Consider the following 144,179-nt stretch of genomic DNA (forward strand, 5'->3'; position numbering starts at 1 on the left):
GTGAGTGAGTGAGTGAGTTGGGTTTAACACCGCTTTTAACATTATTCCAGTTATATCACGGCGTGTAAGCTTAATGTGGGAGGAAATCCCGAAGTGATGCAGGTCTCAGACATTTACCACTTCGGATAAACACACGAGCATGGGTATGGTGCTGACAACTGAGAAACATAATCGGGATTCAAACCCACAATCATAGGTTTTTGGCGTGCCCAAGGGACGCAACTCTGCACAGCAAATTGCAGCGCCTTAGACGACTGGGCCACCCATTCCCCCTCACAATGCGAAGAAACAGGCGATGGACTTTATAAGGATGAGAAACCCAAGTCATATTTTTTTAGCCTTTTTAAACCTCCAATACCTAATGCGCCATTAAATTATACCAAAGCTTTATTGACACCATCCTCAAATCAGCAAGCTATTAACTTCATTAACCTGTTATTAAACCAAATTTGCCTGACAAATACATTGTTGAAATTCAGCAGTCCATCAAAAAACATTGTATTCTTCATCCAAACCTCCAGGTAAGGTTAGTTTAATGACAGTTCAGAACAGATTTTAATGCTGCAATTAACTGATGAATTTAATGAACATTTAGGGTTTTATTGTACACATTTGTTCATGAAAGTTTGACACAACCAGGTCCAGTTCAATAACAGCAGATATGCTTAATGAATACATAACAGTGCTTATTATTGTTCTGAAGGTTGTGCTTGTTTAACATAACTTTGCACATCTGAAATCTTTGTCAGCTGACCTGATCTTCGACTTGGAATTCATGCTATTGATGTCATTGAAATTAGATCACATGTTATATCAGTAATATCACTGATGTCTCAAATGTAGCATGTCATAGGTATCAGTATCATAACTCTGCACACGGTGCCCAACCTTTTATGAGTGCTTCACCTATAATGCTGTGGGTTTGCTAGTTTGCTGCATCACCACCATCTAGCAACGACCATCCCATCTCGTCACAGAAACAAGTACACGAAAACATGTTCTCCTTAATCATTTATTTGTGCTTGTTACCTTTAAATGGTACAGATCACCATTTCACAATATCACATACATGCACTAATGCTCATCATTTAACATTCATCTTGCTATGTCATAATGCAATTTTCATAATTACACATTCAGTGACGCTGCATGTCACATGCATTAATATGTACACATTTACAAGTTGATTGATAGACATGGGAGATTCTGATTAATGTCGGTACCCAGAAAAGGCAACCATATGTGACTAAAGTACAAAATATTGGATGTGACAATACATTGTGTTTCATAAAACTATGCACATGATAGACATCAACCCTTTCCTGAAGGGGTTATGTCACTGTGCTATGTCCAAAGAGGGCAAACTGAAAGATGAAAGTGACACACGTCATTTAGGAACTCTATTTCCCCATATCGGAAAAGAAGACACATTTATGTTCCTACACAATGAATCAGCTTTTTTTTAAACCATGGGCATTTTTTTCCGATAATATTTATACATATTTATCAGTTAATTAGCAACCGAGCAAAACCCACAGGGTTGAGGGAGTGAGTGTGGTTTTACGCCGTTTGTAGCAATATTCCAGCAATATCACGGTGGGGGACACCAGAAATGGGCTTCACACATTGTACCCATGTAGGGAATTGAACCCGGGTCTTCGGCGTGACAAGCGCTTTTAACCACTAGGCTACCTGACCGCCCCCCCACAGGGTTGATTGATAAGTTCTGAACCTCCTTCAGAAGAAATTGCATAATAGTGAAATTGTGTGTTGTGGACAGTAGATGATGTCATAGAGGCATATCCACATAAACTTGAGTCACACCGAATTGTTGCGCTGTGACAAGTGTCTTCAGCAACCCATGCTTGTCGTAAAAAGCAACTTACAGGATCGGGTAGTCAGGCTCATTGACTTGGTTGATGCATGTCATTGTATCCCAATTGTGTGGATCGATGCTCATTATGTCAATCACTGGATTGTCTGGTCCAGACTTGATTATATCCAGACCACTGCCATATTGCTGTAACAAATAAACAAACAAACGCTGTGACAAGTCAATTAAATAAGCAGGGATCTGTGGACAAACTTGAGTAAGTTCTTGAAGAAAAAGGTCTTGACACGAGAAGGCATCAACAAAGATGTGAGTAATACACTAGGGAAGGATGCCTCTTCCTATGCCACTGTAAAGAGGTGGGCAGCACAGTTCAAGCATTGCAGGGAGTGTTGAGAACTATACACATCCTGAAAGGCCTGTGACGTCAGCAACACCAGACATGATCCAAAAAATCCATAATATGGTGACTAACGAATGACAGGAGACAAGCATTTCTCAGGAGGGAGTACATTCTATTATCACAGAAACTTTCAAAATCAGGTCATCGGGTTCCAGCACTTCTGACATCTAACAAAAATGCACCAGGCACAACATGTGATAATCTAGATCTGTTTCATGCTGATCCAGACAGGTTCTTGCAATCATTTTTGACTTATTGATAAAAGATGTTTTCAACACTTCCAAACAACAATCAAAACAGTGGAATCCCCTTCCACATTGACACACTTTTGCAAACGGTGTTGGAGGGATCATATCCCAGTTAAAGTCCTTATCTTTGCTGTACCAAAAAGTTCTTCACAGCTGCAATGCGTCATTGTTTGCGTCGAAATGGGTTTCAGCTAGAGCTTTCTTCATGGAAGTCTGACAGAGCCAGTTAAGGAGGATAAAGTGGGAGCTGAAGGAGTTCAAAGCCACACTGATTAGTGCACTGGCAAATTGTCCTGGGCCAGTCTTTGCCTACATTGGTGGTGGTGATGTGAAATGATTATCTTGAAAATTACATCATGTCTATGTTTTGAGTATCTCAATTTATCAATCAACCCTCATATCATGGCTAATGTTGGACATTTAACTAGAGTATTCATTAAGACCTGACCTTGGGTTTCAATAATGTTTGATGATATAAAAACTAAAACAGTAAAAAACTCATTTCATTAGCACTTTAAAAAAAAATCAAATGTGATCTGAAGACAGATTCTATGCAGGACATTTTAGAGGAACACCTTTTACAAGTTTTCATGAACACAAAGAACACTGGTACATCAATCAGTGACATTGGTATGGGACAACCCTCAACTGAATGTGATTCATGTATTACACATGGTATATTTCTCTCCAACAAACTTATGTTTGAGGGAGTAAATTATAGTCAATTAGAGCTGCCTCAGCAATTTCTCAGCTACATAGAGTGTGAGTTGTACAGCAATTCATGTTTGGGGTGTTCACATCAACTACAGCACCAAGTACATGTACATATCATCACTGAAACATCACTGTTTGGTATGGCTCCTACAACCTTAAGTATATACAGCTTCTGCTTGGATATACAACACAGGATACTATTTGAGTGGCCAGCTTGCAACCTTGCAACCACAATGCTCTGGCAATATGTAATGAGGAATGAACAACAATCACTCCAGAAGTGAGGCACATTGCAGAATGTAGCATTGTCATGGACTAAAAAGATTGGAAGAAAACCTTAAGAAACACAATTCTTGGTTACTGTGCAAAATGAAAAAAACATCTGTATTGAAAGCATACCTTCTGCTTATAGACACAAAATGAAATTCTAACCTCCCTCCCCCCAAAAAACCTTACAAGCTGCCCACATCTCATCTGCAAATAAGATAATAAATAAGAAACAATTGTTGCTAATTTTGTAGCTTGGACATATTTGAATATACATTGAAGATCGCATTGCCATGGCAACTGCTGCTGGAGACAATGTCTAACTACACCATTGCCCTCAGGCCTCTGGTTATGTTGCACAAAACGACAAGATTCTGACATACAAGGAGAATCTTGTAATATTTCAATCAGAGACAGAAATTAATATAATTGTGGTACATCACTATTTACAATAAGATTAACATTTATCATTATTTGTTCACAAATATTTTGGCAGGAAACACTGCTGGTGAGGGGAATTCATTTCAATCACATTTAGCAATTAATATTGGAAACAGAAATAATCTAATGCAATAATATGATAATAGTGTAGAATGTTCATTTTAATAAACAATATGTAGTCTTTGAAAGACAATTTGAGTTAAAAAAAAAATGAAGACATTTTATTTATTATTTGTATCAATTTTAACATGTAGTTTTATACAGATAGATAGATACAATTGATGTCCGTTTCCCTGTTCATGCTTTTTAAACCTTAACATAATTGCTGAGTAAACATAATGAATACAGTAGGACAGGGCTAAGTTTTTGGGTGCATTGTTGCAGATTTGCTGACATGGCTCCCCTCCAACGAGTGAGTCCTCTACACAGAGGTTTTGTCCTCCTCAGTTGCACCCACATTAGTCAGTAGGGCCTGGGAGCTGCTGTTGCTGCCATAGCTGGAGCCTTCAGTGCCACTGCTGCCTCCCCCTCCCCCATGTGTGGCCAGCTGGTCGACGGGCTGCATGGCTTGGTATTCGGACTCCTCCAGGGACCCAGCTGGGTGGAACAGGCTCACCCCCCTGATCTCACTCTCCTCACTCTCTGTCATACACTCTGTACCAAGCAGAAGAAAGACAACTTTAAATTGTAACATTGTAGAGTATAGCTGAAACCTCATGTCTACTCTAATGCATAAAAGCATGGTAAACATCAACTTCCATAGAAAACATTTAACTTGACATCCTTGTTGGCCAGCCACTCAAGTGTCAGCATTTTCAAGCAACAACCTTCAGAGAAGGTGACTATATCATCTATCCTCCTTGTTTTGACAGAGGTATCTAAATACACATATATTCTAAAATAAAGCCAAGTTATGTGAACTATACCTGTCATCATGCTCTCAACTACCCAAGTGGTGGTATCGACTACTCCAGCTGTGGTACCGACTAACCCCATAATGGTATCAACTTCCCCCATAATGGTATAAACTACCCCAGTTGGGGTATTTACTGCTGCCCATCACAGTATCACCTACCCTCCTCTGTGGTATCACCTAGTATCACCTACCCCTCTATTGTTTTATCACCCATTACCATATACCGATGAATGATATTAGGCATTTTGCATGTGCATGAGTCAACATAGAGACAGTCATATCACAAGTGGTGTAATAACCAGACCAGTATTGCACTCCCTGCCAGGCTAATATGTCAATCTATTTTAAATGAGCTATCAATATCAGCCCTGGTGGTAAGAAATTGGAGTAAGTTCGTTTGTGCATCATCTGCTCATCTAGATTCCCTTGAGAATATCTTCCAAACAAGGAGAAAATGTACTGCATTAACTTGCAAATAAAAACATTTTACAATTTGATGTTATGGTACATGATAAAAAGGTTATTGTATGTCAGTTTTCATACAGACCTTGGGTAGATATGAAAACTGCCATATAATAATCTCTAGGTAACACCTGTCTCTCCTAGTATCACCTACCCCTCTATTGTGCCATCACCTAGTATCACCTACCCATCTATTGGGCTATCACCTAGTATCACCTACCCCTCTATTGTGCTATCACCTAGTATCACCTACCCCTCCATTTGTCTCTCCTAGTATCACCTACCCCTCTATTGTGCCATCACCTAGTATCACCTACCCCTCTATTGTGCTATCACCTAGTATCACCTACCCCTACATTTGTCACACCTAGTATCACCTACCCCTCTATTGTGCCATCACCTAGTATCACCTACCCCTCTATTGTGCTATCACCTAGTATCACCTACCCCTCCATTTGTCTCTCCTAGTATCACCTACCCCTCTATTGTGCTATCACCTAGTATCACCTACCCCCCGTCGTGGTATCCTCATCATCATCCTCATCTTCCTCATCCTCCTCATCTTCCTCCAGCTCCTCCTCCTCATAGTCAGGCTCGGGCTCGCCTTCAGAAGTGTCCTCCTGTTCATCATCAGCAATATGGCCAGTGGAGATTCCACTGGCCAGCTTTCCACCCTCACACTCCAGGGTGGACAGCTTGTACAGGGCTGCCGTCTGCACCTTCTTCTCACTCTCCAACCTACACTCCTCGTATGATGGTGGTGACTGGGGGGCAGGGCACATACAGGTATCAACAGTCTCATAATAGTACAATCATAATAATCTGTTTCCCCTAGTACTGCAGAAAATAAATATAATAACACAATTGACACAAAAATGTTCCACTACAATCCTGTGTCTCAGACTTTGAGCCACAACCTACTGTATGATACAGGTACAGCAAAGGTGCAGATGGGTGGAAAAAGGTCAGCATACCAAGGCCATTTTAGTGCACATTCACCGATGAATAGACATATCCTCCTTACCACTATATATTTTTTCCTCACTAACCAAGACATTTGATTAAATATTGAGACAATAAATGAGACTATTTACGAAGAAAATTTCTGATTTGGCAACACAGCTTGGAAATACTATGTCGTAACATGTATTAAAAGTATGTTCATCTGCTTCTGGAACAGACCAGGTATGCTATCCTTATAAGGAATAAGTATATATATATGTGTCAGATGTTCAATTTCTATCAGGGTTACTGAAAGTCCCTTTGTCAAACCACAACATTTCACTCATCATCCATCCAGTATCATCAGTGATTTCGTTTCTGCTAAACAGCTAGATTATGGTTCAGGCATCATTATGAGGGGTGGCTGAAAAGTTCTGAGTCTAACTATGATGGACTGCATTGATGGACATACACTCCATAGTCCACACACTTCTGATAGCGATACTGAATTGCCAGGTGATGTAAAGTGTCATCCAAAGCAGAAATTACATCATCATTGTATGATGCTTGCCAGACAGTTCCTTCTTGAACTTTGTGACAAGGTGCAGTATGACAGTGCAATATCACAACAGATGTTCAATCAGTTCAAAGCCACAGTCAAGCCTTGATATTCTCACACAGCTGCCTAGCAGATTAGCATCATTTGGGTCAATAATGGTCTGACGTTTTGGTAGGTAATCCATCAATAGGATTCCTTTGAAATCCCAGATAACCGAGTGGAACCAAATGGAACATACTTTGCCTTCTTCGTTGGAGATGTTCCACCACTTTGACTGTTGTGTAGTATCTGTCTGTTAGTGGGGAACCCAAGACTCATCCATGGTTACAAAATGCTCAACAAAATCAGTTGGGTCTGCTTGAAATCGACATAATTTCTCATGAGAGAAGATGAACCTGAGTGTTTCTGATCTGGGGTCAGAGGCCTTGGAATGCAAGTGCTCAAACCTTTGTCATACCCAGTTCATTCCTCATGAGTGTTCTCAACTCTCCTACTGTGTTACATGTGGAGACTCATTCGTCCATAATGATATCATGTATTTTATCAACATTTTCCTGAGTTAATTGCCTTCCGAATTTTGGATTTTCAAGGCTCTCTATTCCACTTGAAGTCTGTTGCCCACCTCTTAAAAGTGGCAAAGGAAGGAGAATCAGTCACTTTGGTGCCTGCAGAAACATTTGCACTATTTGTGTATTTGTCATAAGTTGTCTGTAAGCATGGAAAGTACTGTACTCAAATCATGCAAATTGTTATTGATGTACCATACATCCTTCGTAGTTAGGCTCAGAACGTTTCAGCAATCCCTTGTACCTCACCTAAACTCAAATTTTCCATGTTTATCCACCAAAAAAATAGGAAAACAGTTCTGCACATCAGTGCTTGTTGTGAGTTGTTGAATCTCTAAACTCTTGATTATCAATTAAACAGGATATTTATTTTGTTTGGAAACAGACATGTAAACACCTCGACATCTCCATGTTGATAAAATAGCTACCTTTCTGGCCTGTTTGTCACCTGCGACCATCTCCCGTGGATAGGCTGGCTCCTTCACCTGGTTGTCCAATCTCTTGTTGGAGGGGTAGTATCTAAAGCAACACAACTAGCTACAAAAGGGGCGGACTTTACCTTTAATGAGGGACATGGAGCTGATAGCCATAAACAACAGTGTTGTACAGATTACTGCAGCAACCCCCCTCTCACTAATCAAAAAGAACACTGAAACATTTATTTGTATGATGTCAAGCAGGTGTTAAACCATGTGTTCTCTCCACCTGCAGTGTTGCTGGGTTGAACATCAGAAACTTACACTCATAATAGTGTTAACACATCAGTAATTGTACTATGTTCCTTCATGTAAAATCAAATTCCTGTAATTTGTCAGAAAAGCAATGACGGACTATCACAACACCTCAGACATAAACTTACATGTTTTACTGAAAGACAATGATTGTCCACATACTCATATTACTAAAATGTGATCACCCTTTTGCGATCTAACCATGCAGCACATATATAACCCCCATCCCTACCTAAATCTCTCAACAACAATCAAGAATATAGTAACACCCCACTTCAACTACAACTGGTAAACATCCAGTTGAACGTACCTAACATCAGGTAGTGGGGGTTTCTTGGGAGATCCTCTCTTCTTGTCTGCCTCCAGGTTGTTGTCAGACATAACAACCTCTGGAGTGACCCTCCCCTTCTGACCCTCTTCCTCCTCCTCCTCCTTTTTGGCCGGAGGCTGCTTCTCATTGATGTCCCCTACCTCCTTGTCAGGGTCCATCTCTTTCTGATACTCAATTGGGGTCATTTCTGTGATCCTGTAGCAAAAGACACAATCATATAATCTTGTCCAAAACAATGCTGCAGCACAATGACAACCAATAATCAAGGCCTATAAGAGTCAATGAGCCAGCTGTATGATAACCAACGATCCAGGCCTATAAGAACCAATGATCCAGGCCTATAAGAAATAATGACCCAGCTGTATGACAACCAACGATCCAGGCCTATTAGTACCAATAATCCAGGCCTATAAGAGTCAATGAGCCAGCTGTATGATAACCAATGATCCAGGCCTATAAGAACCAATGATCCAGGCCTATAAGAAACAATGATCCAGGCCTTTAAGTACCAATAATCCAGGCCTATAAGAACCAATAATCCAGGCCTATAAGAGTCAATGAGCCAGCTGTATGACAACCAATGATCCAGGCCTATAAGAACCAATGATCCAGGCCTATAAGAAACAATGACCCAGCTGTATGACAACCAATGATCCAGGCCTATAAAAACCAATGATTCAGGCCTATAAGAACCAATGATCCAGGCCTATTAGAAACAATGACCCAGCTGTATGACTACTAATGATCCAGGCCTATAAGACCCAGCTGTACAACAAACAGACGTCCATACATAAGAGAAACAATGACCCAGCTGTATGACAAACAATGATCCAGCTGTATGACAAACACTGATCCAGGTGTATAAGAATGATCCAGCTGTATGACAATGTTCCACCCTTATGTCAGAACAATGATCCAGCTGTATGACAAAAAATGATCAAGTTGTAGGACAAAGAATGACCCAGCTGTATGACAAACAGTGATCCAGATGTATGAAAATGATCCAGCTGTATGGCAGGCAAGGATTCAGCTGTATGCATACGATGATCAAGCTGTATGACAAACAATGATCTAGCTGTATGACAAACAATGATCCAGCTGTTTGACTAAAAAATGATGCAGTCGTATGAAACAATGATCCAGCTATATGACGAACAATGACCCAGCTGGATGAAAACAATGATCCAGCTGGATGAAAACAATGATCCAGCTGTATGACAAACAATGATCAAGCTGTATGACAATGATCCAGCCTTGTGGCAAACAATGATCCAGCCATATGACAAACAATGATCCAGCCATATGACAAACAATGATCAAGCTGTATGGCAAACAATGATCAAGCTGTATGACAAACAATGATCCAGTCATATGACAAACATTTATGCAGTGGGATGACAAACAATTATCCATCTGTATGACAATGATCTAGCCTAATGACAATGATCCTGCCTTATGACAAACAATGATCCAGCTGTATGACAAACAATGATCCAGCCGTATGACAAGTAATGATCCAGTTGTATGACAAACAACGATCCAGCTGTATGACAATGATCCAGTCTAATGACAAACAATGATGCAGCCATATGACAAACAATGACTCAGCTGTATGACAGACAATGATCCAGCTGTATGACAATGATCCAGCTGTATGACAAGTAATGATCCAGTCGTATGACAAACAACGATCCAGCTGTATGACAATGATCCAGCCTAATAACAAACAATGATCCAGCCTTATGCCAAACAATGATCCAGCTGTATGACAAACAATGACCCAGCTGTATGACAAACAATGACCCAGCTGTATGACAAACAATGACCCAGCTGTATGACAAACAATGATTCAGCTGTATAACAAACAATGATCCATCTGTATGACAAACAATGATCTAGCTGTATGACAAACAATGATCCAGACATATGACAGACAATGATCTAGCTATATGACAATGATTTAGCCTAATGACAATGATGCAGCTGTATAACAAACAATGATCCAGCTGTATGACAAACAATGATCCAGTCGTATGACAAATAATGATCCAGCTGTATGACAAACAGTGATCCAGCTGTATGACAAACAATGATCGAGTTGGATGAAATCAAAGATCCAGTCGTATGACAAACAATGATTCAGCTGTATGACAAACAATGATCCAGTTGTATGACAAACAATGATCCAGTCGTATGACAAACAATGGCCCAGCTGTATGACAAATAATTAGCAAGCTGTATGACAATGAGCAAGCTGTATGACAAACAATGATCCAGCTGTATGACAACAATGATCCAGCTGTATGACAAACAGTGATCCAGCCATATGACAAACAATGATCCAGCCATATGACAAACACTTATCCAGCTGTATGAGAATGATCCAGCTGTATGACAATGTTCCACCCTTATGTCAAACAATGATCCAGCTGTATGACAAAAAATGATCCAGCTATATGACAATGACCCAGCTGGATGAAAACAATGATCTAGCTGTATGACAAACAATGATCCAGCCATATGACAAACAATGATCCAGCCATATGACAAATAATGACCCAGCTGTGACAATTATCAGACATATGACAATGTGTGCTGCAGCCTCATGACACTGATCCAGTCTGATAACAAACAATACTATAATCTAATGACAAAACATGAACCAGTTTTATAACCAACAATATCAATGTAAGCTTCAGCCTGATGACAAAAAATACTCTAGCCTTATGATGAACAATGCTGCAACCTGATGACAACATTGATCTGGCCTAATGACAAAAATGAAATAAAATTGTATGTTATTCCCAGCAATTTGATTAGCTAACTAGGGAAAATATTACTGTAATTCATAATTCAAAGAATAGAAAGATTTATAAAAAATAAGTTATCATTGTTACAACCTCTATCACATCATTGCCATAATCCTGTAGTTTGGCTGTCATTACACTACAATTTTCTTTTTAATTTTCAATAGAGGTCCTCTTTGTCATCAGCTGAACCTTACCTTGTTTGGATAATAGTTTTACTCTAAGGAGTGCTTCTGCACATGCACAAGGCGTGAAAACTTTACTGCTTTCCAACTATCAAACATATATCTTGATACAAATTATGGGAGTTGGGTGGGATTACTCCTGATGTAATGGAGGTAGTACTCTAAGAATTATTAATAATGATGAGTATTGTTTGATTATTCCTGTGAATACCATACCTCTATTACATCATTAGCTTAATAGCCAGAGGGATTAGTGGGTTCTGACACCTCATAGGCGGATCAAGAGGGCAGGTCCAGGGGATCCAGAGCTCCCACCCCCTTTGAAAACCAAATGAAGAATGTTGTAGGCAGTAAAATTATCTCAGAAAGAATTTTGATATTTTAGTCCCCTCCCTTTTAAAAATGCTGGATCCGCCCTTGCATCTGGATATACTTAGGACAACTGACAGTAGTTTTCCATCCTGCAGTGGACCCATACCCTAAACCTGGAATCACCTTGAAAGTCTAATCAGAACATGACATAAATCAGAGCAAATACCTGATAAATTCCACTGAATGACCGTTATATTTGCCTTAAAATGATGTCACATACAGATCTGATGAAGTCAATCCTGGTTCTTATGACGTCATTTCCGACCATAATTAAATCATTTCTGGTGTCTATAAGATTATTCCGGTTTCTACAACATCATTCTAGTGACATCAGCTCAGGTTATGACGTCACTTCCGTTGGATCTTCTAATGTGATTCCAAATGTTAACCTATGATCTGCCCTACTCCAAGAAGACAATAATGATCAAATGCTTAACATTCTAGGTTGTCAAGAATCTAAATCCATAAGCAAAGCAATTTCTGCAATCTCTTAAGCCCATGTCAAAATAGCTTCAATGGAAATTCTAAAATAAACATTTCTAAAACTCCTTAATATCAAATGGCACCAGTTCAGTATGTGCTTTATATGTAGACATGCAATGTTTAGCAAGGAAATATTTAACAGTTTATTTGTTATACTCCATAAGTGAACCCACCCTATATCAAAACTTACGGTAAATCTTGTTGCGATGGAAACATAAAAAATATAAAATTATAAAATTCCTAAATAGCAAAAGGCAACAGTTCAGTATGTGCCTGGTAGACATGCAAAGTTTCGTAGAAAAATATTTAACGGTATCTGAGTTATGCTCCGGGACCAATTTCAAACCAACCACCAAATTTGTTGGGGCGGGGGTAAAAATGTAAGCTAACAAATTCATAACGTCCAGATTAAGGATCAAGGACGCAAAAATGTGACGATTTCTTAATATCCACTTACCTTTTTCTTTTTTCTTTCCATAATCGGAAAATTATATTAAGAAGGATTTTAAACATTAGCTGTCATCATCCATTTCCCGATAACAGTGGCTGCCCGCTCAGTAACATGAGGAAATAGCTCCGTTTTCAAAGCTTCGTGTGTATAACACATGCGTTTGAAGCCTTTGATGGCGGGCCTTTTCAGAAAACTTATTTAATCGCCTATATGATAGTAACCTCCCTAGGAGTCTTTTCATGGCTGTAATATGCATTTTTTTATTGGACCCGTTGTCGAGGCCTGTGTCCGAGAATTCTTTTCTTCAATAATATTGCGGGAAATAGTGATTAAATTTGTAATCTAACAATAAAATATGATTAATTGAAACGAAATATGTATTTCACACATTGACAAAAGTCATAGATTTAATAAATGAATGATATGAGAGATCATAAAATAATATACTATTTTGACGTGGCCACGGTTTGGCCAGTTTAGCAGCACGTGGTGCCTGGAAACTTATGATGTCTTGGCCGGTGTTAAAAAAGTAACAGTAATCCTTATCAACCGATGGCAAGTCTGGGAACGGGCTGGGTAGAAGAATACTATCATCCACACGACTAATTAGGATCAGCTGACGGTGAAGAGGACTGTTGAAAAAACAGATTGTGTTAGCGTGATCACAGCCAAACTACAGGATTAATGTAATACAGGTTTAGTATTCGCAGGAATTAGGCACTAAGCTAATTTGAGCAGTTTCTCCTCAACACACAATGTGCACAATGAATCAGAAAATCTGTTCAGAAAATGCTAGTCATACTGTTACGATGGAATTGTATTCTTTCATGCTAAATATGCACCTGATATTACCTCTACATAACAAACATGAAACCAGTCTATTACCATTAAGAGTTCTTAGAAACATTGTGTTGAAAGTTTCAATGAAATGATCATGACATGATCCTAATCAGTGAAACAGTTCACCATCGTGACAAAGATACTGTCATGAACAGTTGAGACCTTGGGAATGGGTGGATATGCAAAGGATGACTGCAACAATATAAAGGTGAGGAGGGACGGAGACAGCCTTGCTGTGTACTCACTGTGACCCCTTCTGAATCTTCTTCGAGCTGTCCATGGTATAAACTGTGTTCACTGGGGGCACCATGTGGAGAGGGGGGCCTCCTGTCCAACAGAAGCACCACCATTACTAAAGATAGTGATAGACAACAGAACTTGCTGCTTCAGGTAAACATTGTTATTTGTTAGAATTTCATTTTACAACTGACAAACGATCATCTCCACACACACACAATCATTCCAAAAACACTATGACAACACACAACACAATCAAGGTAACATTCCCTACTTACAACTGTCACCTCACTGATACAATTCATGTGCTACCATAACAACACCAGAGCTTCCGGAGTGAGAGTTACCTCCCTTACATCAATAGCTACACACAGATATACACGCACACACGCACGCACACATGCACGCACACACACAGAGACACACAGATAGAAACACACATACACAGTGAGTGAGTTGGATTTAACGCTGCTTTTAACAGTATTCCAGATATATCACTGCATGTCAGTTTAATGTGGGAGGAAAGCCCAATGTGATGCAGGTCTCAGATGTTTACCACTTCGATGAAACCCATGAGCACGGGTATGGTGCTGACAAACCTAGAAACATAATCGGGACGAATCGGGATTCAAACCCACAATCACAGGTTTCTGGTGTGCTCAAGGGTTGCAACTCTGCATAGTGAATCGCTGTGCCTTAGACAAATGGCCCACTCATGCCCCCCACATATACACAGAGACACAGACAAACAGACACACTCAGCAAGACACAGACAGAGACGGACAGACACAAACAGAGACACACATACAGATTGACACAGCCACACAGAGACATGCACAGACAGACACATGCAAATAGACACACACACACAGACTGAATCACAGACAGACAGACAGACAGACACACCGTTGGGACTTAAATGGACACCATCTTGCTTAATATGTATACTTTATTCCTTCCTGAGTACATTTCAGAATGAATATAGTCATTAATTCTCATGGCCCATCCATGTTTCTTCCAGATACTTAATACAACCTACTTTCTTTTAGACCCTTAACATGTTCAATACTAAGTAGTGATGTATCAGCAATGTATCAAACTAATACAACCAAACGTTCCCCACTCCTGTTCTCAAAGCATTATGGAATGTTTTATTTTCATTTAGTGGTTATAAAAGTGCTAAAAAGATAAACAGCCAAACAAAAAGATGTCGTCTATTGTCAACAATTTGAAAAAAACATGACAGAAACTGCCTGTGAGCAGCAGCAGTATATAGAGATGTATGTAGAGAGCTGCCTCACCTTCTCCAGGCAGGGGAGCACATTGGCCATTCAAGGCTTCTATCAAGGTGACTGCCTCGTAGCCAGGGGGAACACCTTCCTGACTCACAGGGTTCTCGTCAGGCTCTCCCTGCAATACAAACATAAACTCAGCTGTGTTGGGATTATTTCTGATTTTTGCAAACAACATTATCTCTACCTTTGAGGTTTGTTGATAACAAATATCTGGTGTGGTGATTGGAGAGCTGTAATACCCGTACCTGGTGATGAAGTACCGGGGCCTTCTTCCTCATGGCCCGTACCTGCAGCAGGGCCCGAAACTTCACTCGACAGATGGGACACATGCTGGCCTGATAGCGCAGGGACTCAGCACATGCGCTGCACAGACACAAATGTCGGCATGGCAGGATTAACGTGTCTCGCATGTCGGACATACAGATGACACATTCTGCCCCACTGTCTTCCAAGTCATCTTCAGGATCCAGCTGAAACAAACATGTCCTTAAAGTGACAATTACATTATTGTGGAGAGAATTTTTTCTAAATTTTATAAATAAATTGTATATTTATATACCTATTCTATCTCACACAATGCATCTCTTCTTTCTTCTTCGATCTTATGTGGAAACATGCTTGAACAAAGCTGACTCTAAACAGTTGAAACTAATAAAACAATTAAAACACTGCTTAGATTCGTAAACGAAAAGCTATCAATCACGCCGGAGGGATCGAAGCATGACAAGATGAGAAGATGAACGAATGACAACATCCACATGATGATCCTCAAGCCAGTACCCAACACAAATACACAAGGCAGAGGTGAGCAGAATAAAGTGTCAATGCAGTCTAAATGGCTGCATCTTAAGGCAACTTCAACGTTGAAGACCTCAGTCTCTGCAGACAAGCGAATCCACCCTCCGAAAGGGAACCCTTCCTTCCTTAACAACACCCTTAGCGAGAGAGAGAGAGCAGTTGCTATGTAGGGCCATGGTAGAAGTAACTGCCCGTATGACCAGTCCTTCATCAAGGCCTGTGGCTCGACGAGGCCAGAAACTGTGTGAAGGTCTATGGTACCCAAGTAGCCAAAGTGAAAAAACGGTTCTCTTGATGCACTTTCTGAATACTTAGCACTAAAGTCCTACATTAGAGCCAGATCAAACGTCCCACGAGGGCCTGCACCTGCGTAACGTTTAACATGTACACTTCACCCAATACATGCAGCTGAGACCAAGGCAGTCAGATGACAAATACACGCTGTAGCATAGCTGTACGCCAAAACAGTGTCATCACCAGAAGTTTGTACACTGTCATCACATTTAACATTTACATGTCTTGCAAATCAATAAATAATAGTTGACCTTAACAATTAAGATTAAAGGGTTTGTTTAAGTTGACAGGATGATTGATTGACATCATTTTTCGGTGCATATGAACGTCAGTGGATGCACCCGAGCAATGATAGGACGGAAACGTGCCCATCTTTGAACCTTAATCTCCTATGTCTTGTTGCCAATCTCCCATTATATAGTGACCAATACCAATATATAGACAGAATCACTTACTTTGGACCTCTCCATATTCTTGTTCTCAATGCCGTAAATTTCCTGAAGTAGGTAGGAAAGTCCATCAACAAATTGTTTCTGCTTGAGAGGCTTGATGTTGTATCCTCCCTCTCCTCCCTTCTCCAGCATGGCATAAGTAATGTGGGAGTGCCCCATGTGCTCTGTAACAGGTCCATACACCATGAACAACAAACACTGCATGTTCTGTTACACACTGGCAAACACTATCAACAACACACACTGCATGTTCTGTTACACAGGTCCATACACCATGAACAACAAACACTGCATGTTCTGTTACACAGGTCCATACACCATGAACAACAAACACTGCATGTTCTGTTACATAGGTCCATGCACCATGAACAACAAAAACTGCATGTTCTGTTACACACTGGCAAACACTATCAACAACACACACTGCATGTTCTGTTACACATCGACACACACTATCAACAACACACACTGCATGTTCTGTTACACAGGGGCAAACACTATCAACAACACACACTGAATGTTCAGTTACACACTGGCAAACACTATCAACAACACACACTGCATGTTCTATTACACAGGTGCACACCATCAACAACACACACACTGCATGTTCTGTTACACAGGGGCACACACTATCAACAACACACACACTGCATGTTCTGTTACATGGGCACACACTATCAACAACACACACACTGCATGATCTGTTACATGGACACACACCATCAACAACACACACACTGCATGTTCTGTTACATGGGCACACACTATCAACAACACACACACTGCATGTTCTGTTACACAGGGGCAAACACTATCAACAACACACACTGCATGTTCTGTTACATGGGCACACACTATCAACAACACACACACTGCATGTTCTGTTACACACTGGCAAACACTATCAACAACACACACTGCATGTTCTGTTACACACTGGCAAACACTTTCAACAACACACACTGCATGTTCTGTTACACAGGTCCATACACCATGAACAACAAACACTGCATGTTCTGTTACACAGGTCCATACACCATGAACAACAAACACTGCATGTTCTGTTACACAGGTCCATGCACCATGAACAACAAAAACTGCATGTTCTGTTACATAGGGGCACACACTATCAACAACACACACATTTAGTTTAGTTACACATCAACACACACTATCAACAACACACACACTGCATGTTCTGTTACACAAGGGCACACACTATCAACAACACACACTGCATGTTCTGTTACACATGGGCACACACTATCAACAACACACACACACTATCAACAACACACACACTACATGTTCTGTTACACATGGGCACACTATCAACAACACACACTGCATGTTCTGTTACACAGGGGCACACACTATCAACAACACACACTGCATGTTCTGTTACATAGGCACACACTATCAACAACACACACACTGCATGTTCTGTTACACAGGGGCACACACTATCAACAACACACACTGCATGTTCTGTTACACATCGACACACACTATCAACAACACACACACACACTATCAACAACACACACACTGCATGTTCTGTTACACAGGGGCACACTATCAACAACACACACATTTAGTTTAGTTACACAGGGGCACACACTATCAACAACACACACACTGCATGTTCTGTTACACCAGGGCACACACTATCAACAACACACACACTGCATGTTCTGTTACACCAGGGCACACACTATCAACAACACACACACTGCATGTTCTGTTACACAGGGGCACACACTATCAACAACACACACACTGCATGTTCTGTTACATGGGCACACACTATCAACAACACACACACTGCATGTTCTGTTACACATCGACACACACTATCAACAACACACACTGCATGTTCTGTTACATGGACACACACTATCAACAACACACACACACACACACACACACCACATGTTCTGTTACACATGGGCACACTATCAACAACACACACATTTAGTTTAGTTACACAGGGGCACACACTATCAACAACACACACACACACACACTATCAACAACACACACACTACATGTTTTGTTACACAGGGGCACACTATCAACAACACACACACTACATGTTCTGTTACACAGGGGCACACACTATCAACAACACACACACTACATGTTTTGTTACACAGGGGCACACACTATCAACAACACACACACTACATGTTCTGTTACACAGGGGCACACACTATCAACAACACACACACTACATGTTTTGTTACACAGGGGCACACACTATCAACAACACACACACTACATGTTCTGTTACACAGGGGCACACTTTCAACAACACACACATTTAGTTTAGTTACACAGGGGCACACACTATCAACAACACACACACTGCATGTTCTGTTACACAAGGGCACACACTATCAACAACACACCCACACACGCATTTAGTTTAGTTAAACAGTGAGGTGGGATTAATGCTACTTTAAAAGGTTTTTTAGTCTTGTTTGGATGCGTCACTCTAAAGTTGAAAATGATGCATGTCTTTGACTTCAACCCAAAAGCTCATACATCTGATTCGTGAGGTCATCAGCAGATGCTGTCACTATACAAATAATTACTATTGATGAGGTCAATATGCGAAAAGAATAACCCGAGGACCCAACCCCTGAGGTGATCTGACCGGACCGAAACCGTAGGCGAATTTTCGGTCAGATCACCGAAGGGGTCATATCCAAAGGCTCTTGTTTTCACACACCGAATTCTTCAAGATTAATCAGTCCTTTTGTTACACCAAAATTCACTTTAAAGCTTATGAAGCATTTAAACTATCCTGTTTCATTGCAGTAACTTAGCTGCCAACTGTAAAATGTTAGCATACCTGATGCCATCTTGTTTTCTAGCTGACGAGGCAATATTCATCATGTGACAGGTCAATACTGATCACATGATGAGTCAATATTAAAGGTCAGTATCAGTCACATCATTTAGGGGTCTACATTGAAATGTATTGTTTCTTCACGTGGTATGAAACTCACCTTCCTCCTCTACTGTACACTGGATAACCACCGGGATGGCATCTTTGTCCACACCAAACACCCACTGAAACAGCATAGAGCATCAAGGTATCACATTGCTACACTGACACAACTTGACACTTGAAAAAAATTAGTGCCATGGCACTGCAGCTTGCAATCTCAGTTAAGAAATACTACATGAATCTGGACATTCATGATATTAGTGTACTATTCCTGACACATCACATTGCAATTTCCTTCATTTTAATTACACAGCACAGAGCCCATCTCATTACAGGTCACGTCAGAACGACCTTTTATCTGCCTAATTAGAGAGTTGCTTAAAGGAATGCAAAAGGGAAAGTCTGAATATTTTTCTAATCATGCAACCTCAAAAAAGGTAAACACATGGGGTTCTGAATGACAGTTACGGGCTATACGACTGACTTTGTCAAATTCATTTTCTTTCTCTTGCTTGTGATAAACATTTGAAACGGAAGACACAATAGCGATCCTATCTTATTATATAGAGTGTCACTGTAGAGGTAACTGTGGAGACCAAACCCTTGGCGATTAACACTTGATCCTGAAGTAACTTCTGTATTTCATGCAATTTATCATGTTGCATCTGCTGTCATTTTCGCATTGGGTGAAACCCGAATGCTGTTCTGGTATGAGAAAGTTTTGACAGTGGACGGTAGTTCTCACCCCTCTCAGTGTCAAACCTGTGTGAAACTGTAGTCTGTTTTTGTGGAACTCTCAGGAACATTCATGTCATCATTACCAATGCAATATCTGCTGTTATGGGTCTCATATACACCAGCTAATGAGAACCATGCTGTAGTCGTAAAGATATGCATTTCTTATATCCCTTGGCATACAACTGATCAACCTATACACACAAAGTGAAGCTAGATATTTGTAATGCCTGGGATGTGGAGAGCCCTGGCCTCCACGAGCATGCTGACTATCAACCTGGCTACCATCTTGTTGCAATAGTGCACCAGTCACTCTCAGTGACCTTTGTCAACTGATCTTCTGCTACCTGAATGAATGAATGAATTATGAATCTAATTACCAAGAACATGAGGTCTTGTGACGGCGTCATGAAGGTCTGATTTCTGGTAATTGATTAGTTAATAATGTCAGAGTGTATTTCTTTTATCATCTGAATAGATCGACTACTTCATGTGCATGAATCCTGTTGTTAGAGTAGAATGTGCAGCGGATCCCCTTGTTGTGTAGGAATGCTACAATTGGTTTGGTCACCTGGGTAAACAACCACGTGGCCATTGATATTCCAAAGGGCGGGACTGGCCACTGGAAATGTTGTCTTTGAAACTGGAAACATAGGTGTTTCCTTGAGGTAGGATGATGGGAGATGTTGGTAAGTGCCTTGAAGATCAATGCTTACTAGATGATCATGCTGTTTTATTCGCTGCTTTAGCTGTGGCAGATGAAGCATTCTGAACTTGTCTGGATTTTGAAGATATTTCTGGACGACGACCTGCATCAAATGACAGGGTCTTCCAATACATGAGCTCCATCATCTACATTAAAGGAGTAAACTGGGAAATCATCCCACTGGTATCAAGGCGCCTTAAACAATGGCATGAGGGAGAGCTTTGCAAAATCCTCGTCCAGTGCCTAAGTAAGAACGGTCAACATAGGGTCTTGAGACATCGGGTTCAATCTTATCGGGCATTTCTAGTCTACATCGGGGCCTGGAGATGGCGCAACAGATGGCAAGCAGTCTGCAAACCAGTCAGCATCTTAGTTGATTCAGAGACGAGTGTCGAACTGCGGAGAAGGAGGGTCACAGTCGGGTAGGGAGGATTCCGAACGAAAGTCACGATCTCGACGACGCATGGTTGAGCGCATCTTTCTGAGGAAAGGGCAATCACTGACCATAAAAATCCTGTTTCCACCCTTGCCAAACTAGGCTGGAATTATGGAGTTCGACCTGTTTTATTACAATATAGATCTTGGTTATTGATCAGATCACCTTGACTGGACGCTGCCATTTTGTTTGAAGCAATTGCAAGCGTTATCAGAGGTGGAATCTGATTGGTCAATAGGAGGGACACAGAAGGGACATAACTCATAATAGCCACTGGTGGTGCTACAATCAAGCCCAGAGATTCCAGCCGAGTTCGGCAAGGGTGGAAACTGGACTGTTACAATCAATTAACTCCCTTGCCTCGGGAAAGATGGGTAGTGTGGCTGTGTGAGCGCCAACGAGACCTAGATGACTCTGAGCTGCGTCGGGATGTAGTTGGAGAGGACAAAGCATGAGATGATCTAGGCCGAAGAGAGTCCTGTCATATTCGGTTGTGCCGGTCAAGGAAGCCCCGATGACGCGGTTGAGTAGTGCCGAACTTGCAGTTTGTGCTGCTGGGGCAGGATGTGTCTGAGTGGCCAGTGGAGAGAGTGGCGCGGTGTTCTGGAGGCACCAATGTCTGTTGAAACAAAGACTGCATCCAGGCCTGCATCCACGATGGAAGGCGGAAGGACATGCTGAGGTGCTGAGGTTGCTAGGCTAACTGCATGGGAAGACCAGGCAAAGTTCTGTAACCAGTAAGCGCTGCTGGCGCCAAAACAAAGCAGTAATAAGCTCTTATGTGACGGCATCGCTTCGTGGTCACATGCCGACTGTGTGAGGGTACTGCTAGTAAAATAGTTTGAACAACTTTCTTCAGCAGCTGGAGCTATCACAGATCGTCTTTGTCAAAACACAGCAGTAAATGCATTCAGAAGTAGTGCTGGGTAAGTTAAAAAATGTAAAGGATTCATGATAGATATCTCTGATTGGCAACCAAAGGCAATGGGCATCCGGGATGTAGAAGAGTCATGTTTTGGGTTCTGTGTTATGTGATCAAAGAGAGCAAGCAAATTGCAATGTGTTGTATCGGATAAGAAATAATTATATGTCAATACAAAAGTATAAAGTAAACATCACACAATGATTAAAGCCAGTTAATATCACAAACAACTTGATGAAACAATACGATAAACAGGCAGAACAATTGTTTGACTTTTCTATCACCAACACATGGACAAAATTACAAACATGTGTAATGCAAATTTAGAATGTAGTAGCCATCAAGGTACAAATGTAGCCACAAATGTGTGAAGTTTATTCACCTAAAATGCGATTGATGTTACCTAATATCAAAGAGGCATGTTTGGGGTTGTTTGTTATACATGTAGGATCGAAATAGAGAAGGCAACTGCAAAGTGTCTTGTGAAATAAGAAATAATCTGGTTTTATAATAGTATTAATACTAGCATGGCAGCATATATCTTAATCTGTTGCTACACATTAAATGAATGTTTTCATATTCCAACATCATGTTTTCCTCGGAGAAGATACTTCAAGAGTTTTCAACAATTTGATTTTTCACTTTGAATAAATCTGGGACCGATTAGTATTACAGTGTTGATTTCCTCCCTGGGTTTCATGCACAACTCTCCCCACATCATTCAGAGACATATTACTCAAATTTAACAGACATATGACGGACAGACATCAGGCCACAACCTCACTTGCACAGACCTGAGCTGAGATCAATATGAACTGAAAACTGAATTGTTTTCTGGGATAATATGTGCTTTCATTAGCATATGATCCATACCTCCTCATCACTGAACTTGCTGGGGTCGATGATGTGATCAGCCTGACTGAAGATTTGCCCTGCACCCTTCTTGTAATGGTATGTCTGTGAGCTGAGTGCTGGATCCTTTGGGTGGTACCTGTGTGAGCAGCCAACATAAACATTGTCATGAAAATCTTATAAAACACACAGAAAATAAAGAAATTCTTTGGTCAATGAGGTTCTGCAACCATTTTAACATGTTGGTACGATCAACATCTTCAGTTTCTTAAAAGACTCTCAGACATGCAAGTTCCAGACCGGTGGGACTTTTGGTTTAAGGCAGGTATCAAGATGCAAATGTTAACAAGAGGAAATGAATGGTTCGAATAGTAAAATCTAAATAAATTTTTCATTTGTATACTTATCCTGCATTACTCCTTGATGCATTTACTACTTACTTTTGACAGAAACTAAGCTATGTGAGGTCCAGCTGAAGACAAATTTGTTCCGACTAGTTGTGAAGCCGACCCTCTCACAGCAGCCAAGTGATCAACCAGAATCTTCATATTACTGCTTGTCATCTGAAGCTATAGCGGGGAGGCAAGTCTGCGACAGATTGGCCCTTTGACATAGTAATTCAGTATACAAATGTAAAAAATATTTAGATTTTACAAAATGTTTTACTTATCCTGCATTACTCCTTAATGCATCTGTATCAGACAGTATACGGCCTAGAGCAAACCTTTGGATTTAGGCCCGGGTGACATAAACTCTGCAGTAGTTTCCAGCAGTCTTTTAGCGCATAACTTTGCGCAGATCTGCAACTACTTCGACCAAACCTGTCCATTGACGGTACGAGAGTATAAGGACATCCTGGTGAAAAACAGCAAGAGAAATTAGCGTGTGCTAGAAACTGTCTAGAAACTGATTTATCAAGCCAACTGATCATAGCAGAATAACCCCACTGTCGGGACTGAAGGAGCTCCGAACAGAGGGCCAAAACTATGAACGCTTTCGATATCATCCAAGGTCACGACCCTCAGGTATTGGCTTGTGAAGACAGAGTTTATAACCAAAAGCATCCTTCCATGATGGCTCTAATAGAGCAATTACTAATATATGACAATGTAGAGCCATCATAGAGGCATATCTCAACAGGATTGTTAGCTCTCAGTGGATCAAGGTTAGCAATCTCGTAAACCTGCAGGATGACTCCGCATAATAGTGATATGATGTTGCGATTAACTTCAGTCATGGACGTCTAGGGGTATGGGAATGAACAACCGTTTCCTCATGCCACGCCTAGTTTTGGAGCAGCAGTTGAAAACTTGTAGTGTACCCATAGGGCACCAGAGGAGTGAGTTCACGCTCCTCTTCGACCCCCACAATCGGGAAGATTGGTGGAATGGTGAAGGACCGATCGGGCTGTCCTGGTACCAGATTCTTTGCTATGAAATCCCTGCACAGCCCAAGGTGAACCACTCCCTGCATACCACGCTCAAAGCGGGTTGTTGAGGGAATGTAACTCACTTAGCCACACTGCAATAGCCAAAACCAAGAGAAAAATTGAAACACTGAATTACTTCATAATGGTGATACCTTTCAAGTGTCGTTTGCCGTGTAGGAGGTACACGGCAAAGAATTGAGGTGACGCTGTAGTGGGATCGTGATTCTTTGCCTTACAAAAGGTTTCAAACAATTGCCACTTGTCATCTTATAAACCCCAGGTAGAAGGGTAGACATTGCGACAAGTCAATGGCCCTAGCTTCCAATGTCAAAGAGCCTTTAGCACTTAGCGCCTTTTTAAGACAAACCAAGTGTGCAGATGAAATCTGCATGGCGTTGGTTGAGGTAGTTTGCTGTGAGGGTGGATGAGTAAGTTCGTCAACTCTTGGAGGGGTAGTGGAACATCTTCTGTGAGGCTTCTGAGGTCGATGCAGCACCCCCTCACCAGGGCAACCAAAGTCAGAGCGAGGCCCTTGGTAGCTTTGATTTTGTGTATCACCCTGGGAAGAAGTACAGGAGGCAAAAAAGCATGGGCTTATAGCCCTTCCCAGGGGATGCTGAATGCATCTAACGCCCAAGTAGCGGTGAGACATATGTCATTAGTTGGTGGTTCTGATGTGTTGCCTGAGGCACTGCGGTACTGCAGGCCCTGGTGACGTCGCAGGCGCCGGAGGTGCGTAAGAACCCGGTAGGCAGCAGACTGGTAGACAGGCGCCAGATACAGTTGAGGCTCAAACGTCTGCTGCAACATGGACTGCATAAAATTATGCATCCCTGACGAGTCCATGTAGGGTGCCGTCATACACAGGTATTGCCTAGACGCTCGTAAGAACAGGAGTTGCTGAGGAGCCTGGAGGCAAGGGTATCACTGCAGTGCCATCAGACACAGCTATCGAAGCAGGGCCCGAAGGCGCAGGTATTCAAAAATATTATAACATCAAGCCAAACAAGAATATAATCGTATGCCTCTAAGATATGAGACTATGTTAGTAATTCCAAATGGTGGATTGGAACAACATACGTGAATGTTACAGTGACAAATGTCACCTTCACATGCAAAATATTACTGTTATGGCACAATTACAAATGTACTGTGAACCAATACCCTTACCAATAGAATATAATTTATGTTTAACACAAGAAAATAATCCAAAAAAATAATCCAAATAGCTGGGATAATTTCTAATACAACATGTGTGTTAGGTGACAAGTAATATGAAGATTCTGTGATGTCATCACTTCTGGTTCATCACGTGGCAGTTGTGAGAGAGTAGGCTTCTCAACAGGTTGGAACAACTTTTTCTGCAGTTGGACCTCACACAGCTTTGTGTCTGTCAAAAATAAGCAGTAAATGCATTAAGGAGTTTTGCAGGATAAATAAAAGTTATTTGGAATTGAAAAAGTTGCAAACCATGACGTACGAAATGTGTCCCCCACTGATCTCCTCTGTTGCCAGGTAGAAGACGGTAATGGCGCAGCGGCAGTCCGAGTCGAAGGTGAACTCCAGGGTGTACTGTGTGGAAGCCTTCTCCTGCTCCAGGGCAACCTTCTCAAACACCGGAGATCTGCAAACACAAGTTTTCAATGTTCTCAATTTTCTTCTGCAGGGCATGGGATACATTACCAGATACAGTTTCTAGCCCTTATTAGTGATAAAAAACAACAACTTGAGGTGAGGATGTTTCCGATTCTTCAAATGTTCAAGATAATACTCATGAACAATTGAAAGAATCAACACATTTTGAACAAAAAGAAATGCATTAACAAAAACAGCAACTGCACCTACCGAAGGTGTAATAGTTTGATGAACTGCATTCTTCAGTCATTCAAAATCCGTATTATAAAGAGTTTCTACATCTATACATTTTCATGTACCGATATGTGCTGATACACCTTTATAAAATCTGTTGTACTTGTAAACAAAGGGACAGAACACATACCTGCAATGTTAACTGAACGTATTGAAGAACTTAATCACAAATGCATGACCAAAATTAATTTTATAATAGTGTAACGTAAAAATAGTACTGATAAAAAATGACACGCAAAATCTTCCCCCAAACGATTAAGACCAGACATCAAACTTCCATTCAATGGGAAATGTCCTCAAAGAGGATGCCCAGCCACCATTAACACCAAACATGAGTTTGTCATGAAGCACAATTATATGTCTCTGAGCAGTGGGACGACGCCACAAATCATCTTAGCATCCAATTATGTACAAATTCATTGACATACCTCAGGTTGAGCAGAAAGATACTGTGATCACAATCCATGTATTTTGATACTAACCAAGAAGTAACAACGCCTAGACTATCCCCATGAGAGGGAGAAGATACAACTTCTTGAATGTTAAATGTGAAATTGGCCAAATAAGACAATATTTTAACATGGTGATCATTCTTTTAATCAGTGGTTTATTATATATTTTGAAGTAAACAAATGCTGGATGTAAGGATGTATATTGCTTAAACGAACACGATGGGAGTTATCCCTTGGCCAGCTGCTAGACAGTAGGGAATCACCATTTATGGTATCCTCACAGGATGCTTGTCGTAAAAAGCTCACTACAGATATACGAGTATTTTGTTATTTTAAAATAATTATTCACAATTTCAAGATCAAAGGTCGTTTCACACACTCAGCTCTGTATGCAATGATATTTTATTAGGTTTTGTTTGCCAAATAATTAGTAAAATCTAAATATTTTTTACATTTGTATATTTATCCTGCTACTGCTTATGACGGAAACAGCACTTTGCGATGGTCCTAAACAGAAGAAAAAGTTGTTTTCAATCAAGTCTACTCTAACTCACACACCTTTTACGTGATCACAGGTAGTGACGTCATCATCTCACCACATTTCTTTTGTCACCCATAAAAGATTTTCTGAAGCTATTGTTGGTAGGCAGGTCTGCGACAGGTGGGCCCTTAGATGTAGTAATGCAGGATAAGTATACAAATGTAAATAATATTTAGATTTTACTAAATTATTTACTTATCCTGCTTTACTCCTTAATACATCTGTATCAGACGGTTCATAAAACACACGTCAAAGTGACTGTTAGGCGTCTCAAGCGCAGATCGGAATTGCTCGCTCAATCTGAGAGTTGAGGATAAGTCTAGATTAAAAAACAGTAAGAATAAAAAAATAGTTGAGCTAAAATCAGAAAACTTAAATACGGAGCCAAGGCAATCAGCCTGATAATCCCCCTAATGGGCATGTCAAAACACTGTGGGAGTCAGGTAAGACAGGCTCTGTTGTGCGATATCGTATGCATGAAGGGTGACTGCACGTAACTATAGTGAAATGGTGTTGCAACTGACGTTGGTCGTGGACATCTGGGATAACATCCATTTCCGCCTACCACGCCTAGTCTTAGAGCAGCGGTTAAAATCTTGTAAAACATGTACATGAGTAGTTCTTCCTCATCCTCGACCCCTGCAATTGTAGAGACTGGTAAAATGGTGAAGGACCAGGTTGCCCTGGTAGCTAATTTTTAGATGTAAAATCTCAGCACAGCCTGAAGCGAAGTGCTCCCTGCATACCACGTTAAAAACAGACTCGGGTAATATCGAGTGCATGTAGCTCGCTACTTCCGGCACTTTGATCACCTTACGATTCTCTGGAATGGCCAACACTGTATTAAGAGCCACCAAGTTCATAGTAATGGTGCTGCCTTTCATGTGTCGGTTGGTACTCTGCCAAGAATTGAGGTAATGCTGTAGTGGGATCTTGATTTTTCACCCTTACAAAAGATGGACGGTGTGCCAAGGCAATGACTTTAGCTGCCGGAGTCGAATAGCTCTAAGTGCTGTAGATGTGCACTCCATCCCTGTAGGGAGGCGTCTATGAACAAGTGTAGTGTTGAGGTAAGCCCTGATAAGGAGACGCCTCCTAAGACGTTCGACTCTTATCATCAAACAACTGAGGTGAGTCCTTAGGTGAGACGGTAGAGTGATGGCTACATATGTGTTCTGATGTTTGATGTTAAGAATCAGGAACTGTTGTATTGGGCTGGGCTTGGCCGGGCTGATGTGAGCGATCACAACAACACTTGCCACTGGTTAAGTGTGCGGGATTGTCAAAGTGCAGGTGACAGATGGCGAAGGTGATTCCTCATGTGGTCTATCTGCCGTTGTTGAAAGTCTACTGTTCGTGAGAACCCAGGCGAGCAAAGCTTCTTCACATTCACTCACTGTCAGACTTTCATCTGTTACAGGTTTGAGGTCAAGATGCCTGAGTTTCGACAGAAAGTTTCTGGCTGCTCTGAGAACCCAAGCTGAAATGCGACACAATCTTTGCCATGTAGAATAGTCAGCTGGATTCAACAAATTTGAGATTTGTGGTTCAGTCAAATGTCTTTGATTGATTTCAGATGATGCATTTCTAGTGGTCTTGAACACACTCTTCTTCACTTAAAGATCATCACTGAGCATATCAACAGGGTTTGACAGTTTTGGCCATGTGTCCTCGCTTTTCCATAAGAACTCTGGACCCCGCAGCCATGGATGTGTTTCTGTGTGCTGTTTTGCTTGAAGTCCGCGAATACAGTGATCAGCCGGATTGATATCTGATGGGACATGACGCCATTGTTGAGGTTTTGTGGAATCATAGATTTCTGCTATCCTGTTAGCAACGAAAGGCTTGAATCGCTTGTTGGGATTGTTCAAATATTGTAACGCTGTATTTGAGTCAGTCCAAAACTCTCTGGACAGGGACCATCAATTCTTCTTTGAGAGAAAGCCAAAGTCTAACCGCTAATACCGCACCTTGCAGTTCCAGCCTTGGAATTGTCAATGCAGGCTTATGGGGGGACATATGCGTCTTGGCAGCCAGGAATGAACAAGTCACTTCATCCTGGTCAGGGTAAGATTTGTAGCGCATGTATGCACATGCTCCAAAGCTTTTCTCGGAGGCATCCGCGAACAGATGAACTTCAATGAGACTAGATTTTGATGAAAAGCCCTGGTGATGCCTGAACAGGTTGAATGATGACAAGTCTTGAATTTCTTCCAGCCAGCCATTCCATCTTGATTGAATTTCTAGTGGCAAGTTATCATCCCAATCAAGACCTAGCTTCCATAAGTCTTGTATGAGACACTTTGCGCGAACTGTGTATGGAGCCAAATACCCACAAGGATCAAAGATGGAGCTCACCATGCTTATCAGACCTCTCTTTGTTCTGGCACTGTTTTGAATTCTCGAATCAAACACAAAAGTGTCCGAGACAATATTCCATTTTAGTCCAAGGGCTCTGATAGTGGATATTTCATTAAGATCAAGATTCTTTGAGCTAACAGCTCTTTCACTTTCAGGGATTGATTTCATCACAACTTTTGAATTCGAAATCCACTTGTGGAGGTGAAATCCACCCATTTTCATGAGGTATGTAATGTCTTGGATCAGCTGCACTGATTTCAAAAGATCATCAACATAGAAATCATTGAGGGCTGTATCAATCACTGACTGCTCAAATAGGTCAGCATTGTCCTTAGCTGTGCGCTTCACAGCGTAGTTTGCAAAAGAGGATGAGTCAGCTGCTTTAAACACATGTACTTTCATCCTGTACACATCTGGAGGACCAGGAGTCTTGAGATCGGATTTCCATAGAAATCTGAGTGCTTCAGAGTCGTCCTTAGGGACCCCCACTTGATGGTACATACCTTCTATATCAGCAGCTATCGCAATTTCAAACAGTCTGAATCGCTGGAGAATGCCAAACAAACTGTTGACGAGATCAGGACCAGTCATTAATTTGTCATTCAGAGATGTGCCCAATTATGAAGCTGCAGCATCAAACACAACTCTCACCTTCCATGGCTTATTAGAATTCATCACACAAGGTACGACATGATGAATTGTCAATTTCTTGAGCCAAGAGTTTTTCTGCTTGATCCTTGACACATAATCGTTGAGAGTTTTGCTATAAAGAACACCAAATTCAGAGTCTCTCGCAATGCGCTTAGTTAAGATTTTGAGTCTTCTTTGAGCTGCTTTCAAGTTGTTTGGCAATGGTGATTTATCACGCCACAGCATGCCAAATAGATAGTGTCCTTCAATGAGTTGAGTCGTTCTTTCAAGGATGTATTGTGCCTTTTCATCTTCAGTTGAATAGGGCTTTATCTTGTTGTGTGAAATCCCAAAAGATTCTGTTTTCCAGAAGTCTTCGAGCTGATCACTCAAATGTTGATCACGAGCAATTGTGAGGTTAATTCTAGCTTGAGTTTCATGATACAGTTCATCATCAATGTGGGCTATTCCCATGACCGTCCACCCCAGCAGGGTTTTGACTGCAACGGGTTGATTTTCATATCCTCGGATCATGTCAAGTTGAAGGTGTGCTTCAGGGACATCAACACCAATCAACATGTTGACCTGGGTGGGTTCAATATCAGGCAATTGCAAGTCTTTGAGGTGTTCCCATTCATCACTGATACGCTGAGGAAGGCAATCAAAGGCATTAGTATCAACTACCCAAGCTTCTTTCAAATGGATTCTCTGTGCATCAAGATCACTAGCTGATTCAATGTCAAGTGATACCTTAAGGGAGTTTTCAGTTGAAACACTGTTGTATGTTTTAACCTTGAGCTCTCTTCTCTCTCCATGGAGACCTAAATCTTTTACCAGATCCCTATGAATAAGGTGACATCACTTCCTGAGTCTAACAAGGCAAAAGTCTTGATTATTCTGCCATTGGACCAAAAGCATGAACAGGAACAATCTGCAAATACACTTTTGCTCTGGATGACTGCAGTTTCTTATTATAAACCACCAGTGGCTCAGAAAAAACATTGTGCAGTAGTGTGTGATGTTTTTTACCACAATGTTTCTCTTTCTCTTGAAAAACACGACAAAACACAGGTATTGGAGAGGCAGATGAAAACTTTAAATGCTCACACCAGGCACAGGAGAAGTGCACCTTTATCTTCGGCTCCCACAATAGTTGATATTGGTGGGATGGTGAAGGAACGATCGGTTTGGCCTGGTAGTTGATTTTTTCTTATAAAATCCCAGCATATCCCAGATGTACCACTCCCTGCGCCCCTTGCTCAAAGCGGAGGAAAAATGAGGACGCATAGAGGGGCTTGAAGGGGGGAGCCTCGCAAACCTCAAAGTACCAGGATCAAATCCCAAGCAGGTGGGCGCAACTTGGTCTTCTGATCCTCAAGCCTGAATCGTAGTAGGGCCTGTAATTCAGGGACCTTAGTCATCTTACGATTTTCCGGAACGGCCAACACTGAGTCAAGTGCAACCAAATACGATATAGTGGTGCTACCTTTCAAGTGTCTATGGGTACGCAGATGTAGGAGGTATTCGGCTATGAAGCAGGTTTGCATCTAGAAAATCTTAAATGTTAGGGATGGCCCCCACCCTCAGGAAGAAAAGGGGGGCATGGAGTGTTTTCAATGGGGGTAACAAAATGGGTGTAACCACATACAGAATGTACTTTAATTCTTCTTATTTAGCCTTACAAATGGACTTGGACAATAAACTTTAAAATGGTTTACTTACCAGTTTCTTGTCATTTAGCTTCTCACAATAGCATCATGTTAATGGCACAGACAGTATATTCCAGAGAAAATTCTTATACTTAACAAACTTGTAGAACTTCAAACACTTTTAAGACTTCAAAAACAAACTTCTGAAACAGTGAAACACTGAAATGTTTAAACGCCATGAATAAGGAATAGTCAAGTTGTCTGGTAATTAGTGCCACAATCCTAGTTATGAAAAAGTCTTCTGTCCTTCTTTCCTTTCCAAACGATCTAACGTTGAGGTTCGAAAGTTTACATTTCCTTCCGTAAATGTATTAGATTTTCCAGTTCTTTGGCATAACAGGCAAATCATTTCGCCCTTTTAGTTCAAATTGAGCCATGGGCGCGTAGTTCTCCATTCGGTTTGAAAAACTTACTTTCGTTCACGCTTACCCTTGTCTACGGAACTAATGTCGCCAACTGATGTCGCTTTCGATTCGGTAGATTCTTGAATATTTTCATCTGTGCCGATGGTTCCAGATTTAAAGAAATCTAGCAATGTTTCCTTTTCCTTTTTGGCGCTGTCGCCATTTTTACCACATGTCATGACATTAGATCTAGCATTCTTGCGAGATCTGAACAAAGTGAACAGCCAATCAGAAGTAGGGTTCCAAAGAACTCTAGCAAACTTGTCATTGTTTCGATTACGAGCGAGCATCTCTGCAAGGTTTGACAGTTTGTCACATTAGGTTGAATTTTATATATCAGAAAGAATCTAATTGCTTTTTTTTACAATTATACATGGCAGAAAGAACAATAAATACTAGGGGAATGCCCCACATTTAAAGTAATTTTGCGGCACCCCTGCCGCACTAAATTTTATTTTTTGCGTCATTTTATGAATTTAAGTGGCAGTGCCCCAATGCCGCATCTCTAGATGCAACCCTGACGAAGTGTGGTGACACAGTAGTAGGGTCTTGATTTTTTGCCTTGCAAAAAAGTATCAAATGATCCCCACGTGTCATTGTATGGTCGTCTGGTCGGGCGACGATGAGCTAAAGCAAAAGCGTTTGTTGCCCGCCCTGAATAGCTCTTCGCACTTAACGCCTTTTTAAGATAAACCAACCAGGCAGACAAAACCTGTCTGGTGTTGGGTGAAGCAATTTGCTGTGAGGGTGGATAAGTAGGTTGGACCGCTGTGGGAGGGGTCTGCTAGATTTCTGACCTCGACGAACCATCCTCTTGCCGGCCACCAGGGCGTGACCAAAGACAGAGCAAGATTCCTTGTCTTCTGATCTTTTGTATCACCTTGGGAAGTAGAACTGGTGGCGAAAAGCATACTCTTTCAACCCTTCCCAAGGTCCACTGCCCAAGCCTGCGGATCCGGTAACAGGGAGACATACGTCATGAGTTTGTGGTTTTGGCTCGAGGCAAACAGGTCAATGTTTGGTTGCCCAAACTTCTGAAGCAGTAACTGGAATGCTTCTGTATGAAGTTTCCACTCGGAGGGGGCCACCATGTCTGGACGTGATAACGCATCGGCCAGTATGTTTCGACATCCGGGGATGTGCTGAACTATGAATTGAAGTTCCAGACGATCCACTGAATGTCTGTTGAAGCAGGGAGTGGGAGTGCGTTGTTCCCTGATTGTGCAGGCACTACACCACAGTGCTGTTGTCTGTGAATATTGCAAGTTGGGGCGGACTGTAGCAGATTCTGGCAATGGGATATGGCTTCCAGCTCCAAGTTGTTTATGTGCCACTTTCGATGAGTGCTGGACCATAGCCCTGAGGCTGTCTGGCTTTGCAGGTGAGCATCTTAACCCTGAAGGGTTGAGGGATGGCCTTGAGTGGACCCTGACGCCTGATGTAAGGGTTCAGGAATTGTTGAATTGGACGTAGTTGTAAGTGGCCTCTGCTGGTTAAGCCCTGTGCCGAGGTGAGTAACCCTAGCAACACTTGCCATTGGCGCAGCGTGCGTAGTTGGTGTAACGCAGGTGACAAGAGGCGTAAGATTTTGTGCCGTCTGTCCCTCGGTACTGATAGGAGATCCAGGTCTGTTTGGAACAGGCCTCCTATGAACTGAAGGCGACAGGATGGAATTAACTCCTACTTCGCCTCGTTGATTATCCATCACAGTTGATATAGTGGCTGTCTTGGCTGGCTTAAATGACGGCAGAAGTCTGAGCTTGGAGAAGTCTTCATCCAATGACCTAGACATATCTGTCAGCATAAAGTTGGACAGAAATGATGTAGGATGCGACCATAAAACCACTGATACGAGACAGTCCGCTACCCAATCAGGTACTTGCACTAAGGTGAGGTGCGTATTCCATTCTACTGAGGAATCGCCATCTTCGCCATTTGAAGAGTCTGACGAATCAGAATGGTGTTGACCAGTTCGCCTAGACGGCAATCGGCTTCTGACCTCAGACAGAGGGCTTGGATGATCCACCTGGGACTCATGCGTCGATGTTCATGTACTCGCAGACGTACTAGGGCTGCCCAGCGATGAATGCGCTGTACTATGACATGCATTAGGCGTACTGTAGATATTAGGTGCTGGGGTAGGCACTAAGCCCTGTGCGATGGTTGTTACTGATGCAGGCATCTGATACATAGGCGTAGGCGTGGGTACAGGCGTAGACTGCTGCCATATGGATTGCATGAAGTTTTGCATCTAATTAGTGGTCTGGAACAGTGTTGATGCCTTGGCGTACATCTGCTGTGCTGGATAAAAAGTTGTTGGAACAGCGCTAAGCTAATCATGCGTTGCCTGCAAACAATTGTAACACAAATTCAAAATGGCGGACAACAACAAACAAGTGGCTGGAAAAAAGTCAGGGTGTTCACGGATAAATCATCCACATAAAACTATCACATGTATACAACATGGTAAAAGTAATATGAAAGGAATACATTACCCATCGCTGATCAATTTTAGAATTATAGCCGAAAGCTGCACATGCTGCAACTCCTCAAAACAAGCAGACAAGTGGACTTTTCGGGCCCTGACACAGTTTACCTATGCCCTAGTACACAAAGCAGCTGACTAATGCTACCACTGTTGCAGCGGATATCCCGCAACTTTTCTGTGCATGACGCAATTAAAATACAAAAATGCGTCCGGCTGGGCTCACTAAGCTTTTCACCTTCACCTACCTCAATGTAATTTTAATCCGAAAGGTTGTGTATTATAGGCGAACATTGCAGTCAATCATCAGCGTGTATTTTTAACCAAATGTGTCCGCCATGTTTGAGATTACTATAGTGATATTTTTTACCAATCGTAGGCAAGCTTACAATTAACGACAGCAGGGCTGCACTGAATATTTTTTGCCGACCAATCAGAATTAGTGTTTCTAAATAAATACTGTCATAGCTGGCAGTGACAAGCATGGCATCTGCTAAACCGAAGAAGCAACAAATGTGCATGGAAACATTGTTGTCATGAACTTTTGATAATTATGAAGTTTCAATTGTTATAGTTTAAACTTTATTATAACAGTAAGTTAACAGTGTTAAGAGTGTTTTAACATTGCAGTAAGAGTTTACTGGACTGTTGAAAATTAAATGTGCATTGGTTTAGAGTGTATCTGTTGAAAGCTTAAGCTTTTCATGTTTGCGGAGTGAGACTGACTTGAAAGAACTTTGGATGAATCTTGATGCAGCTTGTAACAGTTTATTATAAGGCGACAATTTTTTTATTTCTTGGTTTACAGATGCGCTGCTCTTTCAAAGTCCAAATATTAAAAAAAAATAAAAATGAAAATTACCCTTTTTTTTATTACCGCCGATCTTTTCGACAAAAAGTTCAAACAAAAAAAAATTTCATAGACCGTCCAAGTCACGTCAAAATAGTTTATAATCTTATTAACCTACTTGTCATATCATTCACTTATTAAATCTATCACATTTCACGATGTCTGAAATACGTATTCCATTTGATTTTATCATTTCTTTATCTATAGATCAAAAATGTATTCACTAAGCACTATTTCCCCGCAATGTTATTGAAAATAAAATTCCCAGACACACTTCGACAATGGGTCCTCATCGAACATGTCAAAGAGCAAAATAAAGACGTTCCACATGCTGAAACGTCTTTATTTACAAAGTAATAAAATCATCAAAAATATATCTATAAAAGTTGCCAAACTGACATCTTAGTTATTATTTCCAACTTTTCGTGCGGTCGCATGTAATCGTCAGTCAAATGACATCTCGCCTTTGTCGCCTCGATTTCTCGGCTCGGACACGATGTCTTGATGCCAAAATATATGCAAAAGAAATCTTTGTCACAGCTCGTAACTTAGCTCTGTGCATCCATAAAGTTCCATATTTTTAATATAGATCGCGTATCATGCTTAAACGTTCAGAATAACATGATTTAACCCAAACCTTTCGCCAAAGTCTGAAAATTACCGTTGCTGTAATTTGATTGGCTGCCTTAGGTCACGTGCTTAAATCTGACCAATCACGAACCTTGTAGCAGATTTTGTCGGTGAAACAATATAAGTTTTTTTTTAATGTTTACCGACATGGCAGCCTTCGACGTATGTGTTATTCATACGAAGCTTTGAAAACAGAGGCATTTCCTCATGTTAGTGAGCGGACAGCCACTATCATCGGGAAATGGGTGATGACAGATATTATTTGTAATTCTTTTTAAAATAACGTTCCAACAACGTAAACAAATGAAAATGAAAAAGAAATGGGTAAGTGGATTTTATGAATTCTTATATTTGCCAAAAAAAATCGTTAAATTTGCGCTTCATTGGTCCTTTAAACTGGACATTATGAATGTTTTAGCTTACATTATTTTTATTTAAAACGAACTTTACTTAGTTGTTAATGAATTATTTAAATAATGTAATACACATAACTTTCATATTTATAAACAATAGGATTAATTAGACCTTTCAAATAGTGTATGGCCAAACATGTAGTTACAAAGATGTTAATTTCAGCAGATAATTTCCTTGATAAATGTTGGTTTCATCTATCACACAAGAGTCTCTGGGAACTTGGTGTCACAGCAGTAATCTTCTGGTTGGCTGGTGTTGAAAGAGTTAAACGTTACCCATGCTGCCAAAATAGCAGCGTCTTTCATGCATTTCCATCCATGACATGAATATTGTTATGTTGCCATTTGTGCACAAGCTGAGTGCCAGGGATATAATAAAATGTTCTTGAAAAATTTAGTTATTTAACTTTTGTTACGCCAGGATATTTTTTTTCATACCTACCTAACCTTTTAGGACAAAATTCAAGTAAAAAAATGTGAGAGGCTTTTTTTTTTTTTTTAAATTGGCCTGCCTCACTTTTGAAATGAGTTTGAAATCCGTAAACCAAGATATAAAAAAAGTGTCGCCTAACTGTAACAGAGTTAAGATGTTTAAACATTTACTGAAAGGGTGAGATTGAATCACAGATCCATAAATCATTAATGATAATGTGCGTTGTTCAAGTTGTATACTGTAATCCGTTATTTGAAGCTGCATACAGATTAATAAAAAAAACATTGAAACGTTTCTTTTGAATTAAGGGTTTCTATTGCAGTTTATGCCATATCTTATTTAATTAAAACCCTAAGACATAGCATTTACAAATCATCAATTTTGCTTTATTAGGGATGTGGCCCTCCAAAATTTTAGAAGGCGCCCTAACTCTTTCAACACCAGTCAACAAGAAGTGTTTACTGCTGGGACACCAAGTTCCCAGAGACTCTTGTGTAATAGATCAAAGAAAATATCTGCTTGTAAAATATATTTGCTACTACATGTTATACACCATTTGAAAGGTCTGATCCTATGGTTTATAAATATGAAAGTTATGTTTTTCACATTATTTATAATAATGCATTTACAACTTATTAAACGTCCAGATTAGGGACCGAGGAAGCGAAAACTTGACCATTTTCGGCAAATATATGATTTCATAAAATCCACTTACCTATTTCTGTTTTATTTTCATTGTTTACGTGATTGAAAATCATTTTAAAAAGAATTATAAACAGTATCTATATCATCACCCATTTTTCCGATAACAGCGGCTGTCCGCTCAGTAACATGAAGAAATACCCTGGTTTTCGAGGCTTCGTATGAAAAGCACATTCATCGAAAGCTTAATCCTCCATCTACATGCTCGTAACATCGCCTGTTTTTTTTTTGTATTTATAACAAGCGATTTCATTCGATTAAAATTGGTTTCTAATAACGCTTTCTTGCTGAAATCTGCAACAAGTTTCGTGATTGGTCTATTTTGAGCATGTGACCTAAGGCAGCCAAATATCAAATTACAGCTGTGATACCAAGCTCGTGTTTAAAAAATTTCACAAGTTGGCGAAATATTTTTGTTAAATCGTGTTATTCTGAACGTTTTATATATATTAAAAATATGGAACTTCATGAATGTATCGTGCTAGGTTACGAGCTGTGACAAAGATTTTTCATGCATATATTTTTGCATTAAACATCGTGTCCGAGCCGAGAATTCAAGGCGACAAAAGACGAGATGTCATTTGACTGACGATTACACGCGATCGCACGAAAAGATGGAAATAATAACTTAGATGTAAGTTTGATTATTTTTAGATATATTTTTGTTGATTTGTATAATTTCATTTTCAATAACATCACGGGAAATAGTGAATAATTTTTTAATTTATCGATAAAAAAGGATAAATTGAAATGGAATACGTATTTCAGACATTGTGAAATGTGATAGATTTAATAAATGAATGATATCACAGGTAGGTCCATAAAAATATATACTGTTTTGACGTGACTACGGCTTGGCCGGATAACCGGCCTACGGTGTCTGGGGACTCGATGCTTCTTTGCCGGATAATCGGCCTGCTGTGTTGAAAGAGTTAATTGACACCAAGGGGCCCATGAGGACCCTTGTTGATGGAGGCTAGGAACAACACTGCTGTTGCAGGCATAAAGTGTAAAAATATCTCAGTGCTGACATCTGTACTTGACTAAAAGGCCCACCATTTAGCCACAACATTCTTTCTTCAAAAACTCTGTAGTTAGAAGAACCAACCTAATCAGTCGAAGGGTGTCCTTCCGGATGTAGACCAGGCTTTTCAGTGTTTTAGTGGGTTCGTTTCCACTGGGTACAGGGTAGGGGAACTGAAACAGTCATAGTATGAGTAGTGTAATGAAGGCAAAGATGACCCAATCAAATGGTCGACAAATTGTTCCAAGCATCATACGATATACGCATGGAACACAAATGAATTTGTCCCTTTCATATCAAATTAGTCATAAGGCAATCTTAATTTCCACAGACGCTTTAGTTACTGTTTTATTTCTTGTTTGACACAATGCCACAGTCACAGTGGCCTGTAAATAAACGATCTGGACCAACAAATGAGGACCAAGGTCAGAATAGGTCCACAGCACTCTATTGCTTGTTGCTGGAGGCAACTACATTAGATCAAGTGGTCAGACCTCGTGACTTGGCTGTTCCCCAACTTTGTGGGACATTGTTTATGATATCAGTACCTGGTTTGCCTGCTAGACTTGCCATTATATAGCTGGAGTTTTGCAAAACATTTGTCAGATTGGCCCTAGTTAATATCAGTGATTATCTGAGAGTAAAGCAACTACTAGCTGTGAGTACTGATGTCAAGGCAACTAGAGGACATACTGGCACGGGCTTGTTGCCAAGGAAGTTGAGATCTTCATTTTCCCCGAAGAGGTATTCACCAGGCTGAGGGGAATCAAACCGTTCTCCCCCCATAATGAAGTGAGTCCCAAAATACTGACCTGTTAGAAGGAAAAGAATCATCAATATATCAGTGAACAGTGTCATGTGCATAAAGATTGCCCAGGCTAGATGAGTCAGTTACATATATATATATTACAACTTACAAGGTTGGATGATGACAACATGAGTGAATAAAACTGATAATTGGTCATGCTAGTGGTACAGTACTAGTTCATGAATTCTAACTGGAACTGTGGTCATGCAGAAGTAATGCGGACATTCAATTAACATATCCAAAGGTGTTTGTCATAACCATGTGGATATGTAATTCAGCTTCTATTTTTGTTTTCATAGTCATCATGGTTATGCCTATTAGGAAAATCCCCAAAGGTAACCACACTGTGTGCTGTTCTAACGTTAGCATTCATTCAGTTCAGCTGATAACAATGACAAGATACATAACAAGGCTTTTGAAATGACTCATGCTTTTAATGCCATGCTGGTTCCGGCTGGGTACAAAGCATTCTGGGTAGCTGCTAGGCCTTATGGACACAAGGGGTATTCCGTGCTAAATATAGATTAGCATAATCATGGTAATTGGTAATGTACATGTACCAACACACACAGTATCCTGCACTGCCAACTCTACACAGTATTGATGAGGGTTAGTTGATCATACTCAACTCTCAAACATAAACAGGCTGACTAAGGTAGGAAAGAAATGTCTGCATATTTTACAATGAGTTTCAATACTGTGTTCCTAAAAGTCATATGATTAGTTACATTCTTCTTGTGATATATCATTCATTCTTACCAATGCTAACAAAATCACAAACATGATGAACCATGTTGTATACTTTGTTTTAGCTTTCCAATTAACATGGTTACGACTTTGGAGAAAAAGGTTTATGTATATAAAGTAAAAGGACTTTTCAGCACATTCCAACTAATAAAAATACTAACACTAGAAAATAATAGCATTTCTTAAACATTAAAAAGAGCAGCGGTAGAAACTAACAGTTTTAGTCCACTAGTCTTTATAATGATAACATATAGCAAAACCCTTTAAAAAGGCAAATTTCTACTAGTCCTTACGATACCTTTCTATTGGGCAGTTTGGGAAGGACCACAGGACTTGTGCCAAATTCTAACACTGAAGAATCATGTATCTTGCAAAGTTAATCACTTATTTTGATATACATGGAAGCAAACATGTTTTCGTTAACATGCAAAGCCGGAAAGCCAATTGTGACTCCAGTTCCATATTATTTTTAAGTCTTCAGTACTGTAAAATCCATATGCGTATGCTATCCGTCATGGCTATCTGAAGTCTTATTCATAACATACTTGCTCTCATGTTGGTGAATTCCATCAGTATTCAGAAGTTCAGAAGTTTGCATATGATGAGCATTGAGATCTATAAATGGACTTTCAGCAGACAAGGAAGCCTATTTAAGAGCCAATAAACTCCTACTGGCTAACGACCAGTTATTGCCAAGTTAAAAGGGAGTACCAATTATTGCCAACTCCCCATTATCAGCTGATTATGGCACATATACATTTCATCACATTTTGTTTTACTTTTGCTCAATTTCATTAGAAGAGAGTAATATTTATTAAACTTGATGAACAAAACAGACTCTTGTGAATTAATATTTGAAAAAACCCATCTAATCACCTTGCTCAAATACAACAAAAAGACATGCGGGCGGTGTCACATGACTAATTCACGCATAAACAAAAATCCAAAGACATGCACATTCAGTTCTGTCATAACTTACTATCTGTCTGTCATTTCTTCCCCAAAATACAATTCTAAAACCTATTTGAGCTGGGGGGTTCCAAAAGTGCATAACCCTGTATAGATCTCTATCACGAAATTCATAGTCTACATAGTGTTGAGGATATAAGCGTGTGTAGATCCAAATTGGGGATAAAAGTGTACGTTAGTTTGCAGACGACAAATGGATAAAAACACTTCGTATTAATTGTAATGAATATAAAAATTGAGTGCGATAACATAGAAAATACAATGTTATTTGCATAACTGAAGCAGTGTGTTGCACATGTTTTTTAGACGATGGCGATAACTGTTACAGTTAATTGAAAGGAAATTTCTATTTCCACTATTTTGATTCCCTGTCGTCGCGTTATAAGAGAAATCTACTCAAACGTTTACCACAGGCAGAAAAAGTCGCATTTGCTTAAAGTTTCACACAATCCAAAGTTATGGCACAGCTAACATGTGGAATAATTTAGAAATAACATGAAAAAAATGGCGATAACTGGTCGGCATGGTCGGTGACCAGTAAACCTTTCATAGCAGGATGAAAATGTTGTCTGTTTCTGAAGACGACAAGAATACCTTAGACGTCAAGTCAGCTTACTCAGAATGTCATCGACAGAGAACACTGAATGTATGGCTACGCATTTTAATTCTCTTCATAGCAGGCTGTCATCCTACAGGAAATCTTTCAAAACATTAGGCCTCGCGAAGCGCAATAGCCTTTATGTTATCTAAAGGAAAATCGTGCTGTTACCAGTTTTAGGTGGATATCTGTAGGCATTGCTAGCTGCTATGTCCACGGATTCCACCCCTGTGTTCCTTCTGGAAGATAAAGTGGCTCCCATTGCCCCGATCTAGACTGTCATTATTATCACGACAACTTCTTCTTCCCTGTCTCAAAACATGGCCACTGATGACGTCACGGGCACCGACTGTTCTATAATTTAACACCAATGTTAACCATACAACTAGTTTTTGTGAGTGAGTTTCATTGAACGCATGTACTGATACATTGTTTAGAATTTCGTTTAATTGTTTCGTTTGTTTATATGTTATCACTAAGTGGTATTATTTATATTTGGAGTGTCTTTAAAGTAAGATAAATATAGTATGGGGGCATAATTTTCATTTCATCCCAAAATAGATCTTCAATATTACTTGATACACTATTATGTTTTTTCAGCTATATTATATTAAGTTTATATATAATTTGATTAGAATAGTCGCTTTTTCAATTTGATTTGCGAGTTTGTGTGTACCTTGTCTACTGAAAGTTCATTTCTAGATCTATTTATTGTTGTTAATTGTTAATAAAATCTTTACACATATTTAGACTTTTGAATATAGAGTAGGAATTCACGATGGCCACACACAAAAAAAGCATCTGTATTATTGAAATCATCAGCATCCTCGGCCATCGGTGGCTGGACTTAGATGAAGACATTTGCTTGCCTCGGAAGTTGTGTATAACATATTTTCCATGCCAGAAGAGGGTCTTATCAGACAAGGATGGCGGAGGTTAGCGATGAATTCCTATGTAATTCAATGCTACAAACTGTACAAAGGTGCTTTATCGTTTTCGTTCATGTCATTGGGGTCCATTAGTGATTTACGAGAAAGGAGTGGGGAGGGAGTGTGAATCAAATGACGCCCCGTTCCCCGCCGGAATATACTTGTTATCTTACTTTACGATCCCAAACATTTGCACAGATTAAACGGTCCACGATCCACGAAGTTCTCTCACGCCCAAGTAGTAAACTGGGTCAGTGAAATGTATATTTTTATATGTTTCCTTTTTTTATATTATTACAAAAAGAGTATAAAAAGAAGAAACATATGAATACGTTCATTGATAACACTCAACAGAAAACCGCCGACCCGAAACTAGTTGTTGCTTGTCGTACACCATATGCTATTTTCTTCTCGTTCTTCGATCAACAACAACTTGCACTGCGACTTGTGTTTACACTTTTTGGTGCTATCCGACATTTGGAATTTTTGCCATTTCACGACAGGTATAACCATGGATAACCTCAAACAACAGGTTATGATAAACCAGTTTGTCATGGCGGCTGGTTGTCACGCAGAACAGGCGAAACAGTTATTGCAAGCAGCGAAATGGCAATTCGAGGTAGGTAGTCTGGCGAGTTAGGATGTAAACATGGCGAATGTTTATCATTGGAATAGGTCACATTCGGTGCCGATTCCTGGTATCAGTACTTAATCATTTGTGAAAATGCATTGATAAATCAAAAGATTATTCATTTCTGTGTCGTTTTCCCTTACAGGCGGCTCTTAGTATGTTTTTTCAAGATGCTTCATCGCCAATTTGTCGGACATGTAACGGAAACCACGCCAACGGAAATTACCCTGTGAGTATTTGGGCCACAGTCGTCCATATTTGATGACATCATTCCGGCAAATGTTGAAAATGTGACATGCGTTATACATCCTCTAGTGTGACATTTCATTTCGAAAATGTAATAATGATCATTTTGTATGTCAGGTTCGCTATTCAATAGAAGTTCTGGTTTTCGAGCGTTTTAATCACTCGTTCCACCCTTTTCATTTGAGTTAGCCGTCAACCAACCCTGTTGTGTTTACATGTATTGCGCATGCCGCACCTAGTTAGGATTGCTTTGTTTAACAAAGGATTTCACTCACATGAAGGTGTTGTCATTTCAGTAATGCCAATTTCTGTTGTAATCTTCAATTTCAATTTCATTTTTGTGGCCAAAATATATGTATTTGGGTCATTTGCAGAGTTTTCCTGGCAAATGAATATTATAATTTATTCAGTGCCATATTCTTGCAGTTTGGTGAATGTACATAATGGTTCCTTGCAAATAACATGTTCAAGGCATCTGATGATGAGTCAGTATTTATTGTTCTACTTCAATTTTCAATCACTATTTGATAAACCCCTCTGTTCAGTCTTAAATTGTTGGAAATCATCAACTTGTTATTATTTAATTGCATTTGCCACTTTGTAAAGAACATTGAAGTTGAAACATTGTTTCAATACCCATTGCAGACAAATTGATGACACATGTTTTTGAAGGAATGTCCTATATCAGTAGTTTCTGATATGAAAAATAAGCATATAATTAACCATAGGCAGCTAGCATTCAGACATTGAGCTAACATTGACCTAATGTTGTTTTGACAGTTGGGTCAGCATAAAAAAACTTTTGCCAGTGTTGGCCCAACATTGACAAAGAAACGTTTGATTAATTAATGTCTGATTTATTGCTTTATGAATCCAAGGTAGCCTAAAATGTCTGCACAAAACTAAGCCAGTTATGCTACTTACTTAGGAACCAATAAATGCCGAAAGTTGAATATTCACTTTGAACTTTCCATCTCAAGTATCTGCAAATTGACAACCTGACATTTCATGGCCATACTTCATCCTATTCACTTTGTTTTAACAATAACTCCCTTCTGCAGTTAATAATTGCAAAATATACACAAATAATTGCAGGCGACTATGTCACAAGTCCCTCTTAAATATCAATAAAAATGATCCTACTCTGTGGTGATCGAAAACTGAACTCACAAAGTTTTGACAGCAGTGATGCTTCCTACATCATTCACTGTTAGTTTGCATGTTGTTATTATATCATGTACATGGAATGCTTAGGTTTTTTTTAAAAGTCTTGTGAACTGTTCATATTTCACCTATGTGACGGCAGTCAGTAAGTAATCAGTTCTGATCAAAACAATCCAACAATTGACATCAACCAAAGTCAGTTAACCTGACAACCCAATCCTGTTTGTCACCTCTTTCGACAAGCATATGGGTCGCTGATGAACAATTCTAACCCATGTCTTCATGGGGCACATCAGTTAAAGCATGAGTTGACCTTTTCAATTGAGTTTGTTTTTCACTTTCAGACTATACTCAACATGCTCAAGCATACAAACAACCAATGTTCATTTTGAAATGCCATGTCACGCTTACTGTCATGTACCTCCCACTTTCAAAACTTAGATAGACACTGTAACTTATGTAATATCAGATGAGCTGCTCGGCGCACATCTCTTTGCATGAACTTGTCCTTACAATCACCACCAGCTATATTATACTGAAAAAAATCAGATTTGATTGTTACAATTGCTACTTTGCACAATTTTCATGTCAACAGAGTGGATGGTTTGACTTTCTCAGTACAATTTCCAATAAACCACTGGTTGCAAGATTTCGGCATGCTAAAAGTGTGCCAATGTAAAACAACTGGACATCATTGGTCAAGACATTGGTCATGGGCATGTTATCTACAGAATGTATCTGTGACAGTCAGCTTTAACTTTAATACCATCAATCTTTTTAGTACCATCTGGTTGCCTTTAATAACACTGTTAACACTGCATCACTTTATTTTATCTATCAAAACGTTTTCAGTAATAAAAAATTCAATGCACGATAGTTATGCATACTGTGCATGCTTATGTCTTTGGGGTAGGACATACATGTCTTTATATCATAGGCTTAAGTCATGGATAAAGGCTTTTGTTAAATGATAAACTGTTAGATATTGCTTGTTTATCATAAACTTGTTAAAGTGTTCTAACTAGTAAATTAAGTTTTTAGAGTAGGAATAATATAGGAATCGTACTGGAAGTTTACATGTGTTAACTTGAGTTCTTTTACATGTGACAAACAGTACCTGATTGTCATGGATGAAAAATACCATTGTCTTATTTTCTGGCACATCAAATAGTTTGAAATAGATTGTCAATCAGCACAGTACTCTTTTATAATTAAAACAAGTATAATCTTTAGATGAAAAGACTTTGAGTTCACATTTCATGATGGGTTTATCTGACAGATTTATCATGTTTATAGTGACCCAACCTTTCCAACCAATAACTCAGTTTAACGAACTTGGTTGATAGAAGATAATAATTCTCAGGCAGTGAAAAGCAAACATCATTCTTTGTAAGTAATCAATTCTAATCAACTTGACAGCTTGATGTTTGAAATGTTTTCAGAAACCATAGTTAGATGAAGATAATTTTAACTTTGGAGGCCTACTTTGTAAACTTGAACTTAGTAAAAAAAATTCAGTTTGCATGTATCTTGTCATGCTTTCACTAAGATTTCCCATTCAGAGCATTAACATTGCAAAAATATCACACAAGTGTTAATAATACATGAATATCTTGAAGTAAGTCACTGAAAGACTTATAGTGAGACCCATGAAGATCCAGGGTAGAATAGTTCTTCATGCTTGTCGTAAGAAGCAACTAACAGGATCAAGTGGTCAGGCTCGCTGACTTGACTGATGCATGTCAATATTGTCATCATATCCAAATGGTGTTGATTGATGCTCATGATTTCAACCACTGAATTGTCTGGTCCAGACTTGATTATTTACAGACTGCGTCATATACAGTGGTCTCTCGCTACAACGCTACCAATGTGGTCCAAATAATTGGTGGGCGTTATAGACGATGAGCCGTTTAACCGAGGCCGAGGCGGGAAAGCGCGCTCGGCCAGTCTCACGATCTTAGGATTGTCTCGCACATTGCAATGATACAAGTTGTTTACTGTTCATAGTGTAAACATATATATCCATTATGTTTTCACCGTTTGTTATTATTTACAAGCCTTAACTGTCACATTCAATGTGAATGTAGTCTACTTACATGAAAATATCGATCGATAATGGTAGTAACAGACACTATGAGTGAAGAGCCAATCACAATTCATTACACAAGTACAGAGTGTTTCAGTGGCATTGATTGGTCATGTTGCTTAAAATACGGAAAACAAGAGTTTTGACCAGCACTATGCGCATTCATACACATTCATACAAATATAGATACACATTCAAGCCAGATTAATTGGTTTGATACGGTTACTTGATCCGAATCAAAAGGAATGACCGCCGTGTTGTGACAGCAACTACATGTGAGTTGACAGTGTCGCCTCAAATTGGATTGCCCAATAATTAAGAATATAAACTCCGCTTGTGGTTCTCTTTTATTGCATGCATGCGCTTCTAAGATCAAAGGATGTATAGTGTGAAAAGTTAACTAGTTGAACAATCGTATTTCCGGGATTTGCCACGGATGTTTTCAAACAGATTATTAGAACTCTATTCAGCGATAAACGGTTGATTATGCAATGAGAAGCGTTATGTGCTAATGAACAACAAACAACAATACAATCATGTCTGTGTAAAACTCTCAGTATTTACAAGTGTACATAAATTTTGGGAGCCATGCGTTACCGCGTGTAGTAACCGAGGTAGTGCTTTATCGAAGAGCACAGTAGCGAGGGATCACTGTAGCTGGAATATTGCTGAGTGTGGTGTTAAACAACAAACAAACGTGAAGTGAATAAGAGCAGCATAGATCCTGTGACATGGCCACAGCAGGTTGTACACCTGCTTCTCATGGAGTAACAGTAGTCCTGAGTAGTCATGGTAACCAAGTGGTCACACAAGTAAGTCACTCAAGTCAGTGTATTTATTATTCACATCTGATGTAGCTTTCACAGTAATTTAAAGCATCTTCTTCTACAGGATATTTGGTTCTATTCTTGTTGAAGCTAGGAAAGGGGATTCTTTTTTAGTACCTGTTGAAGCTATGGATGGAGTTGCATGTTACTGTTTTCAAATGTTGCTATTTTACAATGCCGCTGCCATGGATAATGTTTGGATAGTTGGATGAAACCATACCCTTCATCCTCCCTCAGTGTAGTGACTGACACAATGACCTCAGACTGGACTATCACATACTTCAATTTCTGACCCTTGTGAGGCCTGAGGAAGCTGAACAGGAAATGTCGCAGGCTGCCAGGAAGAGAGCTTGGGAGATGGCTAGTGTGGTTGGGTACAGACTAGGTGAACATGCATACAGGAGATGGACAGTGTGGTAGGGTACAGACTAGGTGAACATGCAGACAGATGGACAGTGTGGTAGGGTACAGACTAGGTGAACATGCATACAGGAGATGGACAGTGTGATAGGGTACAGACAAGGTGAACATGCAGACAGGAGATGGACAGTGTGATAGGGTAGAGACTAGGTGAACATGCAGACAGATGTGGTAGGGTACAGACTAGGTGAACATGCAGACAGGAGATGGCTAGTGTGGTAGGGTACAGACTTGGTGAACATGCAGACAGATGTGGTAGGGTACAGACTAGGTGAACATGCAGACAGGAGATGGACAGTGTGGTAGGGTACAGGCTAGGTGAACATGCAGACAGGAGATGGCTAGTGTGATAGGGTACAGACTAGGTGAACATGCAGACAGGAGATGGACAGTGTGGTAGGGTACAGACTAGGTGAACATGCAGACAGGAGATGGCTAGTGTGATAGGGTACAGACAAGTAGAACATGCAGACAGGAGATGGACAGTGTGGTAGGGTACAGACAAGGTGAACATGCAGACAGGAGATGGACAGTGTGGTAGGGTACAGACTAGGTGAACATGCAGACAGGAGATGGCTAGTGTGATAGGGTACAGACAAGGTGAACATGCAGACAGGAGATGGACAGTGTGGTAGGGTACAGACAAGGTGAACATGCAGACAGGAGATGGACAGTGTGGTAGGGTACAGACTAGGTGAACATGCAGACAGATGGACAGTGTGGTAGGGTACAGACTAGGTGAACATGCAGACAGGAGATGGCCAGTGTGGTAGGGTACAGACTTGGTGAACATGCAGACAGGAGATGGACAGTGTGGTAGGGTACAGACTAGGTGAACATGCAGACAGGAGATGGCTAGTGTGATAGGGTACAGACAAGGTGAACATGCAGACAGGAGATGGCTAGTGTGGTAGGGTACAGACTAGGTGAACATGCAGACAGGAGATGGACAGTGTGATAGGGTACAGACTAGGTGAACATGCAGACAGATGGACAGTGTGGTAGGATACAGACTAGGTGAACATGCAGACAGGAGATGGCCAGTGTGTTAGGATACAGACTAGGTGAACATGCAGACAGGAGATGGACAGTGTGGTAGGGTACAGACTAGGTGAACATGCAGACAGATGTGGTAGGGTACAGACTAGGTGAACATGCAGACAGGAGATGGACAGTGTGATAGGGTACAGACAAGGTGAACATGCAGACAGGAGATGGACAGTGTGATAGGGTACAGACTAGGTGAACATGCAGACAGATGTGGTAGGGTACAGACTAGGTGAACATGCAGACAGGAGATGGACAGTGTGGTAGGGTACAGACTAGGTGAACATGCAGACAGATGTGGTAGGGTACAGACTAGGTGAACATGCAGACAGATGTGGTAGGATACAGACTAGGTGAACATGCAGACAGGAGATGGACAGTGTGATAGGGTACAGACTAGGTGAACATGCAGACAGGAGATGGCTAGTGTGGTAGGGTACAGACTTGGTGAACATGCAGACAGGAGATGGCCAGTGTGGTAGGGTACAGACTTGGTGAACATGCAGACAGATGGACTGTGTGGTAGGGTACAGACTAGGTGAACATGCAGACAGATGGACAGTGTGATAGGGTACAGACAAGGTGAACATGCAGACAGGAGATGGCTAGTGTGATAGGGTACAGACTAGGTGAACATGCAGACAGGAGATGGCCAGTGTGGTAGGGTACAGACTAGGTGAACATGCAGACAGGAGATGGCTAGTGTGATAGGGTACAGACAAGGTGAACATGCAGACAGGAGATGGCCAGTGTGGTAGGGTACAGACTTGGTGAACATGCAGACAGATGGACAGTGTGGTAGGGTACAGACTAGGTGAACATGCATACGGGAGATGGCCAGTGTGTTAGGGTACAGACTAGGTGAACATGCAGACAGGAGATGGCCAGTGTGGTAGGGTACAGACTAGGTGAACATGCAAACAGGAGATGGCCAGTGTGGTAGGGTACAGACTTGGTGAACATGCAGACAGATGGACAGTGTGGTAGGGTACAGACTAGGTGAACATGCAGACAGGAGATGGCCAGTGTGTTAGGGTACAGACTAGGTGAACATGCAGACAGATGGACAGTGTGGTAGGGTACAGACTAGGTGAACATGCAGACAGGAGATGGCCAGTGTGGTAGGGTACAGACTAGGTGAACATGCAGACAGATGGACAGTGTGATAGGGTACAGACAAGGTGAACATGCAGACAGATGGACAGTGTGGTAGGGTACAGACTAGGTGAACATGCAGACAGATGGACAGTGTGGTAGGGTACAGACAAGGTGAACATGCAGACAGATGGACAGTGTGGTAGGGTACAGACTAGGTGAACATGCAGACAGGAGATGGCTAGTGTGGTAGGGTACAGACTTGGTGAACATGCAGACAGGAGATGGCCAGTGTGGTAGGGTACAGACTTGGTGAACATGCAGACAGATGGACTGTGTGGTAGGGTACAGACTAGGTGAACATGCAGACAGATGGACAGTGTGATAGGGTACAGACAAGGTGAACATGCAGACAGGAGATGGCTAGTGTGATAGGGTACAGACTAGGTGAACATGCAGACAGGAGATGGCCAGTGTGGTAGGGTACAGACTAGGTGAACATGCAGACAGGAGATGGCTAGTGTGATAGGGTACAGACAAGGTGAACATGCAGACAGGAGATGGCCAGTGTGGTAGGGTACAGACTTGGTGAACATGCAGACAGATGGACAGTGTGGTAGGGTACAGACTAGGTGAACATGCATACGGGAGATGGCCAGTGTGTTAGGGTACAGACTAGGTGAACATGCAGACAGGAGATGGCCAGTGTGGTAGGGTACAGACTAGGTGAACATGCAGACAGGAGATGGCCAGTGTGGTAGGGTACAGACTTGGTGAACATGCAGACAGATGGACAGTGTGGTAGGGTACAGACTAGGTGAACATGCAGACAGGAGATGGCCAGTGTGTTAGGGTACAGACTAGGTGAACATGCAGACAGATGGACAGTGTGGTAGGGTACAGACTAGGTGAACATGCAGACAGGAGATGGCCAGTGTGGTAGGGTACAGACTAGGTGAACATGCAGACAGATGGACAGTGTGATAGGGTACAGACAAGGTGAACATGCAGACAGATGGACAGTGTGGTAGGGTACAGACTAGGTGAACATGCAGACAGATGGACAGTGTGGTAGGGTACAGACAAGGTGAACATGCAGACAGATGGACAGTGTGGTAGGGTACAGACTAGGTGAACATGCAGACAGATGGACAGTGTGGTAGGGTACAGACTAGGTGAACATGCAGACAGGAAAGGATAAGAATCAGGTTGAGGGAAGGAAGTAATAACTTTGAAAGAAATAGATGTCTGTGATGACTTGATCATTAATCAGACATTAATCAGACCCTCACCATATTGGTCAAATATATATTGGTATACGGCTTGCATGGTCCGAATCAATCTCCCAATGGCCATTTGGGGGAGTCTAACCAACCCCTACCTACATGCATGAAGGAATTGCATGGTCCAATTTAAATTGCAGTGTGATGGGGTGTTCTATCTATACTGTTCTATTTCTAGCAGTCATTTGTCAAAGCTGATCTTGCTCCTGATGAACACTATTGTTCTTTCCATAATCTGTTTTACACTATTTCCATTTTACAAATGTAATTTTGATCATGCACTTGTGATAAGCCATATCCAAATGGGCTAAAATCTGCAAAGTTGCTATGTTCAGTTTACTTGCGCTTTAAGATATGGTACATTTTGTTACTTTGGCTGGCATCTGTCAAAAACACAAAAACAGTTCAGCTCAGAGTCAGTATACAGTATGAAATATAACGTGTCTGTATATACTGGCCATATTAAACTGCAAAAGCATGGTATTTCAGTGGGCTAGCACTAAAAAACTGGCATTAGTCATGAGTAGTACATGTACGCGTGCACACACATGGTGTGAGGATTGTTCACTTGAGCACATTTTGTGACTTTGATGATTGGATTGGTACTTCTAGCCAGCAAAAGCTTGGATGATAACTGGGACATATATCAGTAAATTGGGTTTCCAAATGTTTTGCATGATACAAATATTGCAGAATTTGGCCAGATTAAAATAGATCTGCTTGAGTCATGATGAGTCTCGCCCAACTGTCAACAAGTTCACAGAATGTCAAACTCTGTCACTGGATGTGTGGATTCTGCTGATATATCTGGCTGTAGCTTTCTGCATGCGCCTGTTATTTCATGTAGAACTTGTTAAAAGAGCTAACAAAAATTAATATTGTCAGTGATAACTGTGTTATCTCACAACCTCCCTAGCCACCTACTGAACCTTGGGCGTGGCTGAATGTCATGTCTTGACATTGTAGCAAATAAACCCAGGACATCTGCGTTGTCGGAAGGTATAGCTGCACATGATACCATGGTAACCATTGCATGTATGTTGTACTGATATTTTTAACTATTGGATATTTAAATTGCACCCAAATCAATGTCACATGGATAAATACCATAATAGTTATCAGTGATGCGTTTGGGTTCTTTTGATAGATGATTGTGTCAGTGTATAGTTTGTGATCATAAAAACATGCTGACATCTGTTCTAATAATCAGTACTACCACGAAGTGTTATTGCATTCTTAAATACTGGTGTGTGTATTGTGAATATGTGGATGTGGATGTGACACCTATGTGTGAGTCTTGGTGTGTGATCCAGTGTGGCCTGTTGTGTTTGTGTGTAACCTGCGGCTCATGTCAGCAGCCTACTTTGTTGATCAAAGTGTTCGCCCAGGCATGGTGTTTACTGGTCATACCTCACTGAACCAGGTCACCCCAGAGTTTAGGCCACAAGGTCACAGGATATGTATCCAGCTTATCACTGCCTAGCCTATTGTATGGGTGCACACAGTCTGTGGTTTTTAGGTGTGTGATACAATGTTGTTTGTGGACCTGCTGCTGAGGCCAGGGGCCTGTATCTTGTGCTTACATAACAAGTACATATACAGTTGGGTTCATGTTAGATTTAGCGCTTGGGATATATTTATGTCATAACCAGGACCTTGTTATAGCCTGAGAATAATTTTAACTGACTAGCTGCAGTGTCATTGGTTCAGTCAGTCTCAGTCAGAAGGCTTTCTGTTGTTAGTAGTAGGGGTGCTTGAAAATGGAACTTACCCTTCCTTTGGAAAGGTATTGTATTTACCATAAATCAGCGTATTGTGCCCAGCTTCGATAAGCTTGCTTGACCAACATCTACCTCCAATCATTAAATTATGCAGAGATGTAGAATATTAAATTTCCTATCTCTCACTATGCGTTTATCCCACAGTTGGATGGCCATCATGGCGGGGCATCAAAATATCATAAATATACAATCTAGTGTAAAATTGAAAATATTCATTTTGTTTATGTAATATATTCAGTTTTAGTTTTAGAATAAAATTATATTTCTGGAATTACAAGGTTGACTATTACCATCCAAAGGAAATATGTATCTGTAACGGTTACAATTACATTTCATCCCCTGACACTGGTCAAAAAAAAATAAATATTATATACGGCATTATAAACTTGTCAATTCCATATGTCAACGACCCGTGAAGACGCGGGGTAGAATAGGTCTTCAGCAACCCATACTTGCCGTAAAAGGTGACTATGCTTGTCGTAAAAGGCGACCAACAGGATCGGGTGGTCAGGCTTGCTGACTTGGTTGATGCATGTCATCGATCCCAATTGCATGGATTGATGCTCATGATATTAATCACTGGATTGTCTGGTCCAGACTTGATTTTTTACAGACTGCCGTCATATAGCTGTAATATTGCATAGTGCGGCGTTAAACAACAAACCAACCAACATGTAAACATTGTTCAAACAAACAGGAGATAATCAAAGGTTCATAATTTTTTTGGCCTGTTGATACTGAACATTAATAAATATCCATAGTGAAATTAAAATATGCGAAAATATATGTGAAAGATATGCAAAATCTACATCATAATTGAAACTGTAATCAGTAGAATTCTTTCATTTGCCAAACTTCACCTCAAAGAAAATACCATACATGTACAACTATGTTGACATCACTACCATTGACCAATTTTTAGAAAATGACATCATAACACAAAATTTTACGAGGGGACTTTCATTGATTCAGTGATCGTATATGCATAAATGTGTCATGTAAGTAATCAGAAACATTCGGACAATCTGTGTATTGTTTATTTGTTTTTATGTTTTTCATTGTAAGAGATATAGACTGAAACTCTGATAAATACTGTTGTCGTTGTTCATGATTTTGTGTCAGTCATGGCATGACGCAGGACGGAAACTTTCTGTTGAATATGCATAATCATTGCAATGTATTTATTTCTCCTTCCCTAATTCTAGCTACGATTCTGTTCCCATGCATATTCTGAAAATGTTGAGCCAATGTATGCAATGAATAGATTAATGGATTTCGTAATATCGGAGCAACTGCTACACTGTGTAGAATCTGAATTTTGCTTCTTTTTACATTTTAAAAAGTGCAGTTTTCTGAGCACAGCGTTCATTTTCACACCTAGTTTATTTCACTTGACTTCATCTAGACACTTTGTAATGGTGACAAAGACCATTTGTCATTTGATTTAATAGGAATTCAGGGATGTATGTATTGCAGCTGAGTTAGAAATACATGTGATGTAATATTAGTTTCATAACCGGTGTACGTGAAACTTGATTTTGTAAACATTATCCATTATGGTGAAAAGTCCACTTCATTCTTCGTGTTTGCATATTTTCCAAAACATTCTAAACAATTCTAGGGTTATCAGTCATGTTTTGGAATGATCATGTGTGATTTGATAAAAGACAGATACCCGCAATCAATAATATGCTATTTTTCAATTCATTTCTCTGAGTAAATATCCGAAATTTAGATTTCAAAACTTAATGTGAATAACACTATGAATGGTGATTTACATGATTTAGTAATGAGTAAAAAATGGCGAGATTTATGATGTGCCTAATTTTCAGAGGTTATTTTCAGTAATTTTGCTTTGCCTAAAATGACAGTGGATGATATCACAGTTTCCCACAGAATTCAAAACTGTGAAGTGTATTTGTGTGTGTGTGATGTATAAATTGTATTTTATTTGACTTCAAAGTGAGGGTTGAAGAGGAGGGACATGGCATCCAGGGGGTTAAAACCCCCTATAAAACTTACATGACAGTCCATATCTTCTTGTATATATCACAAATTTGTTCACCGAGTACAGCATAGTAGAATGCGTATGGAACTGCCTAGCAACTGTTATCGAAAATGTTTTAGTGTCCTCAAGTTTGAACTAACTCTGTTCAACAAATTTAACTCGCTGTTATGGTTTTAATAGGCAATAGCACTTGTCAATTTTCTAAGTGTCCAGGGTGCTTATTAGGGTATTTTTTCCCATTAGGATAGTAAATTGTATACTTGTAAAATATTGAAAACTTTGAAAATAATTCATATGATTGTGAAGATGTATATTATTTGTGCATTTTTTATGACTTAATATAAATAATTGTGATCCCACCAGGGCTATGTTGAGTGGAAACTGTTTAAGGCTTCAAAAAGACTGCTTTGTGTTTTATCTGAATGCCACCGCCACACTTCATCGTTTCAGCCATTGCTGCTGATAATGTTAGGATATGAATAGTGATACACGTCATATATTATACAACTAGACAACTAGGGGATTTCCAGTAAGATATCTAACCACCATATAAACCCCCCCCCAGAATATCAGATGAAAATCCAAAGTTTGAATAAAATAATGAATTTTCCCAATTTACATGCCAAGGACAATTACCGTATTCAACGAAATAAGCGCTCAGGGCACTCTCAAAATTAGAAATAGGAGACACTTATTAGAATATAATTTTGGTGAAAGAAAGAGAATTGAAAGATCATAAATTTCATGTTTTGGGGTATGCAGAAAACAACTGCTCTCAGTATTTTACTCCTTTAGATATATATATATGTCTCTTACAAATAATACTACCTGCATACGTGCACATATTAACTTACATATGTATGTATTTGTGATAACATAATTCCACATTATCGAGGAGTAAAAATGATCGTCGATGCCCATTGTTCCAAATAGGAAGTTCTCGGTACTGGTCATCAGCTGGTAAAGTTGAAAAATAAACATCCGCTTTGTGTTTGTGATTTTCAAATATTACCTTATATTACTTAACTTTATTTTTTGGTGATGTATTTAATGTTTATAACCACTGCTTTGATTCAGTTACTGATTTGTAAAATTGACCTGAATATTGTTTCTCCAAACATGTTAATTGTTGTTATGTCGGCTGTGGTGCTGGTGATGACAGGTCACCAGTTCAACAGTCAATATATCCAGCTTGTGAATAATAATACTACAACCACCTACCTGAGATGAATTTATAAACATTTTCTGAAGTAAATGGATGCAAATATCCTAAAACTACATCTAGTTTATAATTAATCATCGTTTTCAAAAGTAGAATAAATTTGCATAACACTACTGCTATAGGCTAATTTGCATATCATGTGACTGGACATTCTCTCGTTTTTAAACAAACACTGAAATCAGAACAGATTGAGGCTTTACATATTGTTTTGAATAATTTTTTGCTACTAAAACTACGACTGTGAGGTGCATGACAGTATATATCTATGCATCAAAATGATCGTATTGCTACCTCTCCGGATGGCTTCGATGACAGCATGTGATGTCAAAACAAAAACTACGCAAATGGAAAGAGTTTTTCACGTTTTGAGATATTTTCTCACTGAAAGTTAACCATGACAAATGTTTATCTTGATGTGTAGACTCATCAAAAAAATAAAACAAGAAAATTAAATAATTGTTGCATTAATAAATATGAGTTGGCGCTGTTGGGGTTTGTGTGAAAGCGGGTTCTATGGAATTGGTTGATAGGATGTTGTAGGTATTGTAGGGACACGATTTTTCGGAAATTATTATGTAAACATTGAATGAAATTTTGAATAAAATGAATAAGATAGATTACAAACATAAGTCCAGATATTGTAAATCTTGAAATTGCCTTTGAACCAGTCAGTAGATATAAAATATGTGTTGTTTTTAGGATAACACTGTTAATTCGTTTTACGGAAGTGCTCTACTCAGCGCTAATAAGCGGTGCTATTTACTGTTTGATTGGATTAAGGTAAGGATATGTATCATTCGGGTGATTCCACTGGGGATGGGGTGGGGGGAGTCACATTGATATTGATTTGCATTTTCGGGTCAGCAGTCGTATTAATTTGGAGACGCATTAATTTCCAGATTTACAGTATACAATGAACACTTAAATAGTGTAACAAAAGGGTTAACTTGCGTAATTCAATACAGATTTGTTGACATTCTATTTCCAATGATGTATCATGAGTCATATGTATGACCGCCTGAAAGGATTGAAACTAAAGAAAAAGACAAAAGACGTATGATACATGAGAGATATCTTTTCCAGAATATAATAGCCCATAATTAAGGGTGCGCATAACACACAAGCGCGTATCATACTCGAATAAATAAGTTTTGTGTTCACTGATCAATAGGAAGGGGCGCTTATTGGGATTGTTCACTTGCCAATATATTAGCAAATATCACCATGGGCGGTTATTACGTCAAATATGGTAGTTTGGAATCCTAGATAAATCCTATGACTCTTATTTGTAACATCAGCTTTTACTCCTTCCTGGATTTGTTCATGATGTCTTAAAAGACTGTCTCTGTTTCAGCTGTGCACTCCGGCCAACACTCCTGCCACACCACCAAACTTCCCCGATGCACTCAATGCACTGTCCAAGCTATCCACATCTGACAAGTTTGGGTCCTCACCATATGCCTCATCACCTCAGCAGCTGTCTCACTCACCCAAGAGCATGGAGGTGGAAGCACAGCGATAAGGTTCTGGTCAATGGGCTGACCAGCGGAGTCAGCTGTGGATGACTTGTAGTGGGATTGAGGGCTTGGTTGACATGCCACACATACTCCCATGTTGATGCTGCGTACATGCATGCCGTGTAGTGTGCTCACCCACAAGGTGGCGATAGGACAAGAGGAACACTGGGGATATAAATACTGCCGTTTCTGTTTTGTACTTTTGGATGTGAAAAAAACTCTTGGCGAAGATCATGTTGAAGATTTGTTTAACTTTGTTTCTATATGCTGACATCTATAGTGCTAGTGACAATTACTTTTGCGTCTGAATTTTCTGCTTTTTCTCACATCGTTCTTGTTTTTACGTATCATATGATGAACATTCATGACATCACCTTTGTCAAACCAGACTGAACAAGAGTTAATTGTCTCCGTTGTGTTTTCCCCTGTGCACATATATGAGTGGATGCATGTGCATGACATGTGCACTGTTGTCAACACTGATGTGGAAAGAGTTATTGTTTTGTTTGAGTACTTGTGATGAGTGTGTGATGGAACAGTACAACTGAGAGTAGTTGAAGCTGAGCAGAACACTGCCTTACCTGGATCAGTGCTGCCCAAGATAGTCTGGCTAGTTGGGCAGTCAGTGATGTGTGTGAAAAGCTGTCAGCATGTAGAGCTTCGTCTGCCTTGTCCCCCAAACTGGTTGGGGGCGAAGCTCTCGGACTGTTCTCACGCTTCCCACACCACACCAATGTGGCACATGATGCTTAACAGTTTCTTCAGGACAAGCATGAGGAAACAACTGTCTTCAGGACAAGCAAGGAAAAACATGAGGACGTACCTGTCCTTAGGACAAGCATGCAGACAAGCCAGAGGACACACTTGTCCTTAGGACAAGCATGCAGACAAGCCAGAGGACACACTTGTCTTCAGGGTGAGCATGCAGACAACCCTGATGACAAGATGTGTTCCGGGTCAGCATGCAGACAAGCCAGAGGACACACTTGTCTTCAGGGCAAGCATTAAGACAAGCCTGATGACAAGATGTGTTCAGGGCAAGCATGCAGACAAGCCAGAGGACACACTTGTCTTCAGGGCAAGCATGCAGACAAGCCTGATGACAAGATGTGTTCAGGGCAAGCATGCAGACAAGCCTGATGACAAGATGTGTTCAGGACAGTCAAGGTAATGCCAATCCACTGGCATACCTGCCAGTCATCATGGCAGCCAGCGTTATAGTGACTTCATCAGTACAGACATTTTGACAGATGCTTTTGTCAGTGACACTTTGTATAGTTCCCATAGTGTTTGTGGTTTATTTGACTTGAACAATTTACATTATGTATGAACATTAATATTGTGTTTACTTCCTACTACAGTTTCCATCAATTTGGTCTTCATAGCTCAGAATATCACTATTGTCTCACCTTTTGTGTGGAAGCTTCACTCATTTACATTGTATATTGTCATTATCCATTAAATGACCTATCCCAAATGTTAATACTTCTTAACTTTTTTCATATTTTCCTTTTGTTACGAAGTGGCAAAAATATCTAAAAAGCCATGGTGGAGAAGTTGATAAATTCAAACACAGTGTTGTAATCCAATTACATGCCTCCTCAAGGATGGATTCAGACTACATTAAAACACAGTGTTGTAATCCAAGTACCTGCCTCCTCAAGGATGGATTCAGATTACGTTAAAACATAGTGTTGTAATCCAAGTACCTGCCTCCTCAAGGATGGATTCAGACTACGTTAAAACACAGTGTTGTAATCCAAGTACCTGTCTCCTCAAGGATGGATTCAGACTACGTTAAAACATAGTGTTGTAATCCAAGTACCTGCCTCCTCAAGGATGGATTCAGACTACGTTAAAACAGTGTTGTAATCCAAGTACCTGTCTCCTCAAGGATGGATTCAGACTACGTTAAAACATAGTGTTGTAATACAAGTACCTGTCTCCTCAAGGATGGATTCAGACTAGTTTCTAAAAGACATATGCATAAGTGAAGGTCATGAACTCACCATCTGTCGTTGCAGTTGGTGTCTCTTCATGAGTTTGAATAAGGGATTTTAAGAGTGCTTCAACCATTTATATATACTCACACGCAAAAGAAACGCAAGAGTTTTAAGCAAATAGGTACACGGAACCATAAATTGATACTAGTTTTGGCATGTAGTGAAGCCTGATGGTGTTATCAATATTTTTGGTTGCATTTTGGAAGCCCCGAGTAAAAACGGAACATAAAAAACGAATCGCCAAAACGCACCATTTCAATGAATATGTGGGTATCATGCACCCATTTGTCGCGAAATCGAAAATGTCACGAACTGTAGTGGGTATAAAACTGTGGCCGATTCTTGGACCTACCACTCCTTGGTCAACAATACCACGCCTAACTCAAATTCAGAGAAACCAGGCTATCGGACGTTTGGAAGCTGGAGAGTCTGTCCAAGATGTTGCCCGTCATTTCAACGTTAACATAGCCACAATTTACCTTCTCCTGCATCAATACAATGCTACACAGACCAGGGATGACCTTCCTCGGCGCGGTCGTCCTAGGTTCACCACACCTCGACAAGATCCGCAGATTACCCTTCAACTCCAGCGACATCCGTTCCAAACTGCAAGTGAAAGTGCTCGACAGACCATAGGAACATATAATCGACACATTAGCTGGGACACTGTGATCCGACGTCTCCTTTCCAACAACCTCAGATGTCGCCGACCAGCACGTCGTCCTGTTCTCCAACCACGGCATCGACAAGCACGACTTCAGTGGGCACAGGGTCATCGCAATTGGCGTCTTTGTGAGTGGAGGCGTGTCATCCTCTCTGATGAAAGTCGCTTTTGTGTCTCCCAAGCAGACGGAAGAGTCAGAATTTGGCGGTGTCGAGGTGATCGTTTCGCTGACAGAAACGTTGTGGAAAGGGATCCATGGGGTGGACCTAGCGTCATGATATGGGCAGGGATTGGACTTAATGCGAGACTTGGACCCATGTGCTTTCTGAATGTTTGTCAAGGTCGGGGACACGGCGTCACTGCTCAGCGGTATATCGACCAAATGATCAGCCCTACGTTGTTCCATTTTTTGCACAACATCAACAACACATTTTCCAGCAGGACAACACTCGTCCCCATGTTGCCAGAGCTACCCTGGCTTTTCTGCAACAAAACACCCGTGTTCTACCGTGGCAAGCCCTCAGCCCTGATCTGAACCCCATTGAACACTTCTGGGATGAGGTTCAAAGGCGTCTGCACAATGTGCGCCCAGTCCTTACACCTGCCGATGAACTACGCACAGCTGCTCTGTATGTGTGCAGGAGGATCCCTAGGGGCTTCACAAATCGTCTGATCCACTCAATGTGCAGGAGATGTGTGGCAGTGATCAATGCTAATGGTGGTCACACCAGGTATTGACTGACATGTTGGGTATGACCCGAAACTGTGTAAGCCCTTAACATTTGAAAAAAAATAAAATTATGTCATCTGCCTTTTAATCCATTAAACTGTCTTCAGTCAAATTTTTGTCAATCTTGCCCTATTAGTATTTCTTGTCTTTACTGTTGAAAAAAAATAACATGTATACTGCATACTCGACTTGCGATTATTTTGCGTGTGAGTATATATAGCTTCAGGATATCTACGGTTGTTGTCCTGAAACATTTTCAAATCAGTTGATTTGAACTATATTTCACACATGTCCAACTTTAATGTGTGTTATTTGATAAGATATATTGGCAATCTATACCCAGATAAAACTGCCAGCACTTAACTGGCAGTTGAGCATAGTTGATGGATTGTTGATACCTCAGCAATATGTTTGGCATATTGCTGAAAAAGTTTTATCCAATTTCTAAATATAAGGCCAAATTTGAAAGCTGTCTTTACGCGATAAACGTAGATTTGTGTTTACAGGCATAAGTTAATGGGATCTTACTACAAAGAGGAGGACTCTATTTTCATCAATATGTCGGCCAACATTTTAGTATTTTGAAACATGACTTTGACGTGTGAATGGTTGTCGATATCACACGGTTATTACTTACATCTGCTACACAATGGCAACAAATATGTCGTGTGAAAACGAGTTGTACCTACATCATATGAAGACAAGGGAGTTAACCGACTGTAAAAGTCCAGTTTCAACTTTTACAGAACAAGGCTGGAATTTCTGGGCTCGATCGTAGCGCCACCAGTGGCTATTACGAGTTATGTCCCTCCTATTGACAAATCAGACTCCACCTCTCATATTACATGCATTTCTTCAAACAAAATGGCGGCGTCCAGTCAAGACGATCTGATCTATGATCAAAATCTTTATTGTGATAAAACTAACATAACTGGTCTTACTTCGCATCTTACTAGTGCATCAAATCACGTGAGCACCTTCATTAAAAACATAAATAAATTTGGAGTTGGAGGTACGCCTGCTTTGCAAATCCTTACCGGATGTCGATTGTGTTACCAGATTTTTATTGGACTATGCGTAGACTCGTTAGTCTAGGCAAAATATAAATCCATAATTCCAGACTAGTTCGGCAAGGGTGGAAACCGGACTTTTACAGTCAATTACCCCCCTTGCCTCGGGATGTGTTTGTCGTAAGAGGCGACTGGCGGGATCGGGTGGTCAGACTCGCTGACTTGGTTGAAGCATGTCATCGATCCCAATTGCGTGGATCGATGCTCATGAGTTCAATCACTGGATTGTCTGGTCCAGACTCGATTATTTACAGACCGCCGTCATATAGCTGGAGTATTGCTGAGTGCGGCGTTAAACAACAAACCAACCAACCAACCAAGCTTGCCTCGGGAAGATGGCCAAGAGCGTGTCTCTGTTATTTCATCCACCAAGCAATAAAGAACACTGTCCACGATTCATTCCAGGCTCGCAGTAAGTATCTAAACGTACAGTACACTAAACCATTTCATTACTTTTCAGGACCCTCATACTGCCTGCAAGGACCCTTAAAATTAATTATATTGCTTGACACCGGGCCATTATCACGCCCGTTGTTAGGTGACGTTACAGGATAGGGATAGGTGACATCACCTTTAATAGTGACGTCATCTGGTTTGTTCTATGACGTTTTCATATTTGTAAAAGTGGGTCAGTGACATTCGTGTTGATTGCAGTAAATGTTTCCAAACCGATATTGTTGTTTCTTTTTATCTGATAACAAATTCCATCCATTTTTAGCTTTAATAACGGTAACGCTATTTTTCAGGGCATTATCATTTGCAGAAGACCTCGGGCTTCTGCGAATGATAATGCCCTGAAAAATAGCGTTTATCAAAATGTACTGTACACTTTACCATTTCATTACTTTACAGGACCCTCATATTGCCTGAAAGGATCCTTTAAACTAATTATTTGGGTCCCTAGGGCCCCACATTTGTAAGTCAAGGTAAAAGCCCGGCTATATTGTGTTTCACTAATTATACCTGTGACTAAGGGCGTGTTTTAGTCGTGAGGCGAGAGTCCCTGATAGGACTACACACAATCAACATTTAAGAGACGTAATGCGCCAGATATTTTTTTTTAACATGTAGTGGAATTATTATTGTTTAAAAAGTCCGACAACAGTCTCATATGAAAATCACTTCCAATGTGTGTTTGATCTCCACAGGAAAATACCTGTATCTTTCCTGAATCCTTTTTCAAATTTTCCCGAAAGCCCATCTCAGTCGCGGCTTTTTTCCATTTGTTATGTTTTTTAACGCTTGTGTAAAACTCGGCTGGAGTAAGTAAACTTTCATTAGATTCCCTTCTATCAGTTTTGACATCTATATTTTGAAAAAGCTAAATAGTCTTTCCCTGTTTACAGATTTTCATAAAAAGAAGAGTATTCTTTTGATATGTCTTCTTTTGTTGTCAAGACAATAATATCTTTAACAATTTCTCTCATAGTTTAATTTGTATAATTTCTCTTCTCATAAAGTATTCAGTATTTTCATTTCACATTTTTCAAACCACCTGGATTTAATCCCATTATTTGTTTCTGTTCTAAGGATTTCGAGGTCTTCTTTTGTCAACACAAATTACTTTAACCATCATTATTTAAACCAGGGAATGCGGCTTCTGGCTCTCCGCAAATTTCTGGTCCGTTTGTTTTACTTTTTATTTTCATTTAATGTATCAACACAAAATATCGTCTGATAGTTCTGTCTTTTTCTGAGTTGCGATCAAACCCAGAGATAAGATATTCTGATATAGTTTCATGTATTGTATCCTTTAGAAGTTGTACATAGCCACCGTAATACCATGAGGGAGAATTGAAATTCATGGTCTACGTTCTATTGGATGAAGTGCCAGCTCTATAGGAGTAATAGAATGGCCTGATCTGAAACTTTATCTATGTGCACTTAACAAGGGACATAACTTCCCCAGAGACGAGAAAATAATCGAAGTTTCTTTGCTTTACTACATGAATACTACAGGAATACTTTCCCGCCATGTGTACTGTTGTTTTTCTAGTTTTTATTTTGTATTTTCCTATCAGCCACAAGATTATTTCTTTGCTTTAAATAACATGTAACCATAAGATAGTTATGTATTACATTCCCGCCCCCTCCCCTAACAATCAATCCTTGTAATTGTTCCAGTTGTAAATAAAAAAACCTGGCGATTCTTTATTTGGTCCATATATACTCAGCCAAAATTCGAAACGGGATTGCTTTGTTTGGAAAGAATGAGGTACTGCAGACACTTGATGAAAAGATGGAAAAAATGCAAAAAACACAACCACGTGAGAGCCTGGCGCCGAAACACACCAACATGACATACACGTGCAACATCACCTTTTGGGCTATAAAAACTTTCATTTGCATGCCATCTAAGTCTTACAGCGAAAACATACCACGACACAACAACGCCATCGGCCGACTTAAAATAGGAGAATCATCTTCAGCTGTAACCATGTTTTCCAAGTAGCACCAAGCACCATTACAAGACTATGGAACCGCTATCAGACACACGGGACAACACGGGACCTTTCCGGAACAGGTCGACCACGCATCACTACTAGAGCACAGGACAGATGCATACGTCTACGTCACGTACGTGAAAGAACCACCACGGCCACGTCTACAACTACGGCAGTTCCAGGATATCACCCCAGACAGCGAGGAAGCGTATCCGCGCTGAAGATATTCACGCTAGACGACCAGTTTCCAGGAGTTATATTGACGGGCCTGCGACGTCAATGGTGTCAAGGGCACAGAGTATGGCCACAACTGCGATGGAGACAAGTTTGGTCTAGTGACGAGTCACGTTTTATGCTTCGCCGCGCGGATGGTAGGCGTCACAGGAAACGTTATGCACGAAATTGCATATAGTAAGTGGACAGATTTGGTGGTCGTAACGTGATGATGTGGGCAGCCATCTCCTTCACAGGTAGAACAGATCTGGTGCAATGGCACTAAGTTACACGGATAAGATTCTTCGGCCACATTTCGCAACAAGCGAACGTCATTTTCCAACAAGACGACGCCCGACCTCACACGGCAAGACTGACAACAGCTTTTTTCAGGAATCACAAAATCCAGGTCCTACCATGGCCCTCCAGGTCTCCAGATTTAAACCCAATCGAACGTTTATAAACTGAACAACAAAAGTTCCTGTGACATTGAATAAGATTTAATGCAAAGTTATGTTTTTTAGCAAATCTGAAACAATTTCGGTTTGTAACAGATAAAAGACTCCTGTAAGTGTTCAAATGGTTTAATTTGCCATACTGACTTCAGAAATGCGTGATGAACATGAACATGCCAAAATGTCAATTTACAAATCAATAGCGTGTGTGTCCACCTCTGGTTGCGATGCAAGCAACACATCTTCATCTCATGGAATGGACCAGGCGTCGCAAATAGTCCTGTGGGATATCTGTCCTTATCTGCTGGAGCATGTTTCGAAGTCCACGGATTGTCTGTGGAACACGTGGTTGACGTCGAAGGCGCCGATCCATCTCATCCCGATTGGTGAGAGATCAGGGGAGCGAGCCGGCCAGGGGATGACATTCACGTTGTTTTGTTAAAGAGAATCCTGAACAAGCGAGCAATATGAGGCCGGGCGTTGTCATGTTGAAAGGTAATGCCTGGGCCATGACGACGCAAAAACGGTAGAACAACAGGGCCGATCTCGTCGCGGTAGCGCTGTCCATTGAGATTTCCCTCTACCACTTTCAAACGGGTCCTCTGTCTTGCTGTAATCCAAACCCATACCATAACGCTGCCGCCCCTGAACCGATCTTCTTCCATGACACAATGATTGACGTAACGTTCACTTCGACGTCGGTACACTCGAATCCGTCCATCGCTGTGGCTGAGGTGAAAACGAGACTCGTCAGTGAATAGAACTTGTCCCCACTGCATGGCCGTCCAGCGTAGATGCTGTCTGCACCACTGTAGACGTGCTTGACGGTGGTTTCCTGTCAAAATGGGACGTCTGGCGGGTCTTCTGGCGACAATCCCTGCACATGTGAGGCGACCAATTACGGTTTGTGAAGATATTCGTCGAAGGCCAGGGATGCTTCTTGCAGTCACTGTTGCTGGCTGGAATCGATTTCGTAGGTGTGTTGTTCGAATCCAGTTGTCTTGTCGATTATTGGTTACGCGAGGACTGCCACTCCGAGGATGGTCTCTGACTGCATTCGTTTGTTGCCAACGTTGCCATAAACACTAAATGGTGTTTCTGTTGACGTTAAATGGTCTTGCAACATCATGTTGACTCGATCCTGCTTCAAGCATACCAATGGCTCGCAGACGCTTATTTTCGGACAGGCTTGGCATTTCGTAATGATGAATAATTGCATAATTTTGTTATTTTTCTCAGTGTTTGTCAGCACGATGCTAAACAATGCATATGGAATCCCGTTAACGCACATGTTTTTGTACCCATTCTTGGGTAGTGAAATGCATGGGGCTTGCATAAGAGTCAACTTTTACATGGAATGCATGTTTTTTTTGTAGCTGTTGCATTTTTGTGACTTGATTCAATACATGTACTAAAATATTGAAAACCAAACTTTACTTGTTTGAAAAATACACTAAAATATTGGTGTCACAGGAACTTTTGTTGTTGAGTATAGGATGCACTGGATTAACGACTGCGAGCATGTCAGCAACAACCACAGAACACCCCACAGTTGGCACAGACACTGCATTCCCCAGGCCACAATTCGGGATCTGATTGCTTCCATGGGACGACGATGCCAGTCAGTTTTGGACTCTGACGGTGGCCATACACGAGATTGAGAACAGACGACCTTCACCTCGAACATGTACTGCTCCATATGTGTGCCATATGGAACCTGGGTCAATGATGATGTGCCAACTTTGAACAATCGATTACCATCTGTTGATATCTAAAATCATTTTTGTGGTTGTTTTTTGAAGAGTATATATTTGTAACTGAAGAATGAACGTTTTCCTTTGTCACATCTAATATCGTCCATTTTCATATGAAATTATTTCATGTACTTGATATTCAAAAAACGTAGTGCTACTGTCATTTCTGGTTCTTTGTTAGTTTTTTTTTACCTTTAGAACGCGGATTTGATACATGCGTGGAGTTATTAGGTCTTGCACTAAAATCCAATCCATGTATTATTGGTATTGACATTACAATGTTATTTTCCAGAACGCTGATATTTACATATCAACTGTGATAAAAACCATTGCTGTATGGATTGGATCCAAGCGAAATTCTGTACAACTATACCACATATACCTCTACGCTGGTCGAAAGAACCATTAACATTTCATGGAGTGCAAAATGTAAAACGAAAATAACGAATATATTATTTCCGGGGAATCCAATGCATTTTACCAATGAAGAATGACGCACAGCCTTATTTCTGATTACCATTACCAGTCACCATCTCCCGCCTTTTTCTCTTCGAGGGGAAACAAATCTGTAGAAATTTATTGAACCAATGGAAGATAGTGAAAGGTGGATTCAGCTGAATGCGGTAAGAAAGCCGACCGAGACAGAATTCATTTGAACATAGTTTGCTTAAGTAAAATAATAAGGTAGGTACACAAAATATTGTACTATCGGAAAATGCAAAAGAAAGAAAAATCAAATACAGAACAAGTATAGCAACCAGTCAGGTCTGGAGCTGGGAATAATTACAGAATATCGAAATCACGATGACATTAACGACAACGGTAAGTTAAGGATTATTAGTATATAAGTACATAATTATTTTTCATAACATTTCTCGAACACAGGTCAATGTCTTTTTGCAAAACAAATAACATATGACACAAATGCAGTTGGAATTATTTGTACTAGCACTTTATTACTGTTGTGTGTCCATATAAATATTAGCTGCTCTTTGAGTGGCTATCCATGGCTATAATGCTGCAAATTTTATAGTATCAGAAATGAAAGATTCATGTGCAGTTTTGCTGCCGTTAGAGAATGTTCAAAGGTAGTAGTTATAACTGAACAAGAAACTTGATTTTCTACGTAACATCTCAGATACACGGAGAGCTAAGACTGGTCATCAGTGACGTTTGGCGAGCGTTGCATTTCAATGCTATGGCCCATAAAAGACCTCCAAGGAGATAGCATGGATATGGTCCGTGTCCCATCAGCCGATATGATGGCAGTCTTCCCATAACCTACACCCCAGCACGGCAGCATCAGGGAGCAGAGAGGGGAGTGCTGGTCGGCGATGGAGGGCGAGGCCTTCAGGTTGACAGTAGTTTTATTGCCATCAATAGACACCAGGACTGTTGCACGTCTGAAGGACCTGGTCATAATGTTCAGCTCATATGCTGAGTTGTTAGAAGTTATATCTACCCTCGAAATGTCCATGACAGGTGATGGGGCTAAGCCATTCGAGTCGTCATTGCCCATCACAAACACTGGCTGGGCGTCAGGAGACTGATCAGGATAGAAGAGGGCACTTCCGTTCTGGTTGAAGATGAACTTAGGAAGCATCTGTGTATCTCCATCCTCTATGCTAGACAGGATCAAAGACGTCATCTGCCTTCCGCTGCCTGATCCACGCATACGGACTCTCATCTTCGGGCCTTTACCCACTTCAACTCCGTCTAAGGATGTAGTGTCAGATTTAGCCAAGTTAACAATTTCGCCACCAAATCCAAATGTCGGGTTGATAAACGCCCATGGCAGAAGAGGTCCAAATGTTTTCTGAAGGTCAAATCTAAGGAAATGTAGGCCGAATGGCTCAGACGCATTTGTGAAATTCAAAGTCATTTCAAAGTTTCCACTTCCTGCGGAAAGAAAGGGGAAGGTCCAGGTCTGCCAGATGAGAGATCTGGTGAATCGTTTTGGATAAAGGACAGCACTTTTGTTGTTCTCAGGGTCTGTAAACCGCGCGGATATGTAGGTGGGCTGATCCATGCAGCGGATGCCTACAGTGAAGATGCTGCTAATACTTCTGCCAAAGATGGCCTCCTGCATGGTGGAGTTCACGTTAAAAGCAAGGGTGAGATATTTGGTGTTAGCGGGGTCCACAATCACTGGGAACATTTTGTTCTTTTCGGTGCCATTTATGACAATGACATCCTCCTCCAGTACGTTGTCAATTTTTTCGCAGCTGCCTTCTCTCTCACCAGACTCCCACATTGGGTACACTTCTATCTGGTTGCTTGGGTCTTTCGTATCTCCCACAGAGGCACTCCGCCTGGATCGGTGTGTATGTTGGTCTTTGGATGACTTCCAGATAGACATGATGATTTCTGTCACCTCACTGGTAAAGATATCAAAGCGTGTCATGCCATTTGAGCACTGTACCTGGTTGTAGCGAATCATTGTAATGATCTCTCTCCGGGGACACTCAAACAGGTAGGATTCGTCATAGTTACTTGTGTTCCTGCTGCCTACAGTACCAGAAGTCGGTGCGTCGGGGGAGCCTATGTTGTGAATGGTGTTTCCATCCTTCCGTGCAGTACCATCACCACCATCAGTAGTGCTTGATGCATCGTAACCATTGTTTCCAGTATCTTTACCCTTACTATTGTTTCCAGTATCTCCATTGTTTTCATAGTTTCCAGTTATTCTGTTGGTACCATTGTTTCCAGTTCCTCTTTCAATATCAATGTTTCCATTGCCTCTATTGTTATCATTGTTTACAGTGCCTCTTTTATTATCAATGTTTCCAGTGCCTCTATTGTTATCATTATTTACAGTGCCTCTATTGTTATCATTGTTTACAGTGCCTCTTTTATTATCAATGTTTTCAGTACCTCTATTGTTATCATTGTTTCCAGTGCCTCTATTGTTATCATTGTTTCCAGTGCCTCTATTGTTATCATTGTTTCCAGTGCCTCTATTGTTATCATTGTTTACAGTGCCTCTATTGTTATCATTGTTTCCAGTGCCTCTATTGTTATCATTGTTTCCAGTACCTCTATTGTTATCATTGTTTCCAGCTCCTCTAGTATTAGCATTGTTTCCAGTACCTCTATTGTTATCATTGTTAACAGTACCTCTATTTTCCTTGTTTCCTGTGGCCCTATTGTTTTCATTGTTTTCAGTACCTCCATTGTTATCATTGTTTCCAGAACCTATGTTTTTATCATTGTTTTCAGTTCTTCGATTGTTACCATTGTTTCCAGTGCGTCTTTCATTATTATTGTTTTCAGTACCCCTATTCCTACCATTCTTTCCAGTCTCTGTATTTTTATAATTGTTTCCAGTACCTCTGTTATCATCGTTTTCATCTTCATTGTTTCCAATATTTCTATCGTTACCATTGTTTCCTGTGCCTATATCCTTATCAGTGTTGTTACTTATGTTTCTATTATTATTGATATTATTTGTATTGCTACCCCTGTTCCTGATATAACCATTATTCTTGTTGCGATTGTTGCTAATGCCTTCACTGTCTCCAGTACGTTGGTCGCTACCACTATTCTTGGTGTTGACAACGTTGTTTATAATTCCATTGGTACTGTTTCCGGAGCCACTATCACCGTCATCGTTGTTATCATTACACTCAGAACCGTCACAGTTTTCAGTTTTTATGTCACTGTTGTTACATTCGTTGCCGTGGCAGTTTCCAGCACCGTCACCATTGCTTCCTCCGCCACAGACAGACCCACTACAGACAGACCCACTCATCCCGCTATCACCTTCATTGCTGCCATTGATTCTTTTGCTGTTGCCCCCTTGCTGTTGGTCTGTATTACCACCATCTGCATTACCATCGTTACGTTTCGTATGTCCGTGTGGGTTTCCGTTAGTATTTGATCCGCTGTTACAGTCATACCCTTTGCATTCATTGCCACGGTTATTGCTTGTCGAGTCCACGTTTCCACTTTCAGTGTTATTGCTGCCGCTGAGTTGACTGTTGTCGTAACTTCTGCCTGTACTTCCTCGGTCGCCACCTACACTTCCGTTGGTATCGGGATAGTCCTCGTCTTTCTTATCGCAGCCACTTTCCTCACAGTTGCTTCCATTGTCGTCACCGTTCTTGTCACTACAGTCGAAGCCGGTGCAGATACCACGGTTACTGTCGTTCCCGTTGTTGGTGTTGGTAGTTGAGTCAATAGCGTCACAGCTGCTGTTATTGCAGTCTTGGTGCGTTGAAGTTGTGGTATATTCTGTATAATAAACGAGAAAAACCCTTGGTGTCAACATACATTTCATTCATATAAACTAGGATGAATCTGTATGCATTCATGTCCTTCCACCCAACAGTATTCCCATGATTCACTCTCTACGTACACCCCCTTCCTTTTACCAGTACCACAGGGAATTATACCCTTCGGCCATTCATAGCATATTGATCGCTCATATCACCATGATCATCATCTACTCAGAATCTACAATCTACTATTAACATCTACAAATATAAAACGTAAATATAAAACATCAACGCCAGAGAACTTGCAGTGTCGATTATCCGAAGAAACCATTCCATTGGGCGTAAAAGGCAAAATATTAAAGAAAATATTGTTAACTATCAACAGTTTTCGTATGCATTTGCAACTATGGTTTCTGGCTAGCTTGTGAATGATATTATTGTGATCAATGTTCAAGTGAGTAAAAACCAGGACCGCCAAATTGAAACCTGGTTTCTGGACAGCATGTATATGATAATCTTAGGATCAATCTAAGCTTAGGGAGTAAAACCCAGGCTTGCCACACCGAAACCTCGTGTATGCATGTGTAATAGAGTGACATATTTAAGGAGCGATTCATACCATTCTCACTCTCTCCCTGTCCACCGTTGGAGTAGCCGTTTGTAATGGATGACCTTTGTAAGCTTCTGGTGTAGCATTTCGACACACCGTTTCCGGGGCACAATATGTCAGCCAGTCTGTATTTTCCACCAAAGACCAACGAAATCTCGTCCAGTTCGACGCCATAATCATCCGCCTCCACAACGGTCAATGTTAGGACGTGGCTTCCTGCAGCCAGACTCACAGGAAGACCGATGGGGCCTGTATCGGCGAATATATTCCAGTAGCTCCCGAAGGAGGTCTCATAGGACGAGTTAAAGCTGCTAATGATGTTCTCGTCGATGTCTACAGCGACAATGTCCGACTCGCCGTCGTTTGAGAACTTGACGTTGCTGACGGTGAGCGTGTCCTCCTCTGGCAAACATATCCCGATGGAGATACACTCCCCGGAGAACAGCCACACGGTCCGCTCGTTACTTGCTTTGGAACGGGGGAACACTCGATTGGTATCGATGTTGCTGTCCTTTGCAAAGTCATCAATTTGGAAATTAATGACAGATGCAGCTGCAAAAGCCACACAAACAGCAAAGACGCTCGCTTTGAAACTATCTTCTCTCCTAGACGTCATTCTCAAAGTCTGATGGGCAAGGAAGTGAAGGTTGGTTTTAAAGGTTCGTTAGCACTCCTAGTGCACATAACTTAAGAGCGGCCTGGGAAAGAGAAAAAACAGCATGTAGAGGGGTCGTCTCCAAAGGATCAGGAGCACCGAAACAAAAGAGGAACGCAATTAAGATTCTGGGCAGTTTCTCTCATTAACATTCAAAACCCAAACGTGACACCACGTAGCAACGCACATTGGAGCTGACTATACCGAGTGTATAAAGGCAGTAGACTCGTAAGCTTGTAGGCAATGATAAGCTGAGGCATGGTAATACGTTTGATAGAAAATGTCTTTAAGGCGTCAAGTTTGACAGAACCATGCATAAATATTTTGACTTTAAATAATATGAAGAAGACAATTTGATACAATGAACTATTGACACCTACCCGTAATTAAAAAATTATATGTTTGAAAAAGAGCCGGTTGCCACCTCGAGGATAATGCCGAAAATAGTGTTTACCCTGCCAGTTCACACCTGCCCTTTAATACCCCCACAGCCCTCGGAATCTCCGTTTAGCCCCCACCCACCCGACCTCTGCTACATAGCTCCACTGTTCTATTGGCACACAGGTCTTCGCGCCCAGCCGACACATTCTAGTGGCAACGAACACTTCACAAAGTACCACAAGAGCATTTTGTCACTGCAAATTTTACCTGAAAGAAGATTAAAGGCAGACGCCAAAAATGTCTACATATATCTATCTGTGGACGTTTGAGGTCGCCTTGAAGACAAACAGTGATGTGCACAGTGCAGCTGGGGAGACGTGTGCTGACATATGCACTGTCAGAGCTAGGTGATGGACTCCACCATTTCTCCAAGGCCTCAACCGCTTCGAACCTCTACCGAATTATTATTGTCGGAATATTTCCGAAAGAATATTTAGGCTCTCAAAAACAAAATATGATTTTTTTTTGGATCAAATAGATGTTGTTGTTTAACGCCGGACTCTATATGACAGCGGTCTGTAAATAATGGAGTCTGGACCAGGAAATCCAGTGATTGACATTATGAGCATCACCACGCAATTGGGACACGATGACAAGCATCAACCAAGTCAGCAAGCCTGACCACCCGATCCCGTTAGTCGCCTTTTACGACAAGCATCGTCGCCTTTTATGACAAGCGTGGGCTGCTGAATACCTATTTTACTCCGGATCTTCAGTTACAGTGGTGAATTTGAACCGAATTCAACTTGTAGATATACTTGCCATATTTAGGTGCATATACATTGCAAAGGTAACCTTATTCGGGCAATAGCAAATGAGAATGGTTCTGATTAGTGATATCCTCAATAACTGACACGCATTTACGTAAATAGAATTGCCACATATTCTTAGGTTATTCTTATGAGCATGGTAATGTCGGTAGGACTGATGCATAGTTACGATGGGAGCTAGTGCACAGTAAAACTCTAAACCTTAATATTAACAATGCTATGTCCAAATGAACCTTTGTAGAAACTGTGTAAAGCAGAGTTACAGATCGCGCTATTTGGCGGTCATCCTGCAGTTTTCGTTCATAAAGTAACACAAAAATACAGCAGAACGATGCAAATGGTCACGCTTGTTAACACCAAATATTAAACTTTAAACCAACAATTTGAGCAAACCAAAACTAATTACTTTATTTGACAAATTAAACTGGTAACAGCTTCGTGCTGTTATGGACAAATCACAAGCTGATTGCCACCTTCTCACAATGCACAGATTTAAAAGGACTCGAAAAACAAGATGAAAACTTATAACCAACTATTTCATGTTTTGTGAAAATCATTTGACAACCACTGGGGGAGGCCACAACAACCCGTACCAGCTGGATGGACGCTTGTAGACGCACCCAGAAATGACGCACCAAATTAAGTCAAGTTATCATGTCTGTGTAGTTTAAGGACGTGTAAACGCAATATCGCACATGCTATTAAAGCGTGTTAAAGACCAGAAGTAGCATCAGTTGTCCTGTAGCTTTAGCTGGTGCCAAGAATCCTGGGGGATATTCCACTTGGCTTAGCCTCTCAGTACAATATGCCTGTGTAACCAACTCTCCCCCACACACCACAGTGAGAAGAGTGTGTCCACATTGTGGAGGATTATTGTATTACTTTAGTGGAAAGCTCCACATAGGCTAAAATAGCCCATGGAATAGACGGGAGCGGTACCTCAGGTCGAATACCATCACATTAGTTAAGACAAACGGATGTGTTAACAAGAATTGGTTATGGTCATTGTGTAATTAAGAACTGACTGTAAATGTTTGTTTTCTTTTAACCTCCCACTCAGTAATATTCCAGCTCTAAGACGGCGGTCAGTAAATAATCTAGTCTGAACCAGACAATCCACTGATTTACATCATGAGCATCGATCCACTTAATCTGGGATACGATGACATGCATCAACCAAGTAAGCGAGCCTGACCACCCGATTCCGATGGTCTCCTCTTACGGCAAACGTGTGCAGTGACGAAATTGTGCCTGCAGTGAAGTTGTCCAGTGTTAGGATAAAGTTGTCCTGTGTTTGCTGTGATGAAGTTGTCCTGTGTGTGCTGTGACGAAGTTGTCCTGTTTGTGTCGTGATAAAGTTGTCCTGTGTGTGCTGTGATAAAGTTGTCCTGTGTGTTCTGTGATGAAGTTGTCCTGTGTGTGCAGTGATGAAATTGTCCTGCGTGTGCTGTGATAAAGTTGTCCTGTGTGTGCTGTGATGAAGTTGTCCTGTGTGTGCTGTGATGAAATTGTCCTGTGTGTGCTGTGATAAAGTTGTCCAGTGCGTGCTGTGATGAAGTTTTCCTGTGTATGCCATGATAAAGTTGTCCTGTGTGTGCTGTGATGATGTTGTCCTGTGTGTGCTGTGATGAAGTTGTCCTGTGTGTGCCGTGATAAAGTTGTCCTGTGTGTGCCGTGATGAAGTTGCCCTGTGTGTGCTGTGATGAAGTTGTCCTGTTTGTGCCATGATGAAGTTGCCCTGTGTGTGCCGTGATGAAGTTGCCCTGTGTGTGCCGTGATAAAGTTGTCCTGCGTGTGCTATGATGAAGTTGTCCTGTGTGTGCTATGATGAAGTTGTCCTGTGTGTGCCGTGATGAAGTTGCCCTGTGTGTGCTATGATGAAGTTGTCCTGTGTGTGCCATGATGAAGTTGCCCTGTGTGTGCTGTGATGAAGTTGTCCTGTTTGTGCCATGATAAAATTGTCCTGCGTGTGCCATGATAAAGTTGTCCTGCGTGTGCTATGATGAAGTTGTCCTGCGTGTGCCATGATGAAGTTGCCCTGCGTGTGCTGTGATGAAGTTGTCCTGTTTGTGCCATGATAAAATTATCCTGCGTGTGCTGTGAAGTTGTCCTGTGTGTGCCATGATAAAGTTGTCCTGCGTGTGCTATGATGAAGTTGTCCTGTGTGTGCTATGATGAAGTTGCCCTGTTTGTGCTATGATGAAGTTGTCCTGTGTGTGCCATGATAAAGTTGTCCTGTGTGTGCCGTGATAAAGTTGTCCTGTGTGTGCTATGATGAAGTTGCCCTGTTTGTGCTATGATGAAGTTGTCCTGTGTGTGCCATGATAAAGTTGTCCTGTGTGTGCCATGATAAAGTTGTCCTGTGTGTGCCATGATGAAGTTGTCCTGTGTGTGCTATGATGAAGTTGTCCTGTTTGTGCTATGATGAAGTTGTCCTGTGTGTGCTATGACGAAGTTGTCCTGAAGTTGTCCTGTGTGTGCTGTGATAAAGTTGTCCTGTGTGTGCCATGATAAAGTTGTCCTGCGTGTGCTGTGATGAAGTTGTCCTGCGTGTGCTGTGACGAAGTTGTCCTGCGTGTGCTATGATGAAGTTGTCCTGCGTGTGCTGTGATAAAGTTGTCCTGTGTGTGCCATGATAAAGTTGTCCTGCGTGTGCTGTGATGAAGTTGTCCTGTGTGTGCTATGATGAAGTTGTCATGTGTGTGCAGTGATGAAATTGTCCTGCGTGTGCTATGATGAAATTGTCCTGTGTGTGCAGTGATGAAATTGTCCTGTGTGTGCTGTGATAAAGTTGTCCTGTGTGTGCTGTGATGATGTTGTCCTGTGTGTGCTGTGATGAAGTTGTCATGTGTGTGCCGTGATAAAGTTGTCCTGTGTGTGCCGTGATGAAGTTGTCCTGTTTGTGCTATGATGAAGTTGTCATGTGTGTGCTATGATAAAGTTGTCCTGTGTGTGCCATGATTGAGTTGCCCTGTTTGTGCTATGATGAAGTTGTCCTGTGTGTGCCATGATTAAGTTGTCCTGTGTGTGCTGTGATGAAGTTGTCATGTGTGTGCTATGATAAAGTTGTCCTGTGTGTGCCATGATTGAGTTGCCCTGTTTGTGCTATGATGAAGTTGTCCTGTGTGTGCCATGATTAAGTTGTCCTGTGTGTGCCATGATGAAGTTGTCCTGTTTGTGCTATGATGAAGTTGTCGTGTGTGTGCTATGACGAAGTTGTCCTGAAGTTGTCCTGTGTGTGCTGTGATAAAGTTGTCCTGCGTGTGCTGTGATAAAGTTGTCCTGTTTGTGTCGTGATAAAGTTGTCCTGTGTGTGCTGTGATAAAGTTGTCCTGTGTGTTCTGTGATAAAGTTGTCATGTGTGTGCTGTGATGAAATTGTCCTGTGTGCTGTGATAAAGTTGTCCTGTGTGTGCTGTGATGAAGTTGTCCTGTGTGTGCAGTGATGAAATTGTCCTGTGTATGCCATGATAAAGTTGTCCTGTGTGTGCCGTGATAAAGTTGTCCTGTGTGTGCCATGATGAAGTTGCCCTGTTTGTGCCATGATAAAGTTGTCCTGTGTGTGCTGTGATGAAGTTGTCCTGTATGTGCCATGATGAAGTTGTCTTGCGTGTGCCGTGATAAAGTTGTCCTGTGTGTGCCGTAATGAAGTTGCCCTGTTTGTGCCATGATAAAATTGTCGTGCGTGTGCTGTGAAGTTGTCCTGTGTGTGCCATGATAAAGTTGTCCTGCGTGTGCTATGAAGTTGTCCTGTGTGTGCTATGAGGAGGTTGTCCTGTGTGTGCTATGATGAAGTTGTCCTGTGTGTGCCATGATTGAGTTGTCCTGTGTGTGCCATGATGAAGTTGTCCTGTGTGTGCCATGATAAAGTTGTCCTGTGTGTGCCATGATGAAGTTGTCCTGTGTGTGCCATGATGAAGTTGTCCTGTGTGTGCTATGATGAAGTTGTCCTGCATGTGCTATGATGATGTTGTCCTGCGTGTGCTGTGATGAAGTTGTCCTGCGTGTGCTATGATGAAGTTGTCCTGTGTGTGCTGTGATGAAGTTGTCCTGTGTGTGCCATGATGAAGTTGTCCTGCGTGTGCTGTGATGAAGTTGTCCTGTGTGTGCCATGATGAAGTTGTCCTGCATGTGCTATGATGATGTTGTCCTGCGTGTGCTGTGATGAAGTTGTCCTGCGTGTGCTATGATGAAGTTGTCCTGTGTGTGCTGTGATGATGTTGTCCTGTGTGTGCTGTGATGAAGTTGTCCTGTGTGTGCTGTGATGATGTTGTCCTGTGTGTGCTGTGATGAAGTTGTCCCTGGGGAGCACGGTTGTCTGTGTATTTTATGCAGGTCAACCCTTTGTGAGTGGAGCATACCTATAAAGGTCACCCTGTGAGAGATTACCTGGAGGGTCGGGGAAATCTCAGCATGTAATTGTAAACCAAACGAGACGCAAGATTGGGGAATGTGTGGTATGGTGAACGTATATGGATGCAAATTAAGTCAGTGACATTTGCTGCAGTGATGCACCACAGAGGTGCAAATGTGTAGCTGAATCCCTCCTGTACTACCACAGCATAATGAACACAGAACATCCTGCCTGCCACAGTCAGATAACTTGGAGCATAATCTGTAGATACTAATCTGTGCAAAACACAGTTCATCGAATTATGCTCAGTCCATCAGTTGTTAGTCAAATACAGAGACATGTATGAGTGTGATGATGAATTTACAAAACAAGTGTCATATAGTTTCATTTCATTTACAAGAGCATGGCAACAAATATGATCCGGATACTTCTAATAAATGTATTTTTCGTCTTATCCATAGTGAAGGACTACTGTTTTTGTATTGAGAACACAAGCCCTGTGATCTTATCAACATTGTGATGTAATAATCATCAGTTGTTAATCATCTAATATTGATGCCAGTTGTACTATGTCAACAAGGCTTTAATGTGTAATTGTTGTCACATAGAAATGTTTGTTTTCACCAAATAAAAATATATCAGTATGATACACACACAGGGAATAATTTCGTAAATGTACTGTAGAAAAGTAATCAGTCAACAGAAAGTGTAAATGAAACTAATCTAATTAATTTTACAAAATGTTAAATAGTTAATAGGTTAAAGACATTTATGGCTATGGTAGGTACTGAGACTTATTTTGTTCAAATTTGATATTGAGCGTCAATAAAGTTATCATAACTTGTATGATGGGATTCAAACCATCTGAACCCAGATTGGACACTTTGTCCACATGAGTTGGGTTTAATGCATGATCAGAGATGTTAACCAAAGAGGCTGACATGGTAAGGATGTTAACTGTAGGGTAAGTGTTTGTGGTTGCTTGTACTACTCCGTACTATTGCAGTTTTTATAGTGATAGCTGAGATACAATATGCCACAACTTAACCCAGATACTGCACAGACACAGTACACTAGCTCCGAGCCAACCAGTCCTTGTTTTCATCGCCTTAGTGCCAAACGCCAGGCAGGTTAACAACAAGTATAATGTCTTTATTGTCTTTTGGTATTCGACCAAGCATCAAAATGATGCATGGCGAGTGTGACATAGAGAGACTGGTAATGCATGGTAAGTGTGACATGGAGAGACTGGTAATGCATGGTGAGTGTGACAAGGAGAGACTGATAATGCATGACGAGTGTGACATGGAGAGACTGAAAATGCATGACAATTGTGCCATGGAGAGACTGATGATGCATAACGATTGTGCCATGGAGAGACTGATGATGCATAACGATTGTGCCATGCATGGTGAGCGTGACATGAAGAGACTGATGATGCATGATGATTGTGCCATGGAGAGACTGATGATGCATGGTGAGTGTGACATGGAGAGACTGATGATGCATGGTGAGTGTGACAAGGAGAGACTGATGATGCATGGTGAGCGTGACATGGAGAGACTGATGATGCATGACGATTGTGACATGGAGAGACTGATGATGCATGGGGAGCGTGATATGGAGAGAATGATGATGCATGGTGTGTGTGACATGGTGAGACTGATATTGTGGAGAGTATGACATGGAGACTGATGATCCATAACGAGTGTGACATGGAGACTGATGATGCATGGTGTGTGTGACATGGTGAGACTGATAATGCATGGAGAGTGTGACATGGAGAGACTGATGATGCATGGAGAGTGTGATATGGAGAGACTGATAATGCATGGAGAGTGTGACATGGTGAGACTGATGATCCATAACGAGTGTGACATGGAGACTGATGATCCATGGTGAATGTGACATGGAGAGACTGATAATGCATGGAGAGTGTGACTTGGAGAGACTGATGATGCATTGTGAGTGTGACTTGGAGAGACTGATAATGCATGGCGTGTGTCACATGGACAGGTGAGGTGAAATGGGGTTTAATGTTGCGTCCAGATGTGCATGCACAAGTGTGTGCATCCTGACTGATGCCGATTTGTAGTGCTAGCACATTGAGATACCATGATGCAGTTTAACATGAATACCCCACTCAAACACAGTATACTGACTCCGAGCCAACCAGTCCTTGTTTTCGCCCCTTAATGTCGAGTGCCAGGCAAGGTAACAACAAGAACCATCTTTTAACGTCTTTTGATATGACGCAGCCAGGGGTCGAACCCCAGTCACATAGATAGATGGATGATGCATGGTGAGTGTGACATGGACTTGTGTGACATTTACACAGATTGATGATATCCTTGTACAAGTTGACATTATTTCAATGAAAGCTGTCTCTGGAAGTAGATCAAAGTACCCACTTGAACATGTAAGACAAAGTTAATGTCAGTGACAAAAAACAAATACCTTAGGGATTACATCTCTTAGCATTATTTTAATTTCTACACATATCGTCAAAGAGAAGCACAGTCCCAAAGTCCCAAAGTAGGAAAACATCATCATTCCTGCAGCATTTGACTGAATTTAGCTGAACTCTTTGTGTCCCATTCTCCTCTCCAGTGGTCCACACTCTTGATCTGACACCACTGCCGTGCACATGATCAAGTAGTTATGCTGAATATATAATGATAGTCTGGGTAATGCTGTACTCAATCAAAGTGTTCAATTACAGCCGTATACAACATGGTACAGGTCTCAGATAATACCAATGTCAATTCATCACACACACACACGTTATCACTGCCATGACAGCTCAACTATCAGTGAAGTTTGGCGGCCTCTTCTCCACAAATGCTGACATACCCTCTTTCCTGTCATTCTGAAAGTATCAAGATATTGGTGTACATATAACGATAGTCTAGGTAAAGGTGTATTTCTGCCACATCAATGTTAATACAGTATGACAACAAAGTGTTTAATTACAGTCATAACCAAACAATTCTGACGTGTGAACTCACAGTGGCAAATGAAGCATGGAAAATTCTCTTCTCAAAGTGGAGGCCTTCTCTCAAAGTCATCTCATTGGCTAGAAACAAAATGAAAAAAACCATACAATTTCAAGAGTAACAAAGCCAGAGTCCTGATGCTCTGTACATCACCTGATGGTTCTTATCATAAAGGTCAAGGCTTGTATCATTCACCTGGATATTTACGCAATCATGACAAAATATACATTTGCATCGTACATGTATATAATACTGCAAATATTTCGTAATTTCGACTCGTCATTTAAAAGGGGTGGAGAGCAAATCTGACAACATGAAGGTGTACTTCAATGTACCAAAAAGATCTGAACTGTTTCCATGTTATGATCCAGGCAAATTACCCTTTTTAGTCCCGCCCCTCAGTCCCTGTGGGGTTGCGGTATTGTTCAGTCCCACCATTTCTCCGATTTGAAGACCATTGGAGAATGCTTCCAACCAAATATAGTAAATATCTATCCCTTAGTTCCAGAGAAGAAATAGCTTAAAGCAATAACGCCAAATTACCCCTATTTGGCCCTGCCCATCAGTGCCCTGGGGGGTCAGCGCTACCATTTGTACAATTTGTAATCCCCACCACCAAGGGATGCTTCCAGTCAAATTTCGTTAATTTCCAATTTGTGGTTCAGAAAAAGAAGTTGTTTGAAAAAATATTTGAAGTACGGTGACAGATTACGGACTGACGACGGACGCCACGGTATGGCTTAAGCTCAAGTTGGTCCATTGAACCTAACAAGGTCCTTAAGCAAAACATGCAATAATCATTACATAACATTTTACACAACAGACATAATATGACTGTTGCTCACTTGGTACTTTCTAAGTCTGATAAATTTTCTATTTGAAATGTCTAGATTCGATCTGCCGGCAGACCATGGCAAACACCTTGGGATGAAACTTCCATTTTGTGGGAGCCACAATGTCCTGTCTGGACAACAAATCAGCTTGCACATTCCAGCTAAATGGGTGAGTGAGTGAGTTAAAATTTAACGTCGCATCGGCATTATTTCAGCCATATAGCGACGAGACCAAGCTAATATATACACAATTTAGTTATTTATGCAATGTCATATTTAAAAACAATTGATGACAATTAATGGACAGAGCCTTTAATAATGTCAGTTGCTAATAGCATCACACCAAATTTAAAAACAAGCATTTAATTATTCACATACATATTTAAAATTTATTATACAGACCAATTTCTTTCAAGTAATTTATGATGAGATGCCCGCTGACACGGGAAAAGAGATCTTTTAGATTTACACTTTGATAATGTGAATCCCTTGCGATTGCAAAGTCCACACAGTCAAGCAATATATGCTTGACGGTGAACCTTTCATTACAAGGGATACACTTAGGAGGTTCGTCTTCATTTGTCTTAAGCAGATATTCGTGTGTAAACCGACTGTGGCCTATACGACCTCGTCATGTCTTGACTGACAACCCAAGTAGGTATGACCGATTGTTGGTTTCAGTTCGTGTAGTTTATTGCTTCCTACTTGGGTGTCCCACCTCTTTTGCATGAGATCCCGAGTATAAGATTTGATGGTTGGTTTGAAATCACTGTACGGGATAAAGAGAGGAGTAAACGAGGAGAGGATAAAGTTGTCATGTGTGTGCTGTGATGAAATTGTCCTGTGTGCTGTGATAAAGTTGTCCTGTGTGTGCTGTGATGAAGTTGTCCTGTGTGTGCAGTGATGAAATTGTCCTGTGTATGCCATGATAAAGTTGTCCTGTGTGTGCCATGATGAAGTTGCCCTGTTTGTGCCATGATAAAGTTGTCCTGTGTGTGCTGTGATGAAGTTGTCCTGTGTGTGCTGTGATGAAGTTGTCCTGTGTGTGCCGTGATAAAGTTGTCCTGTGTGTGCCGTAATGAAGTTGCCCTGTTTGTGCTATGATGAAGTTGTCCTGTGTGTGCCATGATAAAGTTGTCCTGTGTGTGCCATGATGAAGTTGTCCTGTGTGTGCCATGATAAAATTGTCGTGCGTGTGCTGTGAAGTTGTCCTGTGTGTGCCATGATAAAGTTGTCCTGCGTGTGCTATGAAGTTGTCCTGTGTGTGCTATGAGGAGGTTGTCCTGTGTGTGCTATGATGAAGTTGTCCTGTGTGTGCCATGATTGAGTTGTCCTGTGTGTGCCATGATGAAGTTGTCCTGTGTGTGCCATGATAAAGTTGTCCTGTGTGTGCTATGATGAAGTTGTCCTGTGTGTGCCATGATGAAGTTGTCCTGTGTGTGCTATGATGAAGTTGTCCTGCGTGTGCTGTGATGAAGTTGTCCTGTGTGTGCTATGATGAAGTTGTCCTGCGTGTGCTATGATGAAGTTGTCCTGCGTGTGCTGTGATGAAGTTGTCCTGTGTGTGCCATGATGAAGTTGTCCTGCGTGTGCTGTGATGAAGTTGTCCTGTGTGTGCCATGATGAAGTTGTCCTGTGTGTGCTATGATGATGTTGTCCTGCGTGTGCTGTGATGAAGTTGTCCTGCGTGTGCTGTGATGAAGTTGTCCTGCGTGTGGTGATGAAGTTGTCCTGTGTGTGCCATGATGAAGTTGTCCTGTGTGTGCTATGATGAAGTTGTCCTGCGTGTGCTGTGATGAAGTTGTCCTGTGTGTGCCATGATGAAGTTGTCCTGTGTGTGCTATGATGAAGTCGTCCTGCGTGTGCTGTGATGAAGTTGTCCTGCGTGTGCCATGATGAAGTTGTCCTGTGTGTGCTATGATGAAGTTGTCCTGCATGTGTCTTGACTGACAACCCAAGTAGGTATGACCGATTGTTGGTTTCAGTTCGTGTAGTTTATTGCTTCCTACTTGGGTGTCCCACCTCTTTTGCATGAGATCCCGAGTATAAGATTTGATGGTTGGTTTGAAATCACTGTACGGGATAAAGAGAGGAGTAAACGGTTTGTCAAAAGCTGCTTTAGCTGCAGTATCGGCTTTTGAGTTACCTGTTATGCCTACATGACTTGGTAACCAGCAAAAGACAATGTCACATTGGCCAGTAGAAAGATCATTATAGAGTTCTAAAATGTCAAGGATTATAGGATTATTTGAGGAGATACTTTTAAGTGCCTGAAGGCATGATAATGAATCGGAGAAAATGATGACATTTTTGGATTGGTTTTGATGTTTGATATAGGTCAAAGATGTAAAGATAGCTTTGGCCTCAGCAGTAAAAATTGAACTAGTATCTGGTATTCTTGAGGAGACAGTTCTGGATCCAATGACGGTGGCACTTGCAACTTTGCCACCATCCTTGGACCCGTCTGTAAAAATGGACCTGTGAGATTTATATTTGGAGTGTAATTGGTTATATGATTGTTGATATACCAAAGGATTGGTATCCGACTTTTTTAGATTGGTTAGAGTGAGGTCTACTTCTGGCTTCACCATCTGCCAGGGAGGAGAAGACAGAAGACGGTGAGGTGAAATAATATTTAAATCCAATTTAGCTGTAGTGATGTGTGGTTGAATTCTGATTCCAAGTGGTGGGACCAGGTTTGATAGATTTTGAAACAGGTTTTCATATTGATGGTGGAACACACAATTGTATGCTGGATTAGATTTATTTGAGTGCAATTTAGTGATATATTGCAGTGAAAGTTTAATGCGGGGCAGTTCGAATGAAGGTTCATCGGCCTCCACATACAAACTGTCCACGGGAGAGGTCCTAAAAGCTCCAAGACAGAATCTTAGGCCTTGATGGTGTACAGTGTCCAATTTTTCATATTCTTACCACGACAAGAAATATTGAAATCGTCCACAAAAAGTGAACCATCAACGCTATTGTTTAATACTTTAGTGAGACTATTAATTTTGATGCTGAAAAGGGTGACTGACAGTATGCTGCCTGGAGGGACGCCCTGGTCTTGATCAAATTGATCAGACAGGATAGAGCCCACTCGTACTTGAAATTGTCTGTTGTTTAAAAATTGAGATATGAACTGAGGTAATCTTTCCCTCAATCCAAATTCATGCAAATCTTTTAAAATACCATACGTTGTATCAAATGCTTTCTCTAGATCGAAAAAGATTGATACAGTATGTTGTTTGTTGACAATGGAATTTTTATTAAACAATTCTAAACGCACCAAATGGTCAGTGGTACTTCTGCTTTTTCGGAAACCACACTGGATGTCACTCAGGAGGTTATTGGTCTCCAGGTAGCAGACTAATTGATTGTTGACCATTCGCTCCATGGTTTTGCAAACACAGCTAGTTAATGATATTGGACGGTAGTTGAATGGATCTGTGTGATCCCGTCCAGTCTTTGGAATAGGAATAATATAGCATTGTGCCATGAAGGAGGGAAATTTCCAGTTGTCCATATTTCATCAAATATATTAAGTTACGTTTCCAAACATGAATCGGGCAAGTGTTTCAGGAGCTGATAGTGGATGTTGTCGACTCCTGCTGCAGGGTCATGAGCTTGCCCTAGGGCAGTATGTAATTCACGGAGTGAAAATGTTTCATTATAGTCCTCACCATTATCAGAGTTAAAATTTACTGTTTTCTTTTCCTACTGTTTTTGAAACCTCTGGAATTGAGAATTATAGTTTGATGATGAGGAATGATTTGCCAAAGTGTCGCCAAGTTTTTGCCTATTTCAGATTTAGTAGTTAAAAGTGTATTACCATCTTTGAGATGGTGAACTCCAGATTTTGACCCTTTTCCCATAATCTTTTGAATCATGTTCCATATCTTGGACATAGGTGTGCGGGAATTAATTTTTGAAACATAGTTCCTCCATGATTGACGTTTATTCTGTTTAAAGGTTCGTCTCGCTTTAGCGCCCGTGATTTTAACGTTGGTTTACGTATATGGGGGTTTGCAGAGGACTTAGGAATGCTTTCGTCTCCAATATCATTTAATTTATCTGGTTATCGGGTTTTAGTTTTTCAGAACATAGTGTTTGGAATAAAGACCAATCGGCCTTTGTAAAGTTCCACCTTGTTGAAGGTGGTTCGTCAGACGGATTTATAGTTTTAAGTATTGTTGGAAAATGGTCACTTCCACAAAGGTCATCATGGACTGACCATTCGAATTCATTTAAAATATTTGAATCTGTCAGTGAAAGGTCAAGGGCAGAGTATGTGCCAGTGGCGGGATGAAGATATGTGGTATTACCATCATTGAAGATACATAAATCATTGTCAAGGACTTTTCCCTTATTATTTATGTCAGTACTCCCCCATAGGGGATAATGACCGTTTAAATCGCCCATGATGATACAGGGCTTCGGGAGCTGATCGTACAAAGTCTGAAGATCTGATTGACGGGTAGTTGAGGAAGGAGGAAGATACAATGAACATAATGTAAACACTATGTTCAAAGTAACACGGACAGCAACGGCTTGTAGCGTAGTATTGAGTGGAACAGGGCTATGGATAGTGCCCTGCTTCACCAGGATAGAGGCACCTCCTGTAGCTTTATCACCAGGAGGGGAAAACGAGTGGTAAGATTGTCTGTGACAGGGCTCGCTGCCTGTCCGGCATGACCGAGGATGAAATAGTCAAAGAACTTGTCCAACAGTCTGTCACAGCTGTTAAACGATTCACGGTCAAAAAGGATGGTGTGGTTGTAGATACCAACACCTATCTCTTCACTTTAGCCCGTTCGAAGATTCCACAATCAATCAAAGCCAGTTACTGTAACATCGGAGTGGAGGTGTATATTCCCAATCCACTCCGGTGCTACACCTGTCAAGCGTTTGGACATGGATCCAAGTCCTGCCGTGCCTCTGCTGTCTGTTACCCCTGCTGTCTGTTACCCCTGCAGGAAGGATGTGAAGTGTTCAAACTGTGATGGGAACCATATGGCATCTTCCAAATCCTGCCCTGTCTGGCAACATGAATTACATATGAAAATCAAGACTGAGCAAAACCTCTCCTACTATGAAGCTAAGAAGAGGGTTGCAGGTTCTACTGCAACCACTTCTTCTTTCTCTTACTCTGCTGCTGTCTCTCGTCCTCCTGTCACCACTGCCTCTATCGACTGCCAGACTGACCTGACATGGGTCAAGTCTGTGCAGCCACTTCCTACTGCTTCACTCGTTAAACCAGCTGGGACACCTTCGTCTGTGACTCCTAAACAAACAGCTGTAAAAATGTTGAGTCTCAGACTCCTAAAGCAACATCAGAACCAGAACCAGTTAAACTGTCAAACAGGGAAAAGAAATTATTGAAAAAGAAGCAGCTGAGAGAACAGCTGCAAACACCAAAGGCCACCTCTCCTTTAGATGTCCCAGTAGAGGTCCATAACTTCTTTGGAGGTAACTCCATCTCCACATGATACCGATAGGAGTACCACAAAGTCTTCCTCACGTTCGCGTGACATTTCTCCCGTGGAAGCACCACCATGAATCCACAAAATATAATACAATGGAATTGCAGAGGTCTTAAGAAGAATTTCAGTGAAATACAACTTTTAATCCAAGATTTTAAACCGTCAGCTTTTTGTCTCCAAGAAACATATCTAAAAAACACGGATCTATTTGATATCTGCAGTACAGCAAAATGGAATATGTTGAACTAGGAAGAGCAGATTCAGATGGTCTTACAGTAGGAAGAAGTGGAATGTTGGCAACAACAGAGAGGAGTGGAGAGTCTCCTGATTTTGAAAACACCACAACGCGGAATAGTATAGGTAATGGGGATTCCGGCTAACTTCCACTGGAGCCAGATTTATATATTTATACCACTACTACAGAGGGAATTTTTTATGCAAAAATTTTGATGATGCGATTCACCGATCGTCATGACATTAAACTACATTGTTATGAAAATATTCTCTATTATTTTTCCCATACATATATCATTATTTTTAACAAAGTGATATTCAACATTTCTACTAAGTTCTTCATTCATTTTACTAGGAGACCAGACTATATACTCTTCTTGGTAATTGGAAAGAAACAATTGATGACCGTATTTGGTTGGTTTGACATCACTGATATAATATATACCTTGTGGTAATTCTCTCCATTTAATAATTTTGTCCCTGAGCATAAATGCTTCGATAGCTTTTTCGAGTTCTTCCTTTGTTGGTTTGTAATTCTCCATTATCATATACTTATGTAAGCATTCGTTTAAATGTGATCCAACAGTAGTAAGCAATCTATTTTTAATCTCCAACAAGTTCTTTGGTTTTGGCACGGAATAATTGACGCGCTTGTTGGCTCCCCTGTTCTATGAAAAATATTTTCATGTCTTCGCTAATACCACTGGTCTTACGAGAATTTGATCGAATCTCCTGCTTCATTATGTTGTATTTGGTGAGTTCCGACAGCACTAAACGAAACTACTCCCCGGATATCTTACAATCAGCCATTGCTGTTGAAATATGATCCTCAATGCTGTTCAACTTTGCTTTGGGGAGTATCCGAATATTATCATATTTTAATGGTTTTTTTTGCAACTTACCAGAAATTAATTTTATCGCTATTCCTGCCAGTCCTGAGACTCCAGCCGCTATTTCCATGCCAAGTACGATTACGCAGCGATTATAGTTGATAAACCAACACCGGCTACACCGAGTCCCATGCCAGCTGTTACAAGCACGGTGTCAACTCCGTCGAGAGCATTCACAGCTCTGCGATACTTTTTATACAATCCAAGTCTCAACTCCTTCTCCTTCTCTATTTGATGTTTTATGTAGCTTATTTGATGTAATCGAAATCCATCAACAGTATCCATCTTTTCAGATGCTTCATCGAGCGCCGGATACAAACCCATAATGTATATTATTATATCATATAATAGTCTTTAATTGGTCTTGCTTCAATGTTTTGAGAGTATACATCAACCTAATTAAATGTATATTATACGGCATAAATATCTTAGTAAGAGAAATGCTATCAAGTTTAATAATTTGGACTCTCTCAAGGGTTGTAACGGGTGATGCTCCTACATAAATAATACTACAACGTCGACGCTCATGCTGCTTGAGCCATTTAATTGATAGGCCTGGTAATATTTCGAAGGCATCTTCTGGTGCATCTCCAAACAAGACTTCAATAATAAGCGTAGAAAGATCAGGTATTGCACTCAAGTTCTGTTTTATATCATTGAATTCAGTAACCAAATTTAAACTACATATGACCTGGGTTTTCTGGCAGGGGAGAGACTAACACACTTTTTCGTTTTGATGGGATATACGCCGCGAGTGCGATCCCACTATTTATTATCTTAGTTTAATTATGTGCTTTACCCATCATCACATACAGTGGGGTAATGACGATATTTAGTAACCACTAGATTTTTGCTTCAATCGTAGTCCATTTATTATCATCGTTGCGAGCAAGATTCTATGAAGTGTTTTTATTGAGTCTACTAATGTCGACATCGCTTAAATCTCCTAGATTACCTTTCCCCTTGTATACATTATCTTGTAAGTGTAAAATGTATAACTTTCCATCGGTACCGGGTTTACCGAATCCTTCTGTGTCTCCGAGATCGGAAAGCGCAATTGTATTACATTGTCTGAGTGTTACAGGGCCTGATGAATCAATTCGCGGTAATGTTGTTCGTGGAAATTGTCAACTGGGTAATTTGAAGGATGGGCTGCTAATGCGTGACCGCCAGAATGAGCGCTTCTAATTCTACTTTGTTGCTGTGCCAGTGACACTGTTCTCCTGACTACAGCCCTGAGGTCGTCTGAGCCTCCAGATGAACTTCCCATCCTTGTTTTGAGGCATCTACGAACAGATGTAGCACTGGTTTTAGCATGGTCAAGGAGACGCAGCTAAAGACTCCACTGTCCACCAATGAAGGTAAGTGTTACCGTAGGTGTCACATACAATACCCTCCTACCTCGGCCACTTATTCTCACGATGCCTTGGTTCCGGGGAAGATGAAGCTCTCTTAAAGTACAAGTCAGATTTGTTGCTCAAGTCCATTTATCAGAGACAAAATTCTTGAATTGAATTGTTTGATGTGTTTCTGTAGCCATGGAAATGCCAAATGGGAGGACTGCACACTGGTAATGGATACCATTGAAGAAGAACCTGAGGCACTGCCTGTCGCTGGGGTGGATGGGCACACCGAGAGGCACATCCTTGATGTCGAGGCTTATCAGGGAATCATTGGTGTTGATTCTGGTCCTGAACAGCCTCAACGTGGACATTCTGAAGTAGGTGGATGTTCCAGGTTGCGCCAATTGAAAATGGCAAGATTGTGTATCATGCGAAGTTTGTCTAAATGCTTTTTGGGACAAGAAACACAATCTCAATGGCCTCCTTTGCGGGGAAAGCTGGTGACATATGGGTCCTACAGGGCGGCCAAATTTTGCCTATTCTCACACCTACGGCTGAGTCAGTGACCAGAATGACTTGGGTGGGAGGTTCAAGTCATTTTTGTCCAACAGTTAGGTGCTTCCCTTCTGATCGGCACCTACGATGCCTGCATTGACAGCCTCTTTACATATTCCAACAACAATCTGACCTGCATTGACAGCCTCTTTACATATTCCAACAACAATCTGACCTGCATTGACAGCCTCTTTACATATTCTAACAACAATCTCACCAGCACTGACAGCCTCTTTACGTATTCTAGCAACAATCTGACCTGCATTGACAGCCTCTTTACGTATTCTAACAACAATCTGACCTGCAATGACAGCATCTTTACATATTCCAACAACAATCTGACCTGCACTGACAGCCTCTTTACATATTCCAACAACAATCTGACCTGCATTGACAGCCTCTTTACATATTCCAACAACAATCTGACCTGCATTGACAGCCTCTTTACATATTCCAACAAGAATTCCTCCTGCATTGACAGCCAATTTACATATTCCAACAACAATCTCACCTGCATTGACAGCCTCTTTACATATTCCAACAACAATCTCACCTGCATTGACAGCCTCTTTACACATGCCAACAATGATCTTGGAGAAGCCTGATATCTTCTCAGCTGTTTTCACTGCCTCTGCTACCAGCTGGTCGGGGGGAAACACTTTACTCACAAGGCCTGTATGGTTTACAAAGAAATATTGTCATATTTCATGATGGTTCACAAATATACTTTTTGTTCGTTTGTTTGTTATTTAACGCCGCAGTCAGCAATATTCCAGCTATATGAGTCTGGACCAGATAATCCAGTGATTGACATCATGCACATCGGTCCATGCAATTGGGATCGATGACATGCATCAACCAAGTCAGTGAGCCTGACCACCCAATCCCGTTAGTCGCCTCTTACAACAAGCATAGTCGCCTTTTACGGCAAGCATGGGTTGCTGAAGACCTACTCTACCCCGGATCTTCCTGGGTCAATATACGTTTCAATGAAAAGTAGGACAATATGCTGCTATATACATGTGCAGGTCCACTGAGTGACCTCCCAGTGCATTGTGGTCACCTCACCTGCTTGCTCTGCCTCCTGAGCCGACATCATGTTCCCAGTCAACACCATCTCCATTGCCTTTGACTTTCCGATAGCTCGGATTAAGCGTTGTGTGCCACCCGCTCCTACAACACATAGAGGGTGCACAGCATCACCACCTAAACAATGCACTTGTTCTTCATCCTTACACATCAGACAACATTCTCAACAGGTGAGCCTTACAACTGTAAATGGCAAATGTTGCCTGTATCCTCAAAGTCAACATTTAATGATCAGTAGGAACCCTGGAAAACAGTGCTCAGTGCATCATTGTAGGTCTCTAAGGCTTAAAAAATCAAAAGAATTGGTTCTCAGGCAATGGCTTTTGAAAAATAGTGTTGTTGTTCAAGCTAGAATGTAACCAAATTTTGCAGAATATTTAAAGAGTGAGTGAGTTGGGTTTAACCCCGCTTTTAACTGTTATTCCAGTTATATCGCGGCGTGTCAGCTTAATGTGGGAGGAAAGCCTGAAGTGATGCAGGTCTCAGACGTTTACCACTTCTGTGAAACCCACGAGCATGGGTATGGTGCTGACAAACCTAGAAACAAAATCGGGGAGAACCGGGATTCGAACCCACAATCATAGGTTTCTGGCGTGCCCAAGGGACGCAACTCTGCACAGCAAATCGCGGCGCCTTAGACGACTGGGCCACCCGTGCCCCCAAATATTTAAAGATTATCTTTTTTTATTTATTTATTTTTTTTAAATGGAACCATAAACTAAACGTGCAGTGACTTTATGATGATGCAGGCGGTGCCTGAGAACCAAGACTATTATTTTCTTTAGCCTAACTTACCAGGGATTGTTCCAAGTGTGATCTCGGGCTGACCAAACTTGGCTTTCTCTCCAGCATAGATGATGTCGCACATCATGGCGACCTCGCAGCCTCCTCCCAGCTGCAACAGGCAAACACTGTAGCACAAATTATTCTCCTACATGTTCTTCAGGGAGAAGTGATTACAGTTATAACATCCTTAGGACATCATCACATCCACATTAAGAGTACTACCACACAAGCACCTTTGGTCAAATCCATCTCTTTGACAAACATTTTACCAATCAGTAATTGTTATCAAGTGACAAATATTAGAGCAACATTTCAAAAGTTAAAACAGAAATCAACTCTAACAATGTATCAAATCAATTATGAACACAAAGACAACACATAAACCCTGCCTATCTTGCATCAATAGACAAGTTTCTTTTGTAACAACTGCAAGTAAGCAGAAACTGAAACATGAGTCTACAGGGCACGTACAGCATATCCATTGACTGCAGCTAGGATAGGCTTTCTCAAGTTGGCTATACTGTCTGCCTCTCCAGGAAAATAAGTGCTTGTTACTTCAAAAAAGGACTTAACACTCATTTCTTCTATGTCTGCACCCACTGGAAGTGAAAATGTAGCATGTACTAGTAGACTGCCATACATACTAAATTGACTTGATACTGGGCAATAACCACACCTAGTGCAGATGACCACAGTAAGGAAAACCATTTCATTTCTCATCTCTTGTCCATTTGGATTCAAAGAGTCTATGGCATCATGACATTGTATTGTACATTGTAGTGTCCTTCCTGGAAAACCTCCTAAAGGAATCATTTGGTGATGTGTCTAGTGTGGCTGTTGGCAAGGTAGAAGAAAGGCAGGCCAGGGGGACTCCCAGCATTTGAAGTCTTCTGGGTACAAATTGACACTCAAACAATCAGCTAATGTTCAAAATCATTTCATTGGGTCCCAATACAGTGCTACCCACACTCAGTCCAAACTATGGAGTATTATAGGACACTGTAGCCTGGAGACTACTTCTACCCTCGAAACCTCCTCGCATAGTGAACTGGATTCCATTTGTTCTACCTGGGAAAACTTTGTACACCCTGTCCTTGAAAACTCCCTTTCAAATCCAACATTGCAATGAGAAGGGTTGAAAACCCCTCAGAACCCATACATGTTTCCATACATCCCTCACATGGAATACATAATTTCTGGATTGCTTCAGAATAAATGATTCCCTGTAAAAAATAGACAGATACTGGTAAAGTACATTCCAGCCTCCTGCACTGTAATCTTGAAGCCTATCTGCAATATAGTGTAAGTCACGTACAACATAGCCCTGGACAGCTGCTACGATGGGCAGTGGGCAGCTGGCCACACAGTCAAGTGCCCCAGGGAAGTACGTCTCATAAACCCCCAGATATGTTTCTTCACACATTTCCTTGATGTCATCACCAACTGAAACATGGTAACCATCACTGCATGAAGCTTGCAATCCGCTGTATCATGTCAATATGTTCACTACATCTCTAGGACACCCATGCAGGAAGGACACTCATGAAACAGCCAGGAATCACTAAGTCTTCTAAAACAAAAGGTATCAAAAGTTTCTATATGTGGTCAGTGCACTAAGCTTGGCCTTTGTATACAGAGACAGAGAGTGTTTCATACAGCGAATCCATTGACAGCAGCAATGACCGGCTTGGTAAAGTCGGACAGTCTTGTCCAGTGACTGAGGAAGTTCCCGCTGAACACCTGGGCAAACTGTTGGCCCTGCATCTCCTTGATGTCTGCCCCGGCTGAAACATGACAGGGTTACTTACTCTGGGCTGTCACTGTTGGGTCAGTGACATGAATCTAGAGAGTGAATGAGTTTTTCAAGCCAGAATCACCAGTGTCAGCAGTACTTCAGCCACATTTGGGTGAAGATTTGGTCTTCTTCCCATGCATGTGGTAACCTCTCATAATTCAAACCACTCAAAACCAAATCACTGTGAATGTTTTATCATGTTCAGAGCAATGGTAGCTACTGGGGACCTTCCATCCAGCAAGTATTTGTAAATCATACATGTCAGTTTGTTTGTTAGATTGTTGTTTAACGCTGCACTCAGCAATGTTCCGGCTATATTTAAATAATATTCCAGTCTGTAAATAATCGAGTCTGGACCAGACAATGATTGACATCATGATCAATGATCACCACAATTGGGATAAGATGACATGCATCAGCCAAGACAGTGAGCCTGACCAGCTAAACCCGTTAGTTGCTTCTAATGACAAGTATGGGTTCTTGAAAACCAATTCCATTCCAGATCTTTACCGTACCATCCATATCAAATCAATAGTGATTGCTAGAGGATTTGTTGATACTGTATGATAAGATATTGTCAAACCTAAACCATGCTCCCAATACTACTCATGTCCAAACCTGGATAATACATGGGAACTCTGAGCATCTTAATATTTAACTGTAGAGATATCAAGTTTTCAACTTTAACTGGGAAATTTCAACACATGCTAAATGATTCAACCATCACATATTTCTTGCAAACTTAGAACTTTCTCATCTGTCTGGTAAAACTCATTATTCCTAAGTCTTATTGAGTCTGCTTTTAGTTTGCAGCTAACATGCACATTCTTTTTATTTGACCCAAGAAGGACATCACAGACAGAAGTAATTAGAAGACTAAAGTGAAAATCTTCAAGAATCTTTCACACAGTACCCGCAAAGGCCCTCTCACTCCCAGTGAGGACTACACAGCCGACACCACGGTCCTTCTCAAACTGGTCCAGGGCTACACTGACTTCTTTCATGAGACCATCACAGAGAGCGTTGAGAGCCTTTGGCCGATTCAGCTGTATCAAGCCAACATTGCTCTTCTCCCCTTTCTTGTCCACGAGAATGTATTCAAAGTTTCCTGTCAGGACAATGATGACATGTTTGAAGTTACCTGTACTGTAACTGCTTGTATTACATTACTGTTAGTATCAACAGAGGTAAAAGGGTCAGCTGATCAATGTTTACAAAATGTATATAAGTTGAAGATCATCATGTGAACTTTTTCAACCATTCTCAGCTAGTACATCTTTAAACATCATGAATGCTACGGACTGACATGAACATTGTGCTAAATATACACAGTAGTACTGTGTGCTGCAGATTGACATGCTACAGACTGACATGAATGTTGTTCTACACATAAGTACTGTGTGCTACAGACTGACATGAATGTTGTTCTACACATAAGTACTGTGTGCTACAGACTGACATGAATGTTGTTCTACACATAAGTACTGTGTGCTACAGACTGACATGAATGTTGTTCTACACATCAGTACTGTATGCTAAAGAGTGACATGAATGTTGTTCTACACATAAGTACTGTATGCTGCAGACTGACATGAATGTTGTTCTACGCATAAGTACTGTATGCTGCAGACTGACATGAATGTTGTTCTACACATAAGTATTGTGTGCTACAGACTGACATGAATGTTGTTCTACACATCAGTACTGTATGCTACAGACTGACATGAATGTTGTTCTACACATAAGTACTGTGTGCTACAGATTTGACATGAATGTTGTCCTACACATAAGTACTGTATGCTGCAGACTGACATGAATGTTGTTCTACGCATAAGTACTGTTCTACCCATAAGTACTGTATGCTGTAGATTGACATGAATGTTGTTCTACACATAAGTACTGTGTGCTGCAGATTGACATGAATGTTGTCCTACACATAAGTACTGTATGCTGCAGACTGACATGAATGTTGTTCTACGCATAAGTACTGTTCTACCCATAAGTACTGTATGCTGTAGATTGACATGAATGTTGTTCTACACATAAGTACTGTGTGCTGCAGATTGACATGAATGTTGTTCTACACATAAGTACTGTATGCCATGAATGTGGTTCTACACATAAGTACTGTGTGCTACAGACTGACATGAATGTTGTTCTACACATAAGTACTGTATGCTACAGATTGACATGAATGTTGTTCTACACATAAGTACTGTGTGCTACAGACTGACATGAATGTTGTTCTACACATAAGTACTGTGTGCTACAGACTGACATGAATGTTGTTCTACACATAAGTACTGTATGCTGCAGACTGACATGAATGTTGTTCTACGCATAAGTACTGTATGCTGCAGACTGACATGAATGTTGTTCTACGCATAAGTACTGTGTGCTACAGACTGACATCAATGTTGTTCTACACATAAGTACTGTATGCTGTAGATTGACATGAATGTTGTTCTACACATAAGTACTGTATGCTGCAGACTGACATGAATGTTGTTCTACGCATAAGTACTGTATGCTACAGACTGACATGAATGTTGTTCTACGCATAAGTACTGTGTGCTAGACTGACATGAATGTTGTTCTACACATAAGTACTGTATGCTACAGATTGACATGAATGTTGTTCTACACATCAGTACTGTGTGCTACAGACTGACATGAATGTTGTTCTACACATAAGTACTGTGTGCTACAGACTGACATGAATGTTGTTCTACACATAAGTACTGTATGCTGCAGACTGACATGAATGTTGTTCTACACATAAGTACTGTATGCTGCAGACTGACATGAATGTTGTTCTACGCATAAGTACTGTATGCTGCAGACTGACATGAATGTTGTTCTACACATAAGTACTGTGTGCTACAGATTGACATGAATGTTGTTCTACGCATAAGTACTGTGTGCTACAGACTGACATGAATGTTGTTCTACACATAAGTACTGTGTGCTACAGACTGACATGAATGTTGTTCTACACATAAGTACTGTTTGCTGCAGACTGACATGAATGTTGTTCTACACACAAGTACTGTGTGCTAGACTGACATGAATGTTGTTCTACACATAAGTACTGTATGCTACAGACTGACATGAATGTTGTTCTACACATAAGTACTGTGTGCTACAGACTGACATGAATGTTGTTCTACACATAAGTACTGTGTGCTACAGACTGACATGAATGTTGTTCTACACATAAGTACTGTGTGCTGCAGATTGACATGAATGTTGTTCTACATATAAGTACTGTGTGCTGCAGACTGACATGAATGTTGTTCTACACATAAGTACTGTTTGCTGCAGACTGACATGAATGTTGTTCTACACATAAGTACTGTGTGCTAGACTGACATGAATGTTGTTCTACACATAAGTACTGTTTGCTGCAGACTGACATGAATGTTGTTCTACACATAAGTACTGTATGCTGCAGACTGACATGAATGTTGTTCTACACATAAGTACTGTGTGCTAGACTGACATGAATGTTGTTCTACACATAAGTACTGTATGCTGTAGATTGACATGAATGTTGTTCTACACATAAGTACTGTATGCTACAGATTGACATGAATGTTGTTCAACACATAAGTACTGTGTGCTAGACTGACATGAACGTTGTTCTATGCATAAGTACTGTGTACTACAGATTGACATGAATGTTGATAATCACATGTACAAACACTTTGTCATGGTTACCCATGATGACCCTGAAATTGCACGTGCATCCCTGTCACTGCATGCATAAAATGCCATGAGTGAGAAATTTGTCACTTTTCACAGTACACGTGGGACCAACTCAATTCAAACACAGATTAATTTGCATGAGTGTTTTAACTGTCAAAAGCAACTTTGTTGACGGCCAAACCTTGTAAACATTATGCCCACCTATCTGCGGCTGTGTGCAATTGGAATTCTTGCAACTGGAATTGCATAAAATGTTGTTGTAGGCGTGTAGGTGTTAAGATGAACACCTACACGCCTACAACAACATACAGTCACTCCAGTACCACACACTGGCAATACCAGGGACTGCCCACGTTCTGGACGTCCCCTAGAAACGTCACATCAGCAACATAATCAAAGCTGCCTGGTTCACCTGTGAAATCAGTTTCAGACTTCTCCTTTGACAGCATGCACCATCCCTGGCTTACATTCAATTAGTGCAAGGACTTTGAGGAGTCAATTGTGACAGCATAACAACTGACCACGTCAACTTTGCTGCCACGTCATCAGACTGCATGCCTGGCATGGTCAAGACAACATCTGAGGTTCAAGTTACAGGACTGGAGGTTAGACACCATGAAAGATGAGGCCAGGCTTCATCTTGACAGTCCATCAGTGAGTTTATCAACATTGGAAGGAATTTTACGCTGACGTTCAATGTTCTGCGTCTGGTTGTGAGAGCATAATGGTGTGGGCATTAGAGACGTCACTGCACATCACACGTCTAGTGGTCATCAATGGCAATCTGTCAGGTGTATGGTACAATGACTAAAAGCTGTCTATCCTCACATCATTCCATTTCTTCAGTCCCATGGACATCGCATCAGTTCACAACAGCAGGACAATGAACGCCCTCACATTACACATGTGGTCACAAGCTTAATTGGACAAGACAACATCCCCATACTCCCTTAGCCTGCTGTTTCACCAGATCTGTGACACATCAAACGTGTTGGATAAAATGAAACACCGACTTCCAAAGCAACCAGTGACATTGTTCCAACAGCGACAGGCCTTGGTGCAGATCTGGAATGACATCCCACAAGCCTTCCTCAATGACCTTGCGTCATCAGTGTGGCGCCTTTGTCAAGCTTGTGTTACTGCTAATGGTGGGCATACCCGATATGTGGACATATGTTGACACTGTAATAATGAATTCACTGTCCGCTCTCCCATTCATCTTTTCTTGAAACAACACCCGCCATTGTTTATGTCAACATGACAGACAAATCGGATTAACGTACCCATTTAATGCTTGAAAAGGTAAGAATTTATGGCTAACCGTTACCAAAAGCAAGCTAACCCTAAGAAAAAACGGAAACGGGTGTTGGATCGTAAAGACGCGTAAGGTTCTCTAAGACCGAAAAGGGGTGTTCGATTGTAAAGACGTGTAAGTTTCCCCAAGACCAAAAACGTGTGTTGGATCGTGAAGTGAGTCCCCGGAGCGTGAGGCATGGTAACTGTATAGAGAGACAGCGGCGGTACAATGTAGCGCTGTAATTGAGTGGATGGTAGAGCTCGGGCTGCGCCCGGTAACCTGCATTGTTGCCGAATGTTTGGCCAATCGTTGTGGCATGACCTATTGGTGATCAAGCCATCAGAAACTGAGGTGAGCCTGTTTCGTTTTCGCCTGATAATGCACCGATTCTGCACCGAATGTGCACTGACTATCACAGACACAATGACACAGGAATCACTTCGTGCAAACGTCCATTTTCATGTATTACAACCATTACCTGTAGTTAAGCAACGACTGAGTGGTGTCAGTTGATGTTTTGCAGTATGTTTACTGCTTAGATGCATTAAATTCACCCCAACGTTCCTCAACAAGGTCGCCATGTTTATAAAGTGGTTCCTCGCTCTCTATGCGCGTACGCCAGCGAGCTACATCTGGTTCAGATATAATACGGACAAACCCTTCTGCTATTTTTAGTGATTTTTTTTTCATGCGTTTGTGAAGAAAACAAAACATGACCTTCCCCAGACATATGTAATGTTCTTAGAGAGTCTCGCTAATTTATTGGCCCGCAGTTTAAAAATCTATTAACAGTAATTTTAACCTTTTCAATACAAAATATGCGACTTTTTAAATGATATATTTGACATATAGATTAATAAACGAACGAGTAGTTTATTAAAGTGCCACATGGGTTTGTTACAAATGGTTGTATATAATTACGTAACACAAACGAGCTCGGAATTTTCGAAAGTTCCCCGGTTATTTCGTAACCCTAAAAATTAGAAACTTCGTAACCCTGTTTCTACTTCTAACAATTCGTTTATAAGACTTAATCATAAACATCCGGGGAGAGAGAGAGCTTATATTAGTACGTGTTCTTAGTGCATGCTATCCCACTGAGATACCATGCCGCAATTTAACCCGGAGAGCCCACTCAGACACAGTATACTCTATATTTGATTCTGAGTCGACCAGGCCTTTTGTTGTCCCCGTAATACCGAGCACCAGGCAGTGGAGTAACAACTTAACTATTAATGCCATCTTTTAAAATCAAGAATATTATCTAATAAATTATGACGGTGACGTTTCTATGGTAACCTCCCAGTATGGCCACCGACCTGTCTACCCCTCACAGTGTCCATACAGGGACAACTGATCGCAATTAATTAAGTTGTTGAGTAAAGAGGGATTAGCAACTAATTCTGTACTGATCAACAAAAATGACCTGACCAGAGATGTCTGATGCCAGACTTTTGAAGTTAGTAGTGGAGTATTTGATGTGTGATCCTTTTTGTCAGCATGCAGAACCGTTATCAAATTGAAGGCATTTGACAATTAAAGTGACCAGTGAGCAGTTATACACAAGTGAAGTGAATAGTGACAATGTACAATAAAAGCACAAAACTTTTTCAATGCAAACGGTTAATAAATGTATAATATGAATACTTTGTTTTGTTTTATTTTTTTAGTTAAAGATCCCAATTAACGATGAGTGGTCACAGTGAGAATAGTAAAACGAAGAGTGGTCACAGAATAAACCAACGATATATGGTGCTGTTTTGTGTTTTCGCCAGTCAATCATGTTGCCTTTTGTGCAGACATATGGAATCGAACATGGTCTGCATGGATCAGACCGGTTATCTCGTCCGGTCGGAAAAAAGTAACTTTTAGTCTCGTACCTGATCATGCTTTTCTCATTATCAGTTTAAATCAATATATACGCACATAGGCATTCACCGATTACTTTAGAATTTAGAATTAATGGTCTGCGTAGATAATCGAAATAGTCTGCACTCCTTCTTTACAAATTTGATGTTTATTCGTGAAACACACAGACTTCCGGGCACGGAGAGTAGTAATGTGTCGATGTTATGATTGTAAGATTTTTGTATATAAAATATGAATTTAGGTCCTTCAAACTCCTACGGCAACGGGCTTTTATATGCAGGATGGAACCAAGACCAGGGTATGGATTTCATTTATCAATAGGCTTGTGTGTTTATATCAATAACAGCACTAATATTTGGTAGGAGGAATAACAGCGAAGCGAGGGTTAACGCCAACAGCTGAACAAATGAAGACCCCTCCCCTTTTCTGAATGCGCTCGTCTTAACCATTCCAGTCATTAGACTATTTTAGTCATTAGTCTGTTTTAAAATGCTACTGCGAAAATAAGAGGACTGATCAGTAACCGTTTTGTTATCAACATGTCAACATTCTGAATTCTTATAGATTAATCTACGGAGAGTCTAGACTCTCAGACAAACTGTCAAAAAAGTGGGAGAGTTGTCGGTGTGACTATTGGAACACTCTTAATCAACTTCTAGCAAAACATTCTAGCTGTAGTTTGGTGAATTGCCGATTGTCATCAATCCACTGACAGTGACATGCTGCTGCTTATTCAGTAGATTAGCTTGCTGGTTATTATTATTATTATTATTATTATTATTATTATTATTATTTACAGATTGAAATAAAAAATGCAGCAAAGAGGGTTTGGGTGATCCTGGCACATCCACTGACAATGTGTTCGACAGCCTCATTAAATTCATTACATGATCTACATTTCATATTTACATTTTGAAGAAAAATCACACATTGACGGTTTCGAGTGGGAAGTGACTGGTCCTGAGCAGCAAACAGAAAGCCTTCTGTTTCACTTTTCAGGCCAGACAACTTCATCCAAGCGAAGGACTCTGCAGGATTGCTGAACTTCTCAACACACTGCACATAAACTTGATGCAGTGGTCGTTCAGATAGCCTCTCCTTTAAAAACTGAGCCTGGGCCGACTTGATACAGCACTTCGCTTGGTTGACACTCATTTCTGTACCGCCCAGCAGTACAGAACCATCAACAAAATCAACACCGACATTGAGATTATGTCCCACATCCTTGGCTGATTTTAGAAAACTATGGAATGCCATTGAAAGACTTCAGATCATGTGCAGTTATTTTACTTCACCGCATCAGTAATATTCTTTCCAATCATGTGAAGGATGCCACATGTCGCCAGCCTTTGACACTATTGTTCATGCTATGGACTCAAATAAATTCTAACTGAGAGTCCTCTGGTAAATTCCGGCCTGATATTCTGTATAATTCTGCATTCTTCAACTTCAAATTGAGCCTTAGGAACATTTGCCCCAATAAATATTCTGTAGGTATGTTTCATTAAAGAAATTATGTATCATATAATTAATAATACAGTCACGTCCCGTTAATCCGATGATTATGTCGGATTAACAAGTATGTCAGATAAACAAAATTAGGTAGTATCAACGTTCGTGATCGAAAATCGGACAACTGCACGATAGATAACGATTCAAACACGTTGTAATATAAAAAGAGGAAAAAGGCAATATTCATATTGTTATGCTACATTGTTAGTGGAATATGTTTTCTAATCATGCAACCTCTAAAGTTTAACACAATGTATGACTGATTCAAAATACTTTTTTTTAGCATAGTCTTGAATGGAAGTCGCCAATTTGAAACTAGTGCCACAATGCTTAAGAAATGTTGACTTCCTGTTAGTAATTTCATTGGTCCGTCAAAGTTCGCGAAAGGTCGTTCTGACGTGACCTGTAATTGGATGTGGTAGCGAGAACTTGTATCCGATTTTAGGAGATTGAGGTAATCTAGGCATGTGATTAATCCTGTTTTGTTTATTTAAAGCAGTAACTGTTTATTGTTAAGCAATTTTATCTCTGCAGCCGTTGAAATATGCAGCTACTCAACGACTCATCTCGCATCAAAACGGTGCTGTGTACTAGCGGGCAGAAGACCACGGAGTACGCTGATCACTGTGTCGGCTTAACGAGACTGATTAATGAGGGATTTTGGTAATTTGTTCCAAATTAGGTGTGTCGAAGTCCGAGTGCGAGACTGTCGGATTAACGGGTCTAAATAGCACTGATTTAGTCAGTAATAATTCAGCCAAGGATCGAGGCTTCTAAATTCTCGAACCAAGTGAGAGAAGCATCCAGACATGTTTGATTTCTGTATCTCGAAAATGAACTTAAACAACCTTTCCCGAATGTACAAAATGAAAGCCTCACCATAATATTGCTGTTTATATTTTATTGACCCTATCCTTCCCAAGCTCCATGGCATCTGCATCCAAGAGGGACAATTTTCTAAGGAATATTTGTGTCATGCATGGGTTTCCTTTTTTAAAACTCAAATTTTTTTGAAGTCGAGGTGGTGAAGTAATAAAGCCAAATCGTTTTTGGAATCTGACATCTGATTGACTCAAGCAACCTCATCCTTCATTTGAAGTGGGCAATCAAAGATTATATTTTTTAACTTATCCTGCATTACTCCTTAATTTATTTACTGCTTGTTCTTGACAGTGGGAAAGAGCTGTGTGAGGCCTTGCTGAACTAGCTGAGTGGCAACCGCTATCACACAGCTCCCATCTGCCGACTGAATCCTTTGTGTTGGCGAATTCTAATGTTTTCTTTGTGAAGTATATTGTGCATACGGTTTGAGTCTTCATATATTTCATATGATTTACGTCATGGCATGAATATTCAATGTCTGTTTGAGCCATTCACCACAGTAATTCTGGGCGTGTTGTTGTTTGAATTGAATACTGTTCGTATCATGCGTTCTGTATTCTCTGTCATACTTGGTATTTATTGTTGTGTCTTGGCAATAATATTGTTTATTAAAGTGATGGATTTTTGCATGGTTTGGGTAACCTTGTTTATCATTAACCTACATGACTGGGACAAACAATTATAGCATACCTATGCCGTCAGTGCTTCAGGCTCCCCAGGGATTCAGACACCCTGCCTTCCGCCAGGCGCCTCCTTAAACAATCCAGGATCTTGGTTCCACTACATGCAGATGCTGCAACAGGTTATGCATAGGTTCCCAGCGCCTTCAACATCTGCGACTATCTCTGCGCCTCCGGCGATACCATCCTCAGTCCTACCCATCACATCTCTCCTAGCACCTCCCCCAGCATCTCTACAAGCGCCTATACCATTACGAGCATCTCTACGGGTGCCTCCACAAGCACCTCTACTAGCTCCTATACCAGCGTCTCTGCAAGTGCCTCTACAGATGCCCTTACAGAGGCCAAGCTTGGACCTTGTTGGTGCCTCTATGGTTTGGTCACCACAAGCACCTCTACTAGCGCCTATACCAGCATCTCTGCAAGTGCCTCTACAGATGCCCTTACAGATGCCAAGCTTGGACCTTGTTGGTGCCTCTATGGTTTTGTCAACCTCATCTCATGGTTCCACCTCACCAGGCTCCTCTTCCCAACACAGTGGAAGCAAGTCTTCTCTCTTTCGACGCCGCTCTACAGTTTGGCGCTCTAGAGATTAGACATTTGAGGGTTCTCTATCGCAGGTCAATTCCCACCTAGGTCTCAACCAGGTTGCAGATTGGCTGGCTGATCATTTAGCTTCGGTAGCACCTTACCCGGGGTAAGGCATTGACAAAAAGGACACAGTCTGGTCAGATCCTACATCCATCCCACCAGACCCCATGGTCAAAGACAGGGTTGCCTTGTTAGACGAGGACTTCACTAAGCTCTCTCTTACACCTTCATTCACTTCCCGATCCACTCACTAGACCTCTTGGATCATGCCCACTATCTAGACGAGGACCTCCATTGCATGACAGGGTTGAACCGTTCAACCACCATTCATGTCCCCGACACCAAGTTGGCCTATCTGGAGACGGAACTTTGGCGCTCTTTAAAACCACTCTCTGTCATGGCTTCCACCTCCAGAGCCATCATACAGGACCATTTGGAGGATAACCCTTATTGACTGGAGCATCTTACCACTGTCTTGGCATACTTTCAACAACAGATTGAACACATGAGGACCCATATGCGCGCAGCGCTCATAGAGATTACCAACACTCGCCAACTCGGCTCTCTCGGAATGGGACCCTGGATTCCCCGATCTCTTTAAGGGTGAAGTCACAAACACACACACTCGGTTATCCAGCTTTGGCAGAGACAAGAGTGCCCTCAAGGCTCAGGCACACATTTCACACTCCACCTTCTTTAAACCCTCCAGTTCAGGCCACTATCAGCCCAGGTGGAACTCACTCAAGCTGCGCGACATGGCAACTCCACTTTTCATGGCAGAAGCCAGGGCAATTGAAGTCGTCTGGATACTACCAGCCTTGACGTGGCCGTTCCCATGGTGGGAGCAGTGACCTCAAGGCAAAGGACTGATATGACAGACATCAATGACTGGGGCCTCTGTTACCCTTAGCAGACACCCCCTACACAATAGCAGGTGCTACACCCCAACTCTGCTGGCCAAAGAGAACATAGAGATTATCCACTCCCAAGCCTTAACACCAGGCTTCTATTGCCAATATTCCTTGATCCCCAATTCCGCACGATACACAATTTGGCCACATTCAACAAGCAGTACATGGCTCGTCTACCGTACTTCTGGATGACCACTCTCGCGTTGCTCAGGTCCAAGAGACAGGCTCACGACTGATCAGTCTTGATATCCAGGATGCTTATTTACATGTGCCAATCCATCCCAGCAACAGGAAATTCCTCTGATTCATCTTCAATGGAATCTACTATCAATGGGCGGTGCTCCCATTTGGTATTTCCTCGGCCCTGTGGCCATTTGCAAGCATCACCAAGCAGATAGCCATCTTCCTCCATCTGAGGAATGTCGAGTTTGAGGCATACATAGACAACTGCCTTGTGAACCACCAGGACACGTTCACGCTCCTCCGTCTTCAGGAACTTCACACAATGTCTCCTACATCAATTTGGATGTATCGTCAACATGCAGAAATCAGAACTCGCACCTTCATTCAATCTTCAGTTCATCGGAGGCCTATTCGAAACAAACCGAGACCTCCTATGTGTACCGGGTACAAGGGACAGGTGGCACTGAATACAACTCCCACCTAGTCCCTGCTCTCCACCATCCCCACCAACCGCGCGCTCTGCGCCAGTGGCAGGTACTCCTAGGTCAGCGCAGGATCTGACCTCCAGAGGGAGACTTCAACTGCACCCTGTACAGATGTTCCTTGCTCCCTACATCAGATTCCAGGATCAGTCGGTGTCCATTGTCCTCCCGGACCGTCTCAAACCACACCTCAAGTGGTAGACGGGGGAATCAAACATCTTAGATGGTGTTTCTTTGACAGAGCTCACGACCTTGTTACACCTATTTGTTGACACCTCTCCAAGGCTGGGGAGCATATCTGGAGGGTCAAGTTGCCTAGGGGCTGTGGTCTGTAAATTAACAATAGTGGTACATCAACAGCCTAGAACTAGAGGCGCTCATACTGGCTCTCCAGCGTGCTTGGATCAGCATATCCACGGACAACATCACCGTTGTATGGTGCCTCTGCAATCAGGGCACAACCCACTCCCACTCACTCCTACGTCAAACATTTCCAGTTTTTCCAACTAGGCCATCCTCTGGAACACCAGTGTTGGGTCCAACACATACCCCTGGTTGTCGCAACATTCTTGCGGACGCCCTCTCCAGACTGAACAAGACAGCTCTCACAGCATGGAAATTCCATCCGCCCTTGTCTGGTATCCGCCTCGCTCCCCCTAACATCTACCTGTTTGCCACCAGCCAGAACGACCAGGTCCGGACCTTCAAATCACCGGTACCGGACCCTCAGGCTTGGGCAGTCGATAACTTCAGCGTAAGCTTTTCTGCCGCCAGTACTCCTTCCCAGGGTACTTCTAACCTTGATCGCGCCTTGGTGGCCGGCAAGAGGCTGGTTCATGAATCTCAAGGAGATAACTGCCACCAACCCTCTCGAACTCCCAGACTGACCCTCACAGCATGCGGCTTGATCAGAGCCTTAAGTGCCAAAGGCTTTTCGGATAGAGTGGCGAGGGTAATTATCCTTGTGCATAGACCGTCTACCAGGGGTCTGTGCAACGATAAGTGGCATTCCTTTTTTTGCAAGGAAAACACCAGGACCCCACCTCATCTCCCCAATTCTTGACTGTATTTCTACTGTTTTTGCGCCACAAACGTCTGAAGGGCAGCACCATCATGACCTACCTTGTGGCCCTCAACTCTGGTTGTTCTGGAAGATTGGAAAATGACAAAGATTTCGGAACCGCAAGCCTTACTACGCTCCTTCTTCCTGGAAGACCAAAAGGCCAAGTCTCTACCCCCAGCATGGACTATAGACATGGTCCTTACCTTACTGAGAGGCACAGTCTTTGAACCACTCCAGTAGATGTTGTACTATAACCTCACCAAAAAGACTCGACACTAAACGTATTGAGCATGACTTCATAGCCAAGAATCAACTCCCTTCCTAATCCCACCCCTTTCTTTGATAGTGGGGTCAGAGGATGAACAGGAAGTGTTACTATGTCCGGTTAGGGCGCTGTGCTGCTTTATTTGACGCTCCAAGGACCGTCAAGGACAACATCGCGGCCTACTCATACTGGTATCAGCGACATCACAGGTTTAAGTGGAAGCAAATGCAAGTGATACGAGAGGTTGAATCTGATTGGTCAATAGGAGAGGCATAGAAAGGACATAACTCTTAATAGCCACTGGTGGTGCTACGATCGAGCCCAGGAATTCCAGCCTTGTTCGGCAAGGGTGGAAACTGGACTTTGACAAGTCAGTTAACTCTCTTGCCTTGGGAAGATGGTGTATATACAACCTTGAGAGGAAGTTCTGGAAAGAATAAACTCCACCTATGAGACAGCTGAGGATCATGTGCATGGTTGCACAAATACATTGGTCAACTGGATTAAATTTGTTCATGCAAAGAATCCAACTGTCCTCAATGACCATGTCCTTAGACATGTTTCTGAACATCTTCATCTTGTTTCTGATGTTGTGCAATGGCATTGATTCTTCTGTCTTGATAAACATCATAAAGTACACTCAATACCAAAGAAGCACGAACAATAGCAACATATGGAGTAGTATCTAAGTTAAGAAGAGATGTTTCCAATGTGTACCAACTACTGACAAAACTAACAAGCAGTCAAGTGTTACCACAGAGTGTCTTTATTGTTATCAATGTATTATTGCGTCAAATTTTCACTTGAACAGTAACATCATAGCGGCTGTTCATAATGTCACTTTTGAGTTCAGCAAAGAGAAATGTCAAAGTGTTAGACCTCCATTAGCAGCGATCACAACAGCACAATGGACAGGTTCCAGGTGAACACTTGAGGGATGTTATTGTAACTGTTCACTTAGTTCAAGATAGCTTGATGCAGTTGTTGCACATTGACTGGAAAACCAGATGTTGTTGCCAAGCAAAATAAGCGGCCGCTACAGGTCTCTGCACTTCGTCTATACATCGCTGCACATTTACACCTCTACCACGTCCCTGGTTATAGAATCGGAAGATTACAAGTGGAACTTGACGACCACAACTTATGGCACCCCTAAGCATGAGGGAAGGTTCCCCCAATGTTTATTTTTTAACACACATGGGTCATTGTAACCCTCTTTTGATATCGCCATATTCTAACATAGCTGTCCATTGTTTTGTTAGAAAACCAACTTCCATCTGAAAGCACTACATTCTGTCATTATCTATTCTGCCAGTATGGCCTAGTTTTGCGGAGGAAGGCGGTGGCATAGAGTCAATCAAGCCCCAACAAAGGGTCTGCGGCACCATAAATGGTTGTTGATGGGATTGCCTTGAATGGTATTGAGACTTATTGGCCTGTTGTGAGTTCCAGCAGTGTTTCTTGCTGTACAGGCTGCCTGTAAGAACCAACCTCACATTTGAGAATTAAAAATATAACTATCCTGTCTGTATGACATCACCCGAGGGTGACCCCTCCGAGCTCGTTCATTGACGTTGTTTTTCTGGACATGACGTTTCAGAAATCTGTAAGCAGTTGACTTGTGAACTCTATATTGATGGGCAACACGTTGAACAGTTCACCCGGCCTCAATATTGCCAATAACTCTGTGCCTGTCATCAGTGCTCAAGTGTGGCATGACAGTGGGTGCATGTAAACAAGACTAAATTTAAGTACCCCTTTTCATGCTGCATGTGATTTCCAAACTTTACACACTAATCCTGCTCGATACAAATGGTGCATTTCAAGTCATGGATCTATGATGTCACATGTGCTGTGTTCATGAGCATTGGTTCAAACAACATACCAGTGTGTTTGTGCATCAACCATCAAAATATCTCTTCAATATGAGTAATTCTTCATATATTAATCAACATGTATGGTATCTGCGTTTCTTTTGGTTGTGAGTATATATGCATATTATATGTGAACTATCAAGGGTATATTTCTGTTCTCTCGTGGTTTTAATCTGGGTATTTGGGCCAGCTGCTATCCACAGATATTTTTTCAGCAGTCTGTGACAAAAACCTTTGAGGCCTGAAGAAGGCTCTTAGCATCAGTAGATGTAGTGTTATTATGTGGACTAGCGGAGCTTGCTGAACGGAAGAGAATTGAACCAGATTCGGACTAGTGGCTCAAGTTGCAGGCTGTTTCAGTTGTCTTCCCCAAATGTTGCGATTATGCACGGTCAGCACCTTCCATATTAAATTGTCACTGCATATGATTTAATAAATGAAATGTTGCCGTGACTTAGCAGGGCTCGATATAAGGAACTTAATTTAACCTGCACCAGGAACATGCTGACATGAAAACCTAGTTACACCTCAAATGACCAGGTTGCACCCTGGTCCCATAAATGTTTCAAAGTTGAAACATAGACATGAATTAGTCTAAATAAATAAATTCTCGGACCTCTGATGACAGGCATAATTTTACATAAAGACTGTTGTTTTGTGAAAAGGTAAGGTCAAGTTGGGCTCAAACTTGAAATGTTTTGACATGCACCTGGTGCATGTTTCATATTGTTAAATCAAGCCCTGCTTTGATTCAAGACGCTTCTCTGTTTATATGTTTAATTTTGGCAAGTCTTGAACATGTTGAGTTGATGCAAAGAAGCTGCAGGAATTGGTTGAAATATCAATAATAATCACATTAACACCTCCACAGGAGATATCGTGTCAGAGTAAAAGATCTTATTTTAATGAGATTGTACAAATATGTTTATGTCAAAAACCATCTTCCAGAGGCAAATACCTCCACAGGAGGTATCGTGTCAGAGTAAAGATCTAATTTTAATGAGATTGTACAAATATGTTTATGTCAAAAACCATCTTCCAGAGGCAAGAGAGTTAACTGACTTTAAAAGTCTGGTTTCCACCCTTGCCGAACTAGGCTGGAATTCCTGGGCTCTATTGTAGCACCACCAGTGGCTGTTACGAGTTATGTCCCTTCTAAGCCTCTCCTATAGACCAATCAGATTCCACCTCTTGTATCACTTGCATTTGCTTCAAACAAAACAGTGGCTCCCAGTCAGGATGATCTGATCTATAATCAAGATCTATGTTGTAATAAAACAGGTCTTTCATCGTGAAATGCATCAAATCATGTAAGCACCTTGAAAAGATTTGGAAAATATCTGTTGACAACGAGTTGGCGGTGCACATGCTTTGCAAATCCTGCAATCAATCGAAATCCGAACAACAGTTTACGAAGATGGTCAAAAACACTGACACAAAGTAGAGACATTATTTAACAATGTTTATTTTTCTCATAACAAGTCCATTTGGAGCAAGTTATATGTATATGATCAAATATAACAGTTCAATGATAATTTGTTTTCACTGACTATTTCAGGATGTTTTGCCTGTGGGATGGAAACAGGGTTTCGAGTGTACAATGCGGATCCCCTGAAGGAGAAAGAAAGGCAAGGTAGGTGCTTAGTATTGGTCATTTAATCTGTTTGATAAGGGTTTGAGGCTTTTTGTGCATTGGCTGCAGATTTGTAGTATCTCAACTCTTGGTTTAAGCATACATGTATTTATTACCTCCTCATTACACATAAGACATATTACAATAAATACATCAGTGAAAGTTAGATGTAACAAATGAATTGTAACCAGATGTGTATATATAATGAATCTGTTTCAACTCTTCACAATGAACAGAAACATGTCTTGATAAACATATAGTTTATTCCCCTAGACATCACACATACATCATCAAGTCAGTGCTCACACACTGAGTGATGCGATCAGGCATGCATCTATATAAAGTCAAGTCCAGTTAATCTGACATGGTTGGTTGCATATGAATATGTCAGATTAACGAGTATGTCGAATAAATGAAATTAAGTGATATCAACCTTCGCGATAAAAATCAAACAACTACGATAGATAACAATACAAACATGTTACAAAAATATGAAAATGCAATATTCATATTGTTATGTTACATTGTTAGCGGAATATGTTTTCTAAACATGCAACCTCTGAAGCTTAACACAAAACAACTGTTACTGACTGTATGACTGATTCAAAATACTTTAAAAAGCATAGTGTGGAATGGAAGTCGCCAGTTTGAAACTGGTGCCGCAAATCAAGAAAGCTCCTTTCTTAGTGGCTAATGTCAACTTCCTGTTAGTCTTTTCATTGGTCGGTCATAGTTTGCGAAAGGTCGTTCTGACTTGACCTGTAATTGGATGTCCTTAGCGAGAACTTGAATCTGATTTTAATGAGATTAAGGTAATCTAAGCAAGTGATTAATCCTGTTTTGTTTATTTGAAGCATTAATTATCCCCCAACTAACAAAGTTGGTGGGGGATATAGAAACAGGCTCCGTCTGTCCATCACGTTTTGTTTCTGGAGCATAACTCAGAAACCATTCAATATTGTTTCATGAAACTTTGCAGGTCTGTCAAGTAGATTCTGAACTGGTGCCTTATGCTCTTTTGAAATTTTAGAAATTTTTATTTTTTACGTTTCCATGGCAACAAGATGGACTTAGGTTCTGTGAGGGTAGGGTTCGTTTCCTGAGCATGACTCATAAACCGTTCAATATTTTTTCATGAAACTTAGCAGGTCTGTCAGGTACATGCTGAACTGGTACCTTTTGCTATTTAGAAATGTTAGAAATTTTGATTTTTTACGTTTCCATGGCAACAAGATGGACTTAGGTTCCAAACTCTTTTTTTTTTTACAATTTCCATGACAAATTCCACCTCGGTTAAAAAAGGTTAGGGTTTCTTTAGATTTTATTATGTCATAAATTCTGCAACAGGGATGGGGGATATAGCCACGTTAGTGGCAAACTCTTGTTGTTTATTGTAAAGCAAGTTTATCTCCGCAGCCATTGAAATATGCAGCTTTCAGCCGACTCGTCTCGCATCCAAAACATGGGGCGGTGTACTCGTGGGCAAATGATCACGGAGAGCGCTGATCACTGTGATGGATTAACGAGACTGATTAATGACTGATTTTGGTAATTTGTTGCAAATAAGGTGTGTCAGAGTTGGAGTGCGAGACTGTCTGATTAACGGGTCTAAATAGCACTGATTAAATCAGTTCATTAGTGTCGGATAAAGCTGATTGTTGAATTAAAGAGTGTTGGGTTAAAGGGACTTGACTGTATAGTAGAGAGAGCTATACTCTCAAACCCCTGAGTCTGCACGAGTCTCGTACCAATAGCTCTCACACAATACATTATAAGATTTTTATACTTTTAGATCATGTTAGCTACCGATGTTATTCCACATTCTTTTTCTGTAGATTTTGCCGATGGAGGTGTTGCTCTGATAGAGATGTTGTTTCGGTGTAATTATCTTGCACTTGTCGGTGGAGGTAAAAATCCAAAGTATCCACCAAATAAAGGTATGTATAAGTCATCATATCAGTTTAATTTTTGTTTATATGCAAGTATTACCTTAACTAATCATCTGTTAGAGATATCCTTATGTAACTAGTAATTTCCATTTGTTCCATTATTTTGAATCAGTGACATACATTGGAGTCATACATTGTCTAAACCAGCAGCATTATGGATCAACAAGACAGAGTGCATCAAGGAGAAAGCGTCAAAGACTATTAAACTCCTTTTATATGACATCTATTATGATTCAGCATCGGCACACAAGTTTGGTTCAGTACAGTACTAGTCTTTCAAGTGTATCAGTCTGTAAGCTTAATGTGGGGGAAAAGCCCTAAGTGTCGCTGATCGTAGAAATTAAACATTTTGGCAAATTTGATTTAAATCAAATCTTTAATTCCAATACGATATCTATCTGAGTAGAGATTTGACAACACCCCCATAGAATGTTGCGTCTGGTGAACCCACACTGAACTTTGATGGCACAATCTACATGATGGATGCATGGATTCTTTCATCCAGTCAGGTGTCCACGGTTGATTGATGGTTGGAGTCTTTTGATGTTGATGGCTTCTTGTAGTTTTCTGATTTTGAAGTCTTTGAGGTTGGTGGTGATGTAGTTTTCAAAAGAAGTCACAGCATTCATAACACAATTAAAGCCACAAGAAAACCACCGTCCAGCCACAAGCTAGAACCTTCAGGAGCAGTGTATCACATGTCGTGCAGTTGTGGACAAGCTTATATTGGCAACACATATATAGGCCCCTAAAAACCTGAATTAAGGAACATCAAATGTTCAATCTCCAAAAAGGACCCTAAATCAGCTCTATTAGACCATATCCATGACAACCCAATTTAAGCCACAGCATCCAGTGGGACAAAGTCAAAGCCCTCACCACCAAGCTCAAAGACTTCAAAATCAGAAAACTACAAGAAGCCATCAACATAAAAAGACTCCAACCATCAATCAACCGTGACCAAGGCTACTACTTATCAGTGGTGTACCACCAACTCTTTAATGACCACAATCAGTCCTAATCCTTTTGTTGTTCATTTACTGTCTTCACCCGTTTATATTACAGCCTTTTACCGGCCAATTTGTTTTACCCTACTCTGTACATAAGAGGCTTCTCCACTCCAGAGTAACTGCATCTTAAACCTACTCAACTGTATAAACACTGCCTCCTATCCTGTATATACATTTGTCAACCATATTCTGTACATCACTTGCTTGATAACGGTGTTAGAACCTACACCGAAACATTGCTCCTAATTGTAATAAAGAAGTTGTTCATCCATATATCTTATCCTTACTTAGTACTCTAACTTCTAAGTACCTCTCAAAGAAGTTTTTAAATAGTTGTCGCACACTGACTCATTTATCAATTCCAGTTTTCTTAATTAACAGTAACAGTTAACTTGCTAGATCAACATTGCAATCCCGCCATGTTCAGAGGGTTGCTGACAGCTGTTGTCACAGTAGTCCTCCTATCATCTCGTCAGCAAACATTGTTGGTATTAAGATAGGACATTGGAGATTGGGACCAACACTCAGTGCCTGATGCAGGTGTACTCAAAGTTTAAATAATGGTGTCTTTAACCAAGCCTTATAAACAGTAAATAAATGCCGATTTATAGGGAGTGACGGAGTACTCAGCTGCTGGTTTAGTCCACTGTATTGTATTCTGGCAACTAGAATGTGGTAACTGTACACATGTTGCTAAAGAGTATCCACCATGGAAGTTAGTTGTGCTTGACCACCCATGTTGTTTGTCCAGTGATGGTTTGGGATGACCTAAAAAAGAAACATGTCATCGAGCTGGAGTTCTCTACTGATGTCCGAGGTGTCAAGTTACGCAGAGATAGGTCAGTCATACATTGTATTCCATAAAACCACACATTGAATGCAGGCAATCATATCGTTATTCAGGAAGCCCATAGGAGATATGTGTCATGTCATGTCATGTCATGCCAGTCAACTAAATTGAGGATCGAGTGGTCACAGTGTGTTACTAGGACCCTCCCCAACAGTTTATCATAAACCATCAGCGCTACGGTCTGGCATGTAACTGATACACCCCGACACCCTGCTGTCAACCTCCCTGTACTACTGCAGATGCGCAATAGATGCGCAGACATTCACGACTGACCATTCTGGTAACCACGTAAACAATATTACATAATATCCGGGGTAAGAGTTAATGCCCTTCGCAGAGATTTCTCGCCACTACGACCAGCGACAATCCAATAGGACATCTCTTAGCAGATTACAAAGATTTTTTTATCATATCTCTCATTAGCACATGTCAGTTGGCAAATTATTTGCTAAACATGTGTGTCTTCCGGGACATTTATTTCAATTTACATTTGCCACAGCCATGGACGACTTCATTCACTGGGATGATTTCGTCTTGGAGCTAGATATGCCACTTGAAGAATTCCCACTCTACGACCAGGGGTTGGTTTCGGATGACCCTTGGTCTGAATAGAATGACAGCGACGTTACCGCTACAAAGCCGTCGGTAATACCTCCCAAAAAGTTTCACTCAAAGAAAATGATAGGAAATGAAAATATGACGTCAGTCTACGAGCGTAGGTTTTCGAGGGCGTGGGAAGAAAATGCCGTTCCGATATCAAAAGTATTTTATAATGTATTCTATTTGTTTTAAAATCAGTTAATACCGTATTCGACGTAATAAGCGCCCCGCTCTAATAAGCGCCCACGGCGATATTTGCTAATATATTGGCTAGTGAACAATCCCAATTAGCACCCCTTCCGATTGATCAATGTACATAAGACTTATTTATTCGTGTATGATACGCACTCGTGTGTTATATTCACCTTTAATCATGGGCAATTAAATTCTGGAAAAATATATATGTCTTATATAAACATTTCAGGCTGTCAGCATAAACCACGAAATTTATCCATTAACTCTGTTTTTTTCCACCAAAATAATATTCTAATAAGAGCCCCCTATTTCTAATTTTGAGAGCGCCCTGGGCGCTTATTACGTCGAATACGGTATATCTCATTTTATGCTGCAATTATTAACTATTATAAATAAACAAATATACCAAATTTACTACGAACGACACAGAAAACTACGATCCGGTAAATTGCACAGGAAGGCACTTGTAACATATCACCAAATTCCCGATGTTCACAAAATATATCTCCAGATTAACTTCATATCTTATAATAAATAAGAGATTTACTTGCAAACATGCATGGTCACCGACTGGTGTAAATGCTTTAATATTAGCCAGAAAAAAATGACGCCATATTAATGTTTTTATTTCATGTAAATTCGCTACTATTTTATAATGCTAATAGTTCCAGTGAATTAAAAATACACATTAAACTATGAGTGTTGTTAAATGAATTTTCGATGTGTCCGACAATGGGCTTCGCAAGTAATCAAATGTTATTGGTTTATCCAAGTTTGAGGCTACCAGTGATAATGGGGTTTGCTGGAACGAGATATATTTTTGTTTGTAGTTTTCCAAATTGTTTCATCATGGTTTTCTGTTTACATCTGATCAATGAAAAACAAACTTTAAACTCTAACCTGGAACAAGGGATGCAAATGTAACTATTAAAACAAAACAAAACATCCCAAACTCTGACATATGTAGATGTATTTATCAAAGAAAGGACAGTAGACCATCTATTTATTTTACTGAATGACACCTTCAACCTTGTTGTCTCGAACTTCTCTCCAGGCGACTGTTGATATAATCCTTCTTCTTTCTTGGCATTTACAAAGCAAATGATGATTTTATAATACAAATGTTTTAGTCTGTTTTCAGTCGTACAAATGGGTATCTCTCATACCCTCACGTCTAGTCGCACGTTTAAAAGGAAGCCAGAAGCTGGAACATTAAACTTGTTTCCGTCCGGTTATGATATGTCACAAATCTCTCAGCGCACCTCTGAGCTGGTTGCTCAAGAAAGGCTTTCGCGGTAGACTGCTAGTTTGTATTCTGCTAGTACTTATCGCTTGTCTACAGTTGTTCTAATAAAGTAATAATAAATATGTCTTCCCTGTAGACACGTGTTTCACTGTTTGACTTGATTATACATGTGGCAACATGTCGGGCATTGGTGCCTCGTATAAAAGAAAGTGGACCCTCACAAGTATTGACCGTCCTGCATCATTAAGGACGGGTTTCAACGTGTTTTTGGGATAAACGTTGTAAAGAATATGAGCACTTGTCTTCTTTTAACTTTAACTTGTATCTTCGTTTGTTGGCGAAGTGGACTGCTGACCAGCGCTACAAGCAGAGAAGACCTGCCTCACAACTTCTGTTTTCAACAAGACACTTGACTGTTCGCCTGCAGATGATACTACCTGCACGACTGACGACAGGTCGAGTGCCTCGTCGAGAGACAGTACATGACACGAGGGCGTTCATCTCCTTCGTGGTCGTCGGGATTCCGATTCGAACGAAAACTACGATGGGGATCGTAGTACTTCTACAGTTAGAGATTGTAGCCCTCGTCCCCACGGGGACTCGCACCTCCCACTTCCTCTCATCCGCACGAAGTTCGAGCCATAGCTTCAACATTAGCACTCCACAGTAATTGTCCGCTGCAAGCTATTATATGGAGGACTGCTTTTGGAGATCTACTTCAGTGTTTGATTCGCATTATCTCAGAGATATCTCAACAGAAGATGTTGAAGGACTCAAACAGTTTGGCCCACTCGTGGTAGCACAACAGATCTCCCAGAAAAGACGGTGAATTTGTGCTTTGTTCACTTTGGACTATTTGCTCGACACTTCGTGCCAGATAACAGGTTACAATAGAAAACAATAAAAACTGTTGGTGAATGTACGCATTTTTATGGTTTTTTGTTGTGTGCAGTAGTTTGGCTTTTTTATTATAATTATTCGGTGTAGCATCTTCTTCCCATACTTTATAGTACTGCTCGTATTTTTTAGTTACCTTATATACTGCGAGTTGCTCTGTAACTAAATTATGCGCCAACCACACTTTGATCGCAGTTCAACTGACGTGTGCAGTTGTCCTGTCGCATCGACAATTAGTTGTGTGTTGAAGAGCATTAACCATGCTATTTTTAGTTACCTTGTCTACGGCAAGTTGCTCTGTAACTGAATTATACGTCGACCACACTTCGATCGCAGTTCAACTGAAGCAAGCAGTTGTCCTGTCGCATCGATAATTAGTTGTGTGTCGAAGAGCATTAACCTTGCTGTGCGTTGGTGATAAACAATTTGTCTCGTCCGTGCATCTGGTCGAATGTTCTATTGTCACTACAGGGGTGAGGAACTTGGTACATTCGACGTGAAAGAGGTCACTTCCTGATTACTTTCCCGACCCTCCTTCCAGTGTTCTGTCAAATTCTACCCATTTGTACGACTGAAAACAGGCTTAAACATGTGTTTTTCAGATTAAAAACGATGTTTTATTGGTCTGTTTTCAGTCGTACGTTCGTACCCAGCCATCCCCACTGGGAAGTAATCCAGTCCAGTCCTGCTTGATGGCTTATTCTTCGAGATTTGTGACATGTCATAGGGAAGTGCGTGCGCAACCGGACGGAAACAAGTTTAATGTTTACATTCCAGCTTCTGTCTTTCTTTTAAACGTGCGACTAGACGTGAGGGTATGAGAGATACCCATTTGTACGACTGAAAACAGACCAATAAAAATAGTTTTTAATCTGAAAAACCCATATTTCATATAACGGATCTTTATTTTTGTATGATGTTTTCATTGTTGTGTAAATACACAAAGTAAGTAGTACCTTCATCATATTTACATTATTATGATTCGGTTTAGGCCCAGATCATATGGCTCGTAATCAATATTTACACGGCATAAAATATAAAATGGATTAAATGTAGTCATGATTAATAAAGACAAAATCTACAGAAGATAACAAATATAAATCATCATCAAAATATGTAGTAATCTTCTATATGTGATAGAAGCCTAACTGAAACAAAGTTAATAGGTATGTTAAACTTACAAAGAAATGGCGAAAACAATGGTAAAAACAAATATGCGTCCCACAAAAACAATTCTAATATCATACAATATAAGTCACTATGTAGAATGTTTCTAAAGATATATGCAGAAGATAATCACAGACAAAATGCATGTTATGTCGTCTGCTATATGGTAATTTTACTGAAAATATATGACGTAAATTATGGCTTTGCGCCAAAAATCATACAAAAAAAACCTACCGATTGTACCTAAATAACTTTGGTTCCACGCAAAAGGAGGAATCGTGATGAATGTAAAAATATTTATTTCAGTACCGACAATAGGAACACATTCGTCTGTAACCTAGCTACTATATCACTGTAATGTAACCTAGGAACAACATCACTGTAATGTAACCGAGCAACAACATCACTGTAATGTTACCCGGCTACTGCTACTGATGGAAAAAAAAGGCGACAACGATGACTGCAGTGAACGCGTTTCTGCTCGCTTCCAGACAGGTTGCACAGTACAAGCCGTAGCACTGATGGTTTCGCGCATAGACTAGAGGACTGTCCCTCTATTATATGGTCTCTGTTAGGACTTATTATGAAACCTGTATCCAATGCTTCAACTCATGCATTTTGTTTCTCAGTATGGCAGCCATTCATGTAATAATCTCTCTCTATATGTTTTGATGCTAATGAGGAGTGGTGTTATCCACTGAAGAGTGAGGAGATGTTTCATGTTACCATGGTTACAGAATTGTTGCTGTGCTGGACACAATGATCAAAGTGTACACGTTCACCCAGAATCCCCAGCAGCTGCATGTGTTTGAGACAGGACATAACCCTAAAGGTGGGTCAATACGTCTTGTCACAGTTCATAACCTTACCTTTCTACTTTTACATGGAGTTTTGTTAGTCAGTTACCATTATGGAATAATTTCACTGTCTTCTTCTGTTTGATCCAACCTGATCTGTCTTCTTCTTCTTGTTAAGGTCTGTGTGTGATGTGTCCCAACAGCAATAACTCTCTACTGTCTTTCCCCGGGAGAAAAGTTGGCCATGTGCAAATAATTGATCTTGCTGAGACTGAGAAGCCTCCAGTGGATATAGCTGCCCATGAGGCGAACCTTGGCTGTATGTCCATGAACACTCAGGGTACACGACTTGCCACAGCCTCCGAGAAGGTAGGTTCATGGCAGCAAGCTGTTAATATAATGGAAGGTGTGTACAGAATTGACAGGTTGAATAAATGTCAACAGTAACATCAGAGATTATTATAACTTTAGATGATGCATTGCATTTTTAGGGAACTTTAATACGGGTGTTTGACACAAGTACTGGAGCTAGACTGCATGAGCTGCGACGTGGAACAAACAGCGCAAATATCTACTGGTAAGAGTTCTATGTTTGACCATCCTACTGCATCACTGTTATGTAACCTACATACTACATCACTGTAGTGTAACCTAGCTACTACATCACTGTAATGTAACCTACATACTACATCACTGTCATGTAACCTACATGCTACATCACTGTCATGTAACCTACATGCTACATCACTGTCATGTAACCTACATACTACATCACTGTCATGTAACCTACATGCTACATCACTGTCATGTAACCTACATGCTACATCACTGTCATGTAACCTACATACTACATCTCTGTAGTGTTACCAACTTACTACATCACCGTAATATAACCTAGCTACTAGATCACTGTAATGTCTAGCAATTACATCACTGTAATGTAACCTAGCTACTACATCACTGTAATGTAACTGACCTACTACATCACTGTAATGTAACTTACATACTACATCACTGTCGTGTAACCTACATACTACATCACTGTCATGTAACCTAGCTACTACATCACTGTAATGTCTAGCAATTACATCACTGTAATGTAACCTAGCTACTACATCACTGTAATGTAACTGACCTACTACATCACTGTAATGTAACCTACATACTACATCACTGTCATGTAACCTACATACTACATCACTGTCATGTAACCTACATGCTACATCACTGTCATGTAACCTACATACATCTCTGTAGTGTTACCAACTTACTACATCACTGTTATGTAACCCAACTACTACATCACTGTAATGTAACCTAGCTACTACATCACTGGAATGTAACCTAGCAACAACATCACTGAAACGTAACCTAGCTACTACATCACTGTAATGTAACCTAGCTACTACATCACTGTAATGTAACCAAGCTACTACATCACTGTAATGTAACCTAGCTACTACATCACTGTAATGTAACTGACCTACTACATCACCGTAATATAACCTAGCTAGTACATCAGTGTGATTATAGCCGTTCTGCTACATCAGTGTGATGTAGCAAGGTCAGCTATAATCACACTGATGTAGCAAGGTCAGCTATAATCACACTGATGTAGCATATCGGCTATAATCACACTGATGTAGCAGGTCAGCTATAATCACACTGATGTAGCAGGTCAGCTATAACCACAGTGATGTAGCAGGTCAGTTATAATCAAATAAATCAGTGTGATTATAGCTGACCTGCTACATCAGTGTGATTATAGCCGATCTGCTACATCAGTGTGAATATAGTTGACCTGCTACATCAGTGTGATTATAGCCGATGCGCTATTTCACTGTGAGTATAGCTGTTCTGCTACATCAGTGTGATTATAGCCAACCTGCTATATCTCTGTGATTATAGCCGATCTGCTGTGAGTATGGCCGACCTACTACATCAGTGTGATTATAGCAGATCTGCTGTGAGTATGGCCGACCTACTACATCAGTGTGAGTATGGCTGACCTGCTACATCAGTGTGATTATAGCCAATCTGCTGTTAGTATGGCCGACCTACTACATCAGTGTGATTATAGCTGATCTGCTGTGAGTATTGCCGACGTACTACATCAGTGTGATTATAGCCGATCTGCTGTGAGTATGGCCGACCTGCTACATCAGTGTGATTATAGCCGATCTGCTGTGAGTATGGCCGACCTACTACATCAGTGTGATTATAGCTGATCTGCTGTGAGTATTGCCGACGTACTACATCAGTGTGATTCCAGCAGATCTGCTGTGAGTATGACCAACCTACTACATCAGTGTGCATTATCATTTCAAGGAATTGCTTTCTGTATTCAGTTTTCAGGTTCCAAGTGTCCCTATGTACTGTTGATATATTGTTTTGAAGATAAACTACCTGTGAAGATCCGGGGTAGAATAGGTCTTCAGAAACCCATGCTTGCCGTAAAAGGCGACTATGCTTGTCGTAAAAGGCGACTAACAGGATCGGGTGGTCAGGCTCGCTGACTTGGTTGATGCTTGTCATCTATCCCAATTGCGTGGATCGATGCTCATGATGTCAATCACTGGATTGTCTGGTCCAGATTCGATTATTTCACAGACCGCCGTCATATAGCTAGAATATTGCTAAGTGCGGCGCAAAACAACAAATCAACCAATCAAATCCAATCAGAAGATACACATTCCAGCTAGGCTGCTGTGTGTACATTACTGTTCTGTGTGTAGGTGTGTTGAAGCATGCTTGTTTGTTGCAGCATCAACTTCAATGCTGACTCTTCCCTCCTGTGTGTCTCCAGTGATCACGGAACTGTTCACATCTTCTCAACTGAAGACCCAAGGAAAAACAAACAGTCTAGGTGCAGGTTCTTTCTTTACATGGTTGTTAAGCTGCTATGTCTCCAATCACAAAGTGGGGCATGGATATAGGTTTAGGCTCAGTCTGTTCCTCCTCAAAAGTTTGTTTGGAAGGAAATTTTGATTTTACCTTATCCTAACTCAAACGTAATTACTTATCTCAACTCATTTCCGAAGGGTAGTGGAAACTTTCTAACTGTGTTGCCAGAAAAACAGCTCAAACAAACGCACCACTGGACTGTGCATGCACACCTGAAAGACATGATCAAGCAGGTATGCTCTTCATTCTATCTGAGTAGTTGAAATTATATTTCTGATCTCTGTAATCTGAGCCATCCTATCAAAATTAACATTTTTTCATAAATGTTTTGCTCGAATTACATTCTTCACATTTACTCCTCATATGTAATGATTATTTTTTACATATTTTTTTTACATTATGTAACAATTTACCCCTGTTTTCACTATGAAAGCATGTGCTATATGTAATGTGCGTGTTTGAGATCGAGATCCACACCCAATCTGTTAGACTGCATTCCTGAACACTGCACTACAGCGAAGAGGTGTAGTTTCTGCACCCCTTAGGGGGAAGAAGATTTATCTAGCACAATATCTCTTTGTGGTGCTCAGGAGGAAGATGAACCATAGGAGGAGGGAATCATCTCGTTCTGAATCCTCCTCATCTGAGACGACCTCTTCGAACAAAATGAAAGTGGACACAACACCATACACCATCTTTAGAGAAAGAGAGGGGGCGTGACTCTACAGAGGAAGTTCTTATAGATCTTCCTCCATTGCAGACCTTATCAGTCATCCCTACATGTTCTTCCCTGGGCAGCAGAAGTGTTGATGCCCTTCTCAAGGGCTCAACCAAATTCTGTTTTTGCTGAGCCAAAGAAGAATCTTCAGTCCCTGGTGAAGAAGAAGAGTTCTTCTGCTTCATCAAGAAGCGTCAGTCTCCAATGAAGAAGGAACACGTCTACGTGAAGTCAATCACCACCATGAGGCGATTGCTGCATCATCAGTGAAGGGGTCCGTGAAGGGGTTCACGAGGTCTACCTTGAAGACACAGAAAAAGGATAGCTGCACGCAGCTAACTACCTCCACACAGCCGACCACCTCAAAGCAGCCTCAGACTTTGGTTCCACCACCAACTCCTGGTTTCAACCCCCAAAAGTTCCCTCTGCATGGCATGACACCCTTCCTCTGGGCTTTGGAAATAGATGAGAATTATACCCTCATGTCAGACACCAAGAGTAGATCATATAAAGTGGAAGATAAGAACTTGGCACAACTGTATACGACTACTAGACGTTCCCTCTTCGGCCTGACAATGTCACATTTGCTCAATGATCTTAGTCCCCCAAAAGACCTTGAACACATCTTCTGCCGAGGAATCTTGCGATCGAGGTGCTGTCTGTCTTAATCGGGACAAGGTTACATTTTCAGTCCTCAAAGTTGCAACTTAAACGGTTGCCAATGCGACCTAAATTTCATATTGTCTCCTGACTAAAATTTAGAGGTTGCCAAATGGCTACCTTGAAAAATATCTTGTGGTGACTAAATTCCATTCCATACGTAGACACAAACATAAATAATTTGATTGACATTTGCAATGCCATTTTCTCAATCGCCAGTGTTTTTACGGTCGCTGTCACGTCAAAATAGTATATAATTTTATGAACCTACCTGTCATATCCTTCATTTATTAAATCTATCACATTTCACGTTGTCTGAAATACGTATTCCATTTCAATTTATAATTTCCTGCAATGTTATTGAAAATAAAATTCTCGGACACACACTTCAACAACGGGTCCACATCGAACATGTCAAAGAGCAAAATAGAGATGTTTCAAGCAAATCTTTAAATATATCTGTAAGAAGTAATAAATACAATGGACAAAAGTATTTGTGAAAATTGTCAAACTTACATCTAAGTTATCTTTTCGTGCAATCGGGTGTAATGCAAGTCAAATGACATCTTGGCTTTCGTCGCCTCACTCGGGCACGATGTTTAATGCCAAAATAAAAGGATTAAAAATCTTTGTCACAGCTCGTTACCTAGCTTGATACATCCATGAAGATTCATTTTTTAATACAGATCACGATTTCCTGCTTAAAAACGATAGGAATAACAAGATTTAACACAAATCTTTCGTCAAAATAGAAATTGGCTGCCTTAGGTCACATGCTCAAATTTGATCAATCTCGAACCTTGTAGCAGAAAGCGTCATTGGAAACCAAAAATGGAGGAATTTCTTCTTCTGTGTATGGCTACTAGTTAAAAAATTAAACTTTGTGGTCTGATTTTGGATCTTCTTGCTCATAGTTACTATGTCTTTGTCTTCCAATCATATATCGATGACTGCATTCAGGCTAACAAAGATCCAAGCCATTCTTCTCCTACATCACCAGCATCTCCAACGTTATGGCTGACTCCCTGTCCCAACCTGATAAACCGTCTCCCACGGAATGGCGCCTACATCCAATGATCCTCAAATGAATTTGCCAGTTATTTATTTATGTACCAAATTCGATCTTTTTCGCAACACGCATCAACATTCAGCTATCCTGGTTCGTTCGTATCTCAGGTCCTGCAGAAGATAACATCCACCAGTCACCTCACACTGCTTTTGGTAGCGCCCTATTGGCCAATTCGGAGTTGGTTCACCACGCTCATCCAACTTGCATACAGAAGATATCATCATCTACCACTAAGGGTCAACCTCCTTCTTTAACCTCCCTCTCAGCTGCTCCATTTGTCAATCGAAACCCTCAATTTGTGCATCTGGCACATTTACAGAAATCACTTGTTCACAAGGGTTACTCCAGAAGGTTGCCAAGACCACTTCAGAGGCTCATTGATCATCAACCAAGTCCCTGTATGACCATAAGTGGAAGGCTTTTGAGACCTACTGTCATGTGCATGGTATTTCTACACCTGCTACTGCTTCTCCACAACAAATTGCTAAATACCTCCATCACCTCATCATGTAAGCTTAAGGGTTCTACCTGAGCTACTTGATCAATTCCGTCATCGCGACTACAAAGGCGCAAAGGTCTCTATAGTTGCGGAACTGCAATCCTTAATTCAGTTTTACTAGTTGTAGTTTACTACAATTTTTTGGTAAAATTTACAATGTCTTCGTATTTCAGGAAGCTACAGTGCCTTTTGGCTCTATTTCTATCCCCCTGTCCATCCTTCCATCTGTCCATCTATCTTTGTCCTCCCATCCAGCAAATTTTCTCAAAAACTATTTCTGTTTGAGGTTACACTCTGATGTCACTGGTCACAATCTCAAATCAGTCAGAAAATTGGTGTCTTAAGTTTATTTTTGAGAGATTTAAGGCCCTTGCTCCATGCTTTTCAACATAGTGCATACTGCATGAAATGAGGACAAGATTGCTCAGAAACTACTGAAGTTACATAAATGACACTTTGCAGGCTTATCAAAGAGATACTTGTCAAGACTGAATGAAACCTTTTTGCAAGAGTTACCCTCCCTTTTCCCATGCTTTAGATACTGTGCATCCTGTTTGCAGTGCTTGCTATTTGCAATCTCATTAAAATCAAATCTTAGTACTCGCTGGCACTACACAAATATCTGAGGATATCCCATTACCGGTCACATCAAAACGACCTTTCGCGAACTTTGACCGACCAATATGAAATGACTAACAAGAAGTCGACATTAGCCATTTGGAAAACAGATGTCCCGAGCTTTACAGCACTAATTTCAAACTGCCAACTTCCATTCCAAGATACGCTTTGAAAAATATTTTTACTAAGTTCTCGATTCAAAATTTGAAAACTGAACAAAATAACTTTCTGGAATGTATAGTAGACGGCCAAGATTTTATGGAAGTACTTCCCACTGGCTATGGAAATATTCTTTTGTGCAAATATTTATCTGGAAGTGTCAGATATTTGATGATTTTGACAGAATCAATCATACTCTCCATAACTGTCATTCAGAATACCCTGTGTTGAGATTGCATGATTAGAAGACACATTCCAATTGTCAATTTTCTGATTTGATAAGCGAGTTTCTGATTGGTCAGATGAAAGGTCATTTGATGTGACCTGTGATGGGATGTCAACATATCTTTGTTTAGTGGTAAGATCTTTAATCGGCATTGAGGTAAACCAAAGTCCTCTTATGAAAGAAATGTGCCCTGTGGTGGGTGATAGTGAAAATACTGCTTCATTGTTTAGTTGAGATTGTTTCATTGTGTGTTGTGTACATATATGCATCTTTTGTTTGATACAGTCTGGCAACCGCAAGCTTTCTTCCAAAATACTTCAGTTCCAACTGGAGTTTCTCCAAGTTCCAGGTTCCTGGCGGTGCACACTGTATCTGTGCCTTTGGGGCAGAACCAAATGCTGTGATAGGTGAGTCACAGGTTTCTCCTGAACCTAGAATCATTTCTACCATCTGTCTTCAAAATGCTGATATTAAAGAAATAATATCTCAAGTGAATAATATTTCTTTGTGTTGACTTGGTTAACTCTTAGAGAATCCTGCTATTGTGAGGCTGGACGCTTTATTGTCAATATAGTTATAGATCATACTGCTGTTGTGATGCTGGACGCTTCAGTGTCAGTGTAGTTATAGACCATTCTGTTGTGAGGCTGGACACTTCAGTGTCAGTGTAGTTATAAACCATACTGCTGTTGTGATGCTGGACGCTTCAGTGTCAGTGTAGTTATAGACCATTCTGTTGTGAGGCTGGACACTTCAGTGTCAGTGTAGTTATAAACCATACTGCAGTTGTGATGCTGGACGCTTCAGCATGTTAAGTGTCAGTGTAGTTATAGACTATACTGTTGTTAGGCTGGATGCTTCAGTGTCCATGTTGAAATGATTGTAGCCTCCTAATGATCATTATAACACAACATGTTCACTGCACATATAGAACACCAAATACCAAGTCCCTTCTACTGTTATAATATTCTGTTTCAGTGGTGTGTGCGGATGGCAGTTACTACAAGTTCCTCTTCAGTCCAAAGGGCGAATGCACAAGAGATGTTTATGCTCAATTCTTGGAAATGACAGATGATCGATCATAGGCTGTGAAGATTGTGCATGAGATAGGACTCTGTGATATCCAAGAAGGGCCCACTGGAAACAGTGGGATGTTCCATATGTGCTGCTACGGTGATGTGTACATAGTAATGGTTTCCTGTACAGAGGCTAGTTGCAGGCAGTTCCAGTCACTGCATGCTTTGTCAGGTACACTCAGTCTCTCTGTGTGATGTGTCAGATACACCCAGTCTCTGTGTGATGTGTCAGAAACACCCAGTCTCTGTGTGATGTGTCAGGTACACCCAGTCTCTGTGTGATGTGTCAGATACACCCAGTCTCTGTGTGATGTGTCAGATACACCAAGTCTCTGTGTGATGTGTCAGGTACACCCAGTCTCTGTATGATGTGTCAGATACACCAAGTCTGTGTGTGACATGTGTCAGAAACACCCAGTCTCTGTGTGATGTGTCAGATACACCCAGTCTCTGTGTGATGTGTCAGGTACACCAAGTCTCTATGTGATGTGTCAGATACACTCAGTCTCTGTGTGATGTGTCAGGTACACTCAGTCTCTCTGTGTGATGTGTCAGATACACTCAGTCTCTGTGTGATGTGTCAGATACACCCAGTCTCTGTGTGATGTGTCAGATACACTCAGTCTCTGTGTGATGTGTCAGAAACACCCAGTCTCTGTGTGACATGTGTCAGAAACACCCAGTCTCTGTGTGACATGTGTCAGAAACATCCAGTCTCTGTGTGATGTGTCAGATACACCCAATCTCTGTGTGATGTGTCAGATACACTCAGTCTCTGTGTGATGTGTCAGAAACACTCAGTCTCTGTGTGATTTGTCAGATACACCAAGTCTCTGTGTGATGTGTCAGATACACTCAGTCTATGTGTGGTGTGTCAGATACACCCAATCTCTGTGTGATGTGTCAGAAACACCCAGTCTATGTGTGATGTGTCAGATACACCGAGTCTCTGTGTGATGTGTCAGATACACCCAGTCTCTGTGTGATGTGTCAGATACACCAAGTCTCAGTGTGATGTGTCAGATACACTCAGTCTCTGTGTGATGTGTCAGATACACCCTGTCTGTGTGATGTGTCAAATACACCCAGTCTCTGTGTGATGTGTCAGATACACCCTGTCTGTGTGATGTGTCAGATACACTCAGTCTCTGTGTGATGTGTCAGATACACCCTGTCTGTGTGATGTGTCAGATACACTCAGTCTCTGTGTGATGTGTCAGATACACCCTGTCTGTGTGATGTGTCAGATACACTCAGTCTCTGTTTGATGTGTCAGATACACCCAGTCTCTATGTGATGTGTCAGATACACTCAGTCTATGTGTGATGTGTCAGTTACACCAAGTCTCTGTGTGATGTGTCAGATACACCCAGTCTCTGTGTGATGTGTCAGATTAACTCAGTCTATGTGTGATGTGTCAGATACACCCTGTCTCTGTGTGATGTGTCAGAAACACTCAGTCTTTGTGTGATGTGTCAGATACACCCAGTCTCTGTGTGATGTGTCAGATACACTCAGTCTCTGTGTGATGTGTCAGATACACCCAGTCTCTGTGTGATGTGTCAGATACACCCAGTCTCTGTGTGATGTGTCAGATACACCCTGTCTCCGTGTGATGTGTCAGATACACCGAGTCTCTGTGTGATGTGTCAGATACACCCAGTCTCTATGTGATGTGTCAGATACACCAAGTCTGTGTGATGTGTCAGATACACTCAGTCTCTGTGTGACATGTGTCAGATACACTCAGTCTTTGTGTGATGTGTCAGATACACCCAGTCTCTGTGTGATGTGTCAGATACACCCTGTCTGTGTGATGTGTCAGATACACCCAGTCTCTGTGTGACATGTGTCAGATACACCCAGTCTCTGTGTGATGTGTCAGATACACCCAGTCTTTGTGTGATGTGTCAGATACACCCAGTCTCTGTGTGATGTGTCAGATACACCCAGTCTCTATGTGATGTGTCAGATACACCCAGTCTCTGTTTGATGTGTCAGATACACCGAGTCTCTGTGTGATGTGTCAGATACACCCAGTCTCTGTTTGATGTGTCAGGTACACCCAGTCTCTATGTGATGTGTCAGATACACCCAGTCTCTATGTGATGTGTCAGATACACCCAGTCTCTGTGTGATGTGTCAGATACACCCAGTCTCTGTGTGATGTGTCAGATACACCCAGTCTCTATGTGATGTGTCAGATACACCCAGTCTCTGTTTGATGTGTCAGATACACCGAGTCTCTGTGTGATGTGTCAGATACACCCAGTCTCTGTGTGATGTGTCAGATACACCCAGTCTCTGTGTGATGTGTCAGATACACTCAGTCTCTGTGTGATGTGTCAGAAACACTCAGTCTCTGTGTGATGTGTCAGATACACCAAGTCTCTGTGTGATGTGTCAGATACACCGAGTCTCTGTGACATGTGTCAGATACACCCAGTCTCTGTGTGACATGTGTCAGATACACCCAGTCTCTATGTGATGTGTCAGATACACCCAGTCTCTGTGTGATGTGTCAGATACACCCAGTCTCTGTGTGACATGTGTCAGATACACTCAGTCTCTGTGTGACATGTGTCAGATACACCCAGTCTCTGTGTGATGTGTCAGATACACCCAGTCTCTGTGTGATGTGTCAGATACACCCACTCTCAGTGTGATGTGTCAGATACACCCAGTCTCTGTGTGATGGGTCAGGTTCACCCAGTCTCTGTGTGATGTGTCAGATACACCCACTCTCAGTGTGATGTGTCAGGTACACCCAGTCTCTGTGTGATGGGTCAGGTTCACCCAGTCTCTGTGTGATGTGTCAGATACACCCACTCTCAGTGTGATGTGTCAGGTACACCCAGTCTCTGTGTGATGGGTCAGGTTCACCCAGTCTCTGTGTGATGTGTCAGATACACCCAGTCTCTCTCTGATGTGTCAGGTTCACCCTGTCTCTTTGTGATGTGTCAGGTTCACCAAGTCTCTGTGTGATGTGTCAGATACACTCAGTCTCTGTTTGATGTGTCAGATACACCCAGTCTCTATGTGATGTGTCAGATACACTCAGTCTCTGTGTGATATGTCAGATACACCCAGTCTCTGTTTGATGTGTCAGATACACTCAGTCTCTGTGTGATGTGTCAGATACACTCAGTCTATGTGTGATGTGTCAGATACACCCAGTGTCTATGTGATGTGTCAGATACACCCAGTCTCTGTGTGATGTGTGTCAGATACACCCAGTCTCTGTGTGATGTGTCAGATACACTCAGTCTCTCTGTGTGATGTGTCAGATACACCCAGTCTCTGTGTGATGTGTGTCAGAAACACCCAGTCTCTGTGTGATGTGTCAGATACACCCAGTCTCTGTGTGATGTGTGTCAGATACACCCAGTCTCTGTGTGATGTGTCAGATACACTCAGTCTCTCTGTGTGATGTGTCAGATACACCCAGTCTCTGTGTGATGTGTGTCAGAAACACCCAGTCTCTGTGTGATGTGTCAGATACACTCAGTCTCTGTGTGATATGTCAGATACACCCAGTCTCTGTTTGATGTGTCAGATACACCCAATCTCTATGTGATGTGTCAGATACACTCAGTCTCTGTGTGATGTGTCAGATACACTCAGTCTCTGTGTGATGTGTCAGGTACACCCAGTCTCTATGTGATGTGTCAGATACACCCGGTCTCTGTGTGATGTGTCAGATACACTCAGTCTCTGTGTGATGTGTCAGGTACAGTGTTTGTGACACGTGTCAGGCTATGCACAAGAAGACATATTATGATGTATCAAAATCTATAATCCCACCTTGATTAAGTACATATCCCATAAATCAACAAAGATTGGTGATGGCGCTGTCACATCCTTGTTTGACCAGTGTGACTGCACCTCAGTTCCACCAGGTCGCTTACCTTGAGGTTCAGGACTCTCCCTGGAGATGACCACACTGTTATTGCATTGGTTTTATCAGATGGATGCCTTACATAAAATATTTGGCTTCAGGAAGTTTTTTGTTTGTACAGAATAAAGCCCTGAAGTGTGAGTTTGTATCAGTAGTAACTGCCTGTTTGTGTGTAGATAGTCTATCTTGTCATCCACAAAGTGGCAAATCATGTTGCAAATTATTATTTTATGATGAATTGAAAAAATATTATCTGTGAATAATTTTATCATGTATTTACAATTTTCTGATGCCTGTGTTGTGTGACAGCCCTGGCTAAGTTGTGGTTAATATGGTGGTGTGCCACTAGGCCAAAATAGGAGAGAAGCAACAGATTAGTTGTTCAAATCTTAACGCTACTGAAATCTGCTTGCCCGGCACAGGTCACCAGCCCCTTGCCTGTAGCCTCCTGTTTGTTGCCTCCATTAAGAACCTCTTTTTCAAGGTCCCCTGTCAGCAGCCTCCTGTCTGATGCCCCTGTCTGTTGCTCCATCTGAAGCCACTGTCTGTTGCTCCATCTGAAACCCATGTCTGTTGCTCCGTCTGCAGCCCCTGTCTGTTGCTCCGTCTGAAACCGCTGTCTGTTGCTCCATCTGTAGCCACTGTCTGTTGCTCCGTCTGAAACCCCTGTCTGTTGCTCCATCTGTAGCCCCTGTCTGTTTCTCCGTCTGCAGCCCCTGTCTGTTGCTCCATCTGAAACCCCTGTCTGTTGCTCCGTCTGCAGCCCCTGTCTGTTGCTCCATCTGAAGCCCCTGTCTGTTGCTCCATCTGAAGCCCCTGTCTGTTGCTCCGTCTGCAGCCCCTGTCTGTTGCTCCATCTGTTGCTCCGTCTGAAACCCCTGTCTGTTGCTCCATCTGTAGCCCCTGTCTGTTGCTCCGTCTGCAGCCCCTGTCTGTTGCTCCATCTGTAGCCCCTGTCTGTTGCTCCATCTGAAGCCAGTCTGTAGTCACTGCCTGAAACTTCCAGTCTGAAGCCTCTCAACTTGTAATAATTGTTTCCTTTAAAGAAAGTATTAATCATATTCTTCCATACTTCTCACTTTTTTTCTGAATTATGGGTATTGACTAACACACTAACAGTCATTCTTGCAATTTTGTATGCTCTTATATATATTGTGTTATGTGCTATTGTGTGTGATGTTAGTGCACTGAAGTGGTGTCACACTAGAGGCCCAATCCATATCATGAGGCTGGAGTCATGATTCAATATGCATTGTTTTTGTGTGAAATTGCATGCTTTTCTATGATAGGCAGTATATTGACACTAGCCCGAATTTTTATCGGGCTTGGTTATTGCAAATATCACCTTATGTAACATGGATACAGTATTAAGACATGAATCTGTACATTAGTAGGCATATCGCGTAACATATTGTCACATTTAAATTTTGATGAGAGTGCAAGATAGTGGTATGCTATGTGCCATTATGGCAAGATAGTGGTATGCTATGTGCCGTTACATGCAAGATAGTGGTATGCTATGTGCCATTTCATGCAAGATAGTGGTATGCTATGTGCCATTACGTGCAAGATAGTGGTATGCTATGTGCCATTTCATGCAAGATAGTGGTATGCTATGTGCCATTAGGTGCAAGATAGTGGTATGCTATGTGCCATTACGTGCAAGATATTGGTATGCTATGTGCCATAACGTGCAAGATAGTGGTATGCTATGTACCATTACATGCAAGGTATGCTATGTGCCATTATGGCAAGATAGTGGTATGCTATGTGCAATTACGTGCAAGATAGTGGTATGCTATGTGCCATTAAGTGCAAGATAGTGGTATGCTATGTGCCATTACGTGCAAGATAGTGGTAGGCTATGTGCCATTACATGCAAGATTGTGGTATGCTATGTGCCATTACGTGCAAGATAGTGGTATGCTATGTGCCATGTGAACAATGAGGATGTTGTCTCCTTTCTATTTTCATGTTTAGATATGTATCGGTATATCACGTTATGTTTTCTCTCACTATATCCTTCACTGTAGGTATTATGGTATATTCTACCATGAATTTGGAAATTACTCGATTCTGATTGGTCAGTCAGAGGTTGTCAAATCACAGTAAGCCCCCTCTGATTGAAACAGCCAATGGCTGCATCACTGCAGAAGCAAATATTCATAGTATAATCTTTTTTCTCAGTCATTGTCGGTAGGTGTAATTAACTGATTATATCTACAATTATAGGTTTACAAAATGCAGAGTAGCAGTCACTACAATATTCAAAGGTTGTGTTGCATGTGTGGGTAAATTTAAAATGTGAATCCTCATACTGTGCATACATTTCCAAATTCAATGTAGCACAGTTAAATCTACGATCACGGTAACCTAGCCCTACATTGAAATCACAGTATGTTTATCTCCTAATTTTCCACGAAAGGGTCCAGAAATATTGCCTTAGGAGTAAATCACTTCATCAAATGAATCTATCCTTAACAGCCCTGACAGGGGTCATGGGTACAATTAACATGTTTTTGTTGATAAATTGGTTTCAAATCTGCAAGCTATGTATTCTGGTTGAATGTGTAAGAAAAACCTGTAGTAAATTACCATTGTGGGATGTTGACCACTACTCGTCAATGTCAGCGGCCTGATTCTGTGTTTCAGCTGCAGTGAGAGTCCACATTAGCAATAGGCATGCAAGTTTGTTGGCAGAAATTACAATTGGTAACTTACCACAAAGACGCTGCTGCATCAGCAAAGTCAACCTGTTAGTTGCTGCTAGTTTTATTCTCGAATAAAATCCCAAGTTGTTCAAACAGTTACTCAGTGTTGTAATATTGTTCTGTAATTTTTATCAAATAATCTAATTGTACTAAGTGCTCGTTCACTTCACGATAGCCTCAAATTCTGAGATTCAGCACACATCACCAACTGTGTTGGACATGATAGTAATTAATAGTCTTTTTTGTGCAACATGTGGGTGACACATTACTTACTCTATGTCTCTATCAAGTTGAATCAACTGTTTAGGACCATGAAACACATACATTTGGTGCTTTGTAAATGTTGCTTATATTGTCAAGCAATTGCAGACTCTGGGGCAGTTTCAGTGTTGTGGAAGTTGGTTGCGTTGTGGAGGGCTGGTGCATTGTTCCAGGCTAGCCTGACTGTGTACATGAATTCAGTGTGCAAGGTATTGTGTCAATCAAATTGAGTGTACATGTGATATGCTTTTATTCAGTGTAGGCCATCATGTGTATTATCAATCATCATATAAAATAAACTGTTATATGAACAACATGAATTCTGTGTAATAAATATGTCTTTTTGCTGCTCCAGGATTCACATATTCATAGGGAACATCATCAGATGCTATTTACTATCTGACATATCGAGGAATAAACAAATTAGTTTAGCCTCCCCTCGACCAGGGATGACTGTTCCTGTGCATGTGGATTTATGCATCCTTACTGAAAAAATTGGAACTGTGATTATAATTACTTTGGCAAAGACAAGTTCCTGTGCATAACTGTCAAGGTCTTTGGTCTATGGGGAGACTAGGGGACAAGTCCCAATTTACGACTCAGTTACTCCCCCAACCCCACCCCACCCACCCAACCCAACCCCCCCAACCCCCCACCCACCCACACACCCCATTACCCGACCCTACCAGGATCTGATCATTAAACAATATAATGTGTGACTAACCCTGGGTCCGGGTAGTCCTTTGGGTACCCGGGTCCTACTCAGTACCCACCTGACCCGAGTACCTGAGTTACCCGTCCCAGCCCTTACGGAGACACAACAATCGTAGTTGTGTACACTATCAAACTTATATAATCCAACACACCAAATACCTTGATTGAAGATGTATTTTGTCAAAAGTTACGAACCTGTAAACATGAAGGGGTTTGGCTGCTGTGTTTAAAATTAGTAACCTCTTCATGTTTTTAAGACTTGTAAAACTCTTTTGACTGTGATCAAAGGTGGTGTGGGAACAAAGGGTATAAAAATATCCATGATATTTTGTAATTTGCATTTTTGCTTGTGAAGGCTGAGACTTGTGTTAGTAGAACTTGTGCAGATGTGAATTGTAGCTAGGTATCACCAACCAGTGGATGGTATGTCATATTTTCATTGTTTTATATGGCACAGGGCTGCAAGCATGTGGATTTATATTGGTGTTCCCAGAGGCCGATCTCCAACAACAAGATCAACAACAAGATCAACAACAAGTGCTGATACAAATTCCCAGTTGAATAAAATATTCCCAATTCAGAATATTTATGTTTATAATGCTGGTAATGTTTTAGAATGGACAAAATTCAAAATATGGACAGTTCTTAAATAAAAGTGATGGGGTAGTAGCCAGTACTTGTCTTATTTCTCCAATGACACTGCGGAAGTATTTCATTTGTGAAATCATCCTCATAAAACCATGCTTGTCATGTCACTTTTAGCAAGGGAAACATAATAAACTGATAAACAGTAGGTCACAGTAACAATAAACATGGAAGACCAGTGCTGACAAACGGTTGTCAGCTACCATCATTGGACACTCAGTGTGACCTGTTAATTTGGAAATCTGACAAATCAAAATAATTAAAAATAGTAAAAGGCAGCTGATGATGAATGCATATTCAATAATTATAGTCTCAAAAGCTAATGGTTTCATGCAGAAGTATTCATTAGCCATAGAGTTTTGACAGGAAACAAACACTACTTGTTTGAGACTAAGTCAAGATTTTTCAATTAGTTGAGCATGTGGTCATTGTGTTGTGACTCAGAAACAAAGCCCACAATTGTTTGAGATAAAGATTCCAAATTGGTTCATGAAAACAACAAAATAAAATTTAGAAAAATAAGAAAATAGCAGAAGGCACCAGTTAAGCTGATGAGCAAAGCATATCCCAAATTCCGTGGCAAACCATTGAGTTTCAGGTTTTCAAATTATGGCTCGTAATAGAATGGGAACTGAGCCAAAAACAATACGTCTCCACTCACTGTGTCATTGAGAGATGTCTTAAAAAAGGATGATATGAGAGAGGTGTTCAAGAGTGTGGTGTCATTGAGTATGGTGTTAATAAGTTAGGTGAGGTGAAATGGGGTTTAATGTTGCATTCAGGATTATTGCACTTATATAGCGATATGCATGCACATCTGAGTGTGTGTGGCTGCTTGTACTTGTCCAGACTAATGCCACTTTTATAGTGCTAGCTCTACCACAAGACCATGGAGATGGTCTGTTAATGAGTGTTGTGTCATAGAGCATGGTGTTATTTAGATCACTATAGTGTTAATCAGTGTGTTGTCATGAAGAGTTGTGTTAATCAGTGTGTTGTCAAGCCAGTGTGGTGTCAAACCAGTGTGTTGTCATGAAGAGTTGTGTAATCAGTGTGTTGTCATGAAGAGTTGTGTAATCAATGTGTTGTCATGAAGAGTTGTGTTATCACTGTGTTGTCATGAAGAGTTGTGTAATCACTGTGTTGTCATGAAGAGTTGTGTAATCAATGTGTTGTCATGAAGAGTTGTGTTATCACTGTGTTGTCATGAAGAGTTGTGTAATCACTGTGTTGTCATGAAGAGTTGTGTAATCAATGTGTTGTCATGAAGAGTTGTGTCATCACTGTGTTGTCATGAAGAGTTGTGTTATCACTGTGTTGTCATGAAGAGTTGTGTAATCACTGTGTTGTCATGAAGAGTTGTGTTATCAGTGTGTTGTCATGAAGAGTTGTGTAATCACTGTGTTGTCATGAAGAGTTGTGTTATCAGTGTGTTGTCATAAAGAGTTGTGTTATCAGTGTGTTGTCATGAAGAGTTGTGTTATCAGTGTGTTGTCATGAAGAGTTGTGTAATCACTGTTTTGTCATGAAGAGTTGTGTTATCAGTGTGTTGTCATGAAGAGTTGTGTTATCAGTGTGTTGTCAGGCCAGTGTGTTGTCAAGTCAGTGTGTTTATCAAGTCAGTGTGTTGTCAAGTCTGTGTGTTGTCATGAAGAGTTGTGTATTCAGTATGTTGTCAGGCCAGTGTGTTGTCAAGTCAGTGTGTTGTCAAGTCTGTGTGTTGTCATGAAGAGTTGTGTTAACCAGTGTGTTATCATGAAGAGTTGTGTTAATCAGTGTGGTGTCATGAAGAGTTGTGTTAATCAGTGTGTTGTCATGGAGAGTTGTGTTAATCAGTGTGGTGTCATGAAGAGTTGTGTTAAACAGTGTGGTGTCATGGAGAGTTGTGTTAATCAGTGCGTTGTCATGAAGAGTTGTGTTAATCAGTGTGGTGTCATGAAGAGTTGTCTTAATCAGTGTGTTGTCATGAAGTGTTGTGTTAATCAGTGTGTTGTCATGAAGAGTTGTCTTAATCAGTGTGGTGTCATGAAGAGTTGTGTTAATCAGTGTGGTGTCATGAAGAGTTGTGTTAATCAGTGTGGTGTCATGAAGAGTTGTGTTATCAGTGTGTTGTCATGAAGAGTTGTGTAATCACTGTGTTGTCATGAAGAGTTGTGTTATCAGTGTGTTGTCATAAAGAGTTGTGTTATCAGTGTGTTGTCATGAAGAGTTGAGTTATCAGTGTGTTGTCATGAAGAGTTGTGTAATCACTGTTTTGTCATGAAGAGTTGTGTTATCAGTGTGTTGTCATGAAGAGTTGTGTTATCAGTGTGTTGTCATGAAGAGTTGTGTTATCAGTGTGTTGTCAGGCCAGTGTGTTGTCAAGTCAGTGTGTTTATCAAGTCAGTGTGTTGTCAAGTCTGTGTGTTGTCATGAAGAGTTGTGTATTCAGTATGTTGTCAGGCCAGTGTGTTGTCAAGTCAGTGTGTTGTCAAGTCTGTGTGTTGTCATGAAGAGTTGTGTTAACCAGTGTGTTATCATGAAGAGTTGTGTTAATCAGTGTGGTGTCATGAAGAGTTGTGTTAATCAGTGTGTTGTCATGGAGAGTTGTGTTAATCAGTGTGGTGTCATGAAGAGTTGTGTTAATCAGTGTGGTGTCATGGAGAGTTGTGTTAATCAGTGCGTTGTCATGAAGAGTTGTGTTAATCAGTGTGGTGTCATGAAGAGTTGTCTTAATCAGTGTGTTGTCATGAAGTGTTGTGTTAATCAGTGTGTTGTCATGAAGAGTTGTGTTAATCAGTCTGGTGTCATGAAGAGTTGTGTTAATCAGTGTGGTGTCATGAAGAGTTGTGTTAATCAGTGTGGTGTCATGAAGAGTTGTGTAACAGTGTTAATCAGTGTGTTGTCATGAAGTGTTGTGTTAATCAGTGTGGTGTCATGGAGAGTTGTGTAACAGTGTTAATCAGTGTGTTGTCATGAAGTGTTGTGTTAATCAGTGTGGTGTCATGGAGAGTTGTGTAACAGTGTTAATCAGTGTGTTGTCATGAAGTGTTGTTTTAATCAGTGTGGTGTCATGGAGAGTTGTGTAACAGTGTTAATCAGTGTGTTATCATGAAGAGTTGTGTTAATCAGTGTGTTGTCATGAAGAGTTGTGTTAATCAGTGTGTTGTCATGGAGAGTTGTGTTAATCAGTGTGGTGTCATGAAGAGTTGCGTTAATCAGTGTGTTGTCATGAAGAGTTGTGTAACGATGTTAACCAGTGTGTTGTCATGAAGAGTTGTGTTTATCAGTGTGGTGTCATGGAGAGTTGTGTAACAGTGTTAACCAGTGTGTTGTCATGAAGTGTTGTGTTAATCAGTGTGTTGTCATGAAGAGTTGTGTTAATCAGTGTGGTGTCATGAAGAGTTGTGTTAATCAGTGTGTTGTCATGGAGAGTTGTTGAACAGTGTTAATCAGTGTGGTGTCATGAAGAGTTGTGTTAATCAGTGTGTTGTCATGAAGTGTTGTGTTAATCAGTGTGTTATCATGAAGAGTTGTGTTAATCAGTGTGGTGTCATGAAGAGTTGTGTTAATCAGTGTGGTGTCATGAAGAGTTGTGTTAATCAGTGTGTTGTCATGGAGAGTTGTGTAACAGTGTTAATCAGTGTGTTGTCATGAAGAGTTGTGTTAATCAGTGTGGTGTCATGGAGAATTGTGTAACAGTGTTAATCAGTGTGTTGTCATGAAGTGTTGTGATAATCAATGTGGTGTCATGAAGAGTTGTGTTAATCAGTGTGTTGTCATGAAGTGTTGTGTTAATCAGTGTGGTGTCATAGAGTTGTGTAACAGTGTTAATCAGTGTGTTATCATGAAGAGTTGTGTTAATCAGTGTGTTGTCATGAAGTGTTGTGTTAATCAGTGTGCTGTCATGAAGAGTTGTGTAACAGTGTTAATCAGTGTGTTGTCATGAAGAGTTGTGTTAATCAGTGTGTTGTCATGAAGTGTTGTGTTAATCAGTGTGTTGTCATGAAGAGTTGTGTAACAGTGTTAACTAGTGTGTTGTCATGAAGAGTTGTTTTAATCAGTGTATTGTCATGAAGAGTTGTGTAACAGTGTTAATCAGTGTGTTGTCATGAAGTGTTGTGTTAATCAGTGTGGTGTCATGAAGAGTTGTGTTAATCAGTGTGTTGTCATGAAGTGTTGTGTAACAGTGTTAATCAGTGTGTTATCATGAAGAGTTGTGTTAATCAGTGTGCTGTCATGAAGTGTTGTGTTAATCAGTGTGCTGTCATGAAGAGTTGTGTAACAGTGTTAATCAGTGTGTTGTCATGAAGAGTTGTGTTAATCAGTGTGTTGTCATGAAGAGTTGTGTTAATCAGTGTGTTGTCATGGAGTGTTGTGTAACAGTGTTAATCAGTGTGTTGTCATGAAGAGTTGTGTTAATCAGTGTGGTGTCATGGAGAGTTGTGTAACAGTGTTAACCAGTGTGTTGTCATGAATTGTTGTGTTAATCAGTGTGCTGTCATGAAGTGTTGTGTTAATCAGTGTGTTGTCATGGAGAGTTGTTGAACAGTGTTAATCAGTGTGGTGTCATGAAGAGTTGTGTTAATCAGTGTGTTGTCATGAAGTGTTGTGTTAATCAGTGTGTTATCATGAAGAGTTGTGTTAATCAGTGTGGTGTCATGAAGAGTTGTGTTAATCAGTGTGGTGTCATGAAGAGTTGTGTTAATCAGTGTGTTGTCATGGAGAGTTGTGTAACAGTGTTAATCAGTGTGTTATCATGAAGAGTTGTGTTAATCAGTGTGTTGTCATGAAGAGTTGTGTTAATCAGTGTGTTGTCATGAAGAGATGTGTTAATCAGTGTGGTGTCATGGAGAGTTGTGTTAATCAGTGTGGTGTCATGAAGAGTTGCGTTAATCAGTGTGTTGTCATGAAGAGTTGTGTAACAGTGTTAACCAGTGTGTTGTCATGAAGAGTTGTGTTAATCAGTGTGGTGTCATGGAGAGTTGTGTAACAGTGTTAACCAGTGTGTTGTCATGAAGTGTTGTGTTAATCAGTGTGTTGTCATGAAGAGTTGTGTTAATCAGTGTGGTGTCATGAAGAGTTGTGTTAATCAGTGTGTTGTCATGGAGAGTTGTTGAACAGTGTTAATCAGTGTGGTGTCATGAAGAGTTGTGTTAATCAGTGTGTTGTCATGAAGTGTTGTGTTAATCAGTGTGTTATCATGAAGAGTTGTGTTAATCAGTGTGGTGTCATGAAGAGTTGTGTTAATCAGTGTGGTGTCATGAAGAGTTGTGTTAATCAGTGTGTTGTCATGGAGAGTTGTGTAACAGTGTTAATCAGTGTGTTATCATGAAGAGTTGTGTTAATCAGTGTGCTGTCATGAAGAGTTGTGTAACAGTGTTAATCAGTGTGTTGTCATGAAGAGTTGTGTTAATCAGTGTGTTGTGTTAATCAGTGTGCTGTCATGAAGAGTTGTGTAACAGTGTTAATCAGTGTGTTGTCATGAAGAGTTGTGTTAATCAGTGTGTTGTCATGAAGAGTTGTGTTAATCAGTGTGTTGTCATGGAGAGTTGTGTAACAGTGTTAATCAGTGTGCTGTCATGAAGAGTTGTTTAACAGTGTTAATCAGTGTGTTGTCATGAAGAGTTGTGTTAATCAGTGTGTTGTCATGAAGAGTTGTGTTAATCAGTGTGTTGTCATGGAGAGTTGTGTAACAGTGTTAATCAGTGTGTTGTCATGAAGAGTTGTGTTTATCAGTGTGGTGTCATGGAGAGTTGTGTAACAGTGTTAACCAGTGTGTTGTCATGAAGAGTTGTTTTAATCAGTGTATTGTCATGAAGAGTTGTGTAACAGTGTTAATCAGTGTGTTATCATGAAGTGTTGTGTTAATCAGTGTGGTGTCATGAAGAGTTGTGTTAATCAGTGTGTTGTCATGAAGTGTTGTGTAACAGTGTTAATCAGTGTGTTATCATGAAGAGTTGTGTTAATCAGTGTGCTGTCATGAAGTGTTGTGTTAATCAGTGTGCTGTCATGAAGAGTTGTGTAACAGTGTTAATCAGTGTGTTGTCATGAAGAGTTGTGTTAATCAGTGTGTTGTCATGAAGAGTTGTGTTAATCAGTGTGTTGTCATGGAGTGTTGTGTAACAGTGTTAATCAGTGTGTTGTCATGAAGAGTTGTGTTAATCAGTGTGGTGTCATGGAGAGTTGTGTAACAGTGTTAACCAGTGTGTTGTCATGAATTGTTGTGTTAATCAGTGTGGTGTCATAGAGTTGTGTAACAGTGTTAATCAGTGTGTTATCATGAAGAGTTGTGTTAATCAGTGTGTTGTCATGAAGTGTTGTGTTAATCAGTGTGGTGTCATGAAGAGTTGTGTTAATCAGTGTGGTGTCATGGAGAGTTGTGTAACAGTGTTAATCAGTGTGTTATCATGAAGAGTTGTGTTAATCAGTGTGTTGTCATGAAGTGTTGTGTTAATCAGTGTGTTGTCATGAAGAGTTGTGTTAATAAGTGTGGTGTCATGGAGAGTTGTGTAACAGTGTTAATCAGTGTGTTATCATGAAGAGTTGTGTTAATCAGTGTGGTGTTATGAAGAGTTGTTTTAATCAGTGTGTTGTCATGGAGAGTTGTGTTACAGTGTTAATCAGAGTTGTGTTAATCAGTGTGGTGTTAATCAGTGTGGTGTCATGGAGAGTTGTGTTACAGTGTTAATCAGAGTTGTGTTAATCAGTGTGTTGTCATGAAGAGTTGTGTTAATCAGTATGTTGTCATGAAGAGTTGTGTAACAGTGTTAATCAGTGTGGTGTCATGGAGAGTTGTGTTAATCAGTGTGGTGTCATGAAGAGTTGTGTTAATCAGTGTGGTGTCATGAAGTGTTGTGTTAATCAGTGTGTTGTCATGGAGAGTTGTGTAATAGTGTTAATCAGTGTGTTGTCATGAAGAGTTGTGTTAATCAGTGTGGTGTCATGGAGAGTTGTGTAACAGTGTTAACCAGTGTGTTGTCATGAAGTGTTGTGTTAATCAGTGTGTTGTCATGAAGAGTTGTGTTAATCAGTGTGGTGTCATGAAGAGTTGTGTTAATCAGTGTGTTGGCATGGAGAGTTGTTGAACAGTGTTAATCAGTGTGGTGTCATGAAGAGTTGTGTTAATCAGTGTGTTGTCATGAAGAGTTTGTTTTAATCAGTGTGTTGTCATGGAGAGTTGTGTTACAGTGTTAATCAGAGTTGTGTTAATCAGTGTGGTGTTAATCAGTGTGGTGTCATGGAGAGTTGTGTTACAGTGTTAATCAGAGTTGTGTTAATCAGTGTGTTGTCATGAAGAGTTGTGTTAATCAGTATGTTGTCATGAAGAGTTGTGTAACAGTGTTAATCAGTGTGGTGTCATGGAGAGTTGTGTTAATCAGTGTGGTGTCATGAAGAGTTGTGTTAATCAGTGTGGTGTCATGAAGTGTTGTGTTAATCAGTGTGTTGT

General features: G+C 40.9%; 5 protein-coding genes across 6 annotated transcripts; 2 read left to right on the top strand and 3 right to left on the bottom strand.

Annotated features, from left to right (window-relative positions):
• Window positions 1-998: 998 nt before the first annotated feature.
• LOC139468171 (E3 ubiquitin-protein ligase MGRN1-like) lies at window positions 999-42,625 on the bottom strand. The gene is made up of 14 exons (XM_071249969.1): window positions 42,461-42,625; window positions 39,861-39,979; window positions 39,252-39,340; window positions 26,145-26,288; window positions 23,257-23,374; window positions 19,643-19,706; window positions 16,629-16,789; window positions 15,327-15,551; window positions 15,088-15,196; window positions 13,795-13,876; window positions 8,391-8,606; window positions 7,778-7,868; window positions 5,794-6,046; window positions 999-4,558 (listed from the first exon to the last, which is right to left on the bottom strand). Exons 1-14 carry the CDS (start codon window positions 42,549-42,551, stop codon window positions 4,326-4,328), a joined length of 1,995 nt encoding a protein of 664 aa, XP_071106070.1. The 5' UTR covers window positions 42,552-42,625; the 3' UTR covers window positions 999-4,325.
• Window positions 42,626-43,644: 1,019 nt separating this feature from the next.
• On the top strand, window positions 43,645-60,025 carry LOC139468172 (UBA-like domain-containing protein 1). The gene is made up of 3 exons (XM_071249970.1): window positions 43,645-43,837; window positions 43,995-44,078; window positions 58,386-60,025. The coding sequence occupies exons 1-3, from the start codon at window positions 43,730-43,732 to the stop codon at window positions 58,551-58,553; spliced, it is 360 nt and encodes a 119-aa protein (XP_071106071.1). The 5' UTR covers window positions 43,645-43,729; the 3' UTR covers window positions 58,554-60,025.
• An 8,841-nt stretch (window positions 60,026-68,866) lies between these two features.
• Window positions 68,867-73,324, bottom strand: LOC139469207 (GATA zinc finger domain-containing protein 14-like). Its single transcript, XM_071251343.1, has 2 exons — window positions 72,718-73,324; window positions 68,867-72,114 (listed from the first exon to the last, which is right to left on the bottom strand). Exons 1-2 carry the CDS (start codon window positions 73,322-73,324, stop codon window positions 69,032-69,034), a joined length of 3,690 nt encoding a protein of 1,229 aa, XP_071107444.1. The 3' UTR covers window positions 68,867-69,031.
• Window positions 73,325-81,392: 8,068 nt separating this feature from the next.
• Window positions 81,393-100,537, bottom strand: LOC139469208 (enoyl-CoA hydratase, mitochondrial-like). 2 transcript variants are annotated; one of them, XM_071251345.1, is made up of 8 exons: window positions 100,415-100,537; window positions 95,845-96,039; window positions 93,608-93,735; window positions 93,146-93,245; window positions 92,330-92,434; window positions 91,815-91,934; window positions 81,936-82,003; window positions 81,393-81,796 (listed from the first exon to the last, which is right to left on the bottom strand). In XM_071251345.1, exons 1-8 carry the CDS (start codon window positions 100,515-100,517, stop codon window positions 81,731-81,733), a joined length of 885 nt encoding a protein of 294 aa, XP_071107446.1. In that variant the 5' UTR covers window positions 100,518-100,537; the 3' UTR covers window positions 81,393-81,730. The 2 variants fall into 2 exon arrangements, with proteins under 2 accessions (XP_071107446.1, XP_071107445.1); XM_071251344.1 differs by lacking the exon at window positions 93,608-93,735 and adding an exon at window positions 94,793-94,920.
• Window positions 100,538-101,990: 1,453 nt separating this feature from the next.
• Window positions 101,991-128,757, top strand: LOC139469209 (WD repeat domain phosphoinositide-interacting protein 3-like). The gene is made up of 10 exons (XM_071251346.1): window positions 101,991-102,103; window positions 111,807-111,881; window positions 113,717-113,818; window positions 115,592-115,679; window positions 120,533-120,627; window positions 120,771-120,961; window positions 121,084-121,169; window positions 123,357-123,458; window positions 127,731-127,852; window positions 128,424-128,757. Exons 1-10 carry the CDS (start codon window positions 102,037-102,039, stop codon window positions 128,528-128,530), a joined length of 1,035 nt encoding a protein of 344 aa, XP_071107447.1. The 5' UTR covers window positions 101,991-102,036; the 3' UTR covers window positions 128,531-128,757.
• Window positions 128,758-144,179: the final 15,422 nt, after the last annotated feature.

Source organism: Haliotis cracherodii, unplaced genomic scaffold, assembly GCF_022045235.1.
Source record: "Haliotis cracherodii isolate W230 unplaced genomic scaffold, xgHalCrac1.p SCAF_2, whole genome shotgun sequence".
NCBI lineage: Eukaryota > Metazoa > Mollusca > Gastropoda > Lepetellida > Haliotidae > Haliotis > Haliotis cracherodii.

Excerpts from the sequence above, each read along its gene's own strand:
- LOC139469208 (XM_071251345.1), bottom strand. The coding sequence starts at position 100,517 with ATGGCGACCTTGTTGAGGAACGTTGGGGTGAATTTAATGCATCTAAGC. Across the intron at positions 96,040-100,414 it reads CAGTCGTTGCTTAACTACAG|GAAACTTTGAATACATTCTC; the intron begins GTAATGGTTGTA and ends TTGTCCTGACAG. Across the intron at positions 93,246-93,607 it reads CTGCAGTCAATGGATATGCT|CTGGGAGGAGGCTGCGAGGT; the intron begins GTACGTGCCCTG and ends TGCCTGTTGCAG.
- LOC139469209 (XM_071251346.1), top strand. The coding sequence starts at position 102,037 with ATGAATTTAGGTCCTTCAAACTCCTACGGCAACGGGCTTTTATATGCA. Across the intron at positions 120,628-120,770 it reads GACAGGACATAACCCTAAAG|GTCTGTGTGTGATGTGTCCC; the intron begins GTGGGTCAATAC and ends CTTCTTGTTAAG. Across the intron at positions 127,853-128,423 it reads AGAACCAAATGCTGTGATAG|TGGTGTGTGCGGATGGCAGT; the intron begins GTGAGTCACAGG and ends ATTCTGTTTCAG.
- LOC139469207 (XM_071251343.1), bottom strand. The coding sequence starts at position 73,324 with ATGACGTCTAGGAGAGAAGATAGTTTCAAAGCGAGCGTCTTTGCTGTT. Across the intron at positions 72,115-72,717 it reads ACAGGGAGAGAGTGAGAATG|AATATACCACAACTTCAACG; the intron begins GTATGAATCGCT and ends TTTATTATACAG.
- LOC139468172 (XM_071249970.1), top strand. The coding sequence starts at position 43,730 with ATGGATAACCTCAAACAACAGGTTATGATAAACCAGTTTGTCATGGCG. Across the intron at positions 43,838-43,994 it reads CAGCGAAATGGCAATTCGAG|GCGGCTCTTAGTATGTTTTT; the intron begins GTAGGTAGTCTG and ends TTTCCCTTACAG. Across the intron at positions 44,079-58,385 it reads ACGCCAACGGAAATTACCCT|CTGTGCACTCCGGCCAACAC; the intron begins GTGAGTATTTGG and ends TCTCTGTTTCAG.
- LOC139468171 (XM_071249969.1), bottom strand. The coding sequence starts at position 42,551 with ATGGGAGCCACTTTATCTTCCAGAAGGAACACAGGGGTGGAATCCGTG. Across the intron at positions 26,289-39,251 it reads GACACCCTTCGACTGATTAG|ATCTCCGGTGTTTGAGAAGG; the intron begins GTTGGTTCTTCT and ends TTGTGTTTGCAG. Across the intron at positions 13,877-15,087 it reads TGCTCCCCTGCCTGGAGAAG|GAGGCCCCCCTCTCCACATG; the intron begins GTGAGGCAGCTC and ends TCTGTTGGACAG.